The 144,179-nt window shown below is 39.4% G+C and overlaps 1 protein-coding gene across 4 annotated transcripts; it reads left to right on the forward strand.

Annotated features, from left to right (window-relative positions):
- Positions 1 to 6,756: 6,756 nt before the first annotated feature.
- SNX13 (sorting nexin 13) lies at positions 6,757 to 84,080 on the forward strand. Of its 4 annotated transcripts, none has more exons than XM_068405165.1 (26): positions 6,757 to 6,973; positions 29,665 to 29,777; positions 34,643 to 34,745; positions 41,017 to 41,106; positions 41,513 to 41,634; positions 44,585 to 44,706; positions 44,864 to 44,965; positions 45,628 to 45,716; positions 46,118 to 46,201; positions 48,701 to 48,839; positions 49,342 to 49,430; positions 50,583 to 50,682; positions 51,679 to 51,872; positions 53,190 to 53,294; positions 55,126 to 55,258; positions 55,987 to 56,024; positions 62,363 to 62,432; positions 68,996 to 69,168; positions 70,405 to 70,512; positions 71,380 to 71,490; positions 72,790 to 72,951; positions 74,172 to 74,243; positions 76,140 to 76,285; positions 78,037 to 78,105; positions 79,910 to 80,022; positions 80,511 to 84,080. In XM_068405165.1, exons 1-26 carry the CDS (start codon positions 6,962 to 6,964, stop codon positions 80,756 to 80,758), a joined length of 2,907 nt encoding a protein of 968 aa, XP_068261266.1. In that variant the 5' UTR covers positions 6,757 to 6,961; the 3' UTR covers positions 80,759 to 84,080. The 4 variants fall into 4 exon arrangements, with proteins under 4 accessions (XP_068261266.1, XP_068261267.1, XP_068261269.1 ...); XM_068405166.1 differs by having other exon boundaries at positions 69,029 to 69,168; XM_068405167.1 differs by lacking the exon at positions 6,757 to 6,973 and having other exon boundaries at positions 29,693 to 29,773.
- The last annotated feature ends 60,099 nt before the right edge of the window (positions 84,081 to 144,179 follow it).

A 144,179-nucleotide genomic window follows, 5' to 3' on the forward strand; every position in this document is an offset into this window, starting at 1 on the left:
GCTAGCTGACAGCCTTACTAAGTGGGTATTTTCCACCAAAATGTTTTGGATATAATCCATTTTGTGTTCTCCATGCCATTGGTTATCTTCATTTTGGTCTTAAATCACCAGCAAAGTTCAGTATCACTGTAATACTTTATCACAGCATCAGTATCACAGTAATCACTATTAAAGCAGTACATAACCTGAAAATTCAGGCCCACACTTCATCTGCTTGTGACATACACCTAATGCCTGGAAGGATAACCATGATGTAATGACGCAAACGAATTCTTCTGACCAGAAAAGTAAACTGAGTCCACTGGGTCTCCAGCACTGAGCAAAACTGAAACTCATGTACGCAAATTGTTTGCAATGAGTTCTAAAAATGGCCATATGTATGCTCAAGAAGATACCAAAAGGAGGTGCTTTTCAGAACTGTGGACCCATCACTTAGGCTGATCTACCTGCCAGTCACATTCATGGGTTCAAATCTCAGAAGAGAAACCATCCAAACCCTTTTGCAACAGGTAGTTGCTGTCTTCAGGTCAAGCATGGTTAACAGCAAATACTCTGAAGAGCAACAGAAGTATCTTCAAACACAGAGATACATTCTCATGACTCCTGACCCACTTGGAAGGAGGGAATAGGATCATTTACTATACTGCAGAATAAGCATTCCATTTAACAGTTTTGTCTTCGAATTAGCATTTCATCCAGATAAAGAATTGCATTGGTTGCTTTCAAATTAATTTTAAGAATTAAGGTGACTCTTCTAAAGAGCTTTGTATCCTATCTTGCTCCCCTCTGTAGCAGCAGTGTGCAAATAGCATAGGAAGCCTTCTGTTTGTGTGCACTATTTTCACAGAAAATCCATGGCCAGAAGCTGAGCAGCTGATGACTAACATCTGTTACAACTCTGAGATGACTCTACACATGTCATTATAGACTTCTGAAAGAGACACCATTATAATTTTGAGACAGTTTCCTTTGTATTGAGAAATATAGTTTATCTTTATTCTAACACTTGCTTAGACAACTAGGATTAAGCTGCTAAGGCAAACAGTGTCTGTCCTAGCTGGAGACAGCTGTTTGAATAGCAGAATGTTCACTACAGTGAAGAAATGTAAGCTGGCAAAAGCTTTAAAAGACATTTCAGCCTCCAATAAACAATTCTGAGAACAAGAAGAGTGGGCAGATATTGCATCCTTATTGCAAAGGATGAAGCAGGAATTACACCTGATGCTTCTTCAGTAATTATTTATCTAATGCCCAACATTCACATCATATTGTCTAGAGTGGCCCTTTCACATACACTCTTGCATTTTCTGTCTGTGCTGCATCTCAGGTGAATGCTGAGAAATCAGAAAGTGAATGAGTTCTTTAACTGGAAATTATAGAGTTGTGATCGTGATCAGAAGCAAAACTTCTGATCAGGCAGCTCACACCGCAAAGCTTAGAATAGGCAACATCCTGAAATAACAGAATATTCAAATTTCATGCATAAAAGACACTCTGAGTTCCCCTTTCAATCATGTTGCTGTGCAGACTTTTGGAGTCATCTGATCTTACTTGAAATGCAATGGAATTCAACCATAAAGATAGAGAATTGCTTTTAAATGGTGAGACTGAACACTTGAAACATTTAATGACTACACATCCTCCAGACCTCCTCCACCCCACCTTCTTCCCCCAAAAAATAAACCAATCTCAAACCAAACAACCCTAAGCAAACTCCAACCATACTGCCAGCCTGAGCTATGAACAACTTAAACAACAAGAGAACAGAAGCCAGACTTTGGCTGGTTATGGACAATCAGAGCTAACTTATAGTATATAGAAATAATTTTGTAAAAGATCTTTTCTTGACTGTAGAGAAAGGTACAAAAGTTCAGGCTTGTTGGTGACATTAGAAACAGTCTAGTAGCTATTCTAATGAAACTGCTTAGTAAAGCAAGATTGGTCTGTTGTTCGTTCAGTCTGTCCCTCCCCCAACCCTGCCTGTTGTTTCCCCTTTCTTTAGTCTTCACTTGTCTTCTTGTATACGCCAAGAGAACATATCCTTTTGCCCTCTGAATGCAGGTTACTGCTGTTTCAGAGGTTATCTTGATGGCAATTAGGTCACCAATTTCATTTTTCATAAGCTGGTGAGCTAACTGTTATTTAGGTTGTGGGGCTGCCCTCCTCTCAGTGCTGGAAAATAATTTGCGCTCTTTTGTGCTTCGCTGCAATTTGGCACAGTTGCTCTTTTATTGCTAAATCCTGCCCGTGCCCCTTCTTTTGTGTGTGCTGCGTCCGCCCCCTCACAGCTATATTTTTGTCTCTGAGCCTGCCTCGCAACTTAGTGTGCTCACTATGCTTCACTTTACAAAAATCTTTATAAAATTCTGGACGGAGAGCCTGCTGGTGCTATCCCTATCTCCTTCTGCTCTATTTCCAATTTTACTGCTGCATTCACCCATAATTTCAGTAGGTAACCCCTGCTGCATTTATTACAGTTTTTACTGACTATAAGCAAAGAAAGTTATCTGATGGTCTTGATCCACATTTTGAAATCCCACTGCAGACACTAAGCCATTTGGCAACAGGTAGGAGTTGTCTTACAAATATGAAGGTATTTGCAGCCATCAGCATTAAGGTACTCCTTCTAGTCAAATTAAGCATTTGTCTAGGCCTATGAGAAAGAAAATTCTCTGGGTATTTTAAGGACTGGGAGCAAAATCTTTCTGCCAGGTTTGCATTTGATTACAGATATATCTACACTTGCCCTGACACAGTTCTTCACAGAGCGCTTGCGGGTTTGTGGAAGTGACAAGAAAAATAACGAGTGTGCTGCTCTGCCTGGATGAGCACGGTGCTAGTGTGGCTGCACCACTTCCGTTAAGTACGCTAGCTCCTTGCACCGCCAGTCCCAAGCTGTATGTGTAACCAATGCATAGGGATAAAATTTAAGGAATATGACTGTCTTATGGATGACTCATCAAGTCTAACAGCGTTATCGTCACTTGAAGATGGGCTCAGGGAAAGAAATAAGTGTTGAAGTGCTTCTGGCCTACCCCTGATAATCCTTTCAGTCACAGTTGAAGCCTTGTTTCCAGACCTGCTCATACTAATTTAGAAACACCCTCCTCCTGAGGAAAAAAAAAAAAAAGAATTTGTACCTACATTTTTTCAGTTTGTTCCAAGAACAGGAACAAGCAACATAACTGTTTAATTCCTCAGTGATGGGCAGCTTTCTTTTCTCTTCGTCCTTTGTGCTACTCCCAGCAGACTAGTTTCTCAAGAAGTCCCTCATATCATCCTCTTTCCAAGCTGCTGCCTCTTCTCACGTGTCCTTTATGATGCTGCCTCCTTTTCTGCCTTGAGTCTACCTTTGTGTGGTTCTGTCCTTCCTCACAGCTTCATTGCTGCTCTTGCAATTACACTACCTTTCCCTTATGAAGTTGGGATGGTATTAACCAAAAATTAGAACAATGGATTATAACATGAATAACTATTTTGCAACAATATTAAGGCCATGCTGACAGGTATAAAAACCAGGGAAGAGTTTTCAGTAGAAGTATTGGTAGGTTTAATTCCAGCAGTACAAGAATGGAAGGTGCTTCCCAGATGAGTATTCTGTTGCGCTGAAAATCCCAAGCAGAAATAGGGGCAAATTCAATTCAAGTACAAGTATTAATTGGTGACTTCATCTTGCTGTGAGATTTGCATAAGATTTGCTCTTCTTTTACATCTAGCACACTTAGGATATATAGAGTTTTGCAGTAAGTTTTCAAAGGTGATTCTTCTTTTGAAACCTTGATGTGTCAAACGTACAAGGTAAAGATATGGTGCCAAGAGACAGTTTCTTTTGCTAGACCATCATCTTGGTTCAACTACTATCATTTATATATATTCATAAATATCATGAGACTTTTACTTCCTGTTTACCTCTTGCATTTTATAAGCTGGGTAATTTATCTTATCAGTTCATGATACTGTGCCTTGCCCAGAGAATGTATTTATGACTAAGTGATGTGGCAAAGAGTAAGTGTTTTAAGTATTTTGATTCTATTTCCTACCTAGCTAAGTATGTGTTGATATTTTCACATAATTACACAACTGATGATTTACTGATCATTCTGCTATATTATGAGTCCCTTCAGGGTTTCCTCTACTACAGACTTGAGCACAGGACATTATTTAGCTGAATTGAAGTGTGATCAAAGCCACGAACAGAGAACCACAGCTGTATATATATATATGACTGTCTTACAAATAAGCATCTACAGAGTGCTGTAAATAAATGTTAGGGGACCAAAGTAATACAATGCAATTGATATTTCACAACTCCCATTGCTCAATGGTTTGAAACAATTTTAATATATCAAGATGGTGAAATACCATGTGCAAGACTACGGCATGGTTCTGTTACTGTTAAACCTGTTGTTTAAATTAGAGTTGTGTGTGCTGTGAGATTTGGATTTTCTCGGAGGGATTAGCTTGGAGGAAAGAGTATGGCTAACAAAAAACATTCAAAAATACAGACTCAGAAGTATGAGGCTTATTGGATACTTTAAAAAGTTAATATTTTGGATTGTTTAGAAAAGGCAAATAAATGATTATGAATATTGAGAGTCTGCTTTTTTTGATTCACATGACTAACAGCTGGGTCTCCACAGGGGAAAAACACTGGTATGAGTAAAACTGAAATTCACAAAGAAAACTAAGAAGTGGGCAACCTTAAAGTGCTAAGTATTTACCAATCCCTGGGAAAATTAGAGAACTTCTACAAAACCCACCAGCCTTAAGAGCTGCCTTTGCACCTCCGCAAGAAAAGGGGCTTTGCTTTTCCTCAAGGAGAAAAAACACTGTAATTGAAGAAGGTTGTTTTTCTTCACATTTAATAGTAGTGTTGCTTTTCCTCCATCTTCACTGCTACCATTACTACTTCTTTGGTGTGCATTTTGTGTTATTGGCAACGCAGAAAAAAATCCCTCCTTGTTTCTACTCTTCTAATGCACCTGAGGTTAACTTTGTAACTTTAAATATCTAGTTAAAAAGCAAGCAAACAAACAAAACCCACAGAACAGTCTTCAAAGGAAAAGAAACAAGTTTCAGACAGGAATCTTTCTGTGTATTCAATACTGAGCTTTGGGGGTACGTCACCTCGTGAGCAGGGCTCGCTAGACTGGTGCAGACATGGCTCCGCTCGCTATGTGTTTGGGTTCCGCGCTTTACACCAACTACTTAACAACACTGTAGGTAACAGGCTTATTATAGATGTCTCTGAACATCTAGAGGAGGGAAAGACACGCAGTGTTGCATACAGAATCACAGAATCAACCAGGTTGGAAGAGACCTCTGGGATCATCGAGTCCAACCGTTGCCCTGACACCACCCTGTCAACTAGACCATGGCACTAAGTGCCATGTCCAGTCTTTTCTTAAACACATCCAGAGATGGTGACTCCACCACCTCCCTGGGCAGCCCATTCCAATGTCTAATAACCCTTCCTGAAAAGAAATTCTTCCTAATGTCCAACCTGAACCTCCCCTGGCGAAGCTTGAGGCTGTGCCCTCTTGTCCTATCGCTAGTTGCCCAGGAGAAGAGGCCAACTCCCACTTCACTACAACCTCCCTTCAGGTAGTTGTAGACTGTAATATAAGGTCACCCCTGAGCCTCCTCTTCTCCAGGCTAAACAACCCCAGCTCCCTCAGCCGTTCCTCGTAGCTCAGACCCTCCAGACCCTTCACCAGCCTGGTGGCCCTCCTCTGGACTCGCTCCAACACCTCAACATCTTTCTTGAAGTGCAGGGCCCAGAACTGGACACAGTATTCAAGGTGCAGCCTCACCAGTGCCGAGTACAGAGGGACGATCACTTCCCTAGACCGGCTGGCTACACTATTCCTAATAGAGGCCAGGATGCCATTGGCCTTCTTGGCCACCTGGGCACACTGCTGGCTCATGTTTAGCCGGCTGTCGATCAGCACCCCCAGGTCTCTTTCCGCCGGGCCGCTTTCTAACCACTCTTCCCCCAGCCTGTAGCGCTGCATGGGGTTGTTGTGGCCAAAGTGTAAGACCTGGCACTTGTTCTTGTTGAACCTCATGCCGTTGGTCTCGGCCCATCTATCTAACCTGTCCAGATCCCTCTGTAGGGCCTTCCTACCCTCCAGCAGATTGACACTGCCACCCAGCTTGGTGTCATCTGCAAATTTACTGAGGGTGCACTCAATCCCTATGTCTAGATCATCTATAAAGATATTGAACAGCACCGGCCCCAGAACTGAGCCCTGGGGAACACCGCTAGTGACCGGCCGCCAGTTGGCCTTTGCCCCATTCACCACCACTCTCTGGGCTCGGCCATCCAGCCAGTTTTTAACCCATCGAAGAGTCCAGCAGAGCGGCTTTCACAACCTTTCAAGTTGTGCTGTCCTCAACTCCCTTCGGGCTGCGCGGTGCTTCAGGGGCGCTGCACCGCGGGATGGGCTCGGGCTCGGGCTCTGGCGCTGACCCCCCGAGCCTACCCGCCCCTGTATTTACCAGGCCGCGGCGCCCCGGCGCCTTCCCGGCCGCCACACGGCAGCGCTAGGGCCGGGCTCTAGCAGCGGGCCACCTGGGCTGGTTATCGCCCCTCCAGCCCAGGTAGGCAGCGGCGCAGGCAGAGCGGCGGCGGGTCCAGCCCCGACGAGGCGCGGAGGGGAGGGGAGTGAGCCGGCCGGCCCCGGCAGGGGCGGCCCTGCGTCCCGCAGCCCCAATGGGCGGGTGCGCCGGGAGGGGAGCGGCGGTGCACGTAGCTTTCCCAAGATGGCGGCCTCTCCGGAACGAGCTGCGAGGGCGGCTGCAGGGCTGGGGGCGGCGGGCGGCCGCTGAGGGGAGGCGGCAGGGGGCTGGCGGCGCTCGCCTCCCCGCAGGGTTGGGGGGAAGCTTTCCGCACGGCCGCGAGGCTTCACCATGCTGCGGGGCTAGAGCCGCCGAGGCGCCGCAGCGCAGCGGGGTAATAATGTTAGCAGAGGTAAGAGCCCTGCCGCGGCCGGCGGGGTGTGGAGGGGACGGAGCGGCTCTCCGTCCGCCCGAGCGGGCGGCTGCGCGCCGTGACCCGCGGCGGAGAGGAGGCTCTGTCCTCCGCCCGGGCCTCCGACCTGCCGAGGTAGCAGGCAGCCCCCCCTCCCCCGCCCCGTGCCCGGGGAGGCAGAGGGGCCGACCAGCTCGACCAGGGCACCGCCGGGCCCCTCTTATCACCCTTCCCTCCTCCCCGGCCGTGGGCTCTTTCCCCGTCAGGGGCCGGCAGGGCGGGACGCGAGGGGGACGCTCCGGCGCCGCGGCGGAGCCCGGCCCGCCGTGCCTGCTCTGTGGGGCAGCTGGCCGGAGCGGGCCCGCGATCTGCCGGCGGCAGGGCTCTCCCGCCCGGCGAGGGGCCGCGGGGCCGCTCCTCCGCGGCGGGCCTCGTTTACTGGGCACGCACACCTGGTGAGGAGGGAGGCCTGCCTCGGCCCTAGGCCTCGCCGAAGAGATGTCCCCGCCCGGGCCCCGAACGCCGGCTCCGACTTCAGCCCCTCTGGCCTCCTGCTCTGCGGTAGCTTCGCAAAGGCTCCGTGTTTGCTTTCTTGTTAAACGGCTTAAACAGAATAGTTTTGCTGTTGGAGGAGTTTGTGGTTGTAGGTAATTGGTAGAAGTTAGCTGTCTCAGTTCGCCTCTCACTGGTAGGGGCTTTCTGTCCCAAAGCAGCTGGGCAGCTAAGCTGTGAGGCAAGCAGGTATTTCAGGATCAGTGTGGGCTAGAAATGGCTACTCTGTCTCCAGAGGTGCTCTCGGGGGAATCCGGCTGTGTTTTCTAGTTGCTGGAAATGAGACTTTCCCCCGTACTCTGTTTTCTCTGCAAAGACAGATTGATTTTGTATTTTTAATATGTCAGCAAGGTGCCTGGTATGTAAATCCTTCTCCAACGTGATGATTGCCTTACCTATAATAAGTGTTCTATAATTTGTCATTTTATCTTGTGGTGAAGGTTATTTGTCCAAAACCGAATTGTCTTAAATCTTAAGCATCTTGAAGAGTGAAGGCTTGCTTTCCGACACCTGAAAAATTTATCTTTACTTTCCTGAATGATAGCTAAAAAAGTATCCTGAAGCTTTCAATTTGCATCAGTTCAAAGTTTCAGGGAATTACAAAACTGGTTCTGTAGTGCCATGAGCTCTCAGGTTTCCTTGGGAGGGTAAAATTTGCCGAGTGAGTTAAACCTGTAAAAATACATGACCTATTTTTGCATGAAGGGTATTTTGTGGGTGGTCAGGGTTAATAATCTGCATTAAATAGTGTTGGCAAGTGTGATGCTTAAGCATTAACCATAGTAATTTAGATTATTTTAAGGGTGGCATAGAACGTTCTGGGTCAGTGGCTCATACTGGACTGTTTGCTCTGTTTGATGATGGCTGTGTGTGCCTATCCAAGATGCTTTATTGTCTTGGAATTGAAATTTTTTTTCTAATACCACTGGCATAGCAGCGTGGGTGATATTTGTTCCATTGACTTTTTTAGATAAAACCTAGTGCTTATGCATGTGATGACCATATTTAGCCTTGGTGTCTGGAGGACTGGGTTCTGATGTCCTTCTAGCTCCTGTATATAAAATATTTGTAGACAAGATGCTTCAGGGTGAAGTATTCTAGGCTTGGTCTCTGCCAAGGAGATGACTTTAAATTTGAGGGGTGTCTAGCAAAGTTGCAGGCTTTGCTTGCCTGCCTGAAAAGCAGCTTTGGAGAGTTCTTCAAACAATTAGACAGCTCTTGGCTGTCAGAGCACCCACCTGGCAAGTGAACTGGAAGGAGTCTTTTCCAGCGTGCTTTTTTGGGTATTCCAATGGTGACTTGGTAGCTAAAACACCTTGTGAAATCTGCTTGCAGTCATGCCCATAAACCCTTTCCACACTTCGCAGGAAGATGCAGATTGCTTCAAGCCTACTGATTCAAGCCTACTGATATATGTACAGTAATCTATAAACAACTAAATAATTCCTTTTTTTTTTTGCTATATATGTGAAAATTAAGGTGAAATGTATGGCAGACTGACATTAAAGTAGGGCAATAGTGAAAACTGCACATGTCTGTAGGCTGCCTAAATTTATCTTAATAACTTTGAGGAGAGGGGACATTGGACAGCCAGTAGGTCTGGTGTTTTTTTTCCCCTCTCTCAAAGTAACTGTTTTATTTAAGAACGTATAGTGAAATGAGATGATAAAAAAAATTGCTGGATATTTGCAGACTTGTGTAGTTTGCTACAGTCTTGCTACTGTCTAGAATAGCCAAGATCACTGTCACTTTTGTTTTGAGCCATTAAAAATTTAGAAACATTCCCCCCACTATAACTGTTAGTTTTATAATTTAACAACGTAGACAATATTATTCTTAAATATATTTAAGCATGAAGGAAAAGCAGAATCTGGTTCTACGCGTATTCTTATCATGCAGTTAAAACGTAACTTACAGTTTCTCAAGATCAGTTTCCTACATCCTTTGACTGTATCCACATGTGCAGACCCCAGCAGATTCAGTCCAGTTTTGTGTGGATGCCGTTAGGATTAGGACCTTGTAATCAGTAATTTCAGGGGAAGATCGTACTTCCCGTCAGGAAGAAATACCGTGTGTGTTTTGTATTTGGCCCTTACTGCAGGTCCTCTTATTTTAGTTGCATCAAAAATCGTGTTGTTAGATGCCAAGCACATATACTTACTTACCTACTTAGCAAACGCTGTTCCCCAATTTTTCATCATCTTGGTCATCGGAACTTATTTCTGCAGTCACGTTGAATACATTGTGTCTGCACGCATTCAGAGTCCTGCTGCAGTGATCATCTCCCTAGTCTGTTGGGTTGGTCTTTCTGTGTCTTTTCACTTGTTCCCCTTTTTTTTGTTCATCGAATGTCTCCTTTGCTTTTCAGGACCCAGTGCAGCCTGTTTCCATGCAACTTACTGTTTCAGCACTTTCTCATCTGATGAGGCCATGATGGGCACAAGTTGCAATGGTCCATATCTTGTGTTTTCAGATAGCTGTCTTCACCATTCTCGACTCTTGTGTGGTAGCAACTGTACTGCCCTGACCACAGCGAGGCAGCTGATGTTTTACAGCTCTGGCTCTTGCTGGTCAAGAGTGTCTTAAGTTCTGATGGCAACAAATATTAAATAGGATTTCAATGGGACTTAGTTTATGAGAAGTTTTAGAATGTCTTTCAAATTGATGGCCTGTGCTGTCTGCATTTGCAGCCCATGTTGCCTCTAAAGAAGGCACTTTAGAAAAAGTGAGGAGTAGTTTTCTTTTTCCATTTTTTTTTTCCTCCAGCTGCTCATTAAACTGCTTTGAGATGCTTAGTGAGGCTTTCCTTCTGAATTTATCAGCAGCTAAATTTTTGACAACTTAATTCTCAGCTTAGCAAGCGTACTTTGTTGCAGTGGTGACAATGGAGAAGGTTTTTGAAATTTAACGAAGTAGGAAAACTTTTTTTCTTGTCCACAACTAAAAATGAGCTCTGATGTGTTGGTATTTCTTGTTATTGAAATCCGGTCAAGAGAATTCACTAACTATATGTAGTATTTCCTTTCCATTAAACAATCTACTTTTTATTTATAAGAGATGTTTAACAAACTTTTTTGTTAAACTTTTATAGCTACTAACCATTGAGAACTGTTCTTAAGCAAAATCAAGCAAATTAGCATGATTTTTAAGAATAAAGGTTGACTCAGCAGCTTGTTTTAACTTGCTTTAGAATAATAATGAATTAGTCTTACTGAAACAGTAGCACATTGTAATGTATATGTTAGTCCAGCCCTGGAAGATTCAGGACACAGTTAACTGCTTGATGTAATATAGCATTGTCAATTTTTTCTGTTCCTTGATAATATGGCTGTGGAAGATTGCTCTGATACTTCATGTGACTGAACTATGTTTTGCTGGTAGAGACAGCTTCAAGTGAAGTGGGAGGTGGCCTCTTCTCCCGGGCAACTAGCGATAGGACAAGAGGGCACAGCCTCAACCTTCGCCAGGGGAGGTTCAGGTTGGACATCAGGAAGAATTTCTTTACAGAAAGGGTTATTAGACATTGGAATGGGCTGCCCAGGGAGGTGGTGGAGTCACCATCTCTGGATGTGTTTAAGAAAAGACTGGACATAGCACTTAGTGCCATGGTCTAATTGACAGGGTGGTGTCAGGGCAACGGTTGGAATCGATGATCCCTGAGGTCTCTTCCAACCTGGTTGATTCTGTGATTCTGTAATTAGCCGGGGTGTGGAAAGAAATTAGTCTTCTGTCCTTCTGTGGAACTTGTATGCTGGGGCTTTGCCTTGACGCCAGTGTTTTGCCAGATGAGATCTAGCTGGAGGATCAGTTGCAAGTGCTTAGGAGGAAAAAAGCCTGTATATTCTGTAAATGAAGTCTACGCTATCTCTGGTCTGCTTTGTCTCCCTAATTGTTGCTATGACAGCTCTTTTGATAACTCCATATTCTGTGGAGTGTCAGTTAAAATTATGTGAGGAATGGAAAAATTAGAAGAATTAACCTTTCACAAAGAAAGGGTGTCATGTGTTCCTAGTATGTGTTTTTAAATATCTTGCTGGCTATTAGTAAAAGCTAGTGTCTAAAAGCTCAGGACTATTCTTAAGAGTGTACAGTTGCGCCTGAACTGCTGAGGCTGAATGGAGAGTTCTGCAGCAACTCTAAAATGTCAGTCTGGACCATTCCCCAAAACAGTATGAAAGAGGAAGAGTATGAAGTTCCTTAGTTCAATAAAAATAGTAATAGGTCATCTGGTTGGATAGCCGAAGGAGCTCCAAATGTTGATTTCCTCTGTCTGGTTACACTCTAGGGAATTATCTCTGCTTTAAATATGTTTGTCCCTTTCTTCCCACCCTTACAAAGATGACAAAGCATTTGAACTAGCATTAGGAGAATTGCTATTATTAGAAACAAGAAACCATTGGTATTGTATGTAAGTTATTGGCAACACTTGAAGAATTAGTATTTTTAAGTCCCATTAGCACTTTTCACCATTGCTTGGCTGAGAGTACCAAGGCTGGGATAATAGAAAAATCAATTGCAGTTGACACTTGCAGTTACACGAGAGAGAAACTTCAAGAAGTACAAGGCATCATGATCTTGGGCTTAATTGCTTGTTCTCTCCCCCCACCCCACCCCAAGAAGTAATGTTTGATTTCTGAATTGAAAAAGCAAGACATTATTTCATGATGTTAACATATTGAAAAGTTTTAGCAAGAGCACTCTAACCTTGTTTACAGAATTTCTATAGTATTACACCTTAAAATGATGACTGTGTAATTGTGATTATAGGTATGAGGTGAAATGGGCATTTATTTTTAATATGAGTAAGCATAGATGATAGGTATGTTCAGCTAGGGGACTTCTTTTGTAACTGCCATTTATTTTGGAAAAGACATAAATTCCTATCCAGTCAGAGTTTGGGAATATCTGTCAAAGGTTTTATTCTTGTTCTGAAGCAGAAGTAGCTGTAAAATCCTCAGAGGGGGGAGGTGGATTCCTGAAGAAGTTAGGGTGTCGATTGGCTTTCCATTTTCTATATGGAAGGGGGTGTGATCTCAGTGTTGCAGTTAAAACAGTGTGAGTCAAATTTATTCTTGTATTTTAACATTGGCACTTTAAAAACATTTAAAAAGCCCCACAAATTTTTAACTAGTTTTGTTCAAGTGGGATTCTCTGAAAGTCCAGAGATTTCCCAGAACAGAATACAGAGTTTGACCATAGCGGTCAGTTTGGTAGTTTATTTTGAAGCTATTTCTCTAGTGGCCCTTACACTTCTTTAGTCCTGCTGCTCTGCATATTTTCTTGGAAGTAAGTACAAGAATTGTTAAGACCAATTTGATTTGAGCCTCACCAATTAGTCTACCAGTTGCCAGCTGGAGAAGGAGATAAACCCATGTCTGCTTGCTTACTTTCCATTAAGTCCCTTTCTTCATCAAATGGCCTCTATGATGTCCTTTCTGTTCCTTGACTTGGTTAGAAGAATTTTTGATAATCAGAAATATTAATCAAGAACTGCTTTCTATTTAGTGCTGTGTTTATTCAAGTGAAGGGAAATATGGCCTAATTAAAAGTTCACAGGTATCTGTTGTCTGTAACATTGAAGTCTGCAATGCTTAATTCAGTGGCCCATTGCAGTTGGAGTTTTGGGTAGGAAGATGAACTTTACACATTTTCTTTCCAAGAATGTTCATGAATTTGGAGGCTTACTTTGAAGAGTATTAGCTGCTTAAATGCAGCTGTGTTACAGTGTGATTTTATTTTTATTTTTTATGTCTGTTCCTCTACCTTTCTTCCCTTAATCCCATGTTTCTGGGAAGAACAGGGTGATCCCAGTTCTGTTTTAATCAAATATGTTTGTGTCAGAATGCTATTATTTCATAAATATCTCTATTTTAAGATCACGTGTTCTTCAGTATATTTTTGCAATTCTAAGAAATAACTGTACTCAACACTTCTGCTGGTGCCTCTGAGGCAGTGTAGGTTAGGCTATCTCTTGTGATGTAAGGGAATGAACTTGAGCAGGAAGTTTGAATTGCTACATATCCTGTAGGATGCTCTGCGTTTCCACTCTTCCTGTCGGTGCTGTCAGACAAGGCCAAGTAGAAAATACTCTAGAAGTTCACTGTGAAATTCTTGCCAGCTGACCAACTGATTATGAAACAGTGCCTCAGACTTGGGATAATTTCTCTCATACCTCTTAATCAGTACCAAAAGCAATAGGAAAGAACATACCTGTTGTTCCCAGTCATCCTGTATTCAGCATTTGGCATTCCAGACTGCGCAGATGAGTTAAAAATCTGGTAGTGTACATGCTTTAGGAAATAAGTATCCAACCTGTGTAACTGTAGAAAGAGTAATTGCTTTAAAGTTTTGCTGATCATCAAAATGATTGTGTAACTGTTTGACTTAGACATGATGAAGCCTTGCTCATTGCCATGCTGCTATTTTAACAACTGCTGCTGCAGGCTGAGGAGAGATGTCTCTGGTGAGTCTCGGGTCCTTTCTTCTGTGTGAGGCCTGGCACCTCTTCACTTAAACCTTTACATTCCATGTCCTTTTTAATAACTCAAAACTTTGTTTATTTTCAATTTTCCCAAATGTCGTAGTATTTTCTCATATTGTATCATCTTACTTTTCTGAAGCATGTGTAATGATTTTTGTGGTACCTTGAAAATAATAGGATCATTAATAATGATATGTATTCCTTATCCACTGAAGGAACTATTTGTGCTTGAAATTGCATCTCTGTTTTGGTGTGGGACTTTTTTTTTTTTCCATAAAATGCTATGCCAAGTGGTTTTTTTTTCCCAGTATATCTTGGCATATTTGTTACCGATGTCTTAATTTTTAATGAAATCTATGTTTGATTTTGGTAGCTAACCTCTTTTAACATACTTGGAAGAAAAGTACTTTCTTAATAGTTTATATACTCAAATTAGTATTTCTGATCACCATGCTAACAAATTTAAGTTTCACTAACTTTATAAAGTAAAATCATGTACTATGAAAGTCTTAAGTCTTGTGATTTAATATCTCAATGACAAATTTAATCTGATGGTACATACAAGGAAATGGAATTACTTATTACGGCCCATTTATTGCTTACATATAATTTTAAAATTCTTGTGGAAAACAAATTGTTTTGTGTTAATATGATTTTCATTGTTTTGATAAGATGATATTTCTTTATAATGCTAGGCTAGGAGAATAAGTCTTTCTTTTAAATTTTCACTCTTGCCACAGTTTTCCTTTTTACAGTCAACATGTTTTTCTAGATTGAGTACTCTGCAGTAGTTGTGCTAAACATAATTTACCCTTGCTGTGTGTGTACAAGCATTTAGTACTAGTGCCCTGCCTTTTGGTCTTACCACTGTGTACTGCATTCTCTTTTGTGCATCATGCTTGCATGAATTTGACTTGCATGTGTGACTAAAACTTTGAAATAAGTCTTATTTATTTCTTTATGTTGGTTTTAAGTTTGGGACTTTAAATAGTGTTGGTCTTGTGTCTTTCAGTTGGCAGTTGCCCTACTACAGCTTCTTAAAGAATTCTTGGGAAGATTATGAGTTAGCAATAGTGAGACCAAAGGCAAACTTCGTGTTTCTATGAATGTTTCTGAGCTCTTCCATTACTGGGTATTTTCCTTTATTGAATCCTCCAATTAATGATGGTCTGCTGTTGCGCATTACTGTTTCTTTTAATTGTGTGTTATTTTACCAATACCCTCTTTTGTTTTTTGAAATTATTTTTCTGTTTTAATAATCTCAATATATAGCATTATGCTTCCTCTCTTCTTAATTTTTCTCTCTGGATTTCTAGAGATTTCCCAATAACTGTTCTTTATTTTTTGATGCATTATGTAAAACATTTTTCTGTTTTCCAATGATCAAAGTAACTACATTGCTGCTGTGTGGAATAGTATAGTCTATGAATTCTTCCATCTTGCTGTATGTGTGGTTCTTTGTTTGCTTATTAGTTGTTGCTCTTTTGTTCTTCCTTCCTCTTTATTTTTCTTCCTTATATATTTATCTTTGTTTTCCTGCTGCTGTCACTGGGTTGGCCATATATTTTTCTTTTAAATTCCTTTATGCATGTAGGATATCTAGACACTAAAAGTGCTCTTTCACGTTTGACTTAACTGGATCTAGTTTGGGCTACTACTAAAGAGGTTTTCTCCCTCCTGTCAGACGCAAACTGGTGTGACACTGCTTCTTGTATCAGGTCTAGCAGCTAAGCAGCAACTGCATGAGGAATTGTTTTGTCTTGGTGAACCAGCCTTCTGGAGAGGTATGAGGGTGGGAGCATAGGAGAAGTTGCCAAATCAACAGCTGCATGGTCTGGTGCGAAGGAAGTGCATAGTGCTTTCCTGCATTTCCTTCTGTTTAGATCTAAAGTGAATCAATATCCAAAATAATTCCTGTGGTTTTGAAAACAGAGAATGTCATCGTTCCTTCTGTAACTTCTGAATGCATCTGTGCCTCCAGAAAGTTACAAGTAAGGTTAGCTGCCTCCACTTTGGTTAGGCTGCTTTTTTGTTCTTGAGCAAGTGTCAGTGATTGAGGTTTTTAGATATCGTCTGTAAACTCTCCCTGAGAGCTGGATACTCAAATGACTTAATTAGTTTCAGTCTATAATCTTGAAGTATTAGTGGCAAGAGTTGATGCACCATTTCTGTGGTTTCCTTCCCCGCCTCGCCGTCGAAATTCATTGAAATTTGTTGGAAGTATTCCATGCCCTGATGTTTGAGAATGAAGTGTACCACTGAGTTCATAGAACCGTCCCTCTGTGTAAACGTTATTTGCAGATGTTCACGCTTGCTTTCCCTCTTCAGTGTCGCAGTGGGCAGGAGGTAGTATATGCACCTGGGAGATACCCAGGGAGTAGTTGGCACAGTAACTTTGGGCCGAGATTTTTTGTGAGGAAAGAGAGAACGACTACTTGAGGCTAAAAGATTCATCTAGGATACTCAGCAGGCTCTTTACTTCCTTAGAGAGGCCAGATGGACAGAGGTTATGGAGCAGAGGCTTGGAAGAAATTGTAGGAGGCTCCACTCTACTTACACATATCTCTCTGCTTCTGAGCTACACAGTGCAGCCCCTGGCAGCAGCGTTGCATAGCAAATCACTTGGATAAAACTTGTGAAGTTTCTTAGGGGTTGCCGAGGCAGCAGGCAGAATGGTTTTCTCACTAACAGTATTCAGGAAAAGGCAGAAGGGCACAGAGGACCATGAAAGAGATGCACAGAGTAACCATGCTTTCCCAAAAGGGAAGGTGAACCAAAGATCTCTTGGAATTGAGTGGGTAAAGCAGACAAGCAACAAGGACTGAAGGAGGGATTGGGAAAGGGGATATTAAACACATGAAGGGGAAAGATTTGGAATGTTTTTATTAATATTCCCATTACATTTATCCCACTGGAAAAAAGCAATAATATTTAAATGCTTTTTTCCCTTCTTAAGTAAAGGCTTTTTTTGCCATACCCTCAAAGTGCTCCTTTTTTTGTTGGCACTGTCCATTCTGCCAAGAGTTAGGCATCAACTGCTCGTTAAAGAAGTTGCAATCGTCTTTTGATATTGTGGACTGCTGAATAATTTGGAGACACTGAACTAATCTCTTTCTCTTTCTTTATTTTATGCGACTGGATGATATTCTGTCCAGAAAAACAGTTGCAAGGAGCTGGAAGTTTTGAGGCTTACTCTAGCTTTGTAAAGGTTTTCGTCATTTTGTATAACATCTGTTTTCACGGTTATTTTGCCTTCATCTGGAAAGCACGCTTCATAGGAAATTTGGCCTTGTAGGAGTTCAGATGTTCTCTGAGAGACTACTGGGAATTTGTAGTGAAATAGTGGCTGTATCAGTTTCTGTATTTTGTAACTGGAGAAAACTTATGTCAAGAACTGCAGCAAGTTTAAATTTAAGAATGAAACAGTGGAGTAACATCACAATCTTCAGAGGAAGATGCTAGTATTCTGTTAGCGGATTTAAGTTTCTCCTTGAAAATGCACTGTATTTGCAACTTGGGATCTGTTTGTTATTTGGCTAATGAAAACTGCTTCTTTGTGGTGCATACTCTGATCTTTGAGGTTCCTCTATTTTTACATCCATTTCATTTTGTAGTTTGTTAATTACAATGCTGGTTAAAAAGCACTACATACTTTAAAAAAATGTTGGGGAACTATCAGTAAATTTTTGAGAAGAGAAACTGGATATAGTGAAGGAGTGATCATTGCAAGCTGGAGTCCAAACTGAAACTAGATTGATGATGTTGGCACTGACTGAGGTCTTAGAATTAAAAGAACAAAACAACCCCCCAAAGTATTAAAATCAATGAATATAATGTTGGTAGATGTTTCTTCAGATTCCATTGTTTAGACAGTAGATGCTCTTTATTATGTTGGTGGTAGGTGTGTAGGGAGACTGATGCTCTTGCTTATTTTTGAAGATGAGCACCAAGGTGTGGAGGAGAGGAGTAATACTTTTAAAAGTTGTGTTACTTCCCAGTCTCATTAAGGGGCGGGGTGGGGGGAGTATAAGAATTTTAATTGGGAGCACCAATAAACTTTTTAAAATCTACCATTCCCTTAGTGGCCAATGTAGCCAGTATGTGGCTTCAGGATATGGATGTATTTTGTTTTGGCATAAAATCCCTTCTGGTGGACTTGGGCATTGGTTTCCAGATGGATTTGTATTGTAACCGGGAGACCAAAACTGGATACAGGACTCCAGGGGTAGTCTTACATGTCCAAGTAGAGAAGAAGGATCACTTCGCTGAACCTGCTGGTGACACTTTTGCTGATAGAGTAAAGGCACACTACCGAGTCCTGTTCATCTTACTGCCCACCAGGACCCCGAGTCCCTTTCTGTAGAGCTGCTTCCCAGAGAGTTGGCTCCCAGACTGTGTTGTGGCCAACGGGTTTTCTACCCCAGATGCAAGCCTATTCTTGTTTTTGTTGAACTTCATCAGGTTCATGAGAACTGGCTGAATAGCAGAGATCAGAGGGTTGTGATCAGCGGTGCTGAGTCTAGTCGGAGGCCTGTAGCTAGCGGTGTTCCCCAGGGGTCAGTACTGGGTCCAGTCCTATTTAACTTATTCATCAATGATCTGGACAAAGGGACTGAGTATACACTCAGCAAGTTTGCTGATGACACAAAACTGGGAGGAGTGGGTGATACACCAGAAGGCTGTGCTGCCATTCAGCAAGACCTGGACAAGCTAGAGCTGAGCAGAGAGGAACCTCATGAAGTTCAACAAAGGCAAGTGTAGGGTCCTGCACCTAGGGAGGAATAACCCCATGCACCAGTACAGGCTGGGGGTTGACCTGCTGGAAAGCAGCTCGGCAGAGAAGGACCTGGGAGTTCTGGTGGACAAGTTCACCATAAGCCAGCAGTGTGCCCTTGTGGCCAAGAAGGCCAGTGGTATCCTGGGGTGCATTAGGAAGAGTGTGGCCAGCAGGTCAAGGGAAGTTATCGTCCCCCTCTACACTGCCCTACTGAGGCCACAGCTGGAGTACTGTGTGCAGTTCTGGGCTCCCCAGTTCAAGAAAGATAAGGAACTACTGGAGAGAGTCCAGCAGAGGGCTACAAAGATGATCAGAGGACTGGAGCATCTCTGTTACGAGGAGAGGCTGAGGGAGCTGTGTCTGTTTAGTCTGGAGAAGAGAAGACTGAGGGGGGATCTTATCAATGCTTACAAATACCTTAGGGGCGGGTGTCAAGAAGATGGGGCCAGACTCTTTTCAGTGATGCCTAGTGACAGGACGAGGGGCAACGGGCACAAACTGAAACATGGAAAGTTCCATCTCAGTGTGAGGAAAAACTTTACTTTACTTTGAGGGTGGTAGAGCACTGGAACAGGCTGCCTGTGGAGGTTGTGGAGTCTCCTTCTCTGGAGATATTCAAAACCCACCTGGACACGACCTTGTACAACATGCTCTAGGTGAACCTACTTTGGCAGGGTGTTGGACTAGATGATCTCCAGAGGTCCTTTCCAACCCTTAACCATTCTGTGATTCTGTTCCTGTCAGTCCATTTCTGTAGCCTGTTGACATCCCTCTGAACAGTAGCTCTACCCTCCAGCATATTGAGCACTCGCCCCAATTTGGTATTCTGTGCAGTCTTACTGAGAATGCACTCTGTCGCGTCACCCAGGTTGTTAATGAAGTCATTAAACAGCATCAGTCCCCATATTGATCCTTGAAGGTTCCCACCTAGTTACTGGCTGCCTGCTGAACTTTGCCCCACTGATCATGTGTCTCTTGCAATCCAGTCAATTTTTCACTTCCTTATCATCTACTTACCCAGCCCATACCTCACCAATTTTGTGATAAGGAGACTGTGGGATGTTGTGTTAAAGGCCATGCTAAAGGCAAGGTACGCAACACCTAAGCCTCTCTCCTTGTCCTCAGCATCAGTCACCTCATCATAGAAAGCAGTTGGGTTGGTCAGACATGATTTGCACTTGGTAAATCCATTTTGATTTGCTCACAATCTTCCTATGGACTGAGGTGAGGCTGACTGGCATGTATTTTCCTTCCTTCCTGGTTTGGACCTTCCTTCTTGCAGATCCTCTTCTGCTACCAGTATAATCTGAGAAATCATTTACGTTAGCGTTCAGTTGAGCTTTGGCTTTCCAGATTCCATAATACTGGTTGCAGTACTGCCTGTAGTCAAGGTGCCGTTTGACATTACAGCTGAGAAACTCAATGTGGTTTTCCTTTCTGAGCCCTACATTATTATTTACAGCTTTTCTCTTCCTTTTTAACAAAGAAAAAAAATACTCTTTTCAGGGGTGGGGAGGGATGGGGATCTTTTAACCACATTAGTTCATTTACCAAAATAACTCCACAAAGATATGTGACATGACTGACTGTAGTTAGAGACAACAGCCTTGATCACTAGGGACAATGTGGAAATTAATTTCTAGTCTTGCTGAGCATGTCTGTCACTGGAGGACTCCTGGCAATTATGATAATGTCAGTTAGCTTCATCCACTTGTATTCCTTCACATTTGTAACCTGACCTAATAAGGCAATTACAGTCTCTGTTTATATTTACTCCAGTCTTGGATAAAAATATTCTACAGTTATGTTGCTAACTTAATATTTTTAAATTAACTTTTTCATCTAGTTGAGGAGTGTTGCTTATTTGAGAACTTCTAGATTGTGGTATGTACCTTTAAAATAACAAAATACCACAATAAAATGCTATACTGCATCCAAAGCAGTTTCATCTGAAAGTTGATGGGATAATGTCGTAGTTCAGAGGACTCTGAAAATTGTGCTGCAAGTAACAAATAGCAGATATAATAACAGTGGATTAAAGAAACAAAACGAAATTCTCAGGTGACTAATTTTATAGCCTGAGGTAGCCAGAGTACTAAAAGATTATTCAGAAGTTAATGAGTAAATCTTTCTGCAGTAAACTTAAGTACTGGATTTTGTCTGTGTGTGTATATAGATAATATTTATGTATATATGGAAATATATATAAACATATAATAGGTTTAATTCTCAGTAAAAAATCACACACATCGTGCAGACACATTGAAACATATAGTTTATCAGTCTTTTTAGAAGGAACTACTGGTTTTAAGGAGTTTACATGAGAATGATTATTTGCTTATAGATGCTTCTAAGCAAGTCATAAAGTGGTAGAAACAAAAATTTTATTCTTTTTCAGTATAAAATTTGAAGGTATTGTCTAGTGTTTCACATGTGATGAGTTTAGGAAAAAGCAAAAAAAAAAAAGGCACAATAACTGCTGCTGCAGTGTGCGATTCTAAAATGTTCATAATTTTATGGAATTAATCTTATTTTGTGCCTTCATGTGTTTGACAGTTCTGTATTTGTAAAAGCTAAGCACTTTCACTTCGTTTCACTTTCTATTTTTGTGGGGCTGTTATTGTTTGACATTTCTGAGATCTCCTGAAGTAGATGCTGTATTGTTGGGTTTTTTTAAGCTAATTCTATCAATTTAAGATTGTGCAAACTATTTAGTACACAGCAGCTGCTGTGAAATTGTGTAGTATCTCCATAGAAGTAGTAATGGATTTATTTTAGGAAAAATAATTGTTCATCAGACCTCTTATAACCTATCTTTTTCCACTTTTTCCTCCCTCTAAAGAGCATGGACAAGAATGGGTTGCCTTTGAACAGAAGGCTGTGTCCCAAACCATTTTTATATATATGTATATAATCTTTATATATATTTTCTTAGTAATTATGAGCTGATATAGGTAATGGCATAAATTGAGCAGTATAGTGGAGATTTGAGTTTAAGGAATAGGCAGCTGCTTACTGCTTGACAGAAAGGATGCTCCGTTGAAGTTACCACTAGCATGGAACGTGAGCTTAAAACTAAATAAAGTTCTTTTCTACCTTTAGAAAAGCATAGCTGTTAAGGTACGCAGAAACCTTTTTAAAAATGTGTCTTGTGTGACTGTTCTTGCAGGAGCCCTGAGCTCTGCCTGCAAGTTTTTAATTAGATGGAACATAAAGAGACGGCCTACTAGATATGACACTTGTGGAGAGAGACTGATTTAATGTACTTCTGTCAAGATAAATATTGTGAATCTTAAGTGGTAGAAATTGTTCTAGAAGCAAAGTTGATGATTCTTTAAATTTGTTTAGTGGGATCAGGTTTCTTTAGCAGTGAAAGAAAGAAAACATTGGTGAAAGGAACTTTCAAATAACTCCTTGCCGCAGTTTTAGAAAGTAAAATGTTTAAAATGCTGCTTGAGCGGTAATCACAACTGAAATATGCAATAACAGTTTCTTGACTAAGAACATGTGACTTTATTATTTTTAGCCATTTAGGAGAACGGGTCTTTTTTTCACTTGATAAAGATTTGAGGGGTCTTTCCCCCTCTCTCTCCTTTGCCAGTGTTTTGCACTTGCAAAACTTGAAATAGATGTGATCTGTTTATCCAGAGGCTGAACGTAGAACAGTCTGGATTATCTCATTGGCTTAAATTCGAACTAGAGTTAGAGGGATTACTTTATTTTATTTTGGATTGTTTTAGGTGATCCTGTCAATCAATAAGCCTGGCCCTGTTTGGATCACCTAAGGCGATCCAAAATATTTCGATCCTTTTTGTCTATTTTGTGTCCACTTGGCTAAACTAGCTTAGATAGAAGTCAATATGGATTGTTACAAAGGAAAAGGATCACTTTGAAATTATATTAAAAGTGAGTTTGAGTATGTCACTTCTGTATTTAAGAAAGTAGCTGAAAGTGGGCTTGCATCTCCTGTTTCCCGTCCTTATCCAAGATGGTCAAGTGCTTCTTTTAAACTTGACCAAAGCTCCATATCCTTTTAAACTGGAATATGATTCAGAGTGGGGTTTAATGCAAGCATGTTATCAGAAAAAATGTGTGTGTGTCTGTGAAGGTGGCCTCTTGTTTTTTGTAGTAAGATAAATACTTACTCCACTTTCAAAATAAGGTTACATGAAATGAGGCTTTCTGTCCCTTGCTGATAGTTCTGCTGTATAATAAAGTAGCTGTTAGCACTGAAAATAAATGCTAGTAAAATGAAGGTCAGTTTAAAATTAAATATTCCACTTCCTAATTTCATGTTGTGATCAGCAATGCTGGCAGAGCAGGTGTGAGAGAGGGGAAAAAAAAATCTTGACTGTTGAATCCAGGCTGAATTTTACTCTGTTTTTTTCACTGGAAAGTTTGGTGTTGAAAATATTTTCAATTCCTGGTAGAACAATTATCAGTGTTAATCAGACGACTGTTATTTTTCTTCATCCTCTCATTGCACAAAACAATTGTATCAAAATATGGAATATAATTTTTCTATTTTTATTTTAATAGTAATATTCTGACTATAGCAAGCAGGCAGGTTTTGTTTTAGTAATGGAATTTGTTGCTCTCTGGATAAATACTGAAATTGAAGTAACGTGTGCACAATAGCTTTTAAACTTTAGTTTCATACAGTACTTTAATGTTATGTACTTTAAGGAAATATTAGCATATATTTTCATTTAGAGATTTGCACTTTTAACTTCATGAATCATTGAAACAGTGCAGTAATTGTGATTTTAGAATATAAATGAAAAGTTATTGCCTGTCCATAAGAGCTTTGTTAGACCACCTTGTATAACTAGGGGGGGAGGGTAGGGGAAAACGATCCCAAAAGCTTTTCGGTCTTGTGCAGTGTGGGAAGCAGCAGGAAAATCCAAACTAAGTACAGTTAGACATGATTGCACTTGAATTAATCCAGCTGTTAACCAGTTAAGCCATATGACAGACAAAGTGTGCATTGAGTGGAAGAGGAGGAGGTGAGATAGAGAGAGGACAGATGGACTCTCATTTAGCAGAGGAGAGGAGAGTTTCCAGCCTCTGTAACCAGGAGGGATCAGCAGGAATACTGCACTTACCCAGAAGAAACTTCGTTGGCCTGATTTCTTAAAACTTAACATTAATTGTATAAACTTTTTTTTATTTAAAAGATGATTAGTGTATATTTATATACTTCATTATTTTAGGCTTGCTTGGATAAAAATAAATCTAAACTTAGAACAATAAAAAAAACCTACATAAATTTCCTTTAAAAAAAAAAAAAATCCCAAGAGTATTCTTGTGAGTACCACAGTAATTTGTTGCATAGATTCACTACAATTATTTTTACATAGTCTGAAGTAGGAATGGAGCTTAGGGTTTTTCTTTGCCTTGCTTTTTTGGGCTAAGGAAGGAAAAGGGCAAAAGGATAAGAAGAAAGAAGTTAGAAGGAGACCTTTAGTGATGTTAGGAAATGAGGACATGCAGAACTCTTTTCAAAATCCCGCTTGACATGTCTTTCCCTTGATTGCTGTAATTTTGGCAGATAGGAGAGTGTAATTACAAAGATGTTAATGGTTTATTTCACAGTTGTTAAATATTTCTCCTAGTAGTGTAATGTAACAATTTCAGCACAGATGAAATCGGCACTCCAGTTGATACGGCTTTCCAATTTTGTTTGTTATGCTAGTGAAGAGACAGTAATTTGTATCCTAAAGTAATATTTTTAATCACTTGACAAAAATGACACTCACCTTAATTATAGAAAGGTTTATATATGAACACGTTCCATTTACACAGATGTGTAGAATTAACAAAATTAAACTTGACATCTACTATGTATGTGATCCTTGACAAAATTTTTTTAATGTGAGCCCAGAGGTGGCATTAAATACATTTGGCAAAATACCATATTTAAAAAAATGTTTACCCAAATGGCAGAGAATAATTTGCTTATCAGTATCTAGTTAGGGACAGGTTAGCTACTGCCATTTAAAAAGTATTAATGGACAAATGTAGTTGATTATACACAGTAAAAAGAGTTGTAGGCAAAGCAGCATGATTTTGTTTTTAAAGGACCCTGTTCTTTTAATGTTCAGATTATTCTGTTGCAACCATGAAAGTTGAAAACAGTCATAAATGGCGAGTTTCTAAAGTGGTACGGGCCTTTTGGATGCTACAGCTGTAAGACTTAAGTAGTATTCTGCTGAAGCTTTAAGATTGACAAATGGATGATTCTAGAGCCCAGCCTTCCTGTATGGATGTCCTTTGTTTCCCCGCCTGCCTCATCGCCAAACTTGAAACCACAATTATTCCAAGCACGTGGAGGAATCCTGAGGAGAGCCGAGTGCCTGGAACAGGAGTTCCTGGCTGGAGCGGGCGGACAGTGGCATCCAGAGCCTTGTGAGAGGGAACGCGTGTGTCCACTTTGGTGGCAGAGAGGATGATAGGAAGGAAAGGACTACCTGTCGACTGGACTTCTGGCGTAGCAGTGTTTTTTCACTAAACTAGAAACGCTTACTACCAGTTGCAAGCTAAAATTGACAGCACCAGTTTAAATCCAAACAGCAAACCTCTGCTTACCTCAGTGAATCATTTTAGTGAAAGCTGTGTCAAAGCTGAGGATTTTACTTAAAGATGGGATAGAGGCAAAGCTCTGAAAGATTGTCAGCTGGATTAAGCGAACAAGAAACCTGTTGAAGCAACTTTAAAGTATGATAAGACATAGTTGTATTTGTTACTGGAGTAACTCATTGCTGTTGTGGTTGGTACATTAAATTCTTGCCACGCTCCCATTGGTTTGCCTGCAAAATAGCTAATTCATAACTCGTAGATTGTATTATGCATAACTGCATGCATAGTAAATTATAGTGGGATTTTTTCTTCTCTTAAACTGTTGATTTGAGACTGTGTGGCCTTAGTACACAGTTTATAAGCAGTGAATCTTCTGGATTTACATAAGCTCCTATGTGAATGGTCATGATAAGTTGCATAGTCAGTTCAGCACTTAGCCATAACAATGTGCAACAGGGGCCATCAAAAGGCTACATTAGAAAACAGAAGCCAAAGAAAGGAAGAGGAGATTTGTATAAGAAAGCAAGTTTTTAATGTACTTCTAGTAGTTGGCTGTATACTGTGGAAAAAACATTCAGTGGGAAAAATGGAAAAAAACCTAGGCAAAAAAAAAAATGCAGGTGTCATTGAGAGGTGCTAGTCTTGTTATCTGTAACACCTGAATCAAGCTCATGTGAATATTCACCTTGGTGTGTCTGTTCTACTTGATAAGGCTCTTCAGTGCGCTGTTTGGGCTTACAGGCAGCCCTTTACTTCAATTGCAGTTTATTTTGCTAAAGCAGTTCCATATAATGGGAAGAAAATTACTGTGTGTGGGTATGATGCTACATTAGCCCTTTGCATGTATGACCTTACTAATACACTGCAGAAGTCTTTCTTTGTAAGACTTCAGACGTGAAAGATAAGTGATGATGGTGGGGCTAACATAGAGCATCTGTAGTGATGGTAAGCAAAAGTGTTGAAAACTGATGAGGTGGAACGGTTGTTGATCTGGAACAAGGATCCTTTATCTGTGTGCGCATGTGTGTATGCATACAGTATGATAGTTCAGCTTGGAAGTTTGCCCTCCCAGCATAGGGCACGTCAGCTTCTTTTAAAGGGTCTGCATAGCTGCTACTTTAAGGCCACCATTATACCATCTCCTCAGAAGACTGGCTTGTTCTTTCTGTTAAGAGTGATATTCACCCTGCAGTTAACCTTAGTAAAGCTAAGCAGAGCTTCAGTAAATCTGTGAATCTTCTAAAAAATAGACATTATAAATGAAAATTATTTGGAAGTAAGTTTAAGTAGTGGGGTTTGAATTTAAATATCTGAGCTAGTTCCATACTGATCAGCTGCATAGTCATATTTGTGTAATGTTTGGACTTTCTTTGCTTTTAATACTTGATTTTGATGTGTTAAAGGAACTTTAAACAAAATTTAAATTTTTGTCTGGAGTTACACTGCTAAAGTCTCTTTAAGAAGTGTGAAGTTACGGGAAGTTTTATTTACAGTCAGTCTAAAGGGAACCATGCTGGTGATTAGATCCCTTTGAATTGTCTCAAAATCCGTAAGACTATAAACCACTCATCTAAAGTATCCAAGAACTGGGCTAATATCTATTGTACTTACTGCCGTGTACCAAGTTGTGCGAGTTTTAAGAAATCCTGTTAAAATACCAAATGAGATTTGAATCTCTGTAGCCATATGCTAAATCGCAAAACTAGAGCGTAGGACAAAAGGTCACTGTTTTATCTATTAGACTTATAGAACTTACTTTGTTAATTATGCATTCATCCAACTCTGAATATGCATCCTACTATCTAGTTTAATTAAGCTTTGTTAAGTCATTTAGAGTGCTTATCCCTTATTTAGAACTTAAACTTTTTTGATTAATACCATTAAGCATAGTGATTTTTTGACAAAAAAAGACCACGATTAAATGTTATCTTCTGTGTGCATATCTTCCTGTTGCTTTTAGTGCTCTGCAGAATTTTTAAAATGTATTTCTGAGAGCATAAATATGAGGAGTCGTCTTTGTGTATTGAAATGTAGATTTATAATGAGAGCTCATGTCTTTTTTAGTTAATTGTTGTATTTGCCAGGTTTTTTAGCTTGATGTCCCTCTCCTTGTCTCTCCCCTCCCCACCCCCAAGCAGTTTATCTATTGCATTTACTTATTATGGAGTCAACAAAATCTTTTCACTTGTGGCCAAGATTTTTTTTTTATTTGTTGTAGCACTGTTCTTTATAGAATTTCAGCTGTGTGGATTGTATGGTTAATATCATCTCATAAAGCACTTTTTCAGCTTAAAGAGAATTGAATCACTTGCAATCTAGTTTTTGAATTACAGCACTTTTAATTAACACATAAGTATGTAGACAAGTAATTTTTTCCAGCCTCAAACACCAAGAAAAAAAACAGTATAGCTTCACAGTCTCTTGCTAAGAAACTTTAACTAGGAAGAAAATAGGATTTCATCTCAATGTTCCATTAAACTTACAATAAAATAGGAAGAATTAAATTATTCTGATGATGAAACTTTCCATCTATGAAACAATTTCTCCTTAAAGCTGTGATTTTGCTTTTGGGCAGCCTGATGTCTTGCTCTCAGAAAAGAATCAAAGCTGCTTTATGTAGGAGCCTTATTTTGTATTATTTTTCATTGTTTATAGGATTTTAAAAACTTTTTTGTCAGGAAGTTGATTTTCCTGAATCTTATGCCTAAGATGGAAAGATGAAATCTAAATAGCTCCTTTAGAGAAATAAGAGCTGTAGGCAAGCTTCCCCTGTCCTCCATATTAAGAGCTAAAAAAGGGCTCTCTGTAAATATGGTGTTCAATCTCTGCTTGTTTTCTAAATGTCAAACTGCAAGACAAGTTTATTGAAATACTTCCTTAGTGTTACTTGTTGACATAGCAGTTGTCTTGAGTTCCCATCAGGGTGTAATTTCATCACTGGTAGGAAAGGCGTAAATTAGATAACAAAAAAGAAAAGTTGAGAACCTTAGAGCTGGAACAGTTTTGGTGGCCTATAAATACTTGTCATCATCGGTTTCACACTCTTGGGACTTGGCTGAAACATGCTTTTTGTATTGAACTAGAGACTAGATTGAATTAAATTTATATAATCTTTGTGGACTGCATTGCAGTATTGTGAATGCCCAAAACTGTTGTAGCTCAGTTCAGTCAGGTTTTCACTACCTTGCTCTTTAGGTTACCCTACATATATGTATATAGGCGTACATATACACATCTGTCTATCTAGATAGACGGATCAAGTGTGTATGTGTATATGAATGCACTTATGCTGTAACCTATATCGGCACAGTACCCTGAATCTTGCTGCTTTTTTTCATGCTCCTGGTGAAGCCGCCAGCAGAGGTGAAGTTTTACCTACTGTGTTATGCAAGCCACCAGCCCCCAAATCCCACCAGCCCATGGCTGCTCTTGGGGCTGACTTCAGCTGCACCAGGGGCTTTCCAAACGACCCTTGTCTCCTGCCACTGCTGAAGTGTCAGTCCTGCCTGCTAAGCCAGATCTCTTCTAGGAACGTGATAATGCCTGCATGGAGAAAATGTTAATCTGGGATCTCTCTTTTCATATATTACATTTCCTGATTTTAAAAATAGACTTGTATTTAGATATTTCAAATAATTGTTTGAATGCTCTTGATTTCTATGGTAAAAATTGTTAGAGGTAGTAATCAGTTTCTTAGTTTCCCTCTCTTTTATTTAAAGGGAAAAGTAGAAGTAAACCAAATATTTGGTGCACCTGCTGACCAGTGTGTGACTTGACAGGAGAAAGGGACACTTTTTTGGTCTTGCAACTGCTTTCATCTACTAAAGAAATAGCGTTGCTTGACTATGGAAAATGACACATTTAGTTGTGTAAAACGAGGTTGTCATCTCTTCCTGTTCTGTTACAAAGCCTGCATCTTTCTTGGAAGTAGTGGAGAATTTCACAGGGGGGGAGCAGAAAGGGATCTCGAGAAACAAAAGTGCCACAAAAATGAGAAAGAGAAGAAAAAGAAATGACACTTTAAAGGGTGATAGTTATGTCTGAAGTGAGAATTGGGTTCAAATAACAATATTTGAAAAGAAAAATGCTCTAATGTTGGCTAACTGGACTGCTAGCCATGATATAACTTGATAGCAATATGCCTTTAAAAATAAAGATCATTTTTATTTCATCAAGCAAAACTTATTTCATATCTAGTTAAAATGTATCAAGCTTTCTAGAATCTACAAATATTGCTTTGGAGACTTAAAGTTGTACAAATATCGTATTAATTATTCCTTTTCCCTGTGTTCTTGTTTACAGACCAGTCTTTCCATATGGGGATGGGGAAGTCTTGGCGTTGTGCTTTTTCTAGTAACTTTTGGACCCTTTGCTATATTTTACTTTGCATTTTATATCCTCTGCTTTGTGGGTGGGTAAGTATACTCCTTAGCGTTTTGTATAACTTACTATGAAAGTGAAATTTTAATGTGTATATTAGCAAACAATTTGCTCTGAAAATCTGAAGTGACTTCTGTGTAATTAATATTTCCACATTTGAGCAGCTCTTTATGAGCCAAGTTTTTTTTTTTCTTGAAATCTCAAGTTTAGCAAAAGTAATTTTTTTTTTTGCTGTGGAATACTGCTTATATTACCTTTGCCCAGGCAAAAAAAAAAAAAAAAAGATTTCTGATTAAAAAAAAAAAAATAAGTAGCTTTTTATAATGGGTGTTGAAGGACCAATACTCATATAAAACCAATGTTAACTTCAGTTCATACTTTCTATTAGTGTGTCAGTTCTTTTCCCAGGTACTTACTACGTAATTATGTCCCCTTTCCTTAATCACAGTCTTATTTTCCTACCTAAGATACTTCATTCACGAGGGAAGTGAGTGGGTGTTTTCTTGGGTGTGTGGAAATGATGCTATGTCTTACTACATCTTGAGCAAGTAGATCAGTTCAGCAGCTGTAGACATCTCATCCTTTATCTATAGACAGGAGGGGAGCAAATGTGATGTTTTTATAGTCTTTAGCACCATTATTACGTTGTATATTATAATGTCTGCCTTGTAACCGTTAGAACTTTGATTTTTAATGACAAGTCTAAATGTATTAGTGGGATATTCCTTCTTACTCTCACTCATAAGACTAATCTGCAGGACAGTAACATTTCTATGCTCTCCAAGACCTGCTTGACTTCTAATGGGATGTTTGGTCTATCTTTAATATTTTTTTTCCTTCCTCTGAAACACCCTTTTAACCTTCTTATTGGATACATTACAGAATGTATGTATATTCCTGTATGTCTCATCAACAAATGTAATAAAGTTTAGTGGCTAGAATTACAGCTGCTATGCTTGCGATTCAGCTGTATTCAGCTTGGAATTCCATCTCTTGAGAAATCAGCATATCCATTCTACTAGAGAGAGGATTTAGTTAAAGTAAAACTAATTTTTAAATAAATGCTTTTGTCTTGTTAAGTCTTGATACATGTATAATTGGCATATTTTGCTGGCTGTTTGTCCACGGCAAAAGGCAAAGGGTTCATCCAAAGGGCAAGAGTTCGTCCATTTACTATTTTGTATTACCACTTCCTTAGTTTTTTCAGTATGAAGAATAGTGTGGGATATAATAACTTCTTAAAAGCTTATACTTCTTGCTCAATTTCGTTGCTTGGCTTTTCAAAGTTAACAGTCAAAGCAGTCTCTTATGGAGTATGTCTGAAGTCAGCTGCAGCTTGCCACTGTGAGACTGCCTCAGGTGCCTGAGCTCACGTGTTCTCAAGTCAGCTCTGATATCTCTCTGCTGTGATTCTTTTGCTGCCTTGGTTCATTTTTGTAGCTAGTGAGGGAACATTGATCATCTTAAGAATAAATTCGTCTTATGGTGGTGTATCTGTTAAAGCAGAGTTTGTATCTATCTTCCTATTATATGTTTACTTATGTAGATAGATATGAAGTCTCAGCCCTTCCAGTAGAATGTCATTACTTCATTACTTTAACATACACATCTTCTTGGCTAAGGCTGTGATCTGGCCCTTTTTTACACTGTTAATCTTTTTCAAAGTGACACACCTACTTAAATTTTAACATTCAGCATACAGATCCATGAGTGCTAACTAGGTCAAATACATTTATGTCTAAATTGTTCTTGCTTGCTTTTTCTTTTTGAATTAATTCCCATGAAGTTACGTAAAATACTTGGTCCTGTTTCTCTTAGAAACAAACAGAAACTAATGTTATGAAGTAAGTTTTTCACTTATGATTAGCAATTATATATCATAACATCATTTATATCAATTAAGAAAATAAAAATCTAATTTTGGTTCATGATTATGCTAGTTTCCTTAATACTTACCATACCCTTATCTGGAGCAAAATAACGTTTTGGACATGGATTTTTCTGGTAGAATTTTATGCTGAAACTTGGAATTCTTATCCAACTTGAAATGCAGTTTTCTAACTTTTTATACTTGCTCAAAAACAGTGGCCTGTATCAATAGTTTCTGACTTCCACTAGCTGGGAGTCCACTTATGTCCCACTTTGCTGTTCTAACAAAAGAAAATGTTCAATTGTAGCTGGTTGCACCCTTAGTATTAACCTAAGTATTTGAAGTATACACCAGTGAGTTGTGAAAGAAAACAATGTTGATGCCATAGCTGTATCAACGTAATCAGTCTGTTTATACAGTTTCACTTTTGTTATGTGCTGTCTAATTTTTTCTTTTTGATTTACTCTTTAATTTACTTTTGTGCATTTCCTCTTGCACAGATAGCTTGTAGTAAGAGTACTGCTGTGTGCATGGGAGGATACTGAAACCATTTGTGTGTATGAATAAAAAAAAAAGTTGTCTTTGTTCAGTTTTGTTTTGTTTCAAGACTGATTTATAAAATGTTAGCTTTTTTTTTTTTTTGTTTTGTAGTACATCCCTCTTCGATTCGGGATCTGGTAACACATTGCTTAGGGAACTGAGCAATTTCTACCAAAAGCAGGAGGCAAAAGATAGATACTGTTTCTTTTACCTGTGTAGCCAAGACTGTTAAAAAGTGTTGGTCTTCATGAACTATTTTTTGCCTCTACTTTAAGTATTGGTGCAAGCCCCTTAGCCTGAGTGCTGGACCTGTCTTACCATCTGCCTTTTCTTTGTACAATGTATGTTTCTTACTTTACTCTCCTTCCCTCTTTCAATCCTAAGGAAGTAAAATAAAAATAATGTGAATTGTGGCTCTGCCAACAGCCTTAGGCTTCCAGTGTTGTGAGAATTGAAATTTCTTGGACCATCAATTGCTTTACCGTTTAAAGGACTTTGCTCTGTCGTCAAAAAAAACGTAATTACTGATACTTAATCACATCCATAGACATATGACTGGCTGCCTACGCTGGTGATTCAAACTGCTGACCAAATCGGGAAGTGTTCTGAAACTGCTTTTTGACTTTTACAAAGCATTCAGCTAAGGCTGTTACTTTTCAGACTTGATGGGAAAATGATAAATCTGTAGACTTAATTTTTCTATCTGTCACCTTTGTTCTGTTGTTAATCTGTTCCTGTGAAAAGCTGGTCTTCCAATAATCTTTGGAAAAACTTGACAACAAAAATTTAAGTAAAATACAGTCTTTTCCTTTTTCTGCTCTATTCATTTAGAGAAAAGACTAAAATGATTTCTCATTCACTATGTTGAATATCCTCTTGATGAATTAGATGAGCATTTGCACTGAATGGTCAGGCAATGTATACCTCTCTAATGCACACAAGTTTTTAAATTAGAGAATAAAATGTATTAGTTTCTGCTATAGAGGCAGAAGCTCCTAGCATTTCTAGCTTAAAAATGAAGATACTTAGAGGCATCTAAGAAAACGAGCATATACTTAAATTACTTTGGTAGCATGTTAGTATTTTTTAATAAGTTAATAACTTTAGGAATGTCATAACATTTGAGAGAAAACAGATGTATAATCTATAGCTAGTGATTTTCAAGCCTTCAATCGTTTCGAATAAAGGAAGGGAAGGACCTCTCCCCTCCTTACTCCACTCCCTGCCCCCCCCCCCCCAACCCCAAGTTACTGATACAAGTTTGAAGCTAGAACTGATTTTTGGCCAAAAAAAAAAAAAGGCATTTTGGATATACTGTTTTCTTTAAAGGAAGACTGAGGTTTCTAATAGAAAAGTGGTAGATAATAAAAAGAAACACCAAACTTTTTAATAATTAAAAAAAACCCAACAAAATGCCCCCCTCTCCAAATCGAAGCATTAGTTAACTTTTAAGCATAGTGAAACTTAATATTGAGATTTTTCTAAGCATGTTTTTGTCCTTGAACTGAATTCTGATGCTATGAACACCATTGATGTTATGATTTTAAAGCTGTCTGGAAGTATCTGGAGCAGAAGAGCAATTAGACCAGCTTTTATTTTTTGTACTCATATGTAGAAAGTACATGTGTTTGGCAGATAAAGATGGCTGTAAGAGAATCGGAGTATCAAGTGGAATTTTCTTATACGTTATCAAGTTGCCAGTAAAAATTTTGTGTAGTGTTTAGTTGTTTGGGTTTTTTTTTTGTTTTGTTTTGTTTTTGGTCCTAGAGTTGCTCAAGTATAAATGACCACCTCCCTGCTTCTGAGTTGCTGAGCCTCTGGAGTACTTAAAAAGAATGGTTCCCAGTTTGGGAATTAGAACTCCAAATGGTGTATTTTACCTTGGTTAGGAATTTGATTCTAATCATATAAGAGAATCGTATATCAACAGCAATCTATATTGACAGAATGTATTATTTCAGCATGTTTCAAGCCTGGAATAACTTTTTGAGTTCCTGTGGTCACAAATGTTGGTCACTTACTACATCAGTTTCTTCCTGGTTTGTGTTTTTGTGGCTTATGCCACAATGCAATGGCCTAAATGTATCGCTAAAGAGTTTATTTCTTCATAGTGTTGAAGTAAAAGAATCTTTGTATAAATACAACTAGAGCAGTTTATATATGTAACCCTCTTTCCATGTGCTAATGTTTGTGAGCATAGCTAGCATGCCATCACAGGTTCTTCTCATGCAGCAGGCTGTGTAGTATAGACTGTGCTACATAGATCTGCTATGTGATAAGAATATATCAAGACCGATAATACAAGGCTGGGAAATGTCATACTTGTGTCTCTTATTTTGAGTGGCACACTACACTGTGAAAGAGCACTGTACTGGGAGAGTAAATGGTGAGAATTGTCATATATTGTCATTTTATAACTTGCTGTGAAATATTTTCTAGGGCGGGGAAAGATGACTGTTGTTCTAGCTGGTCTTTCTTTTTCCATTTTAGGGGTTTTGTGGTTACTCTTTTATTTGGAAAAAGCAACTCAGAAAAATACCTTGAGCAGTGTGAACATTCGTTTCTTCCTTGTACATCAGTTGGGATCCCTAAGGTAAGGAGAGTTTACTGGTCTTAACTTCTAGATCAGATTTTATAACTTTGAAAATTAGAATGACACAAATAATCAGTTCTAGTCTAACAATTGTACCCGTTTTCCACAGTAAAAGAGTCTGCTCTCATGTTTTGAATCAGCTGCAATGTGCAAGTGAAATGCAAGATTTTTCCTTTTTGAAATACAAGGTTTTTAAGCATTTATGGAAAGTTTGTTTCAAATATTGTGTCTGGCTTCATTATGTGAAAAGAGTAAGATGTAACTGGTTAATATTATCTGTGAGGGAATTACTAAACCATTCGTTTCTAGACTACTTGTGTATGTTGGGTTTGGTTTTTTTTTTTTTTTGGCAGGAGTGGTAGCTCCTTCTTGCTTTTTCTTGCAAGATTGTCATGACTGTTTAGGATTCTTCCATCACTGGACCTTTAGTCTCCCCAGTTTTGATTCTTTTGACTGGGATCAGACAGTTGCTTGCCTAACTAAGAAGATTAAACTGTAATAAAGTCTAGATTTACAGTACTTCGGGGATGTAGAAGTTATCTTCGGCTATCTTTAAGACCAAGCAAAAATCCTGGAAATGCATAGATAAATATGGAGCAGCAGTGGGATCCTCTTTTCAACTCTTTTCTTTTTTTTCTTAATCCTTAACAGACACATCATTTTGGTTGATGGACTGAAATTCAGGGTTCCTAATTGGATAAATCTGCATCTGTTTAGTACAGAATAAATTCTTGATAGCCAAGAGGTAGAATTTCTAGGAATTCTGGTGTATGAACCAATACATCTTGGCAGCTCAGAAGTTTAGGTACATCTTGGCCTAATCCATTTGCGCTCATCAGAATAAACACTTTAACCCAAAGATTGCTAGTTATGTTATATTTAATCTCACAACTGTCTTGACTGAAGCATGCTGCCTTTTCTTAACTGTCAGGTCACTACACTTCATGTTGTCTGTGAAAGGGGGGTAGTGTTCAGCTTTCTTATCAGTAGCACATAGAAATTTATTTTGTGATTCAGCAGTATGTTTTCTGATCACAGAACTTTTGTTGTGACTGATTCATAGCTCGGTTGGTAAGTGGCCTTTTCACTGTTGAGATAAACCTGGAACTTAAGTATATTCTAAACCATAAAGTTACATCACTAGCCCAAATGAAAAATATAAAGTTTAAGGCTGAAAAAGGGCAAGTCAGCAATCAACTAATGATTCTTAAGCGGACGTCATGCTTAACCAACTGGATAGCCTTTTATGAGGACATAACCCGGTGGATAGATGATGGTAAAGCTGTGGATGTGGTCTATCATGATTTCAGTAAAGTGTTTGACACGGTCTCCCACAGCATCCTCGCAGCTAAACTGGGGAAGTGTGGTCTGGATGATCCGATAGTGAGGTGGATTGTGAACTGGCTGAAGGAAAGAAGTCAGAGAGTGGTGGTCAACGGGACAGAGTCCAGTTGGAGGCCTGTATCTAGTGGAGTCCCTCAAGGGTCTGTACTGGGACCAGTTCTATTCAATATATTCATTAATGACTTGGATGAGGGAATAGAGTGCACCGTCAGCAAGTTCGCTGACGACACCAAACTGGGAGGAGTGGCTGACGCACCAGAAGGCTGCGCAGCCATTCAGAGGGACCTAGACAGGCTGGAGAGTTGGGCGGGGAGTAATTTAATGAAATATAACAAGGGCAAGTGTAGAGTCCTGCATCTGGGCAAGAACAACCCCATGTACCAGTACAAGTTGGTGACAGACCTGTTGGAGAGCAGCGTAGAGGAAAGGGACCTGGGGGTCCTAGTGGACAGCAGGATGACCATGAGCCAGCAATGTGCCCTTGTGGCCAAGAAGGCCAATGGCATCCTGGGGTGTATTAGAAGGGGTGTGGTTAGCAGGTCAGGAGAGGTTCTCCTCCCCCTCTACTCTGCCCTGGTGAGGCCGCATCTGGAATATTGTGTCCAGTTCTGGGCCCCTCGGTTCAAGAAGGACAGGGAACTGCTAGAGAGAGTCCAGCGCAGAGCCACGAAGATGATTAAGGGAGTGGAACATCTCCCTTATGAGGAGAGGCTGAGGGAGCTGGGTGTCTTTAGCTTGGAGAAGAGGAGACTGAGGGGTGACCTCATTAATGTTTATAAATATGTAAAGGGCAAGTGTCATGAGGATGGAGCCAGGCTCTTCTCAGTGACATCCCTTGACAGGACAAGGGGCAATGGGTGCAAGCTGGAACACAGGAGGTTCCACATAAATATGAGGAAAAACTTCTTTACAATGAGGGTAACTGAACACTGGAACAGGCTGCCCAGAGAGGTTGTGGAGTCTCCTTCTCTGGAGACATTCAAAACCCGCCTGGACGCGTTCCTGTGTGATATCCTGCTCCGGCAGGGGGATTGGACTAGATGATCTTTCGAGGTCCCTTCCAATCCCTAACATTCTGTGATTCTGTGATTCTGTTCTGTTAGTGAAACCTCATTTTAGGGGACAAAGGTTCTTGGTGCTATATAGACTTTAGTGCTTATATGGATTGTAGAGTGTTGCATATGTCTTGTGTTTTGAGAGCAAATTTACAAGAAGTTTTTCTGTCTTTTAAATTTCCTCTACATCACTGAAACTTTTTTACTTTAATGTTACTTTTTTGAGGTCAGTACATATGTATGCTTTGGTTGCTTTATAAAAGAATAAAAAGTTTTGGTTTTTTTTTGTGTAATCCTTGCAAATTCAGTAGTTTGAGTTCTGATTTGAATGTGGATTATTGACACATCACTTTTCTCAACTGACCTGTCTTGACTAATCTCTGGATTTAAGTTTTGTAGTATGAAGGTATTTATTTTTAGCTGGCTTACCAAATGCTGTTTGAAGGGTTTTTTCCAACTAAAATCTGTCTTTTACAATAGTGTTTTGTATTTCTTTTTTGCCACTATATTAAAATAGCATTAACTAGTTTAGCTGAGCTTTTCAGTAGCAGTGCAAGAAGAGATGAGTCCTAACCAAAACCAAATGTGTGGTTTGCTTGGGATTCCTATTTGCCATTTCTGTATTAAATTTCTGCTGACTTATCTTCTTTGGAAAGCAGTATTTTTAACTTGAAATTGTTTTCATGTTTAAAACCATTTTGCCCCTAAGTGGTCTTGAACAATGAATATTCTTTCAAGTGGCTAGTGGTTATAGGTTATGCTTCTTCCATGAACCAACTACAAACTGCATTCACCTTAATATGAAATTATTTTGTGATACTGTATCTTGAGAAGTAATCTGATGATACAGGTTCTTTATAAGAAGCTCTTTTCCACAAGGGCAGTCAGAGTGTTATCGATTGTTTTGAGGGTTTTTTGTTATTTTGGATTTTTTTAGGCTAAGATGAATATTCAAATGCTTGATTTTAAAGAAATCAGTTATAATTCAGAGCACCAAGATTGTGGATGGAAATAACGTGTAGAATGTACCAGTTTCTAAGTTAGTTACAGCACAGGATTTGGTGCCGATATGTTTCCTTGGTCGCCGCTTATTAGAGAATATATAATTAATGCCTTACATTAAGGAGAAATAGTTATGTACATTTGATGGAAGATTATTTCTGCTATTTTTTTTTTGTTTGCGTTCAGGCAGGGAAGTTTAAAAATCAGGATTAGACTTGCTTTTTCTTTTGCAAGTCTGTTATGTAAAACTTGTGTCGGGAATGTACTCAGTGATGCCATAACATACTGGCTCTGTATGATACGCTGTTGTCCGCAGGTTTATGTTAAAATAATGTTGAATGAAAAGCAAGTTTAGAGCCTTCTGAACTGTTGACTGGAATGCCATTTTCAATAAAAAGTATAGTTTCAGTCCAACTTTAACAGAAGTGTGGAATGTTCAGTTATTGTCATAATTGATGTCTCATGCTTCATCCAAAAGACAAGGCATTTCTGTAGGCTGGATACAATATTGCCAGATTACTATAAGATAAGTTGCTATCACTATTACAAGTGCTAGCTGCATATTTGATCCCAGACTAATCTCTGAATCTCTCTGTTTTGACTCATTTGGTCATGTGCTATCTTATGGATTTGATGTAGACATGGAAATCCTATGTATCTTGTCCACTCATGAAAGCCTGTGACTCCAAGTATGTGATTTGGGAAATAGTGATACAGTCCATGTGAGGCATTTTTCATATTTAACACTTACCTAGCATAGTTTCAAAAAAGGACTTTAAAAATACCTGTTAGTGCAGCACAGCAGAAGTCTGAAGTCTACTCATTCACTGCAATTACATGCTTGTGGAGCCTGGGTTTCTTTACTCTGTGCTACATTTCACTTTGTGGAGTGTATGTCCCATGTTCCTCACAAGTGCTTCCTGCCTGCTTAAATTGAAGTAAGTAGGTGTCAAATTTAACAATAACAGGTGATACTCATTTTTGCTAAATAATGATTTAATAGTAGTAGAGTATGTCAGACTAATTTTGTGTATGAAGTGACAGTCAAATAGGACAGTTTTCTTCATGTGAGTTGGGTCCTTCCTCTAAGTCTGTCTTCTGTGTCTGGAAGGCCAGGCTTAAAACTGACAATGCTTTCCAAGTGAGAACTACGGTCAGCTGTTGTAGCTGCAATGAAATAAAAGCAGATATTCTAAATTTTAGATGTCTTCAGACATATTAAAAGCAAATTAAATTATACTGCATGTGCATAAACATTTCACTGGGGAAAAAAGAATATGCAAGAGTGGTCTAACCTCGTAGTTGGCTCTGCTTTGAGCAGGAGGTTGGACAAGATGACTTCCTGAAGTCCAGACCGAAACCTGAATCCTATCCCTCTCTTTCTTCTGGCTGCTGCTTTTTTTGCTGCTGCTTTTTCTTCAGTGTTTTCCAAATGTGGTTTTATGCACGCAGTCCTCAAACTTCAAAACTCTTTTAATAATTTTGTTTGGCAATTTGAACTATACTGTGCTTAGTAAAAATACTTAATCGTTCCATTCTGTATTTTTTGGGTATTTTTGACACTGCCAAGACAAAAATATTTTGCAAATTCATTGGTATATAGCTGGAATATTGTTTGCCTATTCAACTTTATTAATATCAAAGTAGCATTGAACTGTTTAACTGTTTATTTAAAAAATACACAGAATTTGGCAACAAAATACTTTTGTGTTGTGATACAGAATTGGTTAAGTAGAAGGAGGAATGTTTTCTGGCCTCAGGTATTTCACTGCCATTCACTGTTAACTGGTTTGAATGAGAGATACTTAGGGAGAGTCACATAGAATAGAAAAACTGAAATAGAATAGAAAAAATATGGTTTATAATTTTTTCACTTGTGGTTTTTGACAGTTCTGTGTTTCGATACAGTCATGACTTTCTCTCTAGAGCAAAGAATAAAATAACTTGCCTTTTTTTTTTTGGAACAATAGTGTAGGTTGTTGGGTTTCTGTGAAAATAAAGGAGTTTATTGCAGATTTAATCTTAAGTTTGTAGAAAGACACTATATTAATCCACTCAGAGAAGCACTGATGATAAAGGGTGTTCTTTTTCAGTATGTCACTTGCCAAAAGTCAGGTCTGTTGAAGTAATCCTTGGAGTTAACTGCTCTGAGTTGCAAGTCCTTCTATAAAATAATTTTTTAGCCCCTCATCAATTACTTTTTAAAGACTAGTCTTTCAAGTAGTGATGGTACAAAAGAGTAATTTCTCTTCTGGTATATAGAATAAACTGAGATGGATAAAGACACTGAGAGAGAAAAAACAGCTGAACAATTACTTGCCTGAGGGTGTACAGGAAGTTCATAATCAAGTACGGAACTTGGGTCTTACCCACAAACTAAGTTGTGCTGCTGTTGTGTGTCGTGTCCCGTCCCCCTTCCTCCTTTTAATAACTATTTCAGTTTTATTTCCTTCTGATCTAGTATTTTAGCAAACTTGTTCCTTCACAGTAAGCAAGAAGTAGGTTTGCAGGTTAGCTTCTCACCATTATTTACTATATAGTGAAAAATACAGATATTATTGTTGCCTAGAGAGGTCGTAGATGCCCCATCCCTGGAAACATTCAAGGTCAGGTTGGACGGGGCTCTGAGCAACCTGGTCTAGTTGAAGATGTCCATGCTTGTTGCGGGGGGGGTTGGACTAGATGGCCTTTAATAGTCCCTTCCAACCCAAACCAATCTATGATTGTATCTTATCTACTCTATGAATTATAATAATAGGGAAAATGTTGTATAAAGTTGTTACTGGAAGTATACATACATCACAAACAGTAGAGCTGATTTTTAATTATAACTAAAACCTGCAAAGTTACATTTCCTAATCTCTTTCAAGTGCATAGAAGAAATGAAACGTGAAGGCAGACCTATTAAGATTGACAGAAGACTGACGGGTGCGAATATAATTGACGAGCCTTTGCAACAGGTAAGTTCTAACCCGGACTGTTTAGCCTATTTTTATTTTTGCAAGTGTTGTCTATGTAATATCTAAGTAGTTGAAAGACAAATAGCTGTTGAGAAATTTTATATCTGAGAGTGGTAAGTGAAAAAACTTTGAGGATGGGCCATGTTATTGGACAATATTTGAGTGTATTTTCTGTATATTATAGTTTTTCAGCACAGCGGTGATGAATGCATGTAAACCAATATGAAGAAGAGGTTTCAGTATGTGAGTTGTATTCACTCACTATTTCATACAGGTAGGGGAGTATGGTTCACTATGTTAACCTTTTAAGAAGACCGCTGTTGCATTATCAGACACAAAAAGCTATTTTATGTTTTGTTGTCTTTTGTTCATTAGTTCATCTTTATTTTTTCCTTTCCCATTTCAGGTAATCCAGTTTTCCCTGAGAGACTATGTGCAGTATTGGTATTACACACTAAGTGATGATGAATCGTTTCTTCTGGAAATCAGGCAGGCTCTTCAGTATGCACTTGTTCAGTTTTCTGCCAGGTAAGATTATTTATATTTACATCAATACACTGTCTAAGCAAGTGGACCTTTTCAAAATTTAGATTAATGTCTAAAATTACCAGATAGCTTTTTTTCTGCAACTTAAGCATTGAGTTGCATAAATCATCACCTTTTTACATGCAGGTCTGTTTCATATAAACAGCAGAGCTATTCCTAAGGTAAGCCAATCTGAAAGCCTTTAATTCAAATATCTGTATCAGCTCAGATAACTTTTAAAAGTGGCATTTCTCTTCAATTTGTAAGAATAATGAGTATTTTGAAAGGAATGGTAATCTGGGGAACAAAATGATATGTCACATATGTAAATCTTTTTTAAAAATAGGGTTGGTTCAGAACAAATGGATAGTTTGTTAATTATCCCATGTTTTTTTCTGCTGTTGCTTACTCAAGTAGCAGGAAGTTAGGAAACTTGTCTGGGAAATTATTAATCTTCAGTATGGCTGATTTCTCAGCCCACGTACCACATGCCTTTATATCCGTCGACTTCTTTGTTAAGTAATGATTTCAGGTATTCGTCCCACTGTGCTGATTGTTATCTGTTTTCTCTTCAGAAGAGGTTGTGAGTCACCTAAATATAATAACAGCACAGGCTTGGGGGAGAGTGGCTGGAAAGCTGCCTGGAAGAAAAGTACCTGGGGGGTCTTGATTGATAGCCAGCTGAATATGAGCCAGCAGTGTGCCCAGGTGGCCAAGAAGGCCAACAGCATCCTGACTCGCATCAGAAATAGTGTGGCCAGCAGGACTAGGGAAGTGTTCGTCCTCCTGTACTCGGCACTGGTGAGGCCGCACCTCAAATACTGTGTTCAGTTTTGGGCCCCTCACCACAAGAAAGACATCAAGGTGCTGGAGCGAGTCCAAAGAAGAGCAATGAAGCTGATGAAGGGTCTGGAGAACAAGTCTTATGAGGAGCTGCTGAGGGAACTGGGGTTGTTTAGCCTGGAGAAAAGGAGGCTGAGGGGAGGCCTTAATGCTCTCTACAACTACCTGAAAGGAGGGTGTAGTGAGGCAGGTGTCGGTCTCTTCTTCCAGGTAAGAAGTGATAGCATGAGAGGAAACAGCCTCAAGTTGCACCAGGGGAGGTTTAGATTGGATATTAGGAAAAATTTCTTCACTGAAAGAGTTATTGAGCATTGGAACAGGCTGCCCAGGGAAGTGGTTGAGTCACTGTCCCTGGAGGTACTGAAAAGACATGTAGATGTGGTGCTTAGGGACGTGGTTTAGTGGTGGACTTGGCAGTGTTAGGTTAACAGTTGGACTTGATGATCTTAAAGGTCCTTTCCAACCAAGATGATTCCTATGATTCTATAACCTTCTTAGCAGTTTTGAGGTGTTGCTATCCCTTCCCTCTGTTGACTTGAAAAGGCGGGTCAGTGTGCTTTTCTGGCAAGAAAGGCCAGAAGATGGAGAGCTAGATTTAATGCTAGGAAAAATTCATTATAATTAAATCTTACTGATTGTGAAATAATGGAAATCCTAGGAAACTGTGTTGGAAATAGTGAAAACTAGGCTAAATAACCGGTATATTACAGCAAGCAAGGCTGTGCTTACATGAAAAGGACCTGGCTACCCAACTTCAATGTTTTTACCTATTTGGCAAAGTTGCTTCATTGAACAGTATCAAGCACTGTGTTTGTGTCAAAGCAGGTGAAGTTATAGCAAATTTAGATTTTTTTTTCCTACAGTTCTATAGCTCTTCAAAAATAGCCACCACTCCTGTGCAGTCCTTATATACAAATAAAAACTGTTTCACAGTGCTGCAGCAGTTCTTATTATTAAGAGAAAATGATTTAGTGTATTTATAAATACTATAGTTGGATATAGCTGTAGCAGTCTTAGGTTAGTACTATCATCTCTAATTTCATATACCCTGTGATCTTCTGGAGAGAATGAATACAGTGGGATACTTTTTTTTTTTTTTTTCTTGAGAGTTGCGCGTTTGGGAGAATGATGTGAGGCTGCCACCTAGTGTTATTGTATGATTTGTTGATTGTGCAGATGGTGGATCTGGATTATTGATGGTTTTGATTGACTGCTCTTTGAGACATCTCTGCTTCTGATTTCCACATCTAGATTTTGCTGTAGGCTTCCCTCTCTTCCAGAGTTCCTTATACCTTTCTCTCTGAGGGAAGAAAGAGCAGGTGAGGGAGCAAACATAAAAAAAAGAAGTGATGTAGAAGGATTCTGTTACAACAAAGTCGGTATCTGAGAGAATTCAGGTAGTGGAATACTTAGTGCAGAGTAAAAGCCATCAGTAACATCTAGCTTCATTAAACCTATAACTCACAAGTGCCTTTTCAGTTTGGCTAGTAAGGCATGGACGTCATAAGAATATCTCTGCATCTTTTTCATACCAATAAGGAAATAGTTTTATGCGAATTTAACAGTGACTGTTTTCTGATGCTAACCTATGTCCATTGTTGGAGATTCACGCTAATTATCTCTGATACAAGCCGTGGAATCAATCGTTGATAATACTAGGTCGCTTGTAGCTTCAAGTGAAATGTGTGTTTTCTCACTCATGCATATACTGCAAATTCAGAAGAAAATTGTTTTGTTTAGGTGCCTTCCAAAATTATGAAGTATGGCTGAAAAAGACCTGAGGAATATTTTAGGTTTAGGTTGTAAACTGTTTGTATCAGGATTTTTCACAGATATTTGATAATGTCGTGAATCAGAACAGTATTCCAGGTACTAATGTTGACCTTAAAGTAATTCGAATGTAAATATTAATGTGGTGCAAGAGTGGTATTTTACAATATTTGACTTGTTTTCAGTGGACAGGCAATTAGGAGACTGATTAATTTCTTTACTTTTCCATGTTTACTGTCAGTATGGTTCTTGGCAGGGAGGAAGGAGAAGTAGAAATTTATTATTGTTCTTTGTGTTCAGGATGAAATAATTCATTTTCATGAGTGTCCTTTTCTGACAGATCAAAGGAAACAGACTGGCAGCCTTATTTCACTACACGACTTGTTGATGACTTTGGCACTCATCTTCGAGTTTTCAGAAAAGCTCAGCAAAGAATAGCAGAGAAAGGTGATCAGATGAAAGGTAATGTAATGATTTAAATATTTTTTGATTTGAGTCTGGGTAGGCAGGTATCTTACATGTGTGAAATATAGTTAGCTTTATTTTATAATTCAAGTGTACTCTCAAGTTTCTAATCTTTACAAAAAAAGTGTGTTTCTTTTTATTTTATTTTGTATAGACCAAGCTGAGGAACTTGTAGATACATTCTTTGAGGTTGAAGTTGAAATGGAAAGAGAAGTCTGTCGTGATCTAGTGTGCACTTCTCCCAAAGATGAAGAAGGTATCTCAATATTATCTTCTGAAGTTGTTTTAATATAGCAGACTAAATTAAAATACTAACGATTGTGTTCGCAATATGAAATGTACTGAAATCTTAGCATGTAGCTTTCAAAGCGTGATTATCTACTATACATGTATATTTCCTCTAATTTGTACATATCAATGCTATAATTATAATGAAGTATGTACATATGTAGCTATTTCTCTTCATTGTAAGAATTTTACGATAGAAATATGTTTTCTGGGAGGCAGAGGATGGCTTTGCAGGTTCTTACTGCTTTTTGTTAGATCTGCCTTACTTATTACTCCATAATCTTTATTAATAAAATCAATTTATCTTTTTGGGCAAAGTGTGAAGGAGAGGAAAAAAGCCCTGTATATGTTAAATAAGGAAAATACATTGGAGTTAGTTTTTTTGTTCTTGGAATTTGGATCTCTTTTGTCTTGGTTTTGAGACTCTAGATGTGTCTCAGGTTTACATCAATGCTGCTTATATTCAGTCTGAAAGGTGTTACTGTGATGCTTGGACTATAAGAATATGTATGACTGTATATTGGACTTTAGTTTAAAGGATTTATCTGGGTTTTTTTTATGATAGCAGGTAAGATGTGAAATAACATAATACAAAAATAGTACTGAAGGTTTTTTGTTCTCCCTCCTTAGGATTCCTAAGGGATCTGTGTGAGGTTTTACTGTATATATTGCTACCTCCTGGAGACTTCCAGAACAAGATCATGCGATACTTTGTCAGGGTAAGTAGGGGCTCTAAAAGCCGTCCCAATTCTTTGGTTTAATTCCATAAAAAATTTTAGAACTGAACTGCTCTTCTTATTTTAATTTGTAAAATTGTCTAATTTAATATTAGGTTATTTTAAATGCAGTACAATCTTGATAAGTATATGACAGCAGAGAACAGTTTGTGTGAAATGTTTTTGAAGCAACATTTGAAAAGTGTGATAAAATGGATGTTGTTTTTCTTGAGATATTAACATCTTCTAATGTTAATTGGAAGGCAATGTGCTAGTGCCTATTGAATGTTTTCTGTAATTACACATTTCTTATTTAGCCTCTACACAGTGATTCTTAAATTGTTGCACCTATATTAGCTTTATGAATAAATGTATAAAATTATGTATTATATTTTGGTTTTCAGGAAATCCTCTCTCGAGGAATTCTTCTTCCATTAATAAACCAGCTCAGTGATCCTGATTATATTAATCAGTATGTCATATGGATGGTAAGATTTATAATGTTTAAAATGAATGATATTTTCAGAAAATGTTCATATAAAGCTTTACTTGTGTTTTCTGTAATCATGGCAGATAGATATCTGGTAGAAAAGTTACCAATGGATATATTGGCAGAGATGGTGAACTTATGGCTGCTATATTGAATTTTTTTATATATATATATATATACACACATATAAATATGTAAAAATGTAAAATATTTATATATACATACACACACACGCATTCACACTCTATCTGTATTATCTATACTCTGTGTTGTGGTTGTTTAGCAGAAGTTGCCCAATTGAGGAGAGATGTATGACAGAGTGTAAAGTTGAGTACCCTGGCTGTTTTACTTAGCTGTTCAGGAAGTATAGCGGTAACCTTGGAAGTTTTTTCCTTGACTCTTCTTATGATATTTTCTTTAAAGCTTAAGAGGCGTCCAGAATGACAAGTAGTAAGATTTGAGTTTTTTTGCTTCTGCTAAGGAATCTCAGGGTGATTGTTTTAGGGATATTTGTGGTAACCTTTAATAATTTAACTGAATGGGAAGAAGCAAAGTCTTTACTTTGATACCTGTCTAATGCACCTGCAAAAAAAACCCCCACACTTTTAAAAGTAGTAATATGTATATTAAAATTAACATAAATAGAATATTCACACTTTAATTAATATTGATTTTTTTGCAAAGTAAGTTAAAACTTACTCTTATAGTTTATTATCCCTTATAGGTCATGAATCAAGTTCAAATTTTTTTTCCTTTCCCCAAGTTCTCTGCTTTTATTCATATATTTTAGTTTTATAGTGTGCATTCAAGTACTGCACTGAAAACACCCTTGGATTTCAGAGTAAAAGTTCTTATGTAGGGATGGAATGAATTCAAGTGTACATGTACAGTGTTTTCTTCACTTCAGCCATCTCCATTTCGTGTAAAAGGTTGCACGCTGCTTTTCTATGGGAACCTTGCTTTAATAAGAAAAAATACTGCTGCTCATACGGACCAAGCTTTTCAATTTTTGTTTCCCCTCTCCTCCTACGCATGTTCTTTATTTGTAACTTGGCCTCATTCTTTATTTACTGAGCACTGCCCCTGGCTGCATCCAAAGATAGAATTCTGAGATTTCTATAAAGCTTTCTGTTATGATGGTGGTGTCCCAAATATTAATTTTCATAATTGCTTTCTGAGATGAGGAAGTAAATGTGCTGGGGGAAAGATAAGGAAGAACAAATGCTTTCAAAAATTTAATACAAGCCTTAAGAAATGACGATTGTCGGAGAAATTAAGGTCAGAAGTAGAGATGACTGAAATAAATTCTGACTCCTTTTGGAAGCTTTGACATAAAATCACGATTTGAATGAAAAACTCAGTTTCTCAAAATGAGAAGTTTAATTTCATGGTTTTAGGCACACCACAGTTTGATACTAATTCTCTTGCAATGAAATATAAAGCTTCAGTATAAAATTAGAAGTAACCAAAACTTGTCTCTCTTCACTGTGAAGTTCACATTTTTACAAAATGTTCGAAGTTCAAGTATTGCTTGTACTATTACTTCTAAAAGCAAATTTCTAGGAAGATTTTCCATTAACTTTGGTCAAAGGTATCCAGTCTTCGTACTCTCTGCTCCATGCAACTCATGTCAACGTGCTTCTGCAGTACAGGCGAAGTATTCCATTTCCATATCAAAGTGAGCATTTATGAAAGATGTGGGTGAAGTGACTTTTTTGGCCTCAGATGGTAAAGACCACCATTAGACTCAACCCGCTGCACCTTCGTGCACATACTGTAAAGCTGCCAGCCTTCCCCTCATCTCCATGCTGCGTTCACAACAGAGTTTCCAGTGATCTCAACAGCACAGCAAGCTTCCTTCACTTGCACAAATTCCTGTGAGTCCCCAGAGCAGGTTCACCCTATGCCAACAGTGGGGAAAAAAGTATGTTTTGAAATAGTTTAATAGTATTTACAAGGGTATCTGAATTAGGATTTCAGAGAGGATATTAATTCAGTCATTTCTTCCCCCCTACACCCCCCCGCCACCCCAGGCTATGGTTACATTGTAGAATGTTTTAATTCTTTTTGTAATTCTGTATCTTAAGAAGCCATTACATTGGGAGCATATACACTTGCAGGGGACCTTAGCAAAGCTGAAACCTCTTTAGTGGTCTCACCACTTTCTGCCTACTTAGCTAAGGAGATGGGTAATAGCAGCAGAAGATTGACTGGGTTTTGGACAAAATCCTCACTAAGGAGGCTGATGCGCTTTCCATGTGTCTGTGTGCTTCTTGAAAACAGAAAATGATGGTGTGAAATATGTGCTGACTGTGTGCATGCTTCCTCTTTCTTGGTCCATGTAAAATTTTAGTATCAAGAGGAAGGTTTAGAAGCATCAAAGTGTTTTCAAAATGCCACTTTGCAGTGCTATATCAAAATAGTTCATTTAATGAAAAATAATATAATGTACTTTTAACTGTTTTGCATTATTCACCCTGTAAAACTTCTGTTTCAGATTCGTGATTCCAACTGTAACTATGAGGCCTTTATGAATATTATTAAATTAAGTGATAATATAGGAGAGTTGGAAGCAGTGAAAGATAAAGCAAGTGAAGAACTGCAATATCTTCGCTCTCTAGATACAGCAGGAGACGGTTAGTGCTGTCTTGTTTTACAAAATATTAAATGCATCTGCCAGCATAATCTCTGAAGAATATTCCAAAAATTTAGAGAATAAAAACTCTGATGCAGCATAGTATAAAATATTTTGTTATTTAAAAAATAAATTAATTATATGTGAACTATTAAAACTTAAATCTTCGTATGTGTTGTTTTTTTAAAAAAAATATAGGCTAGTTGGTTAGGTATGTATACTTCCACTTAATTGAAACTTGCCTGACTGATGGTTATGAATTTCAGTAGTACTTTAGGTATTAATGGGTAGTCAGTTAACAGTTAATCTGAAAAAGGAAAAATATTTCTTCATGTTCACTTCTATCAGTAAGGTATTTAAACTGAAAAAAACCCCTTCTCTTCAAAGCTGATGTGTTTTGTAAGTCGTATGTCACTTTTGTATACTATTTTTATAGAGCATTTCATAACAAGAGTTTTATTTACTCATCTGCATTGCTTAATCCTCTTTGTTTTTGCTTTCAGATATCAACACTATAAAAAATCAAATAAACAGTTTATTATATGTTATTAAAGTATGTGATTCAAGAATTCAGAGGTTACAGTCAGGAAAAGTAAGTGCGTTAAAGTTTTCTTTTGTTCCCAAAGAGTGAAGCTGCAAACGACTTACTAGTTCAGTCTAACTTTCTAAGTCTTGCGTTTTGAAACATAGCTTGAAGTATGCAGTTACAGAAATACATTATACAACTGAAGTTAGTCTTGTCTTTGCAGTTTAGGTATGGAAAGAATTTCTAAAGGTTCACATGTTCAGAGTTTTTTGGGTTCTGGCTTTAGCAGTTTAGATATGTCAGTACAACTTAAAAACTATTCACGCTTTCTAAATAAAAGAGTTAAACCAAAATGTTACATAGATGCAAACCATCTTTGTATTTATACACCTCGATTCAGTTCATTTTTGCTGCTCCAGTGTATACCTCGTGTGTGTCAAGCTTAGTCTTTGGCAAAGATCTCTTTTCTTGTCGGTAAAGGTACTAGTTGCTGATTGTTTTGCAATGCCTTGTAGACTCCGTGTATTGCCTTTTGTCACACATGTTTAGCTCTTTAGATACAAAAAGCCTAAGGCAAACTGGATGTTAAATTTGACAACCTCATGTAGTTCTGTTTGCTTGTTTTGTATTTTGTTTTATATTTTAAGGCTGACAGTCAGTATGTTTGACTTTGCTTAGTTTCTTGACTCTCTTAAATTGGACCTAGATGTGGCTCCAAGGTAATGTAATCTTGTGCATATTGACTCTTAAAATGTTTAGCGTTCTGTAGCTGGATCTGGGACCATTACTGTAATACCAAGAAATGTCATATTAACAGAAGAAAGTTGGGCAGAGATGAATTTAAGTTGTGGTGACCTGCACCCCATCAAATTCTGAAATTAGTTCATCTTGTTAATTCATTTTTATGCTTCTATCACTGTTGGTGAGGGGTTTGGAGTTAATTTGACGTGTATAATATTACATGAAGGGCACTGTTAAAAACCAGCTTCCCATGTAGCAGAAATCATCCATGTTGAATGCAAATAGTTATGAGAACATGACCTTATGATCTAGATCTTCACTTATTAGTGATTGTGAAAGTAACTAACCATTGAGAGGATGCTTTATTATCTGTAATGTACATTATTTTTTATTACACTTGCTTTGTGGTAAGCAGACATTTTAAAAGCTAATTTAAAAAAAATAAAGCCTATGAACACACTGAACTGTGTCTTATAGGAAATAGATACTGTGAAACTGGCAGCAAACTTTGGAAAACTTTGCACAGTCCCTCTGGACCATATTCTGGTAGACAATGTTGCACTACAGTTTTTTATGGGTAAGTGTTAATTTATCTGATCTTTTTTATTTATAAAGCATATGCTAACTCATAGGACTGTTCACTTGAAAACGCTAAATATAGGTGTCTACTGAGAGCTAAATGTGTATAAGCCCCTTGCCAGAGGGAACCAAAACCTTTTTTGCAAATCAGTCTGTAATTAACTGTTCAAAACACCGTACTCATTACTTCCAAAAGCTTGTTTCAAGCTCTTGTTTCAATACTGATCTCTCTGTAAGACTGTTCGTGCAGTGTTTCTTGGTCTGTCATTTCACAAGTTTGTTCTGTTTAGAGCAGAATCATTGCAAGAATTGGTTAGAGGTTTTATAATTGGAATAACTCTGAAACTTCTCACAATTGTTAGTCTTACTTTTGCTGGTCTCACAGAAGCTAGTGGAACTAATGACTATAAATGTTAAATTGAATTGTTTAGAGGATTATACGGCTACTGAAGGTTGTCTATTTGAGAAGCTAAAATACAGCAGTAATTTATGTACTGTTTTACATTTATCATATAATCAAGAAATTGATGGATTAAAGTTGTACAATTAATTTTTAATACTATCTAATGTTTGATTCTCTTCTGTGAATTAATTGGGCTGCTGATGGTCATTACTAAGTATATTTACCAGTTTTATTGGTGGTGATAGTCCTTCTAATGCAGTAGATGCATGTGATTTGTTACAATTCCAGTTTGAACTTCCTCTCAACTTGTATCATGCTGTACAAGCCTGTTACATCCACACAGTAATGGTAGATTCACTTTTTATATAGGCAGTTTAGGATTCAGTGCTTAGTTCCTAGACTTAGCTCTCAATTTTGTTTACTGATTATCACCAATATGTATATAGTACTTTTTATTTTTTGACTCTAGAATACAAGTATTGCAGATGTATAACCAAAACCTGGATTTCTATATATAGTTAACATCATAGAGAATTTTTATTCTAAGATGCACAACAATAACTACGGTTGTGTGGTGGCTATTTTTTGTAGATTACATGCAGCAGGCTGGTGGCCAAGCACATCTGTTTTTCTGGATGACGGTGGAAGGATACAGGGTTACAGCGCAGCAACAGCTGGAGGTACTTCAAAGCCGGCAGAAAGATGGAAAACATCAGACTAATCAAACCAAGGGTCTATTAAGAGCAGCTGCATTTGGAGTTTATGAGCAATATTTATCAGAAAAGGTAGGAATAACTTATTTCTGCATTGTTTGGAGTTTATTTGGAATTTATTCTTTGTACAGATGCTTCTTTGGTAGTTATGGATACATTAATATGAAATGGCTGTGATATGTAGCACAAGTTCTTTACAAGTTGACATTTAAGCTATTACTTGTGTATCTTCTCTCTCCTTACTTCAAGCAGTAAGAAAATGTCTTCCTTTTTTTTTTTTTTTTTTTCTCCTCTTCATTGAAAAGGCTCTTACTGGCACTGACTGTCTTGTCAAATGCACTGAATGTGTTCCTCAGTAGCTGACTTTCTAGAATAGAGAGAAATTAGAGGAAAAAATGAAGGCAGAATAAGAAATTCTATCCCTTTGTGTGTGCTGTCCTTTCCCCTTTTCCTTCCTTTTACCCTGCACTCCACCTCCCCCCCGCCCCGCCCAAGAAGAAATGTTTTCAAAAAGATGTAACCCGGTATTTGTACAAACTTGGGTAAGACTGGGTTCTCAAATGAAATAACTTCCTGTGCCTCTCTACAGTTTACTGTATAAATTGCTTAAATATCACCATTGGGTATCTTTCAATAGGCTAATCTTGAATCCTTCCAGTAGTCTTGTAATAACGGAGTCTTCTGTGAAAGAAAACACTTGTCAACTTGTGTTAACAAAACATCTTTGTTCTGATTTTGTGTATACATAAAAATCACCTCCTAACTCACACAAAAGCTTCCCTTGGGGAAGTGGGGAAAGTGTATGAACTTGGGCCCATCCAAAAGAATGCTTAATGGCCAGTGGTTTGAAATGTGTCATACCAAGGGGTGACTGGGAACCTGATGGCTGATAAAGTTAGTATTCTGGTAGCTGTAATAAAGTCTGCATAAAAAGCTACCATGATTACAGCTACTGTTAATCTCTCCAGAAATTGGCAGAATTGTCAAACTGTTAGCCTTTCCTCAGATGCTTCAGGACTTCGTCCATTTACTTTCTTACTGTCTTGTTCTTCATTTCTGAATCTAGATCTTTCTATTCATAAGTAGGTAAAATGTTTTATGTTTGAGTAAATCCGGTTTAGATACTGCTTCAAAATATTGTGCATACATGTTTTTTGAGGTGATTCTTAGTATTTAATCCTGAAACTTCTGATTTTTAATACAAACTCTGAACTTAATTTGGGGGTGGGAGGAGAGAGTCTGACTACTGTTGTGTGTTCTAGAGCTGGAAATACTCAAGAAGGAATAAAGTTTGCTTAGAAAATTGCAGAATTGTATTGAATTTTATTTGTGAAAATAGAAGCTTTCTTATTTCTATGCTGCAAAAGTTGATTTAGATCTCTATGACAGGCATCTCCAAGAGTTAATATTGATGACAACTTAGTAGCAAAACTGGCAGAAACACTGAACCATGAGGATCCAACACCTGAAATCTTTGATGATATTCAGAGAAAGGTATGCTCTTTTCATCCTGTATTTCATAAGAATTGTTAAGGCTATAGAGTATTAAATGTCACTACAGCCATTGGAAAAGGAGGCAAGAACTCAGATATCTGAAACCTAAAACCTATTTTACCATTTTGCTATTCTATAAAAATCATACTCTAAATTGCCAACTTCTGCTTAGCTGTACATAGCCCATGGTTTTCAAAGCAATAGACAGAGAAAGAGTAGGTGTCCTGTGTGAAATTAATTATGAAGCATTTTTGTGGCAGGGGGGTTGGAACTAGATGATCTTTAAGGTCCCTTCCAACTGAAACCATTCTATGATTCTATGATTTAGAATTATGGGATTTTATTTGTGTTTATATACCAATTTAAGAAAACGTGCCTGTGTAGAGTAAGTAAGTGGTACGATTTTGGTCCGGTTTTAGCTCTCTTTTTCAAAGGTAGATGTAAGCGTGTTCCCCTATTAAATACTGTATCTCTTTCCAGAAGTTAATTTGACTGTTCTGTTTCTGCAAGCCTGCACAGTGGGCACTCAGAAGCAGCAAGAACTGAAGATAAAAGTCTTTTTACTACTGACATATGTAGACTTTATCATTCAAGTCTAATATATGTATATATTAAAAAAAAAAGTGAGTGATTAATATTCTGTCTGTAAATTATATAGCCAGTCTGAGAGGCTTTTATTGTAGGTCATTAACTTAATGTTCTCATTCATGCTAAAAATTAGTGATATGAGCTGTAGAACTTAGAATCACTCTATTGTACTTGAGGCCCACGTTTAAGACTAATGAAAAAGCCTTGTGAAATCTGTATTGGTCAAAGTAGGTTACAAGGGCCTTGCGTGTGATTTCTGCTGACGAGCATAAATTTCTCATGTGTTACAAAAGAAATTTACTTCCTCAGACCTGCATGAAAATTTTTTCCATTCTTACCAGGTGATAGCACTTGCACAAAGTGTTCCATGAAAAAAAAAATCATCATTAAAATATTCATGAATATCCAAACATTATTAATTCATTCCCACTACATATAGATACATGTGTGTATATGTATATATACTGACACTGTATAGGCTATATAGATAATTTTTTTAGGTTGTATGGTTAAATCTTTCTGAGGTAGAGTTACACGGTGTTGGCTGAACTGGAAATTTCCAGGAAAGTAGTATGCGGTATCTCCCCTCTCCCCCCTCTCCCCCCTCTCCCCCCTCTCCCCCCCCTCCCCCCTCTCCCCCCTCTCCCCCCTCTCCCCCCTCTCCCCCCTCCCCCCCCTCTCCCCCCTCTCCCCCCCCTCCCCCCCCTCCCCCCCCTCCCCCCCCCTCCCCCCCCCTCCCCCCCCCCCCCCCCCCTCCCCCCCCTCCCCCCTCTCCCCCCTCTCCCCCCTCTCCCCCTCTCCCTCCCTCTTCTCACCTCCACCTGGTATTTGCAGGTCTGCGTTTATAGTTCATCGACAAAGAAGGACACTGAGAGATAATCTGTTGTGAAATGGGTAAAGACCAATTATGTTTATAGTGCAGTTGGAAGTGTTAAGTGGAGAGGAAGGAAACATTTACAGTTAACGTGCTACTTTCCTTCCTATACGTGTATGTCTCACTAGTTAGAAAGATACTTTCTGAGACTGTATTATACTTCTGGCACAATTAGTTCTCATAACCTTTCCGTTAAGAGTAAGCCTCAATTGAAATTTCACAAACTCTCATTAGGGTCTTAGAGGAAACCCAGAGACACGTAATAGAATGCAGAGATACACATTGGTCAATTAGAATCTATGAAAGCTTGTCTGATTAATTAAAAAATGTGATAAATATTTCTAAAGTTGTCATTTTTATTTTAATAAGGTGTATGAATTGATGCTGCGAGATGAAAGATTCTACCCTTCGTTCAAACAGAATGTGTTGTATGTGCGTATGTTAGCTGAGCTGGATATGCTGAAGGATCCTAGTTTCAGAGGATCAGATGATGGTGAAGGAGGTGAGCTTTATGTCAGTAAGGGGGATTTCCTGAGATCATTCTTTTTTTCTGCTTTAAAATTAAAATAAGAAAATTATCCACACTGTTTCTGAGAAATCAAAAAGTTCCTGTAGTATCTCCGATTTTTAAAATAATGTTTCCTCCTTGTGCTTTTTTGTAAATTGTTCTGGGAGTCAAATTTATGTAGTAACTTTATTAATCTCGTAAATTTTTTGTCAAGTCTTGGTAACAAGTGTGTTGCTAAAATAAACGCACGACTAATTCTAGTTTTTATTCAAAAATATTTGAGGTTCTTCAACGTGTTCGGTTGTTTTAATACATAACTATATTATTCATCTGGAAATAGAAATTGAAAGTATATAGAAGATGTGGCTTTTTAAAGCAATTAAAATCAGTCTTCTCGTACAAGTCTAGTGGAAATTGTTTAACTATTAAACTGACTCCTTAATGAAGCAATTTCATGTGGTGATAGAAGCTTAAAAAGGAATGTTCTCTGGAGTATTTTTTTCATATCTATAGCTGTATAAACTTAAATACATTTTCCTTTAGGTATCTTCATTGGAAACTTGAAGTACTTACTTGTTAGGTGCAACATTTTACCCAATACCACAGTTGTTCATTATTTTCCATAATGTTTTGTCTTTGCATTTGTATTTCTTGTGCATGGCCCTACACTGGAGAAAATCTTCTAACCTGTTATTCCCTTTCCCCTTCTTCACTGCCTCCAGAATCTTTTAATGGATCTCCTACTGGCAGCATAAATCTGGTAAGTGCTTGGATTTTTTTTTAATTATTATTATTTTTTCTCCCCAACAGTAGGGAAAGTGTTGTAAAATAGTTTAAATTATGTACATTAGAGGTTTTACTTCATTGCAGTTTAATTTCTGAAAAAGTTCTTGAATCAAATGGAAACACACATAAGGTATCAATTAATCTGTAAGATAAAACTGCCCCTTTTGTCCTTTCCCCTGTATTTAATGAAATTTTGCATTGTTTCTCACAGAAACAGTAATAATCAATAGTTAATTTATGCAAAGCATACTTTCTTATCCTTATTTGTTTTTTTAAATAGACATGAATTTGGAGTTAGGTAATAATAGGTGAAAACAAATCCTTTAAAAGTGAAATCTCAAAGTATTAAATCCAAATAGACTGTAAAATGAGGCGTTTAGTTAGATTTTTATAGGTTGATTGTTTTATTTTTTTGAGTTAGGACTTGATTTGGAAACATAAAAGTATCTTGAGTTTATCTATTCAAAATATGAATCTTTGTTTCCTAATCTGATCAATTTCAAGTTCAATTTTCAGTATTATTATTTTAAGCAATTCTTGACTGGGTCAGTTTGTCAGAGCCTTTTCTTTGTTACATGAATATACCTAAATATTTGAAATATGCTTCTGCATGTACTAGCGGTTGCATACGTATGAAGAGAACTCTGTACTTGTACCAGACTTCTTCCAAATAGTCTGTCCCACATAGACCTTATTAGGCTTAAAATGTTTTAAACTGAAAATCAAATCACTGTTATTTAAAAAGGAAAAATAATGAAAATTTTGATGTATTTCCTCCCCTCCCTCTTACTCGTTTCTTCAGATTATATGGAGCTGAGCAAGATACGCAAGGTTCAGTTGTGCATATGAGAGTATTTTTCCAAATCTTTTCGTTTTAGAAAGATTTGCAATCTGCATGCAGTTTCCTGCTTATGTGATTCATAGGCCCTTCTAATTCATTCTTGGAAGATGCTGTAGCTCCTTAGGAGTTCCAGTGCATTGGTTAGATCATGCTTGCACACAGAGGAATAGAGTTTATTTTGTAAAGGAAATACGCTTAACATAAAAGTAAACGTGTTTCCATGTGGGGGTTGTTTGTTTGTGGGGTTTGTTTTGGTTTTGTTTGGATTTTTTTTTTTTTTTGAAGCTGGGATTTTTTTCATATTGTTTTCCTCTTGTTTACATTTTGAAGTACAAAGAAAATGGGAGGGGGTCAGCTGACACAATTTACACAAACTCCTGTTAGATGCAGAAGGAAAACTTAATTTAGCCATATTTGTTATGAATTTACATACAATTCTGGTAACATTTCACAAGAGATTCTTTTAATTGACTAATCTCTTAAAAAGATCTTTCAAATGACTCCCAAGTACTCTAAGAATGTTCTGACATATTAAAGTCATATTTTGTGGATGGGGATTTGTCATTGCAGTGGCTCTTCTGGCTAGTGTTTATCTGCTGCTTAGTTTCACGTGGCCTTTCCAAACTAAGCTAGAAAGTCTTAAAGCCTTTATCAAGCACTGTTGCAATACAAATAGATATTTGCATGGAACACTTCTAAGTCTTGATTTTTGTTATTGTTGTGAAAAGTATATTTGCAGAATATGACATTTATTATTTTTATAAAGAGTGAAGAACGTTCTAGCAGAAATGTGTAATAAAGTTCTGTTTATGCAGAAGAACTTTTGCTTTCTGCAGTCCATATTGTTCAGGGTTTTCAGTGCTTTTACAGGTGTTTAAATACTGGTAGATTAGTTTTCCCTGGCTGAATTCCATGTCGAGTAAATTTCTGTACACATAGTTTAGCTCCCTTGTGTTAGTCAGTTACATGAAGAAAAATAGACCTTGGAAAGGTTACTTCAAAGGTCAGGGAATTTTTGTACTTTTACCCAATGACAATGCATTAAATAAGATTGGGTTGTGGTGTGATATTTTTGCTTTTTAATTAACTTTGTGTTCCTGTGAATATACCTAATGTCAAAGATACTAGGTCATATCAAATACAAACTGTCAGTTGTGTTATCTGTTCAAGTTTCAACCATTTCATTTACATGTATTAATTGTTGCTGTATAGCGCCCTGCCACAGCAGTTGAGTGTTTCCTAAAGTCTCCATTATAAAATACATCACTGGCAGTTTATACTTTCACTGTAAGAATGTATTTTAAGATTATTTGGAAGAGAGGCTCGAAAGTGTTTTGAGGAAAAGTTATTTTACAAAAATATCATAATTTCTGACTTTTAATTTGACTTGTTAATCTGCTATATTACACCAGCAGGGTATATTTTGGGGTTATAAAACCACTGTAGAATATTTATAGACTCTTGTAGATTTCATCTACATGGATCCATAATGTGAGCTTTAGATACTGCTTTTGCATTGAGTAAATAGGAGGAGTTACACAGGTGTTACATATCGAAGACCTTGAATGGCAGGAGAAATGGCTGGGTTGAACTTCTGGCAGTCATTAGTATATGTCAGCTTGAACCCCATTCAGTATCAGGAAGAAAACTGAACTGTTAGAGTAGCAATGAGTGGAGGCAGGAAAACAAGAAATAATTGATGCCTTTCTAAAAAATATAACAGTCCCTTAATGTCAGTATTTTATAGCAATCAAAATATTAGAGCAGTTGACTGTTACTTGTCTTCCTTAATAATGTCCCTTCCATCTTACTGCTAATCAAATCCTAGAGCTCTAAGAATATCAAGCACTTATCCAAACTTCCACAAATTCCTGCCGTTCATCAGTCTCAGGTGACATTCTGCTCTTAAATTTGGACACTGCAGAATAGAGCACACCTTACCGGGGTAATTGCTGTCCAAGGGTGACTTGCTTAAGAATGGACTAGGTCAGAGAAAGTCTAGCCCTATATCCAACAATGACCAAAAGCAAATGTCTAATGAAAATTAAAGAAACAGTCCACTTACGATGGTACTTTACCAGAATACTCTCCAGCATCCAGTAATTTACAGATTTGGGAATTTTTGATGTAAAGATTATGTCTGCTCTCAAAATATTTTTACATGAGTTCATCCATTCTGCCATTGAACAGACATAAACTTTTAGCCCTATAACATGCAGTGGAAAAACAGATGTCCTAAATGGGTTCTTCTTTCTTCCATCTTTTTTCAATCCGGGACTTTTGTACTATAAGTCTACAGGCTGTACCACAAGGTATTTAGGAGACTCCTTACTGCAGTACATGTTAAAGCATAGTTAATGTGTTCAGACCTTTTTAACGATGTCATTTATTCAGTATCTAGACTTTATAACAGAAATGTTATTTCCCTTGCCTTCCATAGTGGATATTTAGGTAGAGACTGATTGAGGTGGTTTGAGGCAGAGAAGAGCCTTTAGAGAGCTTGAGAAGGAAGGAGTAGAGTATTATGTTGGGATATCGTGGAGATGATAAAGATTCAGATGAAGAAGGGGCAAGAGCAGAGTCGTTTTCAAGTCCAGCCTATCTTTTCACAGAATCATAGGATGGTTAAGGGTTGGAAGGGACCTCTGGAGATCATCTAGTCCAAGCCCCTGCCAAAGCAGGTTCACCTAGAGCATGTTGCACAGGGTTGTGTCCAGGCGGGTTTTGAATATCTCCAGAGAAGGAGACTCCACAACCTCCCTGGGCAGCCTGTTCCAGTGCTCTGCCACCCTCAAAGTAAAGAAGTTCCTCCTCATATTCAGATGGAACTTCCCATGTTTCAGCTTGTGCCCATTGCCCCTTGTCCTGTCACTGGGAACCACTGAGAAGAGTCTGGTCCTCTCCTCTCGACACCCACCCCTAAAGTATTTGTAAGCGTTGATAAGATCCCCCCTCAGTCTTCTCTTCTCCAAGCTGAACAGACCCAGCTCTCTCAGCCTCTCCTTATAGGAGAGGTACTCCAGTCCTTTGATCATCTTTGTAGCCCTTCGCTGTACTCTCTTATCTATAGTTCCTTATCTTTCTTGAACTGGGGAGCCCAGAACTGCACACAGCACTCCAGGTGTGGCCTCAGCAGGGCCGTGTAGAGGGGCAGAATAACCTCCCTTGACCTGTTGGCCACACTCTTCCTAATGCACCCCAGGATACCATTGGCCTTCCTGGCCACAAGGGCACATTGCTGGCTTATGGTGAACTTGTTGTCCACCAAAATGTTTAAGGAAACAGGAGGTTGGAAAATTGATTGACGTATATTGAGGTTTTAGTTTGAGACAGGTATGGCACTGCTACCCAGCAGGTCCCGTTCTAGGTAACGTTTTGTGGCAACTCGCTGTTGAACTGACTTGGTTAAATTATAAAAGATAGCTGATAGCTGCATATTCATTCTGAATGTGTATCTTTGAAGAATTTTAGAATTTGGACATAAAATATATAAAGTAGCTGGGATCCCAGTGCCTATGAATTCTACTTAAGTAGCTTTATTTTTTTTTTAACCTGGTAATTTAAGGTTAGGGTCACACATGTAGTGGCCTGTCTTCTATTACTTTCAGTTGCATATCCAAGTTTTTCACTCAACAATCTTGCAGAGCTTTATTGTGTAGTAGCTTTACCTTAGGAGTCGGATGTATTAATTTTAAATAATAGCAAAAGTTCTCTAAAACACCCGTTAGGCTTCTTTTGATCCCAGTAATTACTGAATAGGGAGACAGGGCGTTAGCCAGCTGAAGAGGTATCTGTACATTTTTTACGAGGGAAAACATTTCTGAGAAAAGTGTTTGCTGTTTTATACATACAGCAGAGAAATTACTTAAGTTTTACTACACTGTAACCTTTGTGTAGTGCTTTAAAGTCAGTTGAAAGAAAACAGGATGGTATAAAGATAAAACCAAAAGATCTGTTATACCACATCTGTATCTCCACAGTTGTTTGTTTTTTTTGTTTTTGTTTTGTTTTTTTTTAGTGCTTAATAAAAAGACTATTTGTAGCTGTACTCCTGTTAGAGTTGATATATCAAAAGAAAGTGGCGAATATATTAGAGTGGTCACAAAACTGTGTGAAACTCATAGGGGAAATGAAGGGCCCTACGCTCTATGTAAAGGAAAGGCTTTAGTAACCTGGTAATACAAGCACTTATTTGCAGTGTTGCAGTGCATTAAGCTATTCTATTAGTGTAGTGAACTGAAAGTTTGAAAATTAAATAGATGAATCAAAAAGCATCTCTTGACACTGTCTCCCACAGCATCCTACTGGACAAACTCTCTGCCCGGGGCTTGGATGGGTGGACTCTTCGATGGCTTAAAAACTGGCTGGATGGCCGAGCCCAGAGAGTGGTGGTGAATGGGGCAAAGTCCAACTGGCGGCCAGTCACTAGCGGTGTTCCCCAGGGCTCAGTTCTGGGGCCGGTGCTGTTCAATATCTTTATAGATGATCTAGACGTAGGGATTGAGTGCACCCTCAGCAAATTTGCAGATGACACCAAGCTGGGTGGGAGTGTCGATCTGCTGGAGGGTAGGAAGGCCCTACAGAGGGATCTGGACAGGTTAGATAGACAGGCCGAGACCAACGGCATGAGGTTCAACAAGAACAAGTGCCAGGTCTTACACTTCGGCCACAACAACCCCATGCAGCGCTACAGGCTGGGGGAAGAGTGGTTAGAAAGCGGCCCAGTGGAAAGAGACCTGGGGGTGCTTATCGACAGCCGGCTAAACATGAGCCAGCAGTGTGCCCAGGTGGCCAAGAAGGCCAATGGCATCCTGGCCTCTATTAGGAATAGTGTAGCCAGCCGGTCTAGGGAAGTGATCGTCCCTCTGTACTCGGCACTGGTGAGGCCGCAACTTGAGTACTGTGTCCAGTTCTGGGCCCCGCACTTCAAGAAAGATGTTGAGGTGTTGGAGCGAGTCCAGAGGAGGGCGACCAAGCTGGTGAAGGGTCTGGAGGGTCTGAGCTACGAGGAATGGCTGAGGGAGCTGGGGTTGTTTAGCCTAGAGAAGAGGAGGCTCAGGGGTGACCTTATTGCAGTCTACAACTACCTGAAGGGAGGTTGTAGTGGAGTGGGAGTCGGCCTCTTCTCACGGGCAACTAGCGATAGGACAAGAGGACACAGCCTCAAGCTTTGCCAGGGGAGGTTCAGGTTGGACATTAGGAAGAATTTCTTTTCAGGAAGGGTTATTAGACATTGGAATGGGCTGCCCAGGGAGGTGGTGGAGTCACCATCTCTGGATGTGTTTAAGAAAAGACTGGACATGGCCCTTAGTGCCGTGGTCTAGTTGACATGGTGGTGTCAGGGCAATGGTTGGACTCGATGATCCCTGAGGTCTCTTCCAACCTGATTGATTCTGTGAAATGAGATGTACATGTGATCTTATTCTCTCTTGCCCGTTTCTTCCTTCCCCCCTCTCTCCCCCACCCTGCAGTCCTTAGATGACCTTTCAAATGTCCCTTCTGATGAGACAGTTCAACTCCATGCATACATCTCAGATACTGGTAAGTGTTTTGATGGCTGTTTACTTTTTTTCCACCATTTATTTTGAGTTTTTTAGTATTACAGGCCCTTGAAATCCTAATCCTTTCATTTTTTTTAACCTCATAAAAATTTGAATTCATATTTCTCATGAAGTCCTTTTAATGGAAATCCTTACAGAATTGGTGCTGTAAGTTGTCGACTACATATCTATACTTCAAATGTGATTTAATTGCTGTTGCTTATGGTATTATTATTTTTCCTATCTCTGGAGAATCATTCATTAAACTTAATATTGACTAGCATTTATTTTAACAATTATTTAAAGAACAAATTCTGAAAGCCATCTCTTCTTTTCTAGTCACACAATTCTGATTCTTTACTGTTTACTACTCTTACTATAACTTTTTCCCCTGGTTTTTGTACTTCCTTATTGACTTCGCTTAATTTAAGGTAGTGACTTCAGTCTTTACAGTGGTGACATTTTTGGTTATCTTTTGAAAAGAATTTGCCTAGTAATAAATTAAAAATTTTTATTACATGAGAGTAAATAACAAAACCTTCTCAGATATTATTTGCAAATATTCTAGTTAGATGAGATTACGCTGGGTAATTAAATTGTGAATTGATCTTCAGATACTTTTTTTTGGTAGATTTTACTATGCAATAGACTTTTATATTTATGCATTTATATAGCAGAGACATGAGCTGTGAGCAAGAATTCAATTACTTGACATTTTAATTAAACTCTCTTACTCCAACCTAGTGTGAGAGCATGGTACAATCCAAGTCTTGTGTGGTCAGTCCTCAGAGAGGGGGAAAAACTAATTTAAAAGTCAAGAATCACAGTTTTGCTTTTTTTACTAAAATGGCATGTGATACCTTTTTCTGAACTAAACTTAAAAGTTTCATTGTTTTGATCTAAGAAAAAAGGTAAACTTAGAACCACACAAATTACGTTAAAGTTATAATCGTGACGGCAGTGTGTATTGATAACTATCAGCTTGACTCTGAATGCATAATACTCCAGTTGAACCAGGGGATATGCACAGGTTCATGTTGTAAGATAGGATAAACTGGATGTCTTTTTCCTCTTCACCCTGTGTTTGAACAAGAAATACAAGTCCCTGCTTTCTGGATGCTACAGGTAGTAGGTGCATCTTGCATCTGTGTGCAGGCTCCTTTCCTCTGCCGATTACTACCCTTTACTGTGCTCGTGGAGTGTATACAAGATCTTCTTCATAATCTTTGATAATTCACCTCGTCCTGTGTTGCAAAATAAATGCTGATTAAGAGACTATGACATAAGAGGCGGTGGCCACAACTTCATTCTTTTGTCTGCTGGTCCTGTCCTGAAGTGGTGCTCCTAAAGGTACAACTTAACAGTGCCCCTGCGATGTGGTCTGGTGGCTGCATGGCAGAGTGATCAACGTGAGTTTAGAGAATAGGGCTTGCTCAGCATCCATGGGGCTGAGGTTTCCCAGCTTCATTCTCTGGGCAATCTTTTGGCAGCATCCTGACTTCCTGCTCTTTTCTCTTGCGGTTCAGTGCTCAGTGTTCTTCTTCTAGAGGGTAGACGGCAAAGAAAAGATGCTCCGTGCCCATTTTGCACTGTGCTAGTGAGTAATTCTTACATTGTCAGCAGCAGCCCCTATCCTAGAGGTGCTCCCTGGCTTCTTAGACCTTGGCATTATACTTGAGAGAAGTCAGGGCTGGAAGCACAACAGAGATTGGAGCTGATCATTTGTCAGTAAAAGTGTATTTTATGGAGCATGGTTGCATTGAGAAATTCACAGAACTCGGTTAAAAAGTATTTTCATCTAGGCACTGGAAAATTGTGGTTACTGGCTATTGGTTCAATACTTAGAGATACAACGTGTTACCAATTTAAACAGTGTGTAGTTTAAACAGTATTGGTTCTGGGTTATTCTGTAGATTAAATGAAAGTTTTTCACAGAATCACAGAATCAACCAGGTTGGAAGAGACCTCAGGGATCATCGAGTCCAGCCGTTGCCCTGACACCACCATGTCAACTAGACCATGGGACTAAGTGCCATGTCCAGTCTTTTCTTAAACACATCCAGGGATGGTGACACCACCACCTCCCTGGGCAGCCCGTTCCAATGTCTAATAACCCTTCCTGTAAAGAAATTCTTCCTGATGTCCAACCTGAACCTTCCCTGGCGAAGCTTGAGGCTGTGTCCTCTTGTCCTATCGCTAGTTGCCCGGGAGAAGAGGCTGACTCCCACTCCACTACAACCTCCCTTCAGGTAGTTGTAGATGGCAATAAGGTCACCTCTGAGCCTCCTCTTCTCTAGGCTAAACAACCCCAGCTCCCTCAGCCGTTCCTCGTAGCTCAGACCCTCCAGACCCTTCACCAGCTTGGTCGCCCTCCTCTGGACTCGCTCCAACACCTCAACATCTTTCTTGAAGTGCGGGGCCCAGAACTGGACAGAGTACTCAAGGTGCGGCCCCACCAGTGCTGAGTACAGAGGGACGATCACTTCCCTACACTGGCTGGCTACACTATTCCTAATAGAGGCCAGGATGCCATTGGCCTTCTTGGCCTCCTGGGCACACTGCTGGCTCATGTTTAGCCGGCTGTCGATCAGCACCCCCATGTCTCTTTCCGCCGGGCCGCTTTCTAACCACTCTTCCCCCAGCCTGTAGTGCTGCATGGGGTTGTTGTGGCCGAAGTGTAAGACCCGGCACTTGTTCTTGTTGAACCTCATGCCGTTGGTCTCGGCCTGTCTATCTAACCTGTCCAGATCCCTCTGCAGGGCCTTCCTACCCTCCAGCAGATCGACACTCCCACCCAGCTTGGTGTCATCTGCAAATTTGCTGAGGGTGCACTCAATCCCTACGTCTAGATCATCTATAAAGATATTGAACAGCACCGGCCCCAGAACTTGAGCCCTGGGGAACACCGCTAGTGGCCGGCCGCCAGTTGGACTTTGCCCCATTCACCACCACTCTTTGGGCTTGGCCATCCAGCCAGTTTTTAAGCCATCGAAGAGTCCACCCATCCAAGCCCCGGGCAGCCAGTTTGTCTAGGAGGATGCTGTGGGAGACAGTGTCGAATGCCTTACTGAAGTCTAGATAGACTACATCCACAGCCCTGCCCTCACCTACTAAGCGGGTCACTTGGTCATAGAAGGAGACCAGGTTGGTCAAGCAGGACCTGCCTTTCATGCATCCATGTTGGCTGGCCCCGATGCCCCGATTGGCCTGCATGTGCTGTGTAATGGCACTCAGGATGATCTGTTCCATCACCTTGCCTGGCACCGAGGTCAGGCTGACAGGCCTCTAGTTCCCTGGATCATCCTTCCGGCCCTTCTTGTAGATGGGCGTTGCATTTGCTAATTTCCAGTCAGCTGGAACTTCTCCAGTTAACCAGGACTGCCGGTAGATAATAGAGAGTGGTTTGGCAAGTTCGTTTGCCAGTTCCTTCATTACTCTGGGGTGAATCCCATCCGGGCCCATAGCCTTGTGGGTGTCCAACTGGCACAGCAGGTCACTAACCGTCTCCTCCTGGATTACAGGGGGTTCACACAGCCCCCTGTCCCTAACTTCAGGCTCTGGGGGCCGAGTCTCCTGAGGACAACCAATCTTGACATTAAAAACCGAGGCAAAGAAGGCATTGAGCACCTCTGCCTTTTCCTCATCCCCTGACACTATACTACCCTCCTCATTCAGCAAGTGGTGGAGGCTCTCCTTGACCCTCTTTTTGCTGTTGATGTATTTGTAAAAGCTTTTTTTGTTGTCTTTGACTGTAGCAGCCAAATCGAGCTCTAATTGAGCTTTGGCCCTTCTAATCTTCTCCCTACACGACCTGGCCATGTCCCTATAGACCTCCCAAGTTACCCGACCCTTCTTCCAGAGCAAGTAGGCTCTCTTTTTTTCCTTAAGTTCTAGCCTAAGTTCTCTGTTTAACCAGGCTGGTCTTTTTCCCCAACGGCTTGTCTTTCTACAGACTGGGACAGCCTGCTCCTGAATATTTAGGAATTCCCTTTTGAAGCATGTCCAGCCTTCCTGGACTCCTTTGCCCTTCAGGACCGATTCCCAAGGGACTCGGTCCACCAGCCTCTTAAACAGGCTAAAGTCAGCCCACCGGAAATCTAAGGCAGAAGTTCTGCTCTTGCCTCTCTTTACTTCCCCCACTATCGAAAACTCTAACATTTCACGGTCGCTACTCCCAAGATGGCCACCGACCCTCACATCTCCCACTAGTCCTTCTCTGTTCACAAACAACAGGTCAAGCAGGGCCCCTCCTCTAGTGGGCTCATTTACCACTTGCATGAGGAAGTTGTCCTCCACACATTCTAGGAATCTCCTAGATTGCTTCCTCTCTGCCATGTTGTATTTCCAGCAGACATCCGGCAAGTTGAAGTCGCCCACGAGTACAAGGGCCGGCGACCGGGCGGCTTCTGACAGGCGCTTGTAAAACGCCTCGTCTGCCTGCTCATCCTGGTTGGGTGGTCTATAACAGACTCCCACCGTAATGTCTGCCCTGCTGACCTTCCCCCTGATCTTCACCCATAAACATTCAACCTTGTCATCCTCACCATCTTCCTCAATTTCAACACAGTCCAAGCACTCCCTAATATACAGCGCTACCCCACCGCCTCTCCTGCTTCGCCTGTCCCTCTTAAAGAGCTTATAGCCATCCATAGCTGCACTCCAGTCATGAGAGTCATCCCACGACGTTTCTGTGATGGCAACCACATCATAACCTTCCGTACAGTGGCTTCTAGCTCTTCCTGTTTATTGCCCATACTGCGTGCATTGGTGTAAACGCACTTCAGCTGGGCTAGCGGCCTTGCCCCCGACGCAGGCCTGTCACCCCTAGGTTCATTTGTGGCTGCCCTGGTCTTATCCCCCTCCCCCATCGAACCTAGTTTAAAGACCTCTTGATCAGCCCTGCCAACTTCTGGGCCATAACCCTTTTCCCCTTCTGATTCAGCTGTTCCCCATCCGGCATAAGCAGGCCCGGTGCCATGAAAGCTGCCCCGTGGTCAACGAACCCAAAATCCCACCTATGGCACCAGTGTCTTAGCCACATATTAATCTGTTGTACTTTCATAGTCTTTTCCCTATTTTCACCAAACACTGAAGGAATTGAGGAGAACCTACCCCCTGCGCACCTACCCCCTTCACCAAACGCCCCAGGGCCCTGAAGTCCCTTTTGATTGCCCTGGGACTTCTCTCTTCAATCTCATCCCTACCCACCTGGAATACTAATAGTGGGTAGGAGTCAGAGGGCCTCACCAGTTGAGGAATCCTCCTGGCAACATCCCTTACCCGAGCCCCAGGGAGGCAGCAGACTTCCCTGTGAGTCGGGTCTGGCCTGCATATGGGGCCCTCCGTTCCCCTTAGCAGGGAGTCGCCTATAACAATTACTTTTCTTTTCTCCTTTTTGGAGCTGGTTGCAACCCTCTTACTCGGTTGCTTCTGTTTACGTAGCCCCGTAGAAGGTCCTTCACCTAGATTTGTATCTTCCTGACACTCAGGAAGACGCTCAGGCTCCAGCACCTCATACCTATTTTTCAGGGGGACGTGGGGAGGGGAGGAAGGTCGGGATGGGATTCGCCTGCCACCCCGAGCAGGGACCTGCCTCCATTCCCCCCCATCCCCTAGGTCTCCTCCTGCTCCTTGTGGAGGAGGAAGAGGATCCTCCACTACCTGGGGAGCATTAGGCCCGTCCGTTTTCCCCAGGACAGGCAGGGAACAGCACTGCCCGCCAACCTCTTCCTGGGATGCTCCTGTGCTCCTTAACCTTTCCACCTCCTCCTTGAGTTGAGAGTTTGAAACAAACTCTCTAGTGGGTGAATTCTGTGATGGAGTAATGTCCAAGAGAACTTAAATATTCAATGGAGAACAGAAATGTTTACTGCTGTTTAAGATAGCTGTCTGTGTTCTTTCCATTTATAAACTGACTTCTCCATAAAATGTGTGCGTGCGCGTGTGTGTACACATACCGAATACATTATGAGTATGTACACACACATACAGAATACATACATATGTGTGTGTATATATAGTTTCTGTTGACTTAAATAATGTGGGGGGGTATTTTTTATCTTACAGTTAATAACAAACTGTTGATGTTAATAACAAAATCGAATGCTTACAGCTTGCTAGCACTGTCTTGTATTTACAGATTTTTTTTTGGTGAATAAACTTTTGTAATATGATTAGAGTACTTTGCAGACTGGAATTTCTTCTTGTTTCACAGTTGTCTTTAACCCCTATCTTGAGTTCTTTAGGTTAAAATTATTTTTTAAAAGATCTGTTTGCTGTTCCTCAAAGTTGAAACCTTTTTATTCTTTGTTTATGTTTTGCATGTTACTGAAACTTGTCTAACTTTAATGATGCTTAATCTCGCTATTTAAGCTTACATAGTAAGTTTCTGGAGGGTGTCACTTATGCAGTGTTTTGGATAAAGGGATGGCTTACTCTTCTGCTTGCATGTCCATTTTTGTCTCTCAAGTCTGTCATTCCAGACATTTCTTCACTTCACATTTGTGTCCTTTCGTCTTCCTTCTTTCTGTTTGTTCCTTTTTTATTTTGTTTTTAAACTACTAGTCTATGCTGACTATGACCCATATGCTGTGGCAGGAGTGTGTAATGACCACGGCAAGACATACGCACTGTATGCTATCACAGTCCATCGGCGAAATGCAAACAGTGAAGAGACGTGGAAGACATATCGACGCTACAGTGACTTCCATGACTTTCATATGAGGATCACTGAGCAGGTAATTACTCTCATAAAAATCTTCTAAGGTTTATTTGAAAGGTACCTTTTCAGTGTGATGGTATGGCAAGAGTATTGGTTTTCTCAGTGACTGAAGATGTGGAGTTACAGCACTATGTTATTTTTCATTAAAGTGTACTTTTTTACCATTTAGATCATACATTATTTGTACTGAGCAGTTTACAGGTGCATGTTTATATAGTTTAGTACCTGATGGCTATATAATTGCTCTATCAAAAGGAAAAGGAAGTTAGAAAGCTCCTCCCTGGCCCAGCCCTTTGCTTAATTTTAATTTAAAATGTTTGTATGGAAGTGCAGTTGGTCTCAAACAGTGGCGTATTTCACTTGTTATATTTGTCACAGAGATAAAGAAATAAAAACTGGGCTTGGGAAATAGGTATTTAGGTTTTAGGTGAAATGTTAAGGATCGGTGGGGTCTCAAAGGGGACAGCTGTTGGCAGTTCAGTGTACTGCTACACAGTCTGCCTTTTATTGCTGTACTTGTAAAATGAAAGAAGAAAAAACAGAGACTTGTAATTCAGCAACTGGTGCAAAGTAGAACCTGCTGACATGAAAAAGTGTCAAAAATGCAGTGCTTTAAAAAGAGGAGGGTGAAATACTTTTAAAACCAAGCCCTTGGAGAAGTCAGATTTGACTGGATAACCTTTGAATTAGTCAGAAGTGTTGGATTATATCCCTTTACTCTGTTATTAATAGAGAGAAAAGGCACAGGTGATGGCATATCAAGCATGCTGTGATAACCTATGTGTAAACGGGGTGCTGCCATCCACGCCAGGGATAAAAGCTTAATCATTTCCTGAGTAGGTTTGATCAGGAGAGGAAAGGAAAGATGTTTTAGGAAGATTTGCAAGTTCTCTTGATGTAGTCTCATAACCCTGCTAACTTCTGCCCAAATAATAATGACAAATCTTGAGCCTAAGCCTTTTTCACACTGTACTAGTCTGTATTTCAAAAGTTAGTATCACGTGTGAGTTAAGAAAATAAATTTTGTCCTTGACAGTCTCCTGAGAATTTTCGCGCATTTGTTCTTGGTGGCCTACTTTTTATTTTTGGTTTTCCAAGGAATCGGAGTTCCGGGCTTGATGCAGAAATTATTTGTCAGGTGTTGTACAGTAGATAAGAATAGGTGAATATAATGACTCTTGTCATTTCTGAGCTTATATGGTGATTTGAAACTCTTTTGAAAACAGAACAAAAAATCTTCTCTTTTTCCTAGTTCGAAAACCTTGCAAATATACTGAAACTTCCTGGCAAGAAGACATTTAACAATATGGACAGAGAATTTTTGGAAAGGAGGAAAAAAGATTTAAATGCATATTTGCAGGTAAGCTGTTAGGTTTTTTTGGTTGTGTTCTTGGTTGGAATTCTTTTTTCTGAGGCAGAAAATTTGGTCGCATGCTTTTTTTTTTAAAAAAAAAAAGCTGTGTTGGAGGTGGTATACAGTCCTAAATAGTATACCATAAGAACTTCATATTGTCTAATAAGTTTGCCTTTTCTTTGCTGTTTTGGTTTATTCTCAGCCAATTTTGTCACAACTCCTCTGAGATGATGAGGTTTCAGCTGTTTGAGCTCTACATATTAACTTCCTTCTGTTACACTCATGTTTGTGGTTACTTTCTCTTGTGCTGTTGCATAAGGATTGGCATGGCAGCCACTCCGGCGGTGCGGCAAACCACACAGCTTCTCCATTTACATAAGGCCTATATCTGCCCAACTAAAGGAATTCAGTTTTCTTAATTCAGAGGGACTTTATGGTCATTTAGCACTAAAATATGTTGACCAACTCAATGGACATATTAACAATAAATAATGAAGATGAATAAAACCTTGTGAAATCTGATTGTTCTGTTCAGAGTTTTTTCTTATGTATGAAATATATGCCCCATTTTTAATAGCAATATTTTTTTCAGTCACAGCTATTTTTTTTTTCTTGGAGTTTTAGAAGCAGTTTGTTCATAAAGGTGTGTGTTTTTCTGTGAGATGCTGTAATTAACATACCAGTTAAAATTATGGGAATTGCCAAGAAACATGTTGTTTCCATCTTGAGAATAATGTTGGAATAAAATTTAGAGAATGAATGAGAAAATACATTGCAAGATGTAATGTCTTTTGATTGTCCTTGGTAAATTTTTACTAAACTGAATGGTACGGCCTTTTTCATTATTTATTAAAAAGCACCTTTTTTACTCAGCTCTTGTTAAATCCTGAAATGATGAAAGCTTCTCCAGCTTTAGCCCATTATGTGTGTGACTTCCTGGAGAATAAAGCCTACAGCAAAGGGAAGGGGGATTTTGCACGGAAGGTAAGAATGTTTTACACTGTCCAGGGAACTTTGGAGTATTCATTAGTGCAATGATTGTGTTAAACAAAGATGTTGAACTGATATTAAACAGCTATATAGCACTTTCAAAACAACTTGCAAATGAGTTGCTTTAATACTTTGTGAGTGGCGAAGTATCTGAGGACATATGGCACCAAAAATTTACATTTTTATAACAGGTAAATTGTATAACAAGGAAATAAAATTTTCAAATCAGACACAGTGTATTGCACCAAGACTACTTTAAAAGTGTGTTCATTGCAAGTTACTTTCTGTCAGACATCTGTGATTTTATATTCGTAGTCTCATTCCTTCTAATTTCTTTTTTCAGTTCTTTACTCTATTTGCCGCTGTTACCATGCTCTCCAGTCTTCAGCCCAAAAGATGAAATGCATTTCCCTTCAAAAGCAGCCATTAACATGTTTAGCCATTGTAACCATTCAGTCATTGGTCAAATTCAGAGCTCTGAGCTGTTCATCGTTTTTGTTAAGCCACCAGAAATCTCTTCAGACAAGTGGTTATATGTTCAGTTGACCAGTTCGTGCAGGCATCTGCTTTGCTATTTCTAAACTTTTACTGATTTTGATATAAAAAGCTTCTGCAACTGTATTGTCACTTCAAGTTGTTGTTCTACCTATATTCCTTAAATATTTAACAGGGAAACAGTTAAATATTTATCAAGGTTTATGTAATGACTGAGTGAGATTTGATTTCCAGCTTATTGGGTTCTTCATAAACTTAACTTTTTGAGGGCATCACACTAGTAGTTAGTTGTGCCTCTATTTGGGCTGAATTTAGAGTATATACTGAAAGAAAAATGGTAACAGTTTCTATGGAACTACTTTGTTTTTAATTATACTTGCCATGATATTAAAGCATATTACTCCAGTGCTGTTCAAAAGAGGCATGTTTCAAAGATGAAGAGTTGAAAGCAGAAGTGAAACATCTGGAAGTAGGAAGCTTGGAAGGGAGAAATGACATGGAATGGAGAAGAAAAGGAAAATAAATTCAGGCTAAGGAGAGCTGAAGGATGGGAAATGGAAATGACTCAGGAAAAAGATCTGTTGAAAGATGTTAGTAGCTACAGTAGGGCTGTAAGGAATGAGAAGTATAAGAGAAAGTGAAGCTAAAACTTTATTCTGCTTTCTGTAATGAAGTTAAGCAATTTTAATTGTTCTTTGTATTATTGTTCTCTGGAACAGTGTGATACTTCTCATAGTGTATTAGTGTACTGGTGTCCTCATGGATTATACAATTCTGGTTAAACATCTTCCCCTTCAGATGGACACATTTGTAAACCCACTTCGTAACTCTATGAGAAATGTATCAAACGCAGTCAAGTCTCTCCCTGACAGCCTGGCAGAGGGAATGACTAAAATGTCAGACAACATGGGTAAAATGTCAGAGAGATTGGGACAAGACATAAAGCAATCATTTTTCAAGGTAAGAAAATGAATACATACTAGTAAATTAATAGGAGATTAGCTATCAACTCACTTAAATTTATGTTGTATACTATAATGAAGAGTCAAGTCATCAGACAGGAGAGCAATCTGTTTATACCTACACCCTTTTAATAAGGTTCATCAGTCATTATACTACAAACGTGGAGTTCTCTTTGCTATTAAGTAACATTTTAAGATGTCATCTACAGACTATTACAGCGATCCTCCTTCACTTAATTCAATGCAGCCACATGAGAATGAGTCACTGGTTTTCTTGGTTTTTTACAAACCATTCCCATAAAGCTAGTTTGCTGCATCTGCTGCTTTCATTAGAAAAAAAAAACATATATTTTGAAACATAGAATAAGGAGATAGCTTCTTTTCTGCTTATTCCTTGCTGAATTCTGTTGTTACTTAAATTTTCTTTCTGTCTTTCCTGCCGTCTTTCCTCATCTCTTATATTCCTAAAATGTAATACCTTAGAGGTGGGGAATGGTAGCATGGCATGCTATCTCTGAGTCCTGTGGAAGTAGTAATCTTCCTAACATGTCCATCTTACCTTCCTTTCCCTTGCCTTCCTCTTTCTGTGTGAAGCTGTAAGGTCTGTGATCAGGGAGTGTTCCATTTTGTGTTACCAAAAGAGTTATATGTGGCAGATGTAGGACAGCTGCTGAGATGAGTTAAGTCTTAAACCATGAAAGGGAATAAGAAATCTGTGGGGTGTGTGGTGGTGGTGGGGGAGGGTTGTGGGCTTCTTTTGTTTTTTTTTCATTACTTGTGAGATAAAACGCCTGGCTCTGTACTTCGTCATTGCTAGTAACTTCTCTGGTGTGTGACTAACAATATACCTGTAGTTAAACTCACTGGGAAGTCCGTGACTAGGCAAGGCTTCAGATCAAGAGGAAATGCCAGAAGAAATATCAATCCCATGTGAATTTCTTGGCTTTTTTCAGTTAAAGCAGTAGGCACTTGAGAAAATACATGTGGATTGTCTTAAAGGTGTTGATAACTTCAATAGCTATAGGAGAATATCTACAGGCTTGATTTGTTGGAAGATGAAAGGACTACTGCATGTTTATCTGCAGTAGTATGCAACTGACTTTTGGCCAAATGTTTGGTTTTCATTTTCGTAACCAAATTAGTTATGAAAATTGATCCGATTTATTGGTATACTGAAGTGTTTTTTCCTTCATGAACATTACCTTTTTTTCATTCTAGGTGCCTCCTTTGATCCAGAAAACCTATTCAGATCCTGACCATTGCCGTGTTGCAGCACCAATTGATGACAATGTGAGTCTGACATTTGTCCTCTCAAAGTTGACTTCTCTAAAACCAAATTAATGAGTTAATTATTTTATGTTAAATTACATATTTATTGTTTCTTGATACTATACAAGGCACTTACAAACAGTTCTTAACTTTTAAAAAAGAAACTTATATGCTTCCTTCTAAAATTAACATCTTTGTTAGTACTTAAAATGTTTTGCACAACACTGGAATACCTTAGAGTGTACGTGCTACTGCTTCTGTGTTTTATGGGTGGGGGTTTGTCTGGGGGTTTTTTTCCCCTCCTCCCTCCAATTTCTGTCTGTTCGAAGATAGTATGGTGCCAGACTGTAGCAGCATTTCCATTGGCATTTTATGGATTCTGATTTCTAATGTGACCTTTTCGGGGGCATTTGTTTAATGGGTCAGAAGTAGTGTTTGCTATGTTTTTATGGAAAAAACCTTCAGAATGTTTTCCTAAATAATAGACTTCTAGTATGGGGGTACCTAAAATGTGTAAAGTAGTAATATTAGAAACCTGAAAGTGAAGTTTAAGCTCTTGATGTTATCATAAGCTATGGTATTTTGCTATTATTTTGATTTAAACATTGATCATATATGTGAAAACAATTGAAAAACAACTTTTATCTCTAAGTAGGACAGAAAGGCCATAAGATTACCAGTGATTATATGCAATTTGCTATGGTCATAAATCTGCACCTGTTCTGCCCTTCACATTTCAGGTTTTTTGGTCATATCAAAGCATTCCAGTTTGTCTTCCTGTGCATAACTGCTATGATGGCTTGGTAGGGGTATTTTTGCTCAAATAACAGCTACTCCTAATAACTCCTAATAAAAAAAAAAACAGAGAAAATTCATTCAGTCTTTAGATAAATTTTGCTGAGGATGTAGTAAGATTTTAATTTTAGCTTGCTATTCTATAGAGTTTTAATAATAAATACAAAATTTAAATAATGAATCAGTCAAAAAATCAAAGTGATTTGTTTTATTTGAGATAAATATTTGTGGTCTCTTGTGCAATACAACTATAACTCCAAATGCTATATTTTTATGCAACGTCTTAACAATAAGTGGGCTTGTATTTTGGTGTATAAGCAGGCCATGAGAAGCTGCTGTTGTTTCTATAAGAGAAACATTAATAACAACTAAGATTAAAATCCAATACTTTCATACTACAGTATTTAGTGAACTCTCCCTCAAATTTTAGTATTTGGAAAAATGTTGACAGTTACTGCAAGTGTTCGCCATCAGTCTTTAAAAACTTTTACATAGTTACTGGATCCTCTGTTTTAAGATTTCCATAAAAGTTGTTTTTTGTAAGCCAATCTGTGTAACATCTTCTATTAAATAATAAAATGATGATGCTTTTCTTAATCTGCAAGCATAAAGGCACTTAATAGCCATGCAGGTTAGAACAATATCTAAATAAAAGGCAGTTCACTGCAGTGAAGTGTCATTGTTCTTAGGAGGTTCTGAATTTGGTGCAGTCCATCCATAAGAAAAAGATGCCAAAGAAAAGCTCCTTCCAGAGTTTTCATGTTAGGCGGTTCAAAGCACAGCTACCAAAGGAAGAGGTCAGGGACAAGCTCTCTCTTTAGGACATATTTACTTGTATTAACTTGGTTCAATTTTGGGAAAATAACTGTTTCTTTTTGTCTTCTTTTTTAAATTCAGTGGATTTAAGCCTAGTTTAGCTTTAATTTTCAGTATTTCTTTGCTCTTAGTGATGTTATAGAAGATTTAGGGGAGATTTCATATTACAGTAAAATACAGAGCAAAGTGTTTCTGTCATTGTTGTTCTTATACTGAAGCATTTGACCTGTGAAGTAGCTACTAAAACTGTAACTTTCTTGAACTGAAATAAAAGTTTACTGATTATACTTTCACTTGCTTAATCAGGTGGATGACAATATTCCGCTGAGAGTAATGCTCCTCCTTATGGATGAAGTCTTTGATTTAAAGGAAAGAAATCAGTGGTTAAGAAGAAATATAAAAAATCTGCTTCAGCAACTTATTAGAGCAACATATGGCGACACAATTAATAGGTACTGCTTTTCTTCTGTGTATAAATCCTTTTTGGTATTACTAAACTATTGTGGTTTAGATCTGCATGCATTCCCCTTTGAAGAGGATCAATAAACCAAGTACAAATGTGGTGTAAAGTGGAGATAAACACAAAACGTTGCTGAAAGACAAATTCCAGTAACTGTTATATGCCAGAGAACTTCCAAAAGAGCTTTCACATATCAACAAGGGTTCACGTTTCTGTGAATGTAACTTAATACTGATGGTGTCTCTGCTTCTTGCCCTGTGTTTTATGCTATACTTCTTGTTGTTAATACTATTTATTACTTTCTGCACTACTTCTGGTTACATCTCTTTGATGCCACAAATGATACACTGGCACTATCAAATTATATGAACTATACTGAATTGTTAAGTTTTTGCTCTCCCACTTTAAAAGATGAAGGAGAGGGAAGGGAAAGGACTGTTACGGGGTCTGTTCTGCCCTCCCTGTTCTCTGTAATTCACATATACCCTTCTTCATGCAAATGCAAAGCAAATTAATAGTGCTAAATAAGTAATGTTTCTTGCCTTCAGCTTAGAAATCTGTTTCCAGGCTTTCCCTTCTAATAGTTTGTTTCTGAAATGTAAATAAAAATACAGAACAAAAAAATTTCTAGAAACAGGATTGGCACTAAATTGTCACTTCATATTAGTGCCATGAATCAAAAACTTAATTTCTGGCAGATAAGAAGTAGTTTCCTGCTACTTTTTCAGGACATTCCTTACTGTATCATTATTTTTTACCCTTCACAAGTATATTTTTGATGTTTTCATCATCTCTGTTAAAACATACAGACGGTTCTTGTGGTACCAGTAGTGATGCAGCCATGTGATAACAATAGCACTGTGTGTTTTTCAAATAATTCCTTGCAGCCAGGTGACAAGTATCTTGAGACCTATGCTTCCAAAAACATGCTGCCCTGTTGAACAACTCTGAATACTTTTTGCTGTTTTCAGATTGTAGTATAACTAGCTGAGTTTGTGCACAGGCTGCTGCTTTCTTATTGCAGAGATGTGTGCAGAACTATTTTGCTTCTGCATTTGGAACTATTCCAGATAGCCACAGCTTCCCCTGGTTCAGCAGTCATACCTTGTTCTAGAAGATTCTTGGGGTTTAATGGCATTCTGCAGGAAAAATGTGTTTTCCTGTTTCTTAGAAAACTAAATTCAAATTGTGTTTAAGGAAATAATCCTGGGATTATGGTGATACACAGATGCATATATCATTTCTGTAAACATACTAGATTTGGACATTGAGCTATGTGTATGTGTTAATGAATGAAGGTCAAAGTTTATGATCAGTCTGTATCTCCTATTAAAGATTATGAAGTAACTGCATACCTAAGTATGGTAATTTGAGATTTTAAGTAGGTTCTTTGCTTACCGAAGCAGAACTTGAAAAGTACTCTATGAAGAGGAGCGCTCGACAAGCAGAACATTTATCTAATACTGATGAGAGATGCAACATCCATTTTCCAGCCTACTTAGTCATTGTACATTTACTCAAAAAAGAAAAAGGCTTTAGCTTTAGGAGAGATCAGTGAGCTTAGATTTTTTTCTTGAGAATCAGTGTTTACCTTCCTAGAGTGCAGTTTTATAGAACCTGCTTGTGAGTTGGAGAAAGCTGAAATTATACTTTGTTTGCCCTAGAGTGCTCTTTGAAAATTGTATATTTACTTGTTTTCTGTTTTAAAAATCAAATGAGAGAGACTTGTTGCTTTCATTTTAGAAAAATAGTTGATCATGTTGATTGGATGACATCTCCTGAGCAAGTAGCAGATGCGGTGAAACGCTTCAGGTATGTCTTTTATCATAGATGTTAAATATGAAGTACTTGCCAATTGATGTCTAACATCTGTGTATCCTTCCTGTTCTTCTTATGTAAGGAAATTATTATTACTGTACAGATCTCCAGTTGGAGCATACACTGCTTTTTATGTGTGTTAAGTGAGAGAAAATAATTGTCCCATGAAGAATATTTTTGAGTTTTCTCCTCTTCCTTAAAAAGTTCTTTGTTAACCAGTCTAGAAGAGTTATAGTATGGGTGTGCTTACGAATTTCATCATATTACTGGATGAAGTGTCTAGTTTACCTTGATGAAGGTGTGTGCATGCCTTGCCTTAAAAGGCAAACAATTATTACTGAAAAAGCCCTAGCTCTGAGCTAATATGTTTCACATGTGGCCACGTACAGCAGAACTGAAGTCTGAGTTTGGAAGTATCAAAGGCTCTGTCATTCTGTTTCCGAAAAGTCTTAATGGCTTCTGCAGTGTTGTTAAGCGCCACTCCGCCTTGTTTTGGGTTTGGTTTTGGGGTTTTTTTTTGATGGGATGAAAGACATAAAGTAGGATAACATATTAGCCAAAGGTTCATACTTTACAGATACTCTGTTATTCTTTAATAAAACCGAGTAAGAACATGTGCTTCTTACTCAGAAAAAGAATATGTCATTCACCGAGACAAAATGGCTTTTTAGACAGAGGTATGTCTTTTTCATTGGGCTTTGTACTTGTCACGGTTTAAAGCTGGGCTGGCTATTAAACCTGCGGCAGATGCCCTCTGTTATCCCCCCCCCTCCCCCCAGAGGGAAAGGGAAAGGGAAAAGGGAGAGAGACTTCTGGGTTGGAAAATTAAAACAGTTTTAATAATCTATAATAATGAAAAAAAAAGTATAATAATAATAATAGAAATAATCAAATATATACAAATATATATACAAAACCAAGATTGAGCTCCCCTGAAGTCAGCCACGTCACCACCGGCACTGCAGGGCAGGCTCCGGGAAGGCCCAGCCTGGGCCTAGCGATGGTCGAGAGCTGGATTCAGGAACGCACGGATCGGGATCGGGGGCAGCAGGAAAACAGACGGAGTCCTCCCTGGACACCGGCCATAGCAGAAAAAGCGAGACCCTCGTGATCCCCCCGCTTTATACTGAGAATGACGTGTATGGGATGGAATACCCTCGTTGGTCAATTTTGGGTCACCTGCCCTGTCCGCTCCCCCCTGCAGCTGCGACCCCCCTTCGGCTCTTCACTCGTAAGCAGTGAGGAATTCAGCAGTGACCTTGGTTTCTCTCAAGAATAAGTACAGCAAGAGCCTTTCTGCACAACATCTGGTGCCTCAGTGATAACTACAAACTTCGAGCATTATCAGTCCTGTCTGCAAAAACATGCAGTTAGTTTCAGAAAGTGCAGTACTACACTGAAACTACTTCATCTCAGCTTTGGCTGATGAAGCAATTAATAGACCTAAGCCTAGAGTCTCTCAGTGGCAATAGAGACTGATTGGTAAAAGCAAATCTTGGGTATATTTTATGTAACAACTATGTGGTATTTCAATGGTTTTGGTGTGTAATATTTTCTTAAAATTTTCTTTCACCTGATTCTTATACTAGAGGAGTATATGGTAGCTACTAATAGATTGAGTGTATTGTACTTCTTGCTTTTGATTTCTTTTTCGTCTTTTCTAATATTTGAAGGGTGTGTTAGGTTGTGTGCAAGTTACTTACTTGTATTTATTTGATGAGATAGCTTAGAGGAATTAAAAAGAGCCTTTTACTTGATAAAATTTTAATGTATTTTGACAGATTTGCTTTTGTTACAGAGATGCTTTTTGGCCCAATGGCATTTTAGCAGAGACTGTTGCACGGAGGGACAAAGCTATTAGAATGAGAACAAGAGTGGCAGGGAAGACCAAATTACTGGAGGTAATGCCAGGTAAGTGAGTCTGGGATTGAAGCCTAATAATCCTTACCACATATTGTTACTGGAATTAATGTCAGTATTCTTGTTGATTGTTGAAATGTTGACGTATGAACTGTATTAAATTAAAAGGTTTTTAATTATTAAAGCACTGAACGTTTTCACATGTACTGTGACTTTGCAACTCTGATTCTCTTAGAACCAGCCCGCTATTTAGTTTCACTAGAGCATTTAAGTTTAGTGCATGAAATACCTATATTCCAATACAGCATGATTTCATGTAAAATAACATGGTTCCCCATATATAGTGTAAAAGTGAAATCATTTTCAGAAATCCTTTCTACTGTAAGAGGACTTTTATTTTAATCATTTTATGTATAATAGAGGCACTGTTACTTCAAATTCTAGGCTATGTAATTTTGAAAGCTTTAATACTCAATTCAAGTTTGTTAACACAGAAGCAGAATTTAGCTTAAACTTCTGTGTAACTTTCATTTTTGTAGATGAACTGAAGCACATCATAGGCGCTGAGACAACACGGAAAGGCATTCTTCGGGTCTTTGAAATGTTCCAGCACACTCAACTGAATAAGAGAATGGTGTACGTGTTTCTGGAGAGATTCCTAGAAACCTTATTTCCACAAAATAAGTTCCCCGAGCTCTTCAACAAACTGCATTCACGGTCAAAGCAGATGCAGAGGTATAAGCAGAGACTACATTCTACTCAAGCACCTTGCTTACAGAAAAGGTGACACTTCAAACCTATTAAGCTGGTGTATGTTTGTCCAGGACTAATTACTTGGGCAGATACTCTGGGGCTTCAAACTCACATGCTGTTATTTCTGCACCAGTCTTCTAGTGTCACATATTAGATTATTAATGCATCTGTAAGACCTGTGGATCTTCTCATCTTCACTTGTAATTCAACCACTACCAGAAGGGTTTGTGTGTCTTAAATGATTTGGTGCGTCTTCATGCAACATTGAGGAGAATACTGGCCCAATATATAAGAATGCTGATTCCTTCCATTCCTGAGTTGATGTTTTGCCAGCAATGAAAAGTGCCAGACTGTTCAAGTAAAGCACAACTATGGTGATTCAATGGAAGAAAAGGATGTTTTGGCACTGGGAGAAGGTGCAATGTGTGAGAATCAGGTGGAACTGTTCTGCATTATGACTGTTGAGGCTCTGTAGGGCTCTTTTAACATTCCTGTAAAGGCTGAGCTAACAGGAAAAGCAGTCTCTGGAACAGCAGGTTCATAGGAGAGGGGAGAAATAGTTATAGCACCATCATAAAAGTACATTTATTAAAGAAAAGTTGAGGTAATGTGGCTTTTATGCCACATTTGCTTCACCTTTCATGTTTTGAAAAACAAACTAACATTAGATCAAATGGGAGTTTCGGTAAAGGCAGAGGTGCAGTAGAAGTAAACCCTTTATTCTGATTATTCCATAGCTTTAAGGGCCATATTCTGCTCTTATAGCATCTGGCATACATTTTGCATGTAACTTCAGTGGAGAAGGGGCATCATATTTATGTTCAGTTGGTGTATTTGAACATATGTCAAGTTGATAATTGTAGAAGGAAGGGGGTACATGTTTCAAAGAGGATAGACATCATGTTAGAAGATGAGGAAATTGCACTAAGACAGTTTACACACAGCTCCCCACTAAAATTTGAAACTTATTTTCAGTGTAAAAGACTATGTCCTACTTAATGGAAAGATTCCTTACCTTTTAGTGTGTAAGCCTCATATGGAAAAATATTAGGATTAGTTGGTTCCTCAGAGGTAAAAGATTTCATTAGTCATATGCAAACACTTGGAAGTTCCTGAACGCATCTCATTGTATATATGAAAATAAAAAGGAGATAATACTACAATATTTTTTTAAATATTTTTTTTTATTTTTTGCGTCATGTAAAATTTTAATAAATATTTGACATCAAGGTCCCACATCCGTCTGTTTAGTTTCATTGAAGGATTTCTGTCCAGTTAAAAATAAAGTAACACCTGAATAATCCTGTTTGGCCACAGCATATCTCAGTTTATGTTTTCTTTTTTCATAGTGCCCAACTGTTTGAGCACCACTATCCAGGTAAATAGAAGGTAATCCTATAGAGTCCATTTTTTTTCTGAACGCTCTACACAGGGTAAGGTACAGCTATTGATCAAGGATCCTTATATTAATTTGTATCTTAATGGATACAAATGATCCTTTTATGTGAGGGAGGAACGTAGACCTTTCATGAAAGCGTTCTAAGAGAAGATAGAAGGCTCTCAGAGGACCTAGGTAAATTGACTGAAGCCTCTATATAGATCATTTTTTTTTCATGGACTCTATTAATGCAATGTAGCCTTTTATCATACTACATAATGATGATCGTATTGTACTGTTAACATTCTCATACAGTATGCATGGGCTCAAGTGCACTTGGTTTTTTTTTCTTTATTGCAGAACTAGATACTGTAAATGAAATTCCTTTCTTTTATAATCCCTAGGAAGACGAGTTGGTAAATACCTAAGGACCCTTCCCCCTTCCTCTCTGCAGGTTCTGTAGAAGTGTGATGATTAAGTGCTGTTGAATTTAACAAAATTATTGAGTTCTGTGTGAGGTAAACAACATAGCCAGCTCCTATTGTTTACATGCCTGTATCTTCCTCTGATGTCAGGATGCTCAAGCATACCTGAGATCTGACTGATGAAAGATCGTTCAGCAATTGTTCTTGGCGATATAGTAAATATATCATTGATCCTACCAAATCGAATTTTATGTCTTTTAAATCACTGAATTTGTTATGCAGTATGAAAGTGGGAAGTTCAAGTACTCTTTTGTCGAATCCGTGGAACCTTTTATCTAGCCATAGATACCATGAAAAATTTCAAGACAATAGTGATCATGTGCAAATTTGAGATTTTTTTTTTTAATTATCTGGTACATTTCTGTACAAAAATAAAATAATATCTCTAGGAATGTGAACTGAACATAATACGCCATGTTTATTAGTCATTTTACTTAATGAATTTATTACATATATATACCTATACACACATTTATATAGAAGTGTGTGCATATGTATATATGTATTGAAGTTTTGTCTTCTCTATTTAAGTACAGAATGTGGCTTCCTAATTCAGTGGTGCCTGTTGGCTGGCAAGAATCATCAGAAATGAATACTTTTTGTTAGAAAGAGTTTCTATGTATCTTTATTTAAATGGTTTTCCTGTTGACGTTTTCAAATACCTGCCCTGTCAACCCATGCAGCCTATTATCGTAGGAAGTCTCCAAAACTGAATGTTAATATACAGCACTTAAGTGTCTGGATGTGTCTTCTGGCCTTTGAGTGCTGTGACTGGCCGCTGAAAATTGTGCCATTGTCAACAAATGCACTTGTTTTAGCCTTAATTATTTTTAAGAGAAAACGAGCAATTGAATTTTTCATTTGATTCATCCTCAAGCTTGTGCTGCTGGTGTTTGCTAGAACTAAACAGTAAATTTTAAGTGCTACCAGAATGTGTACCAAAATAAAAATACATGAATTCCACAATCTAAATTTTAATTTTGTGCAATATTTTCATTTAATGCATGTGTATTGAATAACTGTAAAATAAATGAATTTTTAATGTTTTGAAGTCTAGGTTAAAAATGTCTTCTCAGCTGAACAATTTTGCATTCTGTTGTTGCATTAGTTTATTTAAGGACTTGTTTTAAAAGTCTTATTTGTTACTCCTTTGTTAATTCCCCTGTTCTCAATGATCCTTGCTTTTCTGAGCAAGGCTTATATATTACAAGGGAAAAATCTGAAGAGCACATCTCATGAATATAGATGTTATAAATTACTTGTGCATATCATTGTACAGTAAGTGTCAGCTGTGTGCCTAATTGTCCTATCGATGCTTTTTCCCTCCCTTCCCCCTCCTCTCGTTTCCGTAACAAAGAATGAACATGAAACAGGCTGCCATGGTCACTTCTACTGAATGGCAGAGGACTCTGAATTTTTTTGGAGTTTGCATTTATGTTCTGTCCAATAGAAAGCTAAAAAATTACACTAATAAAGTATTAACAGGATCATAATGAGTCTCTAACTGTTTATTTTTAAAATAACTTTCTTGCTAGCAGGTACGAATGTTCCTCAAGTTTGGAAAAAAAATCTCTGAAGAAAAAATATTGCTGTTAAGTACTATTTGAAAAATCAGTCGTTCCTTAACTTTTAAACAGCTTATAAACTGGTTTTGCTTTAACAGATGAATCTCTACATTAATTTTCAACCAGTATTTGCAGAGTGTCCTATATTTTAAAAGGACCTATGCGGAAACTCTGGAAATGTATGGTGTGGGAGGTTTTTTTATAATGTTGGGGTTTTTTTGACTCTTTGGCTTTTCCCCCCGGGGTTATTTTTGCAGCAGCTGGATCTACCATGGGGGCACAATTGTTACCCTTGCTATACTTATTCCAGCTGTTTCACATTTATCAAAAAGATGTCCTGAACTACAGAGATGTTGGTTCTTTGACCCCAGGGTAAAGTGCTTACCGCTTTCACTAACTTATGCACTTTTGCTACAGAATATAGACACATCTCGGGAATTTCACTAGCTGATTGCAAGTTCTTATTTGTTGAAGCTGTTATCCTGGGATAATTTCATGGCAAGAAATTCCATTATAAACATTTTTCGAAATTAAAAATACCTTCCATTTGATAAGTGAGAGTAATATGTGCGTGTGGCTTATTTAACTCTCCAGTCTATCACATTATCTGGCTTCTATTTGTTTTGGTGTCTAGTGAGTAATTGAGGAGATTGCTGAAGTTTCTGTGAAGTTCAATAATCAGCATCACTGCATCAATCTATTTAACCACAGATTTCATGGTTTATGTCACGAAAGAAAGGAAATTACGCAAATAAAACAATGAGTTCGCTTTTGTTAAATATTTCTAAAGAAATTAAGCTTTATGTTAATGAAACACTTTGAAAAATCTATGCCACTGCAGTTTCCCCTGCACACCCACAGCAATATGTTTGAATACTTTCGTATTTAAGCATTTCAAATCACTTTTTCCCATGCCCTGTCTCTTTACATTACTATGGCATGTTGGGGTTGGAATAATCTGCATGGGTCAGTTAAATTATTTGATAGGTGGTTCAGAAAGGACTAACTGGAATTCTCATTTGAGATTTTATATAAATTAATTCTGAGGTTGGACTTAATATAAAACTAGTTTATGTTGAATATGTTGGCAATCAAGAGCTACTTATTGGGAGTATGGACTGTAGCTTTCAAAAACGGACTTGCTTTTTCTTACCACAAGTGTTTTAAAAGCAAGTTGCAAGTACTCTATGAGTCTGTGTTCTGAATTTTCTCATCTCGAGGCCTGAAAACATGCTGATTGTGAATTAAGTTGAGAGCCACTTATGGAATTTTGAGTTACCAGCTTACTGGAGTTTTAGGTAAGAGATTGTGATAAAATTGTGAGAATTGGGAACACTTGTTTGTTTAGAACATGTGAAAGATGGTTGTGCAAGTTACCTGGTTATTCCGTGCACGGAATAGCCAGGACTTGAAAGAAACTTTTACGTTTTTGTTCTTTTTCTAAAAACAGCTAGCCAGTACTAGGGTAGGTACAAAAATGTATTTGCACAAGTCACCTTGTGTTAGCAAGCTACAGGTTTCTTATTTTTCAGTTTGAAGGTGACATTAGAATTTGATAGTCAAAGACAACATTTTCCTTTTTGTTTTCAAGGACTTCATGCAAAACATTCCTTTATAGTCTATTTAAAAATTGGCTTCACATCTTCCCTGCTCAACTTTGTACCTTCTGTGTTGATTTAAATCTATATTCTGTTGTCTTACGTAATCGTATCAGTGCAGAGTGAAACTGGAATATCATGCAATTGGGAATTCACAGATTTTGCTGATTTTGTGCAGTGCCGTGTAGAGTAAATACGGGCCTGAGGTTCTCCTGTATATCACATATATAAAAATAAAATAAAGGTATTTTTCTAATAAGTAGGTTCTAAGTGGTGCTGAGGCTTCCAGTTAACAGTTGTGCTAAATGTCTTTAAATGTGCTATAGCCTAAGCGTTCTGCCAATGAGGTAAACACAGCCTGCGAAAGCGTGGGGTTTATTGAGAAGGGTTTGTTAGAACCAAGACATGGGCTCTCACCAGTGAAAAAACTTGCTGAAGTACCTGAGCAATTCCACGTTGTAACCATTTGTGTTATTTCAGTTGCTATAGAATCCATCCTATTTTTTTTTCCAATAGTACTGATATTACCAAGCGTATAGTCTCCAGAGAGTGTGTTGTCTTGAGCCATAAGAAGTGTGGTGATATTCAGCAGAGGACTGTCTGTGCAGGTGGACTCTTGAATTGACAGTATTGGGGACAGGAGTAAAATTCACGGATGATGCTATATTAAGTAGTAGTCTTTCCAAATAAACCGGTAACTTATTGAAACAAGTATACATAAACAGCATTACTTGAGCAGTCATTTGATTTCTCACGTCAAATTTTTGGTATGATGGTACTTTATATGGTAAGATTTTTATTGTGGCAAAAGCTGTACTGTGATTCAAACACTAGAATCAATCGCATAGTAATCATAGCAGGTTATCGTAACAGATTGTCACTAGCTTGTATGGACTAGAGTGCAAGTGGATACCAGACAGGAAAGCATTTGTCAAATTTTTTCTGACTGAGATGGGAGAGAGAAATTTCTGCATTTTTATCCAACTCACTAACAGAAAAAAAAAAAAAAATGAATAAAGAAAAACTAATTAAAGTGGTATGTGAAGAGATGCCACTGTCAAGAATCTGACTTCTTGAACTTGTATGAATAGATTTTTTTTTCTCTGTGCTGTTTCTGCCAGGATTGATTGAGCGCTAGTTAAAATGATTCATTATTTGCTAGCTAGGTAGAAGGGTATGGGACGACTATTTAGACTCTAACATGTAATTCACTACAGTTTGTAGAATTCGTATGTAAAACTGTTCTCAGCAATTTTCTTTATAATTCACCTTCTTGTAATCAAGATAAGGGAAGAATTTGAAGGAACCAATATGAGCAGTTAGCAAAGTGAGGTCTTATATGTGACCAGTTTGACTGATTCTTTGTCTCACTGGGATCTGTGTAATCTCAAGTCTCTGGGATGGGCCATGTCATCATCTCTCCATTCTACGTAGCATATTGAATTGCAAATACTGGATAATAAGGGATGCTGAAATACAAATAGAGCCTGTGTAAATTGTAGGGGGTTTACTGCAGTCTGAAAATGTGGGGGAGGAGGGATTGCTTTCTTTTATTTTTTGTCCACTCTAAAAAAAAAAAAAATGAGATTGATCTTGGACAGTCCTCAACAAAAATGACATCAGTATCAGTTGTACTGCATGCATGTTCATTTGACTTCAGGAGCAGTGTAATTTCTGTCATTTCCTGATAATACTGTGGGGACACATTTCTAATTCATTAGAATATTTCTGGACAGAAAATGAATTAGAAACATGGCTGAATTCAGCTGGCTAAATCATATTGGCATTAGTTTAACTTCTAATCCAGAGCTAGAATATTGCTTCAGGCACAGAAGAACCAGAGTAGCTCTTGCAAACTTGTGTAGCAGAAGATGAAGCAGTTCAGTGAACACACAGTTCTCATCGTACTACGCCTTGTTCTGCCCAGGCATTCTCTGTCCATTCTGGTGATGTCTTCTATGCAAAGAAAGAAGACAATAGTTACGCCCTTCACTATAAATAATGTGAGAAAATGTGATTGGGTTATATCCTAATCATCTACTAAATCCGTAGTTAAGAAAATTGGGTTGCTAATTCGTATCTAAATAAAATGACAGTCACAACTTCAGCCATCTGTGTTGAGAAGAAATCCTTCACCTGATTTTCATCAATCCATATAATAAAAGTGTGCACTTTTGTGGCCACCGTAACACTTTTCTTTTAGTATTGTGGACTAGAATTAATAAGAATCTATAAGAAGATACTTTTTAATTTTTAAAATTATTTTAACTAAAAACTATTGTGCTGAGGATTTATTTCATGTGGAGTCAAGTGATAGTTTACTGAACTGAAAGAGATGTGTTCTCATAATGGGCTCATTAACCAGTTTCTTCAGAAAACAAACAGTAAAACTTTGTACCCATTTAGTGACAGCATGTGAAGTACAATATTCTCACTGTTTCCATTAACACAGAGAATTGAATAAACTGAAAAGAAAGCATTGCAGAAGAAAAATTGAGATGTGTCAGAAATAACCCTCAACTTCAGAATTATTTTGGAAACTTAAACAGAAAAAGCCACCGATCTCCCTTCCCACCCCAGCACTTCAGGCTTTCACACCGCTTATACTGATTAGACTGTAAATAATTGAACTTTGCAGGTTGTGAATAGCCGTTTCTTTACGGGTCTGTTAAGTTTTTTGTGCATCTCTAATACTGTGTGCGTGTGTGGCTCTGGGGCAAACATTTTGCATTAAGCATTTCACATCAGAGAAATACTGTTTCACAATAAATGCTTGTTTCCTTTCCCATAAACTGTTAGTAGGTTTTACCAGAGTTTGAGAGAATTACTTTCCAAATAAACTGCACAGTCTTTGTAAACTGCTTTTGTTAACCACATAAAAAATTAGTTAAATCTCTGTTGGCCAGTCAGCTTAGCTAGAAAATATTTGTCTTTTTCTTAAAAGACAAAAAGGATGAAGTACCACCACTAGGAATTGCCAGAGGTAATGTACAGTTTTTCTCTGATTAATTTTTTTTCCAATCAGCAAATCCCATGTTCCTTTTTCCAAGGAAAAGTAAAACAAGGAGTTCTAAAATATACACCCAATACCACCTTTTATAACATTAGGTTTTTTTATACTTTGTATAAAAATTTTATATACTTATATATGTATGTTGCAATGTAAAGTATGAAGTACTAATAGATCCTGTCAATTTTTTTATGAACTTTACAATTCTAAAATTAAATATGGGAAAACAAAGAATTATGCTTTTGATTTTTTGTTTAAAAATAAAAAATATGACAATGTTAACATCTGTTTCAAAGAATTCTTCTTGGTTGATTCTTTTCTTGACCTTTTTTTTTATTTCATCATAGTACTTTTGTATTTGCAACTAGCCCTTACATCAGAAGTGGCTAAAAAACACTGGCATACATTTGCATGTATTTTTCAAGGATATTGAGTGTTCTCTGATACTTGGAATGAAGTTGCTCTTGAAATATGGACAATGTAACCACCTTTATGGTGAGTGGTGCCATGGATCCACGCATTGCAAGAGCTTTGGACTAGCTTAAAGGTAGAGGGGTTGTGCCTGTAGAGAAGATGTGGGCGTTTTGTGGGAATTACAGATGTTCAGAGTGTGGAAATGCCCGAGCTGTTAAAGAATGCTTTTTCAGTACAAATGCAGGTAAGGACACTCAGTGATATCTTGGCTAATGGAACCTTATAACAAAACAGTAATGCTAAATTAATGAGTTTACTGCCTTTGAACCTGGTTCGACCATGTATGCTTTTGCCTTCTATGTGGTGGCAGTTCCTTAAGTTAATCGAGAAAGAAATTACATTTAGGACTTTTATTTCTAGGCCTGTCTCTTATGAGCCTGGAATAATTTCATTTAAATTAATCTTCTCTTTACTATTAACAATTCCACATGTGAGAGAAATTCCATTGCTTAATACTAATAGCCTGCTGCATCTTTTAGACTATTTCAATTCGCAAGACCTAAGAAGAAAATCTTGCAAGGATAACTACCTGAGATTTTCAACATTTGCATAGTGTAACATGTCAAGTTAAAAAAAAATTCTGCTATTGATTTTTTTTTTTAAATGTGTTTGAATACAAACACACGTTTCTAGTCTTGTTTGTGCTTAGTAGGTTTTGCTGCAACAGTTATTGTTTACTCAGTGTAGGAATATGTATGAGACTGTTTTTTGTTAAACTAACTAAACTTACAAAAAATGTAAAACAGTTCTAAATACATAGTGCCTAAGGTCTGCTTGGTATAAAGACAGTGATTGTATGTGTCCGTATGAGCAGTGCATGCAGTAATGGGTAAAAACAGATAAAAACACTATTTGAAACGTACTGTTTCAATTATATAGTCAATATTTAGCCATTTTTTATTCCTCAGGTTGGTTTGTCATAAGCATGATCAGTATCCTTCTAAAAACAAATTATTTTGAAGGAGATGCAAGTTTACATTGAATCACATATATGATAAAGTACTCATGGACAGGCAATGAAGTTACTGAGAGCAATTAGGAAGAAGAAGGACAGAGGAGCTGAAACTCCAAATGTAACCCCCTTGAATTGTAGAGGTTAAAAAGCAGTCAGTCAGTGGAGTTCTGGGATCTACACCCCTTCCATCTGTCCTGCCATCTGTCCTTCCCACTCCCTGCAGAGTGTTTTGGTTATGGTTTATGGCTTCAAAATTCAGGGAGTCCATCTCTTGGCTTGATTTGCTGCTGATGTTTCACAAAAATAGTTGGTCATATGATGTGGGGTTCCCACGGGACAATGGTGGGAACGAGCTACTGAACGAGCTATGTCGAGGCATGTCCAGGGGGTGGTAATGGGGTGGTGATGAACTAGCCAATCATAATACAGAACAAGGGCCTTGGCTATGAGACAAACAAGATATGGGGAAGTTGGAAAATAAGAAAGAATGCTGCACCTGCAAGATATAGCTTTTTAGCATAAGCCAATCAGAACTAATATAGAGGCGTGTGAACAAAGCATACTAACCAATCATAATAGAAATGACACGTACACAGAGCGTGTACAAAAATAGAATAGTATAAATGTACCCTCAATAGAATGGTATAAATGTACCCTCAGATACGTAAGTAAATGAGATCTGCTTAACGATCATATTGGTCTGCGTGCGTTTACTCCGAGCCCTCTCATGAACACGGACAATATGAGATGAAAACAAATACTTCAGAAATATTTATGAATTTTTATCCAAAACTTCATGACAGCAAGTTCCAGACCTCTGTTCTCATTTAATCTAGCCCTGAACCACGTTCCCGGTCTACATTCCTCTCTCTTTACAAAGCGTTTTATGTGCTGTGGTTTTTATCAGTTTGTGATGGGTCAATAGTGCCTAGGATCTGCTTGGTATAAAGACAGTGATTGTAAGTGTCTGTATGAGCAGTGCGTGCAGTAATGGAGCTGCAATGGGGGAAAACTGACACACAGCAGGTGTGCAAGGAATAAGCAAAAACATTTTATTATGATAATGATCATGAAACTGAAGGCCAGAGAATGTGAACTATTTCTAAGGCCCCTGACATTTTCATCAAGTGGTCTTATGGTACACGCTTGCCATCATCTGTTCAGCTGTGGAGAGTTTAAAGAAAAAAATGTTAATTCAACGCTGCTGCGTTTAGCAGAGTGCCAAAACTTCATGTTATCATGTAAAGTCAGTGAGCTTAAGATTGAGCGGAAGGTGTAGCTTGAAGTATTTTCTCCTGAAACACTTGGGATCTGCACATTGTAGCATGTTTGGGGTTGTTTGAGGGTAGTTCATGTTTTGCAGTTAAGTTTGGGGGGGCAGGAGTGAGTGTGTTGCTGAGCCCCACAGGCCAGGCTGAATACTTGCTGCAGTCAAGCGTGATCAGGATGGGTATATCCTTACGTAGCCGGTGGTAAGCTCCACCAAAATAGTTTGTTCCGCTAATTCTGGTGGTTTTGGGAAAAAGAGAAATGTCTGCTCTGTGGCCACAGACCTTACTTAACAGACCTGCAGGTCCTTTTGTTTCAAAGGACTTTTCTGCAATTACCGGGGCTGGGGGTGTACGAGGAGGTTGTACTGGATTTAGTAGTTAGACCTGGCACATCTTCGTTACCGCGCCAGAAGGTTTTGCTTGTGTCAGGGACCTCCTTGACATTGGAAATGGCTCAAGAGAAATGACCAGTTTGTTTTCAGGTTGATTTCCTGAAAATCTGCAGTAGCTTCCCTGTGGGGAGAGAAGCTCAGAGCAGGGCCCGATTGTATGGAGCCTGCACTGAGCAGGCGAAGCCTTGAGAAACCTCCTGTGAGCCTTCCAGCCGGGAGCGGCCGGGCTCAGTGCCGAGCCCGTGGGAGCCTCCATGCTCGAGCAGGAGAGGCTGCCCAGGCAGTGGAAGAAGAGTTTTGTTTCCTGCCCTGTGGTGTGACCAGGTATAGCTCCGGTGGAGGAATGATGTTCAGGTGTGGTGGTATCGGGGTGATATCCTGTGCCCTCCCAGCTAAACCTTCTCTTTCCAGGAGCTCCAAATGGAGCTGACACAAAATCAGAGTCCTGCTTTCAGAGGCACAGAAATGGCACGAGTCTCTGTGGGGAATGACTGGACCCGTTGAACTTCACTTCAGTCCTTTCCAAGGACTTCAGGATAGTGCCCATGGTTTTCAGCTTCTCTGAACAACAACTATTGAGGCAGCTTTGAATGATGCAGATAACTAAATCCATTAGTTTGCCAGCCTGGTGCTACTTTAAAGCCCTGTGTTTAGTGCTACTTATTGGAATAATTTAAAAAAAATAAATTTAAATCCGATTGCAGTCACGCAATATATGCATATATTTTTGCCTTAGTGTATCAGTCTGGCCAACCCAGCTCCACAGTAGTTGGGCACTTTCACCCTCTTGGAAAAAAACCTTCTAGCTACAGGTGTTTTTCTTTTTCCGTAGGAGGGTTCTGGAAGGTCACCGAAGCATGAAATCTATCCTAATTCAGCTTAGCCTCTAATCACATATAGAGAAAGGAAAGTGTGACTGAGTATTGAGTAAATGTCAGTTGGCACCTGTTTTCACAATCTCAATTTGTTTTTCTTCTCACAGCATATTGCACCTCTTAATTTAATTTGTGGCTGGCCTTTTCTCCCCCCAGCTGTCCGGGGCTGCAGTGCACACGTTCCAGCTGGTGTTACCGGGAGCTTTGCTCAGCTCGAGGACTGAACTGAGCAAATTGCCCAAGTCCTGCAGCCACCCGGGGTCTTGGTGCTCTCTCGATGCCTTATCTCACTTACAGGCTGGTAATTTGATTCCCTGGACCTGAAATGTAATATGCATATTTCAAATACCTTTAAAAAGTCTTTCCCATCCTAACTATGTTGTTTTGGGATTAAAATGGACTTTAGGTAACAGAGTGGCCCATTCAGCAGCTTTGCAATAATTGCAGTGCTAATGTTGATTTAAGTTTGTTTTTTGAACGGAAAAGTTCCTGATGGAATTTGCAGAAGTGAAAGCTGCCTGGCAGTTGTACTGTGAGTGTGTCATGTGTAAGGTCTGCATTTTCCTTCCCTCCCATGTGCAAGCATACAAAAAGCAGCAGGGCTGGAGAAATTCAACATCCCACCCCTGTGCCCCAGAAAAGTTTAAGGCAGTCCCAAAGTGACGTTCAGAGAAGTAGCAAATTTAATTTCTTGGACCTCAGGCTATGATAGCTTAATCTTTCCTCTCTAGAACAGCTATCTTCAAAAATAAGATGCATGACTGTCTGGCGAAATTAACAGACTGAAAGATGATGAATTTGCAAGATACAGAAGCCAGTGTTATCTCCAGAGCTTCCCTTTGTAGAGGATCTCAGCATTCCAGGTCAAGAAAGAAGAAATTGCCCAGCCCTGTTCTCCCTGAGCAAATGTTTCTTGTTTTCTGTCAGCTCTGAGAATTTCTAAAAATTACAGTGTTTTTATGTGGTGCATATTATTAAATAGATTTAATTTTGCTCTGGTCTAATTAAGCGAATCTAAGCTACCAGCTCTGACTACCACTGAAAACCTGTTAGCTCAGGATATTTCCATCCTTATAACCTAATTGTCTTACAAAACTCAACTCTTTGTCACTATTACTAGTTTGCTATTATTGTTACAAGAATATGACTGCTGTCACTAAGTTTTGCCATTTTAATTTGGGAAAAGCCCTGCATGGTAGTACATTCCCTGTGTTAAATGATACTGCTCCTTTTCCTCTCCATAAGTTGTTCCAGAGAGTAAGTATGTTAACAGTTGTCTTTGAATAATAAGTTAGATTGAAAACGTATTTCTGAAAAAGGGCCCTAAACTGAAGAGCTGCATGAAGGTTTTTTTTTTTAGTGGCTTCACGGGAAAAATTTGAAAAACATTTAATTTAGAGGCAATTTTGGTCAGCACAGTCTGCGGTTGCAGATGGTGTTGGCAGAGCAGGCATCAGACGCACGATCTTGTAGGTGGAAAGGGCAAAGACCTGGATGGGAGCTGTGGCTGAGCTGTCAGCCCTGCCAGCTCACAGGGACTGTGCAAGGAAGCTCTAGAAACTCTTTCTTATTTTCCCCAACCCCAAAACAAGTGCCTTGTTTGTATTAAGGATGGCCTGATATCCTGCTTAGTTTCAGCAGGTCTTTCTCTGTTGCCCTTCTCTGTCAGTTTCTTGCCTCCATGTATCCGTAAAAGCTCCTGGCGGGCAAGAAAACCAACATCCATTAAAATGTTACCCTCATTCTGCATGTATTTCATGGATGTAGGATGGATATTTGAGAAGAAACGAACTTACAGTCTGGAGGTTTTGATTTTTAGCAAGTCTCTGCTTGCACATGATGACTAAAGAGGAATTTTTAGAAAAGTCACTCTTGTCACAGCCAGTTACTGCTTGAAGCTTGAAACTTAACGTGTGTCAAGGCTATCATCATACAGGTTATTATTGTAGCTTGCTTTTTCTCCTGGCCTTGGCAAGTGCAATCTTACCTCTCCAGAGTACTGTCACAAAGACCATATTTTTAACTTAGACCATTACCGTTTTCTGTTTTCCTGCTGTAGCTGTTTTCAGAGTACTTGGTCTTTTTAGTCCCCCAGAACCTGTAGAAGCAGTAACTGTAACAGGAAAAATTAAGCTGCAGAGAGATCCCATAACAAAGTCTGAAAAATCCTTTTTGCCAGTTTTTGGCATATGGTATTTAAAAAACCTCCACATACCCATTTTGGTTTGCAGTAGACTTTTTTTTTCCCCAAGAAGCTGTCCCAGCTGTACTACTTTATTCTCCTCTTAGACCTACTTTCTGTGTACAGCAAATGTTTCTCCAAGCAAATGTGGAGCAGAGAGTCTGGTGCCCAGGTGAAGTCTGGCAGCTGCTGCTGCAGCTGGTAGGAGACCTGGGCCTGCTCAGGCTCAACGCCTTCCTAATCCCCCCCGTGCGATGCATAAAATCCATCTACCGAGTGATAAAGTTTCATTTTGAGGACATTCACTTTCCATGTAGTCCCTGATATTTGACAATATTATGCCAGTGAAATTGGAGGCTTCTCTATGTTTTGCATCTATATTTTGAATTTCCATATATTCTTTTTCCCCTCTTCTAGTCTTGCAGGTTTGCCATAATAGAACTGACAAGTTGACTATATTTTTTGTTTGTTTGCCTGTATTTACTTACATTTCATGCTGATTGCCACTATTTTGAGTCAAAAATCTGTGGATAGTAAGACCCTATTTTGACAGATTTCCAGCTAAACTCAGAAAGTGAAAAGTTTGTATAAAGGGTTGGAAGAGATTTCTGACTTGCTGGCAGTCTTCCCTCTACCTCCCTTGCCTCACGTTTCCATGTTTATTTTAACCCTTACGTTGAACCCTGCCCTTACAAAAAGGTATCACAGGGCTGATATGGTAAATGGTTTTACTTGTGTGCCTATTGCTGATGACAGAAATGTCAGGTAAAACTCCAGCCTGTGCGGGTTAATCTGTGGCAGCTGCTGAATTTCTCTTCCATTCTTTCTGACAAAGGATGCTGCTGCCTAAGATTGTCACACTGAGACAGAGAAAATAAAAGTGAAGCTTGGAAGGGAAGTAAACACTGGGGAAATACATTTGCCTAATTAGCACCGGTGAGAGCAGGGTGGACTGAACTTCCTAAGATCCTTCTGTCTCCTGGTGAACTTTTATTTTTCTAAGTGCAGAGAAATTCTGTAACAAAAAACAAAGATTAAGACACTTGGCTCAAAAGTAGGACTACTTAAAAATAAGTCTTCCCCTTTCCTGCAGTAAAAGGGAAGTTGCTATCCTGTGTATTTCAGCCCTAGCACATCTTGAAAAGTCATGAGAAGTAACATCCAAACAGAGTCTGCAAGGAGAAGTGATACATCCTTTTCCTGCAAGGGATGAAGAGGAAGAGAAATTTGGTGGAATGTTTCTCTTGAGAGAAGCCAAATGTTCAGTCAAGAGAAGCAAGAAGATTTCCCAGTTAAAAGTGCCACAAGATTCTGTACAGAAGAAAATACAGAGATTTTTTTTTATCAACTCTGAATAATTTACCCAAATAAATCAATAAAATGAGACTTCTAAAAGAATTGCCTCTCTGTTCTAGAAGGTCCCTACTGCATAGATACCACAGTGTCTATATGAATTTTTCTGTCTGAGATGAACAACTCTGCCCTGTGTTTCTCAAATTGCTTATACACAGCTCCATTGCCCACCCCGGCATGGTGGGGGAAGAACGCAGCAGGCCTTTGACCATACAGCAAAAGAAGAGCAGTGAAGCTGGTGAAGGGTCTAGAGCACAAGGCTTATGAGGAGCGGCTGACGGAACTGGGGTTGTTTAGTCCAGAGAAAAGGAGGCTGAGGGGAGACCTTATTGCTGTCTACAACTACCTGAAAGGAGGTTGTAGTGAGGTTGGTGTCAGTCTCTTTTTGCCAAGTAGCAAGTGGTAAGAGGAAATGGCCTCAAGTTGCACCAGGGGAGGTTTAGATTGGATATATTAGGAAAATTTCTTCACTGAAGGGGTTGTCAAACAGTGCAACAGGCTGCCCAGGGAAGTGGTCAAGTCACCATCCATGGAGGTATTTAAAAGACGTGTAGATGTGGTGCTTAGGAACATGGTTTAGTGGTGGACTTGGCAGTGCTAGGTTAATGGTTGTACTCGATGATCTTAAAGGTCTTCTGCAAACTAAATGATTCTGTGATTCTCTGAAAATTATCTGAAGCCTCTGCTGCTGAAGGAGACAGCCGGGGCAGTCCCTGTTCTTGCCCTGCTATCTGCCTTAAGGACAATATGGAGCACCTCAGTCATGTGGTGCCCGTGCCATTTCACTGCCTCAACCACCTACGCCCACTTGGATCTTTCTGCGTGGCTGAAAATTAAAGTTGGTCTTTAAGGTCTTTTGATGTCTGTACCTGATAGCTGCTGTTTGTTCAAGCTATCTTTGTTACACACCACCCCACCCCACCCCCCGCCTCTTACTGTTCAGGTTTTGTAAAAATGCGTTTTTAGATTGGACATGTTTCAATACCGAATCTACCTGTTAAAGGGAACTATGCTGCCTCAAGTGTTTATGGCTGACTACCTTAACTTAAGGTAGTTAAGTTACTTAACATTAAACAAACATGCAGATTTCCCTGAAAGAATGACTTTTCCAGAGAAATCGTGATTTTGCTTTTGGCTGCCAGCTCCTGCAACAGTATCATGTTGTATAACTAAGGTAAGAATTGTGTGGCTGTAGTTGTTGCCTGTCTTGTACTTGCCCTTGTTACTGGCAAACTCCCAAACAAATGAAATGTTCAGATAAGCATGTTTCTCCCAGTGTTCATTACCAAATCAGCGAATTCAAGCAACTGATAATATTTGGGTGCCTTAAGACAGAAAGCTGTTCTATCTTTGTTCACCTAAAAGTGCTATTAATAACTGTAAGTGCACTTATTAATAAAGTTAATATTTTATGTAAAGAACCTCTTAAATAAGTAATACTTAAACTAATGGATATCTAGCATTTACTGAAAGATGTCCGAGACTTTCCAGGTGCAACTATATCTAATCTAAGGGCACTGAAATATGATATAACAACACTACTTTCTATGTTTGGAATGTGCAGATACTATACGTATCCCAAACTGCAAGCTGGTAAAATGCCTTAAGAATCATACGTACCTCATTTTATAGATGAAATACTTGATTTTGCAAAGATTTGGCTGGCTGCCTACCTTGGTGTATTCAATCTCTTTCACAATATAACATCACCTCTCCTCTTGTGCATCTCCACAATCCAGAGTTAAGGGGACTGAGAAGAAAGCAATGGTTGCGCAAAATTTTGCAAGAAATGTACGCTGTCACCATATATTCTCTATCATGCTGGACTTCAGGAGGGCCAACTTTGGCCTCTTCAAGCAATTGCTAGGGGAAATCCCATGGGACAGGGTACTAGAATGTAAGGGGGCCCAAGATAGTTGGTTAGCATTCAAGGACTGCTTCTTCCGAGCTCAAGACCAGAGCATCCCAACAAGTAGGAAGTCAAGGAAGGGTACCAGGAGACCTACATGGTTGAACAGGGAACTGCTGGGCAAACTCAAGTGGAAGAAGAGGGTGTACAGATCGTGGAAGGAGGGGCTGGCCACTTGGGAGGAATATAAGTCTGTTGTCAGAGGATGTAGGGAGGCAACTAGGAAAGCTAAGGCCTCCTTGGAATTAAACCTTGCAAGAGAGGTCAAGGACAACAGAAAGGGCTTCTTCAAATACATTGCAGGTAAAGCCAACACTAGAGGCAATGTAGGCCCACTGATGAATGAGGTGGGGGCCCTGGAGACAGAGGATAAAAAGAAGGCGGAGTTACTGAATGCCTTCTTTGCCTCTGTCTATACTGCTGGAGGCTGTCCTGAGGAGCCCCGGACCCCTGCGGCCTCAGAAGAAGCCAGGATAGAGGAGGAATCTGTCTTGGTTGATGAGGGCTGGGTCAGGGACCAATTAAGCAATCTGGACATCCATAAATCCATGGGCCCTGATGGGATGCACCCGCGGGTGCTGAGGGAGCTGGAGGAAGTCATTGCTAGGCCACTCTCCATCATCTTTGCTAAGTCGTGGGCAAAGGGAGAGGTGCCTGAGGACTGGAGGAAAGCGAATGTCACTCCAGTCTTCAAAAAGGGCAAGAAGGAGGACCCGGGTAACTATAGACCGGTCAGCCTCACCTCCATCCCCGGAAAGGTAATGGAACAACTTGTCCTTGGTGCTGTCTCTAGGCACATCAAGGATAGGGGGATCATTAGGGGCACTCAGCATGGCTTCACCAACGGGAAGTCTTGCTCAACCAACTTGATAGCCTTTTATGAGGATGTTACCCGGTGGATAGATGATGGTAAAGCTGTGGATGTGGTCTATCTCGATTTCAGTAAAGCGTTTGACACAGTCTCCCACAGCATCCTCGCAGCTAAACTGAGGAAGTGTGGTCTGGATGATCGGGTAGTGAGGTGGATTGTGAACTGGCTGAAGGAAAGAAGCCAGAGAGTGGTGATCAATGGGACAGAGTCCAGTTGGAGGCCTGTGTCTAGCGGAGTCCCTCAAGGGTCGGTACTGGGACCAGTACTATTCAATATATTCATTAATGACCTGGATGAGGGATTAGAGTGCACTGTCAGCAAGTTCGCTGATGACACAAAACTGGGAGGAGTGGCTGACACACCAGAAGGCTGCGCAGCCATTCAGAGAGACCTGGACAGGCTGGAGAGTTGGGCGGGGAGAAATTTAATGAAATATAACAAGGGCAAGTGTAGAGTCCTGCATCTGGGCAAGAACAACCCCATGTACCAGTACAAGTTGGGGGCAGACCTGTTGGAGAGCAGCGTAGAGGAAAGGGACCTGGGGGTCCTAGTGGACAGCAGGATGACCATGAGCCAGCAGTGTGCCCTTGTGTCCAAGAAGGCCAATGGCATCCTGGGGTGTATTAGAAGGCGTGTGGTCAGCAGGTCGAGAGAGGTTCTCCTCCCCCTCTACTCTGCTCTGGTGAGGCCACATCTGGAGTATTGTGTCCAGTTCTGGGCCCCTCAGTTCAAGAAGGACAGGGAACTGCTAGAGAGAGCCACGAAGATGATTAAGGGAGTGGAACATCTCCCTTATGAGGAGAGGCTGAGGGAGCTGGGTGTCTTTAGCTTGGAGAAGAGGAGACTGCGGGGTGACCTCATTAATGTTTATAAATATATAGAGGGCAAGTGTCATGAGGATGGAGCCAGGCTCTTCTCAGTGACATCCCTTGACAGGACAAGGGGCAAGGGGTGCAAGCTGGAACACAGGAGGTTCCGCATAAATATGAGGAAAAACTTCTTTACAATGAGGGTGACCGAACACTGGAACAGGCTGCCCAGAGAGGTTGTGGAGTCTCCTTCTCTGGAGACATTCAAAACCCGCCTGGACGCGTTCCTGTGTGATATGGTCTAGGCAATCCTGCCCCGGCAGGGGGATTGGACTAGATGATCTTTCGAGGTCCCTTCCAATCCCTAACATTCTGTGTCTGTGTGTCTGTGTATGCTTTTATTCTTCCTTTTCGCTGTTTTTCATAAGGCTCTGCTGGGCATTGGGTGCATTACTGGCAGTGCCCCAGCCCATGCTGTGCCCTGGCAGGTCTCTGTTTCACACGTGTGCCATAATCCCAGGGTGAGATGGAGCTGCCAGGGGTGACCTGGGCTTCAGGACATCCCTTTGATCCCTCACACATGGGCTTATGGGCAGCACAGCTTGGCGCAGGGAGTGCTTTGAAGTGGGAGCAGGGCAGCAGCTCACTGAGCAAAAGTAAGGGAGGTAGACACTGTTTTCAGGTCTAGAAATGTTTCTGTGGCCCATTTCCAACTCCTATAATTTGAGTTGTGCTGTGTTCACTTTTGGGGACGCACACAAAACTGGCAGAAATTTTTCTCCATCTCTTCCCTGTAGCTTGTGATGCTCTTCTAACAGGGAGGAGAGAGACAGCTTCTGTCACACATTAACATGCTGCACTGTTAGTGACATTCTCCTCCTGATAGCTCGTCAGGTACCTTGTTAGCTGAATGCTTTTAAAAAGAGCTATTTTATTTAAGTGTCTGTGTGATGTAACAGAAATTCAAGGGGAGAATTTTTATCATCTTTTCTGGAAAGCTTAGCACAGTGATGGTGCCCCCCAACATTTCCTCTCACAGAGGCATGGCTGAAGGGCTTTCTGGCTATGCAGAAGTATGCTGCTACTTTTTTCTTTTCTTGTATTTACCAAGAGGGAGAGGTGCTAACAGCAACCGTAACAAACCTCAGCAGAGGGCATTTCCCAATGAGCTGATGACTGACTGGTTTTAATGACCCTCAGCTTTTCTCTGCGTCATTAACTCTCCTAGGTAGTTATTAATCCCCAGGAAATGTCCTGGGTCTCAATGTTCAGTGCTTAAAGACAAGACAGTCTTCTGCAGATATTTTTCCTACAAAGCATCCAAAGCACACATTCAACTAAACTTCTGTCCAGATGTTCCAGTGTTTTTCAGTCTCCTGGAGAAATCTTCTCTTATCTTAGTGATTTATTTTGGCCTTATGTTGAGTTGGGTAGTTGCTGCTATTACATGTCTGTGGGAGATCGAAGGTTTCCACACCCTTTGGTCTTGGGGCCTTCTCTCTCACTTCATTAAGCTAACTGCAAATGTTTGTGCACAACGTAAGGATTGTTGTGCTTTGGAATATATAATTTATGGGCCTAACTCTTGCTTTCTGTCCTTTACAGTTACTGTCCTGTACTGATGCCCAGAGCAACAGCCACTTACAGAGGATGGAGAGATTGATGCTATTACGGACTCTAGCACAACCATGTCCTCTGCATGTCAACAATTAATGCAGTATTTTCAGAGCCAGGGGATGAGGACCTCCTCAGTTCAGCAGCCACAACATGACTTGAATGGATGATGCCTCAAAGAACCAAAAATACTTTCATTTTACTTTCATGTGCTTATATTTCCTTTAAAATATGACTGCTTAAAGTATCAGGGAGGGACTTTGAAAAATTTACATGATGATGAAAAAACATCTGCTGCAAGGCACAGCTGAGTCTCAGAGAAAACAACCCATTTCAGCTGCCACCTTGTAGGTGCAAAAGTACATTAATGCACCAAAAGCCTGACTCGGCACGTGTTGGAGCTACAGCAACGGTAAATCCTGACATCAGGCACATTATGGGGTGCTCCTGAGAAAGCTCAGCTTCTGGTGCAGTTTGTGGACAAGCTCTTCCTTTAACGTTAAATGTTTTGAAATCTTTAACATAGGAAATGGTTTATTAATACCTGATTAGACCTCTGTAGAGACTGATCTCAGGGGTTTACACACAGCTAGCAAGAGGGTGTTCTTTTTCAAGAGGTTCTTGGTCTGGAGAACATTTTTAGGGTGCAAAATACCAAATGGTGTGAAGTATTGCACGTGTTACAGTAATCCCTCCAGATAGCACATGTGCTGGCATAAGTTATAACCAGGCCAGCATCTGTGATGCCTGTAAAATTTCCCAGTAAAACCATTTTCTGTGACACACTTGTGTGTCTCGGTGTGTCTCTGTCTGCATCCAGAACCTTGGAAGGGCAGAATGGACAAATCATCTCAAAACAGCCATGGGAGAAGAGTAGATCTGAGGAGTGAAAAATCATCCCAGACTCGTGTTTCCTCCAGCTCAACAGGGATCACAGACTTTGCTGTGGTAAATCTTCCATTTCCTTCACTAAGTAAGGTGTTGCAGGTGGGATTAAGCCCTGTGCGAGAAGTAACTCCTTCTCCTTTATCCGTGGGAAATTATTCTCATTTTCTCTGCAAACCAAGGCTAAATTGCTTTGTAGTGTGTTCATCTTTTTCAAATGCCTGTTCAAATAACTTTTTTGTGTGTTCAGACACCTATTACTTTTGTATTACTCCAGGTTCTTCCAGGAAGCAAAATTTACAGCAGCTTTCCTGTACAGAGCTCTGCTGTGCTCATTTTGTGAGGTAAGCAAATAGCACCTCTGGTAAAGAAACAAAAGCTTTACATTGCACATACTTACAGTTAAAAAGTTCTCCCCATAAAAATAGGCCTGTGATCAGTTTCTCAGTCCTAAAAAGTCATTAAAAATAAAAGGAGAGTTACAAAATAATTCTACCTACCAAAAACAACTTTTAAAAATTATATTGTTTTCAGTCAAAATGCTCAACTTTATAATATCTTTAGCTGTAGAGATGAGGGGCTTTCTCCTTTTCTTTTGATTTTGTGCCTATGATAATCTTATAGCTGCTGGTTTAAAATCAAATTGTTTCTTCATTTACTCTTCAGGCCACAGGTTGCAGGCCTGCTGCAAAAGTCTGGCTGAAAATGGCACAAATATGAAACAAGATTGCCACCTTCTGGAAAGGCCTTGGAAACTGAGATGAGTTGCAATTTGGGATTTTTTTTTTTTTTTTTGAACAGCTCTAAGAGGACAGTAAATATTAACATCTGCTTTTCCAGATATGTGCTAGCTAACTGCATGGCTGGTCACATACGGAGTTCCCCCAACGTGACGAGTCCGTGATAACCCAGGGACAGACACGCAGGGAAGATGCTGCAATTGCAGTGAGGGTGTTTGTCATGTTTAGCCAGCTCTGCTCCCCCTAGAAAGCCCTAGAATACAGGGGCGCGTACATAATAAACAATATAACGATAGTAAGTAATTATAGGGGTGGGAAGTGCAACCAGTTAGAGCTGTCTTTTCTGCCTTAAAAATAGGAAAATAATTGTAGTGCCTTAAATATTCCTGTGGGGACAAGAAAGGACAAATATTTCATATTTGATCTCTTTAAACTATCTCTTGGATAATACAATGGTGAGCAATGTAGTAATAGTTTGTTTTCAGTTTTTACTAGTAACAGTTTGTTTTTAATTTAATGCTTAGAAATGAATCTAGCAAATATTTTTTTAAGTATTGTGATAATATCTCCATATTCAACATATGTCTGTATGGGTAAATATTTGCAGTCACATTCAGCTCCGAACCAAAGATGACTTCCTTAAAAAGCAGAAACTGCAATATCAGAACCGAATCACTTCACTGATCAGGTAGTCCAGTATTTTCCCAGTGGAGCAAGCGACACCGCATTTACTCTCCTACTGCAGATATTCTTTTTAAAGATGTATATTTAACAGTTGGCATAAGTCAGTCTGAAGAAATTGAGGCTACAGACCTTATGACACAGTGTTTTATAAACAAAAGAACAATATCCCTAATAACTTTAAAGGGAGTATTTTTCAAAGCTGCCTGGCTGCGACCGCTGCGGGTGGGAAGCCCTGCTGCAGGTCCTCTGCCTCCGTGGATGTCTTTCTTTGCCTTGGTCCCGTGCACGGGTGACAGTGGCCAGTCCTCTCCCCACTTGCTGAATTACGTTCGTGCTGTTTCTTGGCTACTGGTTCTCGCTGTGACTGATCTCTCCCCTGGGACGCTAATAACAGAGATAAGCAACGTGTTTGTCTCTTTGCACTTTTTGCACGGTTTACATCATAAAACCATAAATTAATCTTCCTAACCTGTTGTTTTGAAGGGCCACATTTACTGTCAGCACTTTTCTGCCATTCACTTTTGCTATACCATCATAATGCAAAATTATTTATGAAGACTGAAGTCGCTTCCCTGACCCTTTTTTTCAGCTGTAAGGGAAGAGCAGACAGACTGTGGAAGTTGTATAGACATACATCCAAACTAAGGATAAACCCATTTATCCAAAGTATATGAGAGAGAAGTGGCTAAATGCTGTATCATCCAAACAAAACTAAGAAAACTCAATTTACCTTAACTGACCTCTGAATATGGTAGTGCGCTGTATTTTATTTTTACCTAATCCATTTATTTTGCACCAGTACAAATAATTATATATGATTGTAGGTTACAATACGTCATCTTAAGTGAACTGAGCTTATATTTACTCCACACAACTGAGTGAAGTTGTCTTCTAATGTTACCCTGCAATAAGGAAAAAGCTGGAGAAGGAAAGCTACTCATGAAAGAAATCTTTTTGGTGTGTACTTTGTAAGAGGAGTCCAGAAAACAGAGGTAGAAATAATCCTGAGAGTGCTAATTACTTACTGCTTATTGATGAAACAGAGAAAAAGACAATTTCCAAGCTTTTGGAAAATGGACACTTCCAGTGCTCAGAGGTGACTCTGGTTTTGTCTAAAGTTGTTTCTGGAAACTACTGTAGCCTCTGCAGTGCATATAGCATATGAAAGGTACTGGGTAATGTGCTGTCTGAAAGTGCCCTCAGTGTTCAGGGGATCAAGCATGATACTCTAAAATGTGTTTAAACTAACTCAGTAAATGTATAAAATAAGTACTTTAAAAATCTTGCTTTGTCAAAGAACCAGTTGAGCTAACTTTTCATTGCAGATACTACTTTGAATTTGGAAAAAAAAAAATCCCCATATTAGTTTTAGGTGATTATGGGTTTGGCTGAGGCGATGCAATGAGCCACCGACAGAAAATGAAACTGAGCAAAAAGTTGCCCAGGTTCTGTGTATAATGGATTGAGTGCTGCGTCAGAGGCTGTTAAGGCGCTCCGGTGGTTTGTGTGACAGGGATGTCCAGTCACACTGTGGCTGCAAGGTCGCAGTTGGGGGGTTAACCTCAAGCTTGCTCACTTAGGTACAGCTGGTTGTGTGCAGCTACAGCAGGACGAGGCTCACATACACAGTTTCCTTCCCAAGGCTGAGTCAAATAGCTGAAGGGTAGCTATATCTGCTGTTATCTGCTGGGAGTTGGGCTGAACTGACTGGCTCATTTAGCGGAGGTCATTACTAGCGTTTTGCAGCTGTCTCAGTTACATCAGCAAAAGGAAGACTTTAGACTCTCAGCCATGAAGAGCTTGTAAAGTAATGCATTAACTCCTATTAAACTCAGCGCTTGTTCTTCCGTTTATAGGATGCTCTTGGTGAAACAGCAAAACGAGAGTGTATGCCTGGAGACAGACCTATAGCACTAAGCATTGCTGCTGAAAATTTGAGGAGAGCTGCCAACTAATTACCACATCCAAGCATCTTAGGTTGCCTGCTGAGTTACAGCTGCAGAAGGGCTATTCAGGGAGCCCGTTGTGAGCACAGTGGTGCTCTGTGCCTTTTTCTAAACTTCTGATATGTGAGCAAGTGACAAACTGGAAGAAGCAAAACATTCAAGTAAATACTTTCAAAGGACATCAGGAATTACTCCGAAGCACCCATTCCTGTGAATATTAATATATGATTAAAAAAAGGCCTCACATGGAAACATGTTTAATACGGAAGGGACGATTTAACAGGGATTTTCATCTCTAGGATTTGTGATCCTGACACCTTTTAATAGTCAGATTTATCCCATCTCCTGTTTCATCACCTGAGATCCAGATTTTCAGAAGCAGCCAAACTGGTAAGTGCCTTTGAAAACATAATCCTGAGGGCCTCTTGGTCATTCAGAGACCTGGCGCGTGATTTACTCTCTGAGCAAGGCTGGAGTTTGTCCTGTGGGAAATCTGGGACACACGTGTGAATGGACCTTTCTTTTCTGTGACACACCAGTTAGACATGAATCGTGGCCTTCCTAAGCCCTTGCGAGAGCTCGTGCACCTACTCCCTAGGTACTGGGTCAGATCTGCCCTGGCACTCTGGCCTCTCCTCTTCAGGTCTCATCTGCAGCAGCCTCTGGCATTAGCTCCATTCCGTAGCTAGACCACAGACCACTTAAAAACTGTTCCTCATGCATACAGGCCCTTTCTCCTGTGTAAGTGGAAAGGAGCTTTATAGGAGAACCTGTTCATGACTTTTACATCAAGGAGAAGACTCCCATGGGGAGCGGACACTGGCCTTTTATGGGCAACCACAGAATCACAGAATGTTAAGGATTGGAAGGGACCTCGAAAGATCATCTAGTCTAATCCCCCTGCCAGAGCAGGATTACCTAGATCATACCACACAGGAACGCGTCCAGGTGGGTTTTAAATGTCTCCAGAGAAGGAGACTCCACAACCTCTCTGGGCAGCCTGTTCCAGTGTTCAGTTACCCTCATTGTAAAGAAGTTTTTCCTCATATTTATGCAGAACCTCCTGTGTTCCAGCTTGCACCCATTGCCCCTTGTCCTGTCAAGGGATGTCACTGAGAAGAGCCTGGCTCCATCCTCATGACACTTGCCCTTTACATATTTATAAACATTAATGAGGTCACCCCTCAGTCTCCTCTTCTCTAAGCTAAAGAGACCCAGCTCCCTCAGCCTCTCCTCATAAGGGAGATGTTCCACTCCCTTAATCATCTTCGTGGCTCTGCGCTGGACTCTCTCTAGCAGTTCCCTGTCCTTCTTGAACTGAGGGGCCCAGAACTGGACACAATATTCCAGATGTGGCCTCACCAGGGCAGAGTAGAGGGGGAGGAGAACCTCTCTTGACCTACTAACCACACCCCTTCTAATACACCCCAGGATGCCATTGGCCTTCTTGGCCACAAGGGCACACTGCTGGCTCATGGTCATCCTGCTGCCCACTAGGACCCCCAGGTCCCTTTCCTCTACGCTGCTCTCCAACAGGTCTGCCCCCAACTTGTACTGGTACATGGGGTTGTTCTTGCCCAGATGCAGGACTCTACACTTGCCCTTGTTATATTTCATTAAATTTCTCCCAGCCCAACTCTCCAGCCTGTCTAGGTCTCTCTGAATGGCAGCACAGCCTTCTGGTGTGTCAGCCACTCCTCCCAGTTTTGTGTCATCAGCGAACTTGCTGACAGTGCACTCTATTCCCTCATCCAAGTCATTAATGAATATATTGAATAGTACTGGTCCCAGTACCGACCCTTGAGGGACTCCGCTAGACACAGGCCTCCAACTAGACTCTGTCCCATTGACCACCACTCTCTGGCTTCTTTCCTTCAGCCAGTTCACAATCCACTATGTTATTCACAATCCATTATGTTAACTAGAGATTTTATCTAAGGAATTGGTAACATCTATTCTGTGATTATGGAATTACAGAATGGAATTAAAGGTCAAAGTGATCAAAATGCTAAGCTGGAGAAGTTGGCCTCTCTAGCTGGTATGGAACAGATGTGTCTCTAGGAGACTTAAATCACATACAGGAGTGGCTAAAATTGAATTGTCATCCAATTAACAGGTCCTTCAAACCTATGGATATAAATAAATGTCCCACCTTATCCAACCCTATTAATCCTTTATGAACTTTCACATCAGACACTGTTCTTGGCAGAAGAGTGAGTGTGGGTGGTGATTGTGTAATATATCACTTATTTTCTGTCATAACTTGAGATGTTGCATTCTTTCGGATTTGGAATATGTGGATAAAACATAATAGAAGTCAGGACCCTTCACTGCCCAAAGGGTTTGTATTTTTTATATTTCTGCTTAGAAGTAGAGTGAAGCACCCAAAGATAGCGATGTATGAGGGAAAACTAAGAAACAGCCTATGAGTATAAGGAAACTTGTAAAATAGGGAATTAAAAGAAAAGATAAAATAATAAATAAAAATGCTTTTCTGGGAGAAGGAAAGAGTAATGACAAAGGAAGCTTACATTCATTTGATCGTATTTCTCTTGATAGAAACTGAAGAGGTTTGGGGCAGAAAGAAAAGTAATATTACTGGGAGAGAGTTTAGGTGGAAGAAAATGTCTTCTGCTGAAACTGTAGATTCAGTGTAAGTGGGAGCAGTCAATGTCTTTAGCTGAGATGATGACATGAGGGCAAACAAAGAGAACAAATTTTGTGGGAGAAATGAGCCTGATGTCACCATTTCTGTAGAACAGCTTTGAAAATGCAGGCAGGAAGGAAGCAGGAATTGTAGCTTAGAGGTTGGCCATTGGCAGGGTAGAGAACATCTTTGGAGGGAGTCAAAGGTGGCAGGAAGCCTTGTGAGTGTCTGTTGGCATGGCAATGGAGAGATCAGAGATCTGATGTCCTGTCCTGTGTTCTGATGGTCAACATGCCCTGCAAAACTGATGGAAGGACTGAGCATTAGGGAGAGAACACTCAGCCACACCTGAGAGAGAAGGAGCAGGGGAGAGGACAAGTCATGTTTGGTGAAAATCCTGTAAATTAAGGGCTTTGTTACTAACAGCAAATTGCTAACATCTGTATCTCCAGACACATGGTTCTTTGGGCTTATGTTGAGGTTACAAGCTGGCCCACGTTCTTTAACCATTGGGTCTTCACTTGGACTGAACAGTACCACAGCTCTTTCTTACTTTGGCTTTCCTTCGCCTTTTCCTTCTCTGTGGAATGGTGCTGGGGATAGACCATGCCAGCTCCTGGCTGCACCCGCCATGTCCACAGCCTGTGAACAAGCTGCACGCGTCTCCCGGAAGAGTAATCCACCAAGCGTGCTGGAGAAACAACACGGGCATGCAGCAGGTGCTGCTGCTTCCCTTTGCCATCAAAGCAAAATCAGCTTTTTCTTTCCACCTATCTCTTTCTAATCAGCCTTGCGAATTGTTGACTTACTGACCAAACCAACGTTAAAGTTCAGGCCGGGTGTCACAGCATTTTACTGCACGCTCAGTCCTACTGCATGCTTTAGTGAGAAACCCTTGGGCTGGCACATCTGCTCTCCCTGTTAGTGCATGGTCCTCAGTGGAAAGCTCTGGTTGTTGTGTCCTGCATTATTAGCTCTTCAGATTAAGAAAAGTCAGGCTCTAACTTCAGTTTCCCTCATTGTTCTCTCAATAAAAATCAGCAAACCTCTACAACACGGGCTATTGCTTTAAGTTTTAGTAATCAATAGCCAAATGGCTACAAGCAGAATATGTATCATGGATTATTATTACAGCTCAGGCTCCATAACTGAACATTTAGAAATGGATAAAATTTTCTGCTACCTCAGAACATTTTTTTTCCTTCTTCAATATTTTCTTTATAGAAAACTTGTGCAAAGTATAAACACTTTAAGTGAAGCTTCAGACACACTTTAGTTGTTCCTCTCCCCCCGCCCCCCCCCCATGCTAGATCTTTTGTTTTATGTGGTTGTATCACCATTCAGAGTATTATAAATATAAAGGGTACACGTATGTGCTGCATTTTGTGGCTTTACTTTCTACAGTTTTTTTTAAAAATTGCTCTCCTGCTCAAGATGACAAAACATGTCAAGTTTAAACCCATAAGAGCTCTTCAAAAAGGCTTGAAAACATAACATTGGTTTACAGACAGACGTGTAACCGCTATAGGAGAAAATCCCTGAAATTCGTTATCGGAGGCCTGACGGACAGGTAGTGCCACCTAGTGAATAAAGAAGAATTGGCAAATTTCTACAACCCTCTGCTAAGTGAATTTACAGCTTCTGCAATTATATCATAGAAGTGTAAAAGAGTAGCTTTAAGAAGTAAATATACTTTCCTTGGATTTCAAGCTTGAAATTCTTGGACTTTAAATAACAGGCTGGATTTATGCTACTGTGAAAAGGCTTGTCTATTTGGCAAAGTATTGCCCCAAGGTGATATGCATCACTTCAAGGACTTTTTTTTTTCAGATGTGTAATTTCTCATAAAGCCAGTGAGAGTTGCTTTTCATGACCTCTTTGAAAATTTTCCCATTCTGTGTCTGTGTAAACTAGTTTTATGCTCAAGCATGCACACAGGAGTAGCATGTGCATTTAATGCTGTTCTTGAGTGACATTTTCCCCAGCAGGATTTGAGGATATGGCAACAGCAAATCAAGTGAAGCTGGACTTTTATTCTGTTTGTTTTTTGTTTTTTTTTTTAATAAAAAGGAACTTTGACATCTCAGGTTTTGATTCAAAATATTCAAAATCCATATATTTTATCTATCATCTCCAAGGTGATCTGGGGGACTGCTTTCTGTTCCTCGAGGGATTGTTTTTAACATGATAAAATCCTGAGTGATTTCAGGCACTGTCTTGTCTACTAATGACATACTCAGCTGGTAGGATAAACAGAAACTGAGTTTCTCCATCGTAGCCCGATAGTATAACTTTGCACATAGATGTGCCCTGTAAAGCGTTAGGTCTTACACACCTGCAGAAGATATATACAGAATACTCAGTGTTTTGCCTTTCTTGTATATCACAACTTGGGTGAATGCAAACAGGTTTTTGAAGGTATTTGCTTTAAAGTATGCACACAAATAAAGGAGTGATTCAAGTAACACAGAAGGAAAAGCAAGAAGGAAAAAGATTGCTTCTCTATATTTGTCAGAAGTGGGTTTTGTATTTTTTTTTTTTTTAATTTCTTCTATTTAAGCCATCTGAAATGCACATTTGAGATCAAAACAGTTACTGGAAACAAGAACACTTACCATCAATAACCTTGATGCGTCACACTGCTTGCTTCCTGCGTTGATGTATTTGTCTTTTGCAAGGAGAGGGATTCTTAAAGAAGACATTTTTCTTTGTATTTTTACTCCATCTGTTTGAATTATTCAGGAAAAAAAATTCTTTAGTTCTTTCTTGCAGGCTTTGTTGATTTTGATAGTAGCTGCTGTCATTCCCCTTCTTACACCATTGTTCATTAGCCAGGAGCTCCCTGCCTGTAGGTGACTGCAAATAAAATATCCCTTGTGGCCTGGCATATGCTGACTGGACCCTCTTGTGGGATGGCTCTGATTTAGTTGTATATTATTATTGGGTTTTTTTTAACCTGCTCTGAATGGATCCCTCTTTACTGGGGTGTGAAGGTCTGTGATTGCTCTGCTTGGTAGGTCTTTCTCAGCCAGAAATAATGGAGTATACTCTGTCCTGAGTGCCTCAAAAAGCACTTCCAGGCTGCATGAACCCCTTCTTGAATGGGGCCACAGCAAATTGCTGTAGAAAGGAAATGCAATTAGGGAAACATCAGCCTGAGCACTTAGATGTGAGTCTTCAGGAAAACCAACCAACAACAGATGCACAGTCTATTGCTGACCTCCAAGGTCAAAAACTTACACATTTAGGAGAAAAACGCTTTGGTGACTAATGGAGCCCTTTAAGTAACATCCTTTCCCAGCCCAGGAGAGTGGCCATTTCAGGTTCATCAGAAAACTGCCTCTGAATTGTATCACAACCCTGATAACCTGTTCAAAGTTGAAACAAATTCTACAGCCTTCAAAAGGGTCTCTGATCTTTTGTCTCTATCCGTACTGGGTTGTGAGTGAAAAAGCATGTGCACTCTGGGAGTGCTAAGAATAGGGAGAGAGATCTTGTGTCAGTGCAGCAATAAACAAGTTGGTGGGTATTTTTTCCAAGAGTCCATTCTGTTTAATGCACTAAATCATACTCCTACTAGCTTACATTTCAGATATAAATAAAAAAAGTGGGAATTTAGAGTTCAGGTGGCTTGTTGTTACCTTAATAATACTCCCCTGTGAATAATGTGCATTTTTTTTCATAGCAGGATCTTTCACGACACAGTTGTGTAACACTGACTAGTCTGACCTACTAATATATTTTATGGGTGTGCTCCTCATATAACTTTTTCCCTTCAATGTGTGTGTGTCTAGGGTGTAACGGGAAGACAGTAGGCTAGAAATTCTTAAGATTTATTCAGTTTCAAAATGAATGTAACATTTTTCTTTAATATTTAAACAATTATTTACTAAAATCTCAGGTTCTTGTCCCCAGAAAATGGTGGAAAAAAGCAAAGTAGAAACTGGTGATGATCCCAGGCTGGGGTAAGGTTTTGTCACCCACTGTTTACAGGCACAGCACAGAATAGGCAGCTCCAAGGCAATGAGTATGAGTACAAGTTGGGGACAGACCTGTTGGAGAGCAGCTTAGGGGAAAGGGACCTGGGGGTCCTAGTGGGCAGCAGGATGACCATGAGCCAGCAGTGTGCCCTTGTGTCCAAGAAGGCCAATGGCATCCTGGGGTGTATTAGAAGGGGTGTGGTTAGTAGGTCGAGAGAGGTTCTCCTCCCCCTCTACTCTGCCCTGGTGAGGCTGCATCTGGAATATTGTGTCCAGTTCTGGGCCCCTCAGTCCAAGAAGGACAGGGAACTGCTAGAGAGAGTCCAGTGCAGAGCCACGAAGATGATTAAGGGAGTGGAACATCTCCCTTATGAGGAGAGGCTGAGGGAGCTGGGTCTCTTTAGCTTGGAGAAGAGGAGACTGAGGGGTGACCTCATTAATGTTTATAAATATGTAAAGGGCAAGTGTCATGAGGATGGAGCCAGGCTCTTCTCAGTGACATCCCTTGACAGGACAAGGGGCAATGGGTGCAAGCTGGAACACAGGAGGTTCTGCATAAATATGAGGAAAAACTTCTTTACAATGAGGGTAACTGAACACTGGAACAGGCTGCCCAGAGAGGTTGTGGAGTCTCCTTCTCTGGAGACATTTAAAACCCGCCTGGACGCGTTCCTGTATGATATGGTCTAGGTAATCCTGCTCCAGCGGGGGGATTGGACTAGATGATCTTTCGAGGTCCCTTCCAATCCCTAACATTCTGTGATTCTTTGATTCTGTGATTCTGTAATGGAGATAGATAGATATCTTTCAAATCTGTTTTTTCTGAGAGCCAGACCAGGCCTTGGCATGTTATCACACAAGTCAGATGCTCAGAAAGGCCATATTTGTTCGGCTACATGGTCAGACAAAAGACATTTACTTGCCCATTGGTGTGCTAAACCAATGACTTTCCAGGTGTTGTTGAGTTAATGATGGTTTCCTGGGGCTGAGGAGGCAATCTTTTGTGTAACATCCCTGTCCTGAATGCCCCTCCTGTCCTCCATTCTTGTCTATTATACATTTCCAACCTACTAGTAGTTGAGAAAAGTAGTGGTTCAGCAACTTCCCACCACGGCTGTGTAGTGAAGACCTTGTTCGTCTAGTACGAGCCCCTTGATGATTCCCCCCTCCAGAGGGGTGGGTCTTCTTTCTTCCCCTTCTTGGTGATCTGGGTCCATCCTGAAGGAGAAAGTTCACTCACCAGGAATTCTTGCAGGCTGGCTTTTAACACTGGCTCTGCAAAAAAATACTCCACACCAAAATAAATAAACAAATAAATAAAATTAACTTTTAATATGTTTGGAATGCTTTAGTGTGTTTTGTCAGTTTTACTAGTTTTGGTGCTATCCATAGCTTCAGAGGCACTTTTGCTTTCTGTGCATTCTGCCTTTCAATATTTGTTCAATTAGCTCTGGGTGCGCTCTATTTTTGGAAGGCAGAGGAAAAAGACTCTCAATATGCTTTCTCAAGGCCATTTGACTGTTGTCCTTTCCAGCTGAGAGCTGTCTTTGATCTGTAACAACTGTAGTCAGATGGCAACTAGTGACTGAAGTAATTCTTTGCTATGAAAAATATACTGAGGGACATGTATGTTCATCACTGATTTCAAGCTATTATAGACAGCTTGCTTCAGTAGAGTTCAGAGGGTCAAAATCAGAAGCCTGTTTTCAAAAAGATGGATATAGATATCAACTATGCATAGCCACAAATAATCACTTATGCTGATGTGACTGCAAGGAAAATTGGTCTTGCTTCCTTAACTTTGACTTGTATGCTAGCTACAGCTGACATTTTGGTGTGTCTGCCTTTTTTATATGAAGTCTGTTTCTTTTCTGAGTGAAGGAACAGGATTATGTCTTTGTAGTATCTCATTTACTTGTTTGCTCTGTTGAAGATGGTACTAATGGTGGAAGCATAAATAGTTTAGACTGTCTTTCCTGAGCTGCTCTTATCAAGCAGTGCTTATGCTTTGGCATCCAGTAAGTGCTTTCATACATGGCATTCATAATAATTTTCAGCGACTTTTGCTGAGAGACTCTCAAGGAGTATTCCCACTGTACCAGGATTTGCAGAAAGATGCCAGGAACACTGGCCACCAGCTGGCTGGCTGATGCCATGTCTGTGCTCATGCCATGTCTGTGCATGCCTACCCCAGCTGACGGCTGAAAGAGAACACCTTTTCTACTGCTAGATGGCATTGTGTTTTAAGGAAGGAAATGCTGTATGAGTCTTTGTGCTCAGGTTTATCAGCACATCTTTTCATTATGTTCTAGCAGATGGGTTTTTTCTCAACTGGAACTTATATTTTTTGTATTCTGATTCAAAATACCTATTCAGTTAAAGGAGGTGTGTTATTACTATGCCTCACAATGTGGGGGAAACCATATCTCAGATACCTTATTTATAATCACCATTTTCTAATGGTAATTTGCAGCCTTAGGTTTGAAGCTCGGCTATCTAATGATGTGCTAATGGGTAGAGTTGTACTTTTGAAAAGTTTTCATTCTGATGCAGAATGATTCAAAAAAGATGCCTGTTTGAGAAGTTTACTGGGTGGAAAAGATGGCTTGGGTACTAGAACATGTGCCTTCAAAGTGAAGTCACCCATTCACACGTCTAATAGGCTCTTGCAGGCTGATATAAAAATGCATACAGTTCCAATCTAACCTTGCTTCATTGGGGGGTGGGGGTGAGGAGAGAAAGAAAAAGTTACACAAGGAGCAAAGAAGAAAATTTATGCCTTCAACTGACGGAGGCTTGGCACAGTAGGCTAACTTCAAAGTGTACTAATACTCTCCAGAGATCAGTAAACATGATTAATACATAGTCTGTGGGATATTTTTGTGTGTGTGTGTGAAGTTACATAGACTTCTAAAAACAAAAACAACTTTTATATTTAATGTCTAATGCATTCCATCTGGTGGAGGGTGTATCAATATGTTCCTATTAAGGACCAGATTAGGGACCATAGCGCACATGCTGAGCAGCAACTTAGTCTGCAAATAGTGTAATAGTGCTGTTCTAATGAGGAAATCATCAGCATATGAGTTTAAATCTCCCGTATCAGTATGTTTAGAAAAGCAGCAACACGCTGCTCTGGGTTTTCTCCTCTGTACTGTACCTGTTGGCCTCCTTTAGCAGGCAGCCTGGGAAACCATGAAGCTCTGACACTAATTTTTATTCTGTGGTGGGTCTGCTCTGTGTCAGACTACGTGGTCTGTGCTACTCATGCCAGTGTGGCTTTACTGGAAATTCTTTTCCAGAAGCCACCCTTCCTTTGTGCATATTAATTTAGCTTAATGGATGATACATTTTCTCATCAGTGGATGCTATGGGTATAGAGCAGTGTACTGATGGGTCTTGTGTCTCATTTGGTAATCATGCTCTGATTCAGGTGTCCTGAGTCATCTGTTCATATGCCTTTACTTTCTTTACGTGTCAGAATTTCTCGGGTTTGTGTATTTGTATTTTGTAGACTTCGAAGAGTGTCCTTTGCCTATTTGTAGGGCAGTTAAACTCCAGTCCTTGTCCCATCTAGCAAACAGTATAGTCTGGGCTGTTCTGTTATTGTGGGTCTTTCAGCTGGTACAGAAACCTGGTGTTTGTAAATGGCCATGCCATTTTCTTTTTAAAATAGGGGGGGGAAGGCAATATGTTTCATGTATTTTCTTCCTTCCTGCATTTCTCCCTGAAATTATCCCTACCAAAGCTATATACTGTTAAATTATCACAGAATCAGTCAGGTTGGAAGAGACCTCTGGGATCATCGAGTCCAAAATCAAGCTTCCCTGTTCCTCCTCCTCTTCTCTGCAGCTGTTGAACAGTTGACAGCCAGCTGTAGCTTAAAAGGAAAATTTTGAGGGTGTTTGGGATTTTCTGATGGCACCACTGCCAGCTCTGCCTGCAGCCCCACTTGGGTTTGCTGGGCTTTGTGCGGCACATGGGTGCTCTCTCTGCCCTCTCTGCTGTAATTGCTGTGAGCCTGGAGAACACAGCCTTCTCCTGCTGCTGTATAAACCACCCTGGCCAGCCTGTGTCAGCTGTCCTTTCATCTGCAGGCATTGCCTGGCATGGTCTTTGCATGAATGCAGTGAAGGGTACCTAATTTTCTTCATTCAGCTTACTGCTCCTTTGGAAAGAGCTGATATCAAATGTATGATATCAATTTGTGAAAACCAAACAGTGAAATATTGAGGATTTCAACCACAAAATTGGAAGTCCACAAAATGTTTGCATGCAATGTGCAAAGAATTACTTGGTTATGTAGTATGGATTTTCCCCTTCATCTCAAAAGGCAAGGTAAGCTTTCTGATAGGATGTGGTGCAACTAATGTCTATATGAGCTATAAAGACAGCATCGTCTCCATTCTGGTACTTTTATTTAAAACAAGGCATTGTGAGGTATAAATCTACTGCTGTGGCTGTGGGTACCAAAGAAGCAGAGCAGGTGGTTTTTATGAGGGCTTTAGTTCATTCCTCATTTGTACACCACTGTGTTGGGCCAGTTGATCAGGGTGGGAATACTGGCATGTCACAGTACCCCTTTATGGCCACATCCTATCACCGTAGAAGAAGAGATACCACTCTCTGAACTTCAGTTGTCCTCTTAGAAGTGGGCCATGGGCATCCTGGAGGTTGGAGCTCTCCCACTCTGGCTTTTTTACCAACACTGCCAAGGGTGGGCAGTTAGGGCTGAGTTTCTGGAGGCAGACCCCTCATCAGGCTAAAGAGTGGGATTGCTGAGGAGCATGGCTTTCATGCAAGATACAGAGAAATTACTTAAAATGTTTCCAATGCTGTGGAGTTACCAGCATTTGTGAGGATTTAACTGATGTTAGTGAGGTATTATGTTGGGATTTTTGTTTCTGATCCATGGCATGAAGTTAGAATAACAAAAGCACTAAGCACTTGCGAGGATTTGGGTTTGCTACAGCTGATTTCATTTTGACCCAATTGCTGAAATTTGTAACTACATTTTTAAAATGTATTTTTATTGTCCTGTAATTTGACCATGGATTAGAATAATAAAACCCTGTTATACAACATCCTTGTGTCCTGGTTTGGCCCAAACCAGGCCAATTAGTCTTAGAGAAACCAAGATCACTGCTAAATTCCTCACTGCTTATGAGTGAAGAGCCGAAGGGGGGTCGCACCTGCAGGGAGGAGCAGACAGGGCAGGTGACCCAAGATTGACCAACGAGGTATTCCATCCCATACATGTCATTCTCACTTTCCTATTTATCACTAACCCACTGCCTCCTGGAAGTGGGGCCCAGGAGGGAGGGGCCTTCCTGTCTCCCACTGATTGGTACCAGCTTTGCCAGTTTCCAGTTAAAAGCCTGCAGGTGTGATGGCAGGGAGCTATTGCATTTTCCCTCTGCCCGTGCTGGGGAGAGCTACTGCATTTTCCCCTCTGCCCATGCTGGGGGAGCAACTTTGCCTGAGGAGGATTTCCAAGCTCTCAGTCTTGGTTTTGTATATATTTGTATATATTTGTATATATTTGTATATATTTGTATATATTTGTATATATTTGTATATATTTGTATATATTTGATTATTTCTATTATTATTGTTATTATACTCTTTTTCATTATTATAGTTTATTAAAACTGTTTTAACTTTCCAACCCATAAGTCTCTCTCCCTTTTCCCTTTCCCTTAGGGGGGGGGAGAGGGTTAACAGAGAGCATCTGCCACCTGGTTAATAGCTGGCCCAGCTTTAAACCGTGACACCTTGTCAGTATGTTTGCACTGGAAATCTGTTTCATAAGACTTTGCCATACTTAATGGATCTTAAAGTTGGGTGCTTTACTCAATAACAACAGACAATTAATTCAGAAACTTATATGTGCAAACTTTTCAATCCAGTTGCCTTACCTGGGATTGCACAAACAACAGAATGCATCAGGCTTTGGCTCAATATACTGTGTGACCAACGTGAGCAGAAAGTGAATATATAGGGTTTCCACTCGGGATGTTGAGCTCTAGGATGGAAGTATTAATTCTTTCTAAAGCCTTTCATATTCCATCAAAACCAAAGTGATTAGGCATACAATATTTGTGTGATCAATAGCTTCTTGTTTGATGGAATCCTTCTCTTGAGGATGAAATTAATAGCCTCAGGGCACTATTGTATGGGAAGAGCATAGGTAGTGAAGTTCTCCACAACTGTCAGGAACCTTTTAGACAGAAATCCATTCCCCTTTGCCATCTGCTATACTAATCTTGATTTTAAGTGCCTTAAACTGTCCCAAGTTGCAAAGAGTTAATTAAAGATTAAGCTGTTTTCATTAAGGGTTTCCCCCCCTCTGGATTTCACAGTACTCTATCAAAGGGAAATGCCACAATGAACTAAATATTTTGGAAGATGTTTCTTCTCTGGGAGAGAGACATTTACAGAAATTCCGGACGTGAAAATGTCAAATGTTGTTCATCCTCTCTGTGGCTTTTTTTTTTCCCTTTTTGAAGTATGTTTGCTTCCACTTGGTAGCTGAGGGTGTCACTGCTTGTTATTTGATATGTGGAACTGGGGCACACAAAAGGATGACTAATCCCATTTACTGGAATTTTACAGCTTTCATCAAGGCCACAGTTTCCATTTCAAGCTTTATAGTAAAAGCAAAACACCAATTGGCAAACTGACTTCTGTTATTGTTGTAGTAAATTAATATGGATTACTATTACAGTAAAAGGGTCCTTTTTAATGATTGCTTCTTGAACTGAAAAGAAACTTGAATTTAAATATTTTATGAGGAGCAGTTTAACATAACTATATATACAGTACAGAAGACTCCTTGTCCTTTGCTGAGCAATACCAGCCAGCATATTGCACCCTTTTGCAAATATACACACTCTTTCTTTCTCTTTGGGTCTCAGTCTCTTTATCTCTAATGTTGTGGTTTCAAGACCAGTGGTTTACATCTAGGCTGAAATAAACTTCTTGTTATAGCTATGTGACTCTCATAGTTATCAGTGAAAACTGTGCATCCCTTGTATCTTGAATAATTTTTGCTTAAAGTTCAGATCTCAAGGGCAAAAGGAAACCTCATAGTTACTGTCTGAACATGTTCTTTGCAAAAGCCTTTTCTTCTTTCAGTCTCTCTAATATTCTGCTGCAGTGGTTTTTCTAGAGTCTCAGCAAGGGCAGCTATTGCAAGTCTTCACAAAATGGTCTGAGCTTATTGACAAATCTAATTACCATTTTTTAAAAAAAGAAAATCTAATTCTAAGATAGCCATCTGCTTGCATTCCAATTTTCATTTAAATCACTGTGCTAGTCTCTCCTCACTAGTCTCAGATCATTCCTGCTGCTTCTTCTTTCCCTTTTTGCTCCCATGCGTTCTAGTGAGTACATGTTATGTCTCCTTCCATCTTACATTCTCCATAATACGCTTATTATACCCAACCTTGCAACCTCCTTCATAGTGGATTGGTACAAGAGGGCACAGCCTTGGGAATAATGACACAGATGTAATAAGATTAGATTTATATAGAAATAAAAGCAGGGTTGCCTACTCTTTGCTTTATTGCAAATCCTACAGTACCTGGTATTTCTGAAACCCCCAGCTGCTGGGGGTTTGTCACCTGAGGACTTCACCTTCTGGGTGAGACTGAAGGACCTAACTAAATCAACTCTAAGGGATGGAAATCACAAGTCTGGAAATTTCATGGGTTTTAGACCAAATTTGTCATCATCTCTGATTGTATGAGATCTTTTTTATTGTTCCAAGGATTTTTCTCCTCTTGTCTTCTGGAACATGTGTCTGTGTAGCAAAGTCTCGCTGACTGCTTTTTGTGATGTAAGTACAATTTATTTTTGGGACTGGTAGAGTCCTCTTTTGGATGGAAACAGAAAAATGAACTACCAAAATATGGAGGATAATGGAAACCTTTAGAAATAAATGAACGATTGGGCTGATCATCATGAATTTAGCAGGCTCTTAAAGACTGAAGTCCTTTCTCGCTGGCAGCACTGGGATGATTTTCAGTTTCTTGAGACTGAATGCAGATTTTGGCCATGTGCAGTTCCACACTGGGACCAAATGGGCCAATTGTGCAGCCTGAACTGCTCTGGAGATCGGAAACCTGGGATGTCCCCATGTCAGGTTCATCCAGGCACAGCCTATCTGCACAGGTGGCAGATCTGTCCAGGGTTTGCCGCACTGTGGTGTCAGCCTGCCCCATCTCTCAGAGGTGAGGGCTTGGCTGTAGCAGCACTCAGTGTGTTGTGGTCTAGGCTGAGTCAGTGCCAGCCAGCCTGGTGGGTTTGGGCATAAGTTTCAGGCCCCTGTGTGCACAGCTGAGCTCACCTGACTGATGCTTTGTTTTGATAGTTGTAATGGCTCTTTCCCATATAATATAATTTCCTCTCCTACATGTTCCTGGGTCCAAACTAAAGGTCAGACCCTCATCTGGTTTAAATCAGCGTGGCTGTGCTGATTTCATGCTTACGTACACTAACTAATGAGCTAGAAATTTACAGCTAGCACTGTTATACAAATGGATGGAGACTCATGGCACTGGGGTCATCAGTGACAACATGTGTAAGGATATTGAGACATTTTGGATCTCCTACTTGTGACGTCCATAGATAAGAATTTGGAAAATCACCCTTTGTGGGGGCCTAGGGCTCTGCTTTCAGCTAGATTTCAGCTTTTTATAATAAACTGTCTCTACTCCTACGCCATTCCTGCACAAGCTATTCTTCAGTGTAGCGCTGCTAATGAACCAAACATGGCCATCCCCAGATCCCTGACCCTACTTGTAAAACTTGTGTTTGCTTAAATGGCAACCAGCCTCAAAGCCCGTCTTGTTTGTAAGTCTAGTGAGACACAACAGAGCCACTTTTGCAACGGCGTATTGCGAGCAGCCTCTGAAACTGATGCCGGTGTGATTCCCTTCTGAATTAAACACTGAGGGAGCAGCGGATAAAACTGGGACCTGTGCCATGACAGTGGATTGTCAGCAGCTGAACTGCTGTCTAGAAACGGAAAATGTACTTTCACATATTCTGCTATTCTCCTCTAATGGATTTTGAGGGTTTTTTCCTCCTCTTTCACCTGCCTAACCAAGCTAGAAGTCTGTGTATATCGACTACTATTCTCCCTTAAAGACTTCTAGTATTAACTCAAGAGTCCTTCTCAGAATACAGCAATATTTTTAGAGGGGATTTGAAGCAGAATAAATTTTTGTCCAGCAAAAATACATTATTCTGGTTTTCTTTTCTTTTTTTTTTTTTTATATCTGTGAAATGCTAAGCAGAGTGTGGTACCACTGCCATCCTACACTTGAGTACTCTTATTGAAGAAAACAAATGTGACCAGATTAATTACTTAGCAAATGATTCATTCTCTTAAAGAGAATTGAAGCCACAGGATGGCTGTAACAATACTGCACTCATATATTAACATCGGAAGTCTGCTAGGAATGAGTCCTCCAAAGCTGATCTGTGTGGATTTGTGCTCGTCCCACATACGTTCCTCTACGGAGCAGCTTTTCTCCTCTCCTAGCTTTTTCCAGAAGGTGTCACTGTAAGGCAGTGATGGTCAAAAAATCTGTAGAATTAAAAATAAATGAGTGAAAAGGACTTCATGGCTCTTATTTTCTTGCAATGATTATTTAACTCCTAATTAAACAGTTTAAAACATTAGAATAGGAACAAGAAATGGGAGCATCAAAGTTTCTTCATAATTTGAATTTACAATCTGTCTGAGAACATGTCATCCCAAAGAAAATTCAGCTGCTCAAGCCATTAGTATAATAGCTGAGAGTGTGAAATTATCAAAATGACTGAGCAGTTTTAAAGCCTACTTTTTTAATGCTCATTTTCTGTGTGCACACAGGGATACATCTGAGAAGCCCATGTGTGTATCAGCGGATGGAACTTCACAATGAAAAGCTGCAAACAAAAATATTTATTTTTCCAGGTATTCAGTGAGATGTGATTTGTTTGCAGACTTCAGCTTCCACTGGGCTGCAGGTCCCAGCACAATGCGCCAGAGGCCCTTACGGAATGAGTAGGTGACACAGATTTGGGAAATGTTGCTGATGTGGGTAAGAACCAGAACGTAGTGCTGCAAGGGTGGACGAGTGTGAGGGCTCCACCATCTGAACAGAATATACATGTTAAAATGAAATGCGAAGGCTCGCACCTGGGAACTGTAAGCCAGAAGTGGATTGGTAGACAACAAGAGAAGAAAACTTGAGTTATGGTGGTTACTAATGAGCTGCTGATATAATCTGTCATTGATAAATGTAAGTAGGGCCTGGAATAAAACAGAAGAGTTGTTTCCAGTGAAGCCGGAAGGGCTTTAGCACCTCTGACCTGGGGCCGGATGATCACTCACCTGGAAGGCTGCACCCAGCTCTGCTTTCTTTGCCTTGGGAGGTGGTGAGTATGGGCTGGAAGTGGAAAAGCACTAGCATGCTTGGGAAGCCACCTGTAAACATGCCAGAAACATCATCTATGGTGCAGGAAAGTGGGGGAAGAACTCGTAAGGGGGAACTGGCCATTTGAGCTGGAAAGTAAAGACAGAGTTTGGGGACAGAACTCCCTCTATTTACTGTAAAAGTAACTATAGACTGTGTCATGTCCTTAATTATAACACAAGACTGGAGTTAACAGTGTGGGAGAGCCTGTGTCCTTCCTATGCCTCCATGAGATAATAGTGTGCAAACGCTGGATCATTCATTCCTATCCCACCTGGACTCTGCATGGAGTGGGTGCAGCCCCAAGAAGTGATGCTACGTGACATATCATCTGTCTCAATATCATGAGCATAAACCACCATGCAATGTTCTTGGGGAGGAGGGAAAGGAGAGCATCCTTTCTGCTGCATACCCTGTACACACACTGGTGCGAAGCTGGTTTACCAGCAAGGAGACAAGGTCTTTGGGCTTCTGCCAGTCTATCAGACTTCACTTTATTCTTATTTTAAAATTGAAACTTTAAGATAGGACAGTCTCTTTACTGTGGTCATGGTAGTCTTCCTAGAAGAGCTCTGTCTTGTGAGAAACCACACTGGCAGGAGCAGTTTTGGGGCAGGGATGAGTGGGTGAGATCATGGGGCTCCTTTGGGTCCAGCAGACTTGGTTTGTGGGCCCTTTGGAGTGAAAAGCCAGCCTGAAGGAGAGGCACAAAGCCATAATTTTCCTGCGATTTCTGCTTCCCCAGGACAGCCATCAGAGCGGAGAGAGGAAGGGAAAGTAGGAGGGAGCAGGGAGGGAGGAAGGCGAGCATCTGAGGTATGTCCCTGAAGGACCCTACCAGGGCAGACTTTCAAGTACTCATTTTTATGGCACATTCTTAGCAACAAATTTCCTATTTAACTGATGTGTTGACAAATCAGTCCTGATCTGAATTTGTACATTGCCTTGATTCTTCAGGCAAGTCTTGGATATGTAGCCAGATTCTTAATATAGAAGCAACTGGAAGTAGGTCATTTCCGCCCTTCAAATACCGTTAAAAAGCTCAACTATGCTGTGGAAGAAAGGGAAAAGTTTTCCCCGTCTTTTCATCCTCCTAAGTTTCTGCTGCGCAAAGTGCTCTATGAAAATAAATTGGTATCAAATAAAAATTGTTATTTCCTTTTTCCTTCTATTTTACTCTTCATTAGGACAGTTTTAATGAAATACATCTATTTAGTTTGTGGGATTCTAGTAACGTACCTTCTCGTTATACCATAAGTAGTGGCGAAGTAAGAATCTTACGACTATTATTTTTAAATCAAAGTTATGGGTTTTGTAATGGATTCCATAATATAGATTTCAAAGTTTACAGTAGTTTAACCATAGACAAACATTTTATCCTTCCCTCCTTCGTAATTCAGCTGCTCTTTATTTTCTTCTGCAGCTTCATATGGTTTAAACATCTGGACCTTCAAAGCTGTTCCATGCCTGCTCGCCTTATTAGAGGGTTTGGTGCTGGAGCCTCCAACCCAACACCAGGGTCCTTCCCTTTGTGTTCCTCAGTGACGTACACAAGAACTTTGAGGTGGTGTAAGAACAGAGGGATTCATGGCTAATAAATACTTCATCTAAATGGGTGAATGTTTGAGCTGGGCTGTTAGCTTAATTCTAACCATAAGGAGCAATAACCACAGCATACTTTGGGTGGGAGAAGACATAAATCACTGTCAGTTTTAGCAAAGGAAAACGGGCAGAGAGTGAAGAAGCTAGGGTAGATATTAGCTTTGGGAAACTGGGATTTAAGCTTTTCATCCAGGCTAATTCTCTTCTGGGTTGCTAGTGTTCCTAACTGCCATCTTACAAATTTTATTTCAGTGGTAACTTTGCTCCTGTTCTTAGGTAAAATAGGATGATTAAGGTGAGTATTCTGACCAAAGCCAGCTATAGATATGTTATTCAATTGTGTTAGATTATAGGAAGACCCTCACCCATATTGCGCAGGGAGGTTTTCCACAGTAACTCCTTGACATACCAGACTTGACATACCTCTGTTGTGCTCTGAATTTTATTTCAAATTATTCAGCTTAGGGAGAAGTCTTGTGACTCCTGTCACAAGTTAACATGCTGCCATATCAAGCATCCCATAATTTCAGAAGCTGCTTTCTCATGGTCATTTAAAGCTTCAATTACATCACCATTCATAGGCAATTAGAAGATTTGCTTTTAAATCATCATAGTAGGTTTATCAGGGGGAGTGATTTTTGGCATAATTCTTTCTGATGTGGAGATTATTTGCTCCTTTTAGTAAGTTTTGTACTCACTGTTTTACGTGTTGAGGGTGAGCTCCTGGCCCTGCAGATGCCAGGGGGAAGTTTTGCCCTTGACTCCAGAATTTCAAGACGTCACCTTCACTCTTCAATGCAGTTTGTCTCCCCACAACCCCCATTTCCCTGACAACCTCTTTGGTATTTCTATGATTATTAAAAACCTCATTGATACTGTCCCTTCCTATTTGGTTTTTGGACACTATATGCACCCAGGGAAATCTCATTTTCATCAACAGCATCACTGCTGTCACTGGTGTGGGGAAGGGGCAGCTCTGACACTGCATTGCTGTCTGTGTACATTACCAGCAGAGAAAAGAGATCTCCTGTATGTCTTATTCATTTAGAGGGGAGGCTTTTTCAATTGCAAAGCTTCAGTCTCTTAATTGTATTCACCATAGATGTTTTTTCTTGCAGACATATTCTGCCACTTTGAAGCAGCTGATTTTTTGTAAATAAAATGTGTTTTCCTCTTTATTCTGGAAAACTGCTGCCATTCAGATGAGTTGCTACTTCTCTTAAATCTCTCCCACTGCCTAATTTGTTTGAAAGCCATCTAACTCATGTAACAATACATAAATGAGAATGAAATGAGAAGGGCATTTGCTCTGTATTTTCTCCTAATCATTATTACTTTATTTGTGTCAGCTTCAGATTTACATTAGAGTCAATTTTGAATAAAAAGAAAACTGACAGAATCCATCAGGATCTCCTAATTAAACTCTTTCAATCTCTTGGGATTTTTTTCCCCCTTTTATTATAACTTTTTCAAGTTCTAGTGGCCTGATCTCTTTGGAAATGTTCTGTTTGTACCTTTTGTAAAGGCATGAATGACATTCCTGTACTGAAACGGTCATAACCAGTTTTGCTGTTCACTTCAGTGGAGCTAAGTATTTTTTTTTGCATCAACAGAAAAATCTTAATACCTTTTGATAGTGCTTTTTATCTACAAAAGAAAAAATTGAAGAAAAACACTTATAGCCTTTAAAGGCAATAAAAATAAATTGTTTCATGATGTCATTCCCCTCCACCCCAAAAAGCATTTTCTAAACAGAACTTTTTAATTTTAAAAGGGGTTTTTTTCTACTTCTAATTTCAGCCTGACTGTTAAAAAAGTGATTAATTTAATGGGTTCTTATATTTTGTTGCTCTGTTTTGTTTTTTTTTCTTTTCCACTACCATTTCTTTGAATCTTGCTTCTATATTCAGTTTGGTTGAGGTTCATTTTGTCTTCTTAAAGGTTTCCATTTTTATTTGCTTATGCATATCTGTATGTATGTATATATGCATATATATTGTTTTCTTTTGCTCTTTGTATCTCTCCATCATGGGAGGTCTCCATTCCCTTCCCTCCCCTATCGTCTCTCCTGTCCTTAATCATAGTGCTGGTCTATTACTGAGGAGGTGACTGGAATCTCAAAATATACTTAAGAGCATCCTTTTACTTCTCTTTTCTGAAAAACTGAGAGTCTCAGAACCACTATCTAGCATGCAGCTGCTAAGGAAGGAAGGTAATTCACCAGGCAGCTAAAGACTGACAGTAATACCTGTTAAATGGAAATGGACAGTGTAAAGCACAACTCCTGAGCTGGTGTTAATAATGTAGGTGTCAGAGGAAGAGAAGACCGTCAACCATTGGCCTAATTAGTGGAGAGACTCAGCATAAGGTGGAGCTCCAGTGGACAGCTGGTGTGTGGAAATCCAGCAGAAGCCTGTGAGAATACTGCATGGTTTACTGGGTCTTTCTTAATACATCTGTGTATGCAGAACTGGTAATTTGCTTTGATAACTGCAAAGCTTTAGATAAATACATGGCAGGCAAGATTTGCATTCTCAGTCACTTGAGATGATGACTGGGTGTGCACCAGAAGCTTGTCTGGTTTGACTAAACTCCTGACAGTAGCCCGCCTTCTGCTTAATGATGTTAAGGGTCAAGAAATCAGGCTTCTCCTTGCCTTAGTTCTTTGAAAGTTTTGTTCCTGGGTGTGTGATTTCTAGGGTTCCTCATACACAGTAACGGCATAAGATTCATCTTCACATGCTGGTGGTGGGTGTGCGTTAGGGAAAAGGGCGTTGAGCAATCTTGTGAATAATAGCCAGAAGTCAGAGGACTTTTTTCGAAAGTGGGATATTTAGATCCTAAGCACTTTTCAACTCTGAAGGGTTTTAACAGCATTGTACACATGAAGTGGATAATCTGCACTTGGAAGAGTGCTCTAGTGATCTTCTCTAAAGTATCCTGATACAGACTGTCCTCTTCTATCAATCAGTAGTGTTTTACTTATGTAAGTAAGTTATCTAAATATTTTTTGAAGCACAGAAAAAATTACTTTCCAGCCTAATAATTAGCTCTATTGCCTTGGGAAATGGGAAAGCAGATTTCCGATTTGTGATTATTTCCAATTATTACTTTGTATTTTAATATGAAGTGAGGAAAAGCAATGAGAGATTGAGGGTACCCTCTCCAATACCAGTCTACAGCTTGGTTGTTCAGACATTTATTAAGGAACTGGGTGATATAGGTTTAAAGCTCTTCAACAAATGGAACCAAATCCTTACAGGTGTGGGCATTTTTTACTTGTTGAGGTATTAGGGGAAAGTGTTAATCATTCTCCTTAAATCTAGTTTTTGTTTCTGAGGATCTTACTACAGACACTTTGAAGGAAGTACTCTCTCTCTAAATCAAACATTCCTTTCAGTCTGTGTCACCTTCTTTTAAAAACATTTTTTTTTCTTTCGGCCAAAACAGCATTTTTATTTCTAACCACTCTATGCTGTTTTGTTTCCTTCAAATCAGTCATCAAACAGAAAAGGAATTATTCAAACTTTTCTGCTTACCTGTTTAAATCATTCCCTTCTTGCCGTGATAGGTGAAATGAAGACTAACTGCTTTGAAATATTTTGTACCTTTCTTCTGGTACACAAAATGGAAGTGACTGACCAGACTAAGTCTGCTCTTATTCTTGAAATCGTTCTCGACTGGGAACATTCAGCACAGTGGTGGATGTGCCAATGTGTTCACCACTGAAGAATAAATATCTCCATGCCTACACTGTAAAACAAACACTCTCCCTCCCCCAACTGCTCAGGTCCCCTCCTGAGCATTATTACTGACCAGGCATGGACAAAACACATCAGCACTGAGATTGATTAGTCAATTAGTTGATTATGTCAAAAGGAGAATCCAAACCACATACTAGAAGTTTTCTGGAAACACTTTCGATATGTCACTAAACCTGGAGGCTACTTGTTTTGGCACACCTCCCATAAGTGGCCATCCCTCACCCCTTCCAGATATTAGAACTATTAGAACTATTTGGCAGTATAATCTTGACAGTCTTTCAATTCAGTGTCGTTAGTTTCAGAAGCACCGACTCCCTTACAATAATAAGGAAACTGATCTTGGCATCCAAATTACTTCTGCCTATTCCACACTGGATCTCTTCAAGTGACTACTTCAACTAATTCTCTTGTAATTCATGTGAGTTACTACATATCTTTTAATCCTGTTAAGAAGAGAATACTGATTATTTAGTTAAGGAGCTCATTGGAAAAATGATCTAAAGTGTGTGCTGAATCATTAAACAAAGCCCATAATTGAATTATGTAACGCTTGGGAGAAATTTCTGTGCTTCTTCCAATGTGTCGGCAATGAATATCAGTTTCAAATGTATTTAACTTTGACTACAAGCACAAAGGAGGATGTTATTCTTTGTCAGTGTTTCTTATTTTTCCCCATGTTACCACTGAATTGATTTAAAAATTTGGGATTAGATGGATTCTAAAAAAATTATATTGTCATCCAGTTGTAATTCTTCTGAGTAAACTGAAGCATCTGTCAACTCAGCTTGATGACACAGCTTGACTATTGACCTGCTAATCAGATGTAGTCCGGCACTCAGTGCATTTGAAAAGTCGAAATTTTTATTGTATTTTTCTTTTAAATATATAAACTTTATTTCTTTTGAATATAGAAACTGGTGTACTGTTGCTCTCTCAAACTCCATTCCCCTCAGTTCCCTAAAGAGATTGGTTGTTCTACGGAAAAGCCTGCCTGCCTTTTCACCCGGTATCTAGTAGAAGTCAAGATAATTTATTCAGCAAAAGTCAAGATACTTGAGGAACATTTCAGAGGAGTGGTGGAAATCTGAAGTGCAGTGGTGAGTGTGTCTCTTGAAAAGATCTTACCAGTCTTGTAGGAAGAAGATTTATCTACTTATCTGGTAACAAATTACGAATCAAAGCCTGTTTTTAATTTTGCTTTTCTCGTAAGAATATTGCAGCACCAAGTGACAGGACAGACCATGGTGACTGGTGCATTAAATGCCTGTTTTCAACATCATAGAAGTTGTAGGATTTTCTTTTTACTCATTTCTTAATTCTGCAAATGTTTCTGGAATATCGAGCCCTCTACTGCACTTTACCTTGATAGGCAAAAGAGAAGTTAAAACCTAGTGTTAATACCATAGTGAATGCTTCGCTGTACATCTTCAGCAATATTATGTTAGGTATATGAAAAAAAAACAGTGTTCAAACCAGCAAAAACTGTAAAAAAAAAATTTCACACACCCCCTCTCTTAGTGCTTTGAAAGAGCAGTTTCATAAAGCTGAAAACAATTAAGTGCTAAATCATTTGGGAGAAAGCATTTAAACAGAAAAATGTGAATGATAATTGGGAGCTGCTTAGGAATATTTTACCAAATGCTCCAAAAGCCACAATTGAGAGAGAAGGCCATATTGGTTTTAAAAAAAAAATACCACCCAAACAAAACAAAACAAAACCCTGGCCCAAAGGGAAAGTGGAAACAGATATGAAACACACACACAAAAAACCCCAAAGCCCAGGAAAAAATGCAAATTTATATAAAAATGGAAGAAAGGCAAATTTGATAGTGATATGAGTCAGAAATTAGGAATAATTCAACACTTGTTAAGGGAGAAAAAAGGCACACAAAGAGAGAACTCCAGATAACTTATGAGTGTAAGAGGGAAGTTTTAAAATATACTAAGAAATCTTACAATTGTATTGCTCCAAGAAAATGGTAGAATTGTCTAGATTCTGCCCCTAAAGGGGCAGAACTGCTCAGTAAGTTGTCATCTCCTGAATACAGAGAAAGAGCCAAGAGATATATTCACACCAATTATCCAGTATTTAAGAAGGACATCGAATGCATACCATTAAAACTATATATTTTAAAATCAGCTAGCTTGATAAACCTCCCTGTAAATATTTGTTCTCATCTAAAGCTGGGAAAAACTAACCCTGTACCAATATTTTAAAAGATCAGGAGGGTGACCCTGATAGCTAGAGAAATTGTGGGAAGGTGCTGAAGAACTTTTATATGAAAAATGAAGAGAAGGTCCTAGTGTCAGCATCAATTGACACAAGTTTACAGAAAACAGCTTTTGATACCTTATTTTTAAAAAATCGATATAAGTTTGGTTGATAAAGACAATGGCACCAAAGTGTTTTGGTATTTGGCGTTCTAGTCAAGACATGAAAGGGACAATCAGTAATATAGCATAGATGAAAACCTCAGCATGAGGTCTCAAACTGTAAGTATCTCAGAGAGCTGTCATCAAGAAAAGAACAGGTTGTTCTTGGCCTTTACATTGGTAACTTTCTCATCGCTGATACTAAAGAAAATATGAAAATTATTTCTGATAGGATTTTCAGAGGACACTGAGACTGGGCATGAAGGATACCATACAAAAAGAAGGGTTCAGAGTACTGATGCAAAGAGAGAGAGAGAGAGAGAGAGAATAATTTGTTTTCAGAGGGGAAGGTCATTCATCCAAGAATAAAAAGTTACAGCAATGCAACAGAGGAGCTAATGACTGTGCAAAAGTGGTGACAATCCTGTGAGCAGGCTCAAAGGATGGCTTTTCCGAGAAGTTTGGGTTTGGCTTTTTGGTCTAGCAACAAAAAATTTGTTAGTATGGCTAGCAAGTATAGTCATGGGTTGTCTGCTGCTGCAATTTAAGGAAAGCCTGTTCTGGTAATTAATTCTGGGAAGTCCTGCAGTCTGTGAGAGGGTCAGGCTAGATGGTGCCTTACAGCCTATGAAGCTGTAGAGAAAGAAATGACCATCCTAATCAGGAAATCCACAGGGGGAGAGGAAGAGATCTACCCAAGTCTGAAAATATTGCTGCAGATGTCACAACTCACATAACATTTGGAGAGTTTTACACTAATGTAATCCATCTCTTCAAAAACGACACATCTGTTTCCACTTTCTGTTCCTTATATTATCTTTGTAACATCCCTGTAGACTCCATCTGGAACTGAAATTCTCTTCAACTTTTTTTAAAGCAGCGATCCTGATAAAATCTGGCATTGTAATGATTTGAGGCAAGGATAAGCTTGGAAAATGGAACATTTTCTGTTTCCTGCCCATGTTACTATGGTCCTTCTCTCTCTCTGCAGGCACACATGGTAAAGATATATACAAATATGAACACATTTACGCTGCATGTATATTGTGAAGAAAAAAACCCAATTAGACTAAGAAAATAGATCCTTGCTTTGTATTAATAACATGTGTACTAATCCTAAAAACAAATTAAAATGTGCATTTGGAGAAGTGTTTTAGATATGAATAGGTGTGATTTCTATATTTGTAGTATTAATAATTATTTTACTGTTCCTTATTTTTATTACTTATGTTTTAAAATCTCCCTTGGCTTTGTAGTGAATCCAGACTGCTGGAGCTTGGTCCAGTCTTATTGCAGTTTAAAGGAATTTTACCATTGATTTCGGTAAAAGCCAGCTCTACTTTTACTTTTGCTTTTCAGCCTCTTGTAGTTTCCTTTACTGTATCCATTAGACCAGAGGTAATACTTCCAATCCTGTTATGGAAAGATCCTTTTTGAATTTCAGCATTTAACTATTTCAGTGGAAGTATCAATTATTTTTTTTTGTGTTTCGATGATTAATACTGGAGGAGCTATTAAACTGTATCCTCAAGCTGTTTATATATGCATTTAACTGGGGAAAAATATATCTGGAAATCTAAAAAGGTTCTTGGCTTATAATGAGTGATCTTTAGTGTGTCTTATTGCACTAGGAAGAATGAATAAATGCGATTGCTGGACAACCTGTTTAGTCTCATATTATGTTTCCCCTAGAGGTCCCAGTACAAAGCCCACTGGAGTCAATGGAGGCTTGGAGTGCAAGCATTCTTCCAGTGTCTTTGGTTTAGCAATAACAGTGACTTATTAATCTTCAGTTGCTAGACCAGGGTGGATATCTTTCCAGGAAAAAATGAGCACTAATGTTTTGCTCAGGGAAAACGAGGAAAAGAAAAGTAATTTTTTTAAAAATATATTTTTTAAACAATAAATCTGTTGAATCCACTTTAAAATGAGAGGGAGCTAATCAGAAGGGTTTTCTGGTAATTTACCAATCTCTCTGTGTCTTTTTCGTGGCTGGCTAGTCAGGCACTTCAGCCTTTTTGCTGGGCAGGAAAGGGAAGAATAAGTAATATCAATTATATGACAAAAGTTTGAACATGTAGTAAAAGAGGGCAACTCCAAGGAGGACTGAAGACCACTTCTTGTCCAGGTTCATAGCTTAGTTTAAGTTAGATATTTTTATGGAGGAAGAGAAGGGAAATATTTTACAGTGTCACATGTGGTTATAATGGAATTATCTCTGGACTTCTCTTTCTTCTTTTGTTCCCTTGTGCTCCTGTTTCCTGCCTTAGGTTTGGGAAGGAAATACACTGCAGCTCCAACACAATGACCTAGTCCTTCACAGCGTGTGGGAAAGGTCTGAGAACTTGTTAACAGCAGTGGCCTGGCAATATCCTTTCTCTGCTTATGAGAGATGGCAAGACATAACTCATCCTTATAACTTCACTCCTGCTTTTTCCCAGTGACTTATCTGTGTGACGACAATATTCAACAGGCATTTTGTCTGGTAAAAGCCAACATCTTGAAGCCATAGTCATTCTTCAACTTTTCTGTCAAAGACAGAGAGGATTTTTAAGCGATTTTCCTGTGCCTGAACTGAACAAATACTTAGCCAGTAATAATGCTATCAATCCATCCTGTCCATCTAGGATTGATATTTTTACTCTCTGTCTCTCCATCCTAGATATCTACTTGTCTAACCTGGATAGCTATCTGTCTAACCTAGATAGATAGGAAAATGAAATCACAATGGGAGAAGCTATTTTGCCACCTTTTAAAACATCACAAAGAACAGTGCATGCTACAGTTCATGGGGCTATTCAGCCCTTAAAAGGTCTGTCTTTCAGGGAAGACTAAGCATAGAAGATAAAGTTCCAAATAATACTTTACAAAGACAAAAATAAATCAAGAAGTAATCTTTCAAAGAGTGGGAAGATTTCTGTTGACTTTAGAGGACACTGGATCAGCTCTCTGGCCACATCATGCAGTTTTGGCTGTGAAGTGATACTGATAAATAGTCATAATAGCGTTGAAGATTGCTCAGATGAACAAGGCAAAGTGGGTGTGTATGCGTACACGTAACAACAATCCTGTATGTTAACAACTCCTCAGTAGTCAAGAACACTGTGTGACTCCCTGGTAACCTGCTGGGCATACACATTTTTCCTTTTTAAAGGAAAATTATTATTATTATTATTATTATTATTATTATTATTATTACTACTACTAAGAGGGCCAGGACATCACAGTAAGCTTCCTGTAAAAAAAAGGTCAATGTATGAAAATTATATCTTACCAGAACTGGAGTTTAAGCTAAAGAGGAAAAATCTTAAGGCTAAAATTTAGTAATACTTATAGTCTTCTGAAGGTTTTAAAAAGTTCAGTTGGAAAAAAATTGCATACCCAACAGTTCACTTTTTTGTTACCAATTCAAACCAGGCTTAGATTGAAAAAGTCTAAAAATTGTCAACATGGAGTAAATAAACTGAGTATGCAGTAGTAAGGTAGTTGCAGAGATGAGCCCGTCACAAAACCTGCCCTCATAGATAGCACAGTTTTCAGTAGAGGAATCTGCTTCTGCTCTCGAGTAGCGAAAATTAATTGTCATTTCAACTGAAAAGGAGTTAGCTCAAGGATTGCCATTCTAACTCCCTTTTGGCCAGATGTGAAACTGTAGAGGTTTGGTTGAGTGAGAAGGGGCACGATCCTGTGTCAGTCACTGAGCAGTCTGAGCAACCCAGGCTTTGAGCAAGGGTTAAGCCCAGAGCTAGCGACCTTGCACTCCCCTTGCACGGAGCAGAACAAAGAACCTCGTGGTGCCTGCTTCGCGGGAAGCAAAACTACATCCGGGAGGGGAGGGGGCGGTCACGGCTCTGAATATGTAAACCTATGGACCAATCACAAGTGCGATCGGGGCGCGCGATTAACATATGCATAGTCTATATAACCACTGCTTTCTTTGTTAATAAACGAGAAGCTTCCATACTCACATTGAGATCACGTAGCTTACTCCGGACCGATCACCAGCACCTGCGAGCGCGCCTCCCCCGGTTTTCCCCGTACTACATGAAACATTAGGTAGTCTGTCAGAGCTGGAATTGCAGGCCAATAGGTTCTGGCTGAGTGCAACACTGAGCTCTATTTGCAACCGAACTTTCATTACCATATTATGGAAAGGTTGTTGCAAGCATAAATGGCAATATAACTTAGGTTTTGATTCACAGTTTATGTTAAGACTTCTTTGAAGCTTCCTAGGAGGGAGATGGAAAATTGAAGCGAAGACAAATAGGAATGAACTGAGTATACCTTACATTACTGTTTTGTGCTGTTCAACCGATGAAAAGTGTACGCACTGCAAGTGGGAATCTGTTGTCTTTAATCAGGGCTCATGAGTATGAATTTTCTGTAAAGCTCCTTGCAATTGTTTAAATGCAAGAAATCTTTAAGGAACTTGTCAAATTTACTGGAGGCCATTTCTGATCTGTGAAATGAAACAACCTGAAAATATTAACTGATTTTAGGGTTTAAGTAAAATTCTCGCATGAAAAGACGGTGCATTATTACTTTCGTATAGTCAGGACGGTGTTGAACTGACTTGGGCACTATATTAAATTTTCTGTTTGCCTTTATTTTTTTTTCACCACAGAAATGGAACTGACAACTTGATTAAGATTTTCCCATTTGCAGAAAGGACAAAGAAATGATCCATAAAGATTGGGTTTACTTTTGATTTATTTAACACTTTATGTGTTAAAAAAGTTATTTTCAAAATGAAAATGCTTTCTGAGCAAAATGCCAAAAATACTTTGCTGTTTGAAATGTTTTGTCAGGCTAAACATAAATTTGCAAAAGCCTTGGGTTTCCCAGAAACTGGATTCTTTCATATAACTTCTGCAACTTGTCAAAAAAAATAATCCAGTATTAGACTTAATTTGCACTGATATGAGTGTGAGAGGAGAGTTGGGCCACATGTTCCCGTTTGCTCATTCTAAGCCATTTTATGAAGTGTCCAATTTCAGTACAATCATATCAGATTTGAGGTATCCACAGATCTGCCCTGCAATCAGCAGCTAGAAACATCTTGAAAGGTGGTGGTGTGCGTGAGTGTGTGTGTGTGCGTGGTTTTCTTTGAGGATATGGATTGTGATTTCATCCAATTTTACATAAGCCATTTAGATTTAATGGAAGTTTTGACCATTGATGGAAGAAAACAGCTTTCATTAATCAAATTTAGAATGCAGAGGTTGACTTAACAGGGAAGTGTGTGCTTATGTTCGTACACATGCTTCAGTGCCAGCATGCTGATTTTCCCCGCATTTTTCCTCTCAGCCTAAGAATACCATGTTCTGTTTGAAAGATTCAAGCTGATAAGGCATAAAGACATCTCTTCCAATAGATATTGAACCCACAGGTTCACCTTTTTTGTTACTTAATCCTGCTTTGGAAATTTTCAGAAGTCATCAGTTATGGAAATAATCAAAAGCAAGAGTGTAGCATTACAGAGAAATATTTCATGTTTAAAATGAATAAGAACAGTCATTCAAGGATTGCCGTAGTAACATTCATCTCTGAAGGGCCGGGGAACCATGACACAATTTCATAGACACTGCAAAATGGATTTTTACTGTAATAATAATAAATAATAATAATAATCATCATCATCATCGTCTCCTCTAAAAATAAGAATTTTTATGATAATGAAACTCATGCTGGTTGAAACATATTACACACTAGCAACAGAGTCAAATATCAACTTATTGGCACATCAAGAAAGAAAGAAAAGACTAAAAGGAAGACCTGGTGTCATTCCCTGTTTTGCTCTCAGACCACAGGAAAATCTCAGCTCCAGTAAAATCGGTGGGGTTTTGTACTGAATTCATTTGATCTTGGTTTGTTTTTTGTTTTCTTCTCCCAATGTGTGATGCATAAAGAACTTAAACCTGTGTCTTTACACGCATTCAGTGAAGAAATAATGACAGTAGCTAACCCCTGATGTTGATTAGTCAGCTGATTGTGTGGAAAAAAAATTACACAAAAATTAAATTAAAAACACCCAATGACTTTAGGAGCTTGCTAAATCAAGAAATGCAGATTTGGATGGATTTCTTATAATTAACTATATTCCTCATATTCCCCACATATTCCTAAATCTGTAAACATCCCAAGTGTTTTAAAAGACTTTGAATATGACTGTATGTGTTGAGGCTGGAGTTTCAGCTGTAATTCTAGATTTCCTCTGCCTATGTATACACAAGCCAGAACACTAACATTGTTTTTGTAATGTTTCTGGGTGTTTGACTATGATTTGTACAGCATTTAGTCAAATCTAACCTGGTCAGAGTGTAAGAAAATCAACCTCTCTTCCTTTTTATTTCTTGTATGACCTGTGTCAGCAGGACAGGCACAGTATGAGTTTTGCCAGGTTGCTTTTTCATGTTTCCTCCAAAAAGCACTGCTTCTCCTGTAGTCTTCTGAAGGTAAATGACTTGCAGTTCCAAAGCTTTGGGCTTAGTTCTCTTTGACAGTGGTTAGAAGACGCTATTGCATATGATCTTTTTCTTCACAGTGGTCTTTCTCAACTCTTCAAAGTGCTTTCTTTGGAGCCTGCTGCTTAACTCAAAGGAAGCCAGGCAGCCAACCAAGAGCTGATCCAGTATCCTCCGGCTTCCTTGTGCAACCAAGTGTTGTTGGTTGTGCTTGTACTGCTATAATGCAGCACTATAAGCTCTGGACAAGAAAAGGAACAGAAAGAGTATTTATTTTCACCAGCTCTGAATACGATATTCTTGTTTGATGAAAATTTTTTTAGCCTTCATTCTTCAGAAACTTCAAAAAGCTTGTAAAGGTGATGGATAGGAAAGACTTTCATTGGAGATATATTATGTGGTTAAACTATATGCCCTCTCACACAGGTGGTTTTGGTTGTAATGGAGAGCTTGTGTCATGCTGTAGCTGCTTGGGTATTCTCAGCAGTAGATTTGCCGTGATCTCACAACGCCTGACCAGAAGTCATCCCTCTGATGTGGCCCCAGGGGGAGTGATAGGATCCATCCTTCCAAGGATGATTGCTGATAATTCCTTTCCAAGGTCAGCATATCTCTTTTCTGCCTGTTATCAGGATGTTGATCTCATAACCTATTCACTAGTGAAGCAGAGAAAAAACAGCTGTTATGTGTATGTCAGCATTATCATTTTAGTTTATGTCAGGAGTTAACTTCTGAAACAAGTCTCCTGTTATGCCCACTTTTGGCAGTTTGTTTGCTCCAAGACGACATTACAATGTGGACTAAACTGGAGAGCTTTCAAATCGGAGGATGAGATCAAGCCAGGCTCCTCACGCGCTCACATCACTTCTAACCCCTTGGGCCAGACTAGAACTAATCTGAGATAAAATCCTCTGTAATGAGCAAAGTGGAGAAGCTGGGTCCTCGGGAGCAACTTTTTCTCTCTAAAGATATGCTCCTATTACAATCCACTTGCTAATGCAGATACAGACAGTATCTCAGTTTCTTGTTATGAACATAGATATACATTGGTGTTTGCTGGAAACTGGTGACTGAGCAGCTTTGCACAATGGTAGCTTCTATACAAAACTTTCCTCTAGAGCTTGACCCTACTGTATCCACCATCTAAGCATGGTGTTTCCCTCCTTGGCTGCTTCTTGTGACTCAAGGTGAAGGCTACAGCTTCCTTCCTGTGTGACAGCAGACTGACCAGCTGCCACACCTCTTTGCTGATGGATTGAAGTGTTTTCAGGCCTGAAGTTGCATTCCCTCCAGCTGCTACTGATGTATACAATTTTTACTAGGCAAGAATAAAGGGATTTAAGGGAAGAAAGAATAAAAGTGAATTGTCAAAGGAAATCCTGCTATTGGTTTCCACTATTTCCTTCTATTGTTGAATGTCGCAGATGCTGAAGTAAGTTTTAACTGAGATGGGAATCCCACATTAACTACTGTCATCCACGTTTGGTCATGGCCAGCAGTTAAATCACTCTTCCTTCTTGTTTGAACAGCCGGAGTGTACAGTGGTATTTCAGTCATTTTTCTGAATAAGCATGCATAATACTTCCCACAGGTCACTGTCCTCTGAAATGGGCCGAAAGGATTGAAATAAAAATGTTGAACCTTCCATAAAATCTCTGGCAGCTCCTATGGAATTGCGTAGAGCAGGATGCCTGCCAAACAAACAACTTATATAAGTGCCACCTTTTGGGTTGTTTTTTTTTTCCTTCCCTATATTTTTAGATTAATTTGTGTGGAACATAATTGAATTCCTCTATGATACGGTTGATTTTGTCCCTGATGAGTTGTCTATGAAATGTCTGGGAATCCCTTCCAATACAGAAATGCTTTTCAAATCACTATCCCCTTAAGGCATAAATTCAGAGTATGGGGCAATCCCTGTTTTTAAATGTGGTGCTTAAAAGAGCGTTTTAAAACCTCATTGCAAATCAGTTCTAACAGTGCTATGTCTGTAAAGGGAATCTGCGGTCTTCCTCCGCTGACCAGACATGACATTATCCTTACAGGCTTGATTGTGTTTTCTCTGCTTGAACATGTCTGCCGGACAGTCTCCAAGCTGTGGCTGGTCCTCTGCCTCCCACCACTCCCTCCCCTACTGCAATAGGTAGTGAGGGGACACGCAGGGGGCCCACCTGTGACAGGACATACTGTGAGCAGCTACAGGCTTCACCTATGCCAATCTTAGCGCTGTGGCTGAAATTACTCAAGACCTTGGCATTGCTGGAAAAGCTGGCTTCAGAAGTTTCCAGTCCCCTCCTCTGCCCTGGTGCCTTGTGTCCCCCATGCTAGTGTTTACCATACCCTCAGGTTGCACTTCTGTGACAAATCAAACCAATCTCAGTCAGCACAGCCATGGTCTCATCTTAATACTTTGCTCTGGCTCCCCCTCCACCTCTCTTCTACTACCCCTGGCACTGAGAGTGCCAGGAAACCCTACAGAAAGCCCTAATAGGTTTCTGTAAAACCCTTTGAACCAGCTGCGAGTTACCAGGAACCATCAGCGCCAGCATAAGAGGGGTGGAGATCGCAAGAGAAAGGGGGGGAGAATGGTGGCAAAGCCAGTTTAGATTGGTTTAAGCTGTTGAAAAACCTCATCCTCATTGCACAAGAACAGCAGCATGTGGGGCTACTAAGTAAGCTGAATTACCGAAATGATCTACATTTAAAAAACAAAACAAAACAAAACAAAACCCTTCTCGTAAAGGGTTGCATTGCTGTGGCTGAAGAGGCAGCAAACTACCGTGGAGTATTTGTTCCTGCGGGGTCACTGTGGCTCTCAGTCCATCCCATAAATTCCATCCTGTAAATTTCCTCCAGAACTAAGCATTGAATGGAACATGCAAGATCAGAAAAAAAGAAAGTTAAAAGGCTTTTTTTTAAACTGAAAGTGGTAGATTCTGATTTGGGTTGGAGGTGCTTAATTAGAATATCCAATTTAAATAGTCTGTTCAAAGTTATTGAACATACACGTAGATACTCTGCACCTCAGTTCAGTCAACGAAAACTTGTGCCTTTCAGGAAAGACAATTAACTCTCCTAAATGTGTTTGCCAGAAATATTGGAATATAAATCATCCCAACAGTGTGGTTTGAACAAATTAAAACCAGTCTGTTAGAGTGACAGCATGCTTACTTAACTCAAGATAGAGTAATGGGCTCTTTGATGTCATTCTAAGCAAACCAGCTTCCCTGAATTATTTTCTGCATTTTATTTTACTGTCTTCAATTGTGTTTTTGTGTCTCATTGAAATAAAATCACATTTATTTTATCTTTTTAGATGAAGCACCTCCTGCCTTGAAACATTTTTATATAAAATATTTATAATTTTGACAGAATTTTTGGCACCGGATCATGATGATTATTTGTTTATATGAAGGACAGCAGAGCTTTCTTCCTTATCAAGCATACAGATGATCTGAGTGGCTGAACAAATGTTTCCTTCATCTTTCTTTTTGGACATCTCTATGTGAGGGTAATGTCTTGTGTTAAAAAGCTGTGTTTGTAGTTAAATGGATCTTTTAACATCATATGCTTCCAAGGACGAAGAATATATCAGGATTGTCCTGAGTAATGTGCTGCATCTTGTCCTTTTGCTGTTTATTAAAGAAGGACTTTAGGACATAACATCTGGCTTGCTGGGTGCCTATATATGGATTTTACCCCTGTTTGTTCAAGATCTGTGCATCTCTCCCAGTCTTGTTCATTTCATTTCTCTAGTACCCATATCACATGATGTTTTAGTTTCCACAGCACCCAAGTGAATCTCCAAGAGATAAAACTACTGTGTGGTACCTGTCCTTTGACGATGTTGTTTTGGTTAGTTTGTATGTCATTATTGCTTTAGTACAGCCACGCCTTTGTGTTTCTACATACAGACCTTAAAGCAGAATTGCCTTTCTTTCATAGAAGAGTGTGGTTATAACAGCTCTACTCCCATTGGAGCTGACAGCAGCACTGTATAATATGTGTGACATCAAAATTCGAATCGTTTCATGCCTTGCACCTTTTTCTTTAGGAAAATAATAGATGGTCAGAACTGATCACTCAAGATGTTAGTAGCGTCTTTGAAAGAAGCAGCACTGTCTAAAATGAACAGAAGAGTGGTGTGACTGGTTCACACGCTCTGTGAGGATGCCTTCAGAGCTCTAAATAAAATGGTTTCATCACAGGGCACAGCTATGTCCCAAATCACTTCCCTCATCTGCTCAGATGACTTCAAAGAAACCAATGAAATGCAAAAGTCAGCCTTTTGGCACAGTGAGCTGGAACTGATGCCTTCTACTGAGATTTATGGTTATATCTGGGAAAAAGAAGTCTTTCTGTTCTGTGTCCTAAATGGAGCAACAGCTACCCTTATAGACAGGCTTATAAAGGGCTGTGGGTGCTGGCTCCAGAATTCTACCTTCGGGGGGTGGGGGCGGGAAGAAAAAAGAAACCCTTAGTGGAGGTGAGGGAGAATGTGAGCATTTTGGTGTTTTGTATTACATACTTCTGTTTCTTGTCAGACCCTCCTCATTCCTGTTCTATTCATAGACTACTCTATGGGAAAACAAGCTGTAATAGTTAGCATCTGAGGAATCCATAGGCAAAACAAACTTTAAAGGCTCTCTTGGTCCAAACCCCAAAATGTACGATTTATTATGCTAATTTGAATTAATGCACTTTGACAAGAAGATTCAGAGTTGCAACAGTTTAATTAGTTTAAATAACAGAGGCTTGTTTTCAGTTTCTGAACTTCTGCTGTTCCCAGTGAATTCAGCAAGAAAACAGAGCACTAGAGAAGGAAAGATTTTCCCCACACCCATCCTCAGTTCATACTTGGAAGAAAAATATTCCCCAGCAATAGCACACAGTCTGTGCGTTAAACTTTTAAAATATTGGATAGAAATCACACTGGATAAGCTAAACTACCAAAGCTTCAGGACAAGAGCTTAACAGGCCTTGGGTAGATCCCAAACCAAGGAATATATCTTGCAGGTGTCAGAGGTTGGTAACTGTGCTCTCCCCCATTCCATTGAGACAATTTGTCGGATGACAAAGAAGGGGCCTTTCTGGAGAATTGTGCTATGGAAAGACAGTGCCTGCCCAGAAGCAGTGGAGAGTCCTTGGTTTATTTTATCTTCATTTATTATTGCAATATTAAACAGGATTTTCATTATCTCTTTAATGTGTATTTTCTGTGGCTGAGTATGGCATCTCTAGAGCTAATGCAGAGGTGCCAGTTACTACAGTAGTCCTCAAATGCATATACTTCCTGGGAATTATCCTTATCCTGTTTACATAAAATTGTCATTCCTAATCTTCATTCCTAATCTTTGTATTATTATAGTTATGAATTATTACAAGTATGAATAATATATTTTTCAAAGTTGCTGCTGCCCTGGTACACAAAGGAGTATTAAAAAATTTACTCTGACAGAAAGTTATCTTAAGGCACAATAACATGTACTTTATTTCCTTTTATATTGTTGTATTTTGCTTTTAAATCATACTTGCTGGCAGTCCTTGAGATTTATTCAGGGAATTTTTTGATTAGAAGCAACGAAGACAAGACAGTAGCACTAAGTCTCACAATGCAGAGCCAAAACTGTGCCAGCCACAGCTGCACAAGCTTTTCCAAATTTAATTTTTAAAGTGCTTGAGAATAGGCAGAGGACAATGTAGTCTCTGAAGTTCAACAAGAGAGACAGATGCCTGAACCAAAATTCCTTATGTTGTTTGTGAAGTCACAGGTTAAGATGCTGCTCTCTAATTTGCCAGAAGTGGCAGTAAGGATCTTTGTTTCTTCAGTAAACTAGCTTTGATTTGACTGAACTGAAATCTGAAAAAATGATAAAGGTGTTCCAAATAAAAGGAAATTTACAGCAGGACCCTTTGAGACTGTGCTGTCCATCAGTGTATCCGGGCATGTACTGTGTATGAGCGTATGCTTGCATGCACTATGAAATGGGGAAGTGTTTGGAAACAATCTTCTTTTTATGATGCTTCAATATTTATGTAAAGTGAGGCTGATTGTGTTTTCTATCTGCAGTTGTAATGCAGCCAGGTTACAAAGGTAACAAAACACAAAAGCAATACGTTTTCCATGGTGCTTTGAGCCAGGGGCCTCTGTTGCCTGCTCCAGATTTCACTGAGGCTGACTAAACCTCACTGCTAATTCTGATGGATTAACTTGAATAAAGGGGTCAAAATCTCAGCCCTAAAGACTAGCAGATAAAACTCCTAGACTGAACTGTTCAGGTTTTTTATTGAACTTGAGCTGCAGTGATATTCTTCTAAAAAACCCTTGCCAGAGTATGCATGTATCAAAATATATGCATACATATTTAACATCCTGAATTTTCCTCTCCGAAGTGTGGTGTACATTTTGCTCCTAAAGGAGGAGGAAAGTAGTTGGTGATGTTTAAATTTTAGAAGATTAGCTGCCAAACTCTGGTTTTAGTTGAACCACTAATAAAGGAATTATTTCTAGATTTTCCACCAAAGTGTTTTGGAGTGAGTGCCCAGAAGGTACAGTAATATCTTATTTTTTGGATTTTTTTTTCAAAATAAACTATCTTCTTTTATTGAAATTGCAAAGTCTGACAGGTCTTTAAGATATTCAGCTCCTGCGACACTACTGTGTCCCAAAGGTCTGTGTATCCTATGGCTCCTATGTTTGATATTGGTAGCAGAAGTAACATGAACAGCTCTTGATGAGTGATTTTTGCCAGAAAAAGAAAGTAAAGCAGAGCTGGTTAATATTACTAAACAATTACTACTCAAAGATAATATAAAATGACACTTAACATTCAGTGAAATATTCTTAGCACCAAAAAAAGTTCTTGTTAACGTTAGTAACTATGTGAAAAGATCCAGGCAGCCGTGATAATCCACCTACTAAAAAAATCACTGTTACTCAAAAAATAAGTACATGATTTTTATGAATGCCCCTCTCAAAATTAGAACAAAAAAATATGCATTAAGACATGATGTTGAAAAGTTTTATTTTTAACTGAAAATTGTAATTAGTTTGGTGTCTGAGTCCTGAATATAATGTCTATCTTTTCAACATAGTATTTTTTGCACTTTATTTGTCAATTTTCTACTTTTTTACACATGGCCTAATGCTGTATCCCTTG

Source organism: Nyctibius grandis, chromosome 7 (assembly GCF_013368605.1).
Source record: "Nyctibius grandis isolate bNycGra1 chromosome 7, bNycGra1.pri, whole genome shotgun sequence".
Taxonomy (NCBI): Eukaryota; Metazoa; Chordata; class Aves; order Nyctibiiformes; family Nyctibiidae; genus Nyctibius; species Nyctibius grandis.

Coding starts and splice junctions, on each gene's coding strand:
- SNX13 (XM_068405165.1), top strand. Junction 50,683..51,678: donor TGCACTACAGTTTTTTATGG/GTAAGTGTTAAT, acceptor TATTTTTTGTAG/ATTACATGCAGCAGGCTGGT. Junction 62,433..68,995: donor TGCATACATCTCAGATACTG/GTAAGTGTTTTG, acceptor TTAAACTACTAG/TCTATGCTGACTATGACCCA.